A 144,179-nucleotide genomic window follows, 5' to 3' on the forward strand; every position below is an offset into this window, starting at 1 on the left:
TGTGAATTTCTGGGAATTTATCCATTTCAACTAGGTTATCCAGTTTGGTAGCATACTATTGTTCATAGTATTCTCTTATAATCCTTTCTATTTCTGTAAAATCACTTGTAATGTCCTCTCTTTCATTTCTGATTTTAGTTATTTGGGTCTTTTCTCTTTTTTCCTTAGTCAGTCTAGCTAAAGATTTGTCAATTTTGTTGATCTTTTTAAAGAATTAACTTTTGGTTTCATTGATTTTCTGAATCGTTTTTCTGTTTTGTTTATCTCTGTTCTAGCCTTTATTATTATCTTCCTTTTGTTATCTTTGGGTTTAGTCTTATTCTTCCTTTTCTAGTTCCTTAAGGTGTAAAGTTTGGTTGTTTATTTGAGATCTTTCTTCTTTTTTAATGTAAGCATTTGCAGCTATGAATTTCCCTCTTAGTACCACTTTCACTTCATCCCATAAGTTTTGGTATGTTGAGTTTTCATTTTCATTTGTCTCAACATAGTTTTTAATTGCTCTAGTGATTTCTTCTTTGAACAATTATTTGTTTAAGAGTATGTTGATTAATTTCCACATATTTGTGGATTTTTCTCTTTTCCTTTAGCTATTAATTTCCAGTTCCATTCCATGGTGATCAGAAAAGATATATTGTATGATTTAAACCTTTTTAAGTTTGTTAAAACTAATTTTGTGGCCTAACATATGGTCTATTCTGGAGAATGTCCCATATGCATTTGAGAAAAATTTGTATTTTGCTGTTGTTGGGTGGACTGTCCTGTATATGTCTGCAAGGTCCAATTGGTTTATAGTGTTGTTCAAGTTCTCTATTTCACTATTTATCTTCTGTCTGGTTCCTTTTTCCATTACTGAAAGTGGGGGTATTGAAGTCTCCTGCTATTATTGTTGAATTGTCTATTTCTTCCTTCAGTTCTGTAAGTGTTTGCTTCATATATTTAGTATCTCTGATATTTGCTGCATATATATTTGTAACTGTTATGTCTTTTTGGTGAGTTGAGCCTTTTATCATGCCTTTCTTTGTCTCTTATAACAGTTTTGACATAAAATCTGTTACCTAATATTAGTATATTAGTATAACCACCCTGGATCTCTTTTGGTTAACAGCATGGAATATCTTATTCTATCTTTTGACTATCAGCCTATGCATGTCCTTAGATGTAAAGTGAGTCTCTTATAGACATCATACAGTTGGATCCCTTTTGTAAAACCCATTCTGCCAATCTATGTCTTTTAATTTGGGTGTTTATTCCACTACATTTAAAGTAATTACTGATAGACTTACTGTTGCTGTTTTGTTCACTGTTTTCAGTATGTCTTATAGCTTTTTCGTCCTTCATTTCCTCCTCTACTGCTTTCTTTTGTATTTAGTCGATTTTTGTAGTGACATATTCTGACTCCCTTTTCATTTTATTTTCTTTCATGTATATTCTATTATATTTCCTTTGTGGTTACCATGAGGATTACACAAAACATCCTAAAGTTATAATCATCTATTTTAAACTGATAAATTAACTACAATCACATGAAAAATCACTACTCCTTTATAGTTCTGCCTTCTCCACTTTATGTTATTGATGTCACAAATTATATCTTTATATACTTTATATACATATTTAAAAATTGTATATTATATATATATACACCCATTAACATAAGTTTATAGTTATTTTATGCTTTTGTCTTTTAAATTTTATAAAATAATTTAAAGTGCACTCATGAACCAAAATTACAACAGTACAAAAAATATTTGATCATATATTTACCTTTACAAGAGAAATTTGTATTTTCGTATAGCTTCAAATTACTGTTAATCATTTGAAAAGACTCCCTTTAGCATATCTTTTAGGGCAGGTCTAGTGGTAGTGAACTCCCTCAGCTTTTGTTTATCTGAGAATGTCTTAATTTCTCCTTTGTTTTTGAAGAACATTTTTGCCAGATAAAATATTTTCAATTGACAGTTTTTTGTCAATACTTTAAATATATCATCCCACTGCCGTCTGTCCTGCGAGAATTCTGTTGAGAAGTCTGCTAATTGTCTTATACAGTCTTCTTTGTATGTAACAAGTTACTTTCCTCTTGCTGTTTTCAAGATTCCGTGTTTGTCTTTGGCTTTCTACAGTTTTATTATAATGTATTTCCATGTGGTGTCTTTAGGATTTATCATACTTCGAGTTTATTCAGCTTCTTGTATTTGTGCATCCATTTCTTTCCTCAAATTTGCGTTTTCAGCCATTATTAATTCAAACAATCTTTCTGCCCCTTTTTCTTTCTCTTCTTCTGGGACTCCCATATGCATACATTGGTCTGCTTGATGCTGTCCCATAAGTTTCTTGGCTCTGTTCATTTTTCTTCATTCTTTTTTCTTTTGCTCCTCAGTCTCAATACTTTTAAATGACCTATCTTTAAATTCATGGGTTCTTTCTTCTGCCTATTCAAGTCTGCTGTTGAACTCCTCTAGTGACTTCTTTTCATTCAGTTATTATATTTTTCAGCTCTAGAATTTCTGTTTGATTATCTAAAAATTTCTGCCTCTCTGTTGATATTCTCATTTTGTTTGTATATCATTTTGTTGACTTTGTTTAGTTCTCTGTTGTGTCCTCCTTTAACTCACTGAGTATATTTAAGACAGTTGTTTTAAAATAATTTTCAAGTGAGTCAGAGACTCATTTGATTTATTCTGTTCCTTTGAAGGGGCAATGTTTTCCTCTTTCTTTGTATTCCTGTGATCTTTTTTGGAAAATTGGGCATTTGAAAAACAGCTACCTCAATCAGACTTTGTGGATTGGCTCCATGCAGGGAAAGATCTACACTAATCAGCCCAAGGTGAAGGCTCAGGTCCTCTCAAACCTATAGGTTCTCAGGGTCTTCCCTGGGCCTTTGCATGTACTTTTGTTCCAGTTCCCTTCCCCTCATATACAGCTGTTTTTAAGTGGCTTAATTTAAAATTTAAATATGCTTTAATTCTTTGGAAAGCAGAATAAACTCTTTCCAAACATTGTGGCAGGAAGATTTCCAAGCTGGATAGAACCCCTACCTCCCTACAATAGTCAAGATTCTGATGCTCCAAATGGATAAAATCAATCAAGATTCCCAAGGACATTGATTTTTATCAAGGCTAATGTGTAGGAGTTGTCTGGTTCAGGTACATAATTGATGGAGACAATTCTTTTAGAATCTTGAGTAAGTTCTTTTGTTCAGCTTGGCAGGCATCTCAGCAGACATGGTGTTCCCCATACTCCTGTGTACTTTAAAATTTCCGATGACTTCTGTTTCTCAGGAAACTTCTTACTTATAGTAATATCTCAAAGGATATCAACAGAAATCTATCTCTGTATTACAGTGCATCTGTTCTATTCTTTATATTATACTGACTTCTGAAAGGCAGCTCTTTTATAAGTTTTATCTCTCCCTTTGCTCTTATATAGAACTTTTGTAAGAGGTCCAACTTGTTAGATCACCCAGAAAAAGCACTGGCAGTTGCTAGTCATACTGCCTGAGAATGACCGGTTTTGTCCTCAGCTCAATAAATACTTTATAACTCTCTACCTTCTGCAGCTCCTTGTGTATTTGCAATGAGAATTCAAAATGGAGTGTGTCTATTTCTGTCTGCTTATTTCTCGGCCTCATAAAACACTTGTTGGGGCATTAGCACTAACTAGGGGATTTGTTCACTGTTTTTAAATGGGTTCCTCCAGACGTTATCCCTGAGACAAGGACTCAAGAGCAAGCAGTTAACTTGGAGGGTGACCCCGGGAGGCACCAGTAGAGAAGTGGGAAATGGAACCAGGGAAGGGGAGAAAGCTAACAAAATGTTCCTTATTGAGCAGGTTACTGCTGTGGGCAACTGGAGCTCAGACCCCTGGGGCCATCTGGGAGAGTAGGTAGAACACATCTCACAGTTGTCCTATCCACTGTACGAGAAATTCGGGGTGTTTGTCTACCAAATTTTCTCAGTCACTGACTGAAGGCTTCTCCTGAGGGATATTAACTCCCCAGCGTTTCTGGCCCCTCCCATGGAAAGAGCAGGCTGAGGCAACTAGAAATGGCTCATTGGCTCATTGGCAGTTGGAATTCTTAGTATCTGTTCTGCGCAACATAGGATGATGAGTATGGTCATCTGCCATCGACCACCATGCCATCTGCCATCATGTGCCACCAACCACATCTGCCATGCTCCCTCTATACTTCTGTCCATGAAAAAGAATGGCAAGATTCCAACCTTCTTTTGCATTTCTCTGGCTATATACTCTGAAAGGTCCTAGAAGCAAAGGAGATTATGATTTTGGCAATTAAGAAATCTTCCAGTATATGACCTTTTCTGTTAGCCCAAGGCATTTGCAGGAGAATAGATTGCTATTCACAGAGAAATATCCATTTTCCCTGACCTTGAGATGTGGCTCTGTATGCAAATGAATTAATCTATTGTTAATGTAAGAAAAGAGAAGTCTCAGAATATTAGCATCCTTGGTGATACGATCTATATAAACTGCTTTAAGTATGCTGATATTATTGCAGCAGCAACAACCAGAGGAGGGATCTTTCTACACCAAAAATGCAATTTATTTTCTGCCAACTACTTTTGAGATATATATATGTTTGAACTACCAAATAGCATTTGGGAAAGCATATTTCATTTGAAGGTTTTGTAAATCTGATGGCTCTGCTTCCTTCTCAACTCTTCCACCCACACCTAGAAACAGTTGTGATGTTGGATGTGATTCCATTAGCTAGAAATATGTCTACTTTTCAGTTATTTGTAGGGGAAGAAGGATGAGAAGAAGTGTAAATAGCAGGAAGGATTGCATGCACATAATCCTTTCTCTAAACACAATAGCAGCCTCTCAGTGTTATGTGATATTTTGTGGCAAAATAAAGTGCCAGATCTGAGCAGTGAGGCTAGAAAGATATTCACACTTAAGAAACTATGGTAATTCACAGATATTATGAAAACATGCTATTATAGGCATGAGTGCAACATATTAAACTGAACATTTGCTTTTTAAAAAAGAAGGATTTGCTTATTGCTTCTTAGCAGATTTTTGCATTGCAGAGCCAAACCAAGTTTTAACTTCCTTCCAGTTCTCTACCCCTAACATTATGGTGACTTCTCTCTCTCTTGAGGCCTCTGCACAAGGCAGGCCCAGATGTCTTTGATTCAAACTTTGGCTGAAGTAAATGATGCCGGTACTGTGTTGCCTCTAGTCCTTTGCATGTGAAGCAGAAAGATGAGAACATATGCACCAGCTCCTAGAGAGGAAATGGCAGAGATGTGTCATGCTCTGCCACTGTTCACCTTCCCAGTTCCACGGAAGACATCACTAATTGATCTTGGCTCTCATTCTCAACAAGCCTAGGAGCTGGCTCAGAATTCTCCTTACAGAGTGATGTAGATCCTCAAATTGAGACCTAGCTGTCCTTCCATGTCCTGGATCAACAAGTGAAAATGTACAACCAAAACTACTGATTCCCATGCCATTTAAAACGGTTTTGTTGTCCAGAAACAAGAATACAGCTTACTTGCCCTTGAGATGAACTCAGCTGACTGCCCGTAGTACACAGACATTGAGAAAGAGGTTTTTATGTAACACGACTGCATCTACTCAGGAAATATTTATTAAGGATTTAATATGTGCCAGATACTGTGCCTGGTACAATAGATAAGGGATGAATGCCCACGAGCCTTGCCCCCAAGGATCCCACAGCTTAGGAGGGAAGAGCATCTCATGGAGGGGAGACGGATTAGCAGAGGAAGAAGGTCACAGAGTGGAGTGGTCATGAGTGTGGGCCCTGGAGCCAGACTGCAGCACAAACCCTGCCTCTGACATTCACTAATTGTTTAAGTTTAGAAAATTAATTAGCCTCTCTAATCTTCAGTTGTTCTCATCTACAATGTGGTAATAATACTACCTGCCAGGTATGTAGGGCCATGAAGACTGAACAAATTTAGCATAATGTTAGTCAGTCACCACATAGTAAATGTTAGCTGTGATTAATGGAGAAGAAGAATTGGATTAGCTATCAATTGCTGCAGAACAAATTACCACAAATTCAGCAGCTTAAAGCAAGACATTTATTATTTTTCAGTTTTTGTGGATCAGAGATCCAGGCATAGCTTAACAGGGTCCTGTGCTTCCTGGTCTCTCATAGGCTTCAATCAACGTGTCAGCCTTGCTGGAGTTCCACCTGAAGACTCAACTGGGGAAGGGTCTGCTCCTAAGCTCAAGGGTTTGTTCCTTGAGGATTGGCCTGAAGGCCTCAGTTCCATGCTGGCTGTTGGCTGGAGGCCATCCTCATTCCCATGCCATGAGGTCTCCCCAGCATGGTAGCATGCTTCATCAAAGTGTGCGGTAAGGAGAGTCTGCTAGCAAGAGATCAGTCAGTCTTTGTAATCTACTCACAAGAGAGACTTCCCATCACCGTTGTCATATTTTGTTGGTTAGAAGCAAGTCACAGGTCTCGCCTAGACTCAAAAGGAGGAGATTACTCAAGGGTATGAACACCAAGAGGGGGAGATTATTGGGGGCCATCTTAGGGTCTCCTACCACAAACATGTTTTAAATATAATATGGTATAAATTCAACAACAAATACCTGTCTAAGGTCTGTTCAGAGGAGGTGAGATTAATTAGTAAAGGATATCAAGGAAGCCTTCCTCAGAAAGTAGCTGTTAAACTGAGGCTGGAAATGTAAGAATTTTCCAGGAAGACCAAAGACAAAGGGCATTCCAGGAAGAGAAACATCCTGTATAAAGGCAGGCAGTGGCAAAACCACGTGTTGTAGTCCTGGGTGCTACATGGCAGTATGGAGAGGTGGGCAAGGAAGGGCCTCATGTTTCACTGAAGTATCCTCTACCTTCCCCTCTGGATCCACTCTCCACCTGTCTCCCCATGCTCTGTGCTCTGGGAAGCTGACCTGGAGGGGCTGCACCAACAGACTCCCTTTCCCCTGGCTCCAGCTGATTTCAAGCAATGTTCAAACAATCCCAGGAGATAAGAGGGCAAGGGAATAGAGAGGTTGGGAGGTTTAAGCTCTCTGGACACCTCCTGTGGGTTTGCTTTGACCTGGTGGAATCCTTGAACCAAGAGTAAGACCCTCACCACCCATCTGCATCTCCAGATTTCATGACCATGCCTCCTCTTGCTTCTTCAGGCCTGGCAGTGATGACAGCTTCCTTTGTTTTTAGATCCAGGACACATTCCTTGTGGTTTTCTTACCCTTTGCCCATGGTTTTGCAAATGGTTCCTTTATTAAATTACCTTCAAATTACCCAGTTTAGGTGTGACTTCTGTTTTCTGCTAGGGTTAGGCTTTACATTAGACTTGAGAGAATATTGCTGTGGCATTGATGAGGAATGCTGAAACCCATAATTTAGGTTTATAACCTCCTCAAAACAGGGAAAAGAAGTGGAGGACAGGTATGCATGCAGTATTATCTCAAGGACCTAGGGCCTCATTGGAAGAGAAGAGAATTCAAATGACTTACTGGTCTGCACTTGGCCATCAGAGAATGGCTATAACAATAACCCAGGTGGAAAGTTCGGAGGAAGAGTGGGTTTAAAAATAGATGGTGAAGATTTGGATCAGACAAGCAAAACCTGAGTTTTATGTGGGACAGAGAGAAATGCCCATGAGACATGGGACGCAGGAGTTTGTAGCCCAGAGAATGTCCTGAACTAGAGACACAAATGCGGGAGGCATTGTTTGAAGTTTGTGTTTAAAAATATGGAGGAGGAAGGGGTTGTCTAAGGAGAAGTTCTGGAGTAAGAGGAGCAAGAAATTTTAGAAATAATTTAGGGGGAATGAAGACCTAATAGATATATAAAAACACCTTAATATTTTATCAATTTAAAACCATTTTCATAACACAAATTTCCCCCTTTTTCATTCAGTCCGCAAATATTTTTTGAGTAACTACTATGTGACAGTCATTATTCTAGGTATGTGTGGTTCATCAGTGGTCAAAAAAGGCACCAGCTTCTTGCTTCATAGGGCTTGCATTCTAGCCAGGGGAGGTGGAAAATTAAAAAACAAAAATACCTAATAAGTAAGTGTCACAGTAGTTTAGAAAGTGATAATGATATAAAGGTAAAAGTATGTGTGGGATAGGCCTCATAGGGAAGGCAGCATTTGATAAGGTCTTGAAGAGGGTAACGTGGCTAGCCGTGATGATATCTGGGAAGACTGTTCCAGGCAGAGGGAACAGCAGAGGCCCTGAAAAAGGAAGAAGGCTGGCATGGCCAAGGCCTAGCAAGAAGGTCAATGTGGCTGAAGTGGAGAGAGTTAAGTGGACAGAAGGAGGAGAGATGATGTTAGAGACATAATAAGAGACAGGTCATTTGGGCATTAGCAGCAGTTGTGAGCCATTGTGAGGACAGTGGGAAGACCTGAGGGGAAGCCATTGTGAGAAGGGGGAGCCATTGTGAGGAGGGGGTTGTGTGAGAAGGGAAAGCCACTGTGAGGAGGGGAGGCCATCGTGAGAAAGGGTTTCCAGGGTGAGGAAGAGGAGTCATTGTAAAGTCGGGGAGCCACTGTGAGGAGGGGAAGCCACTGTGAGGAGGGGGAGCAATTGTGAGGAGGGGAGGCCATTGTGAGGAGGGGGAGCCGTTGTGAGAAGAGGGAGCCATTGTGGGGGGGGAGCCACTGTGAGGAGGGGGAGCCATTGTGAGGAGGGGAGGCCATTGTGAGGAGGGGGAGCCGTTGTGAGGAGGGGAGGCCATTGTGAGGAGGGGGAGCCGTTGTGAGGAAGGGGAGCCGTTGTGAGGAGGCAGAGCCGTTGTGAGGAAGCAGTTGCCAATGTGAGGACTGGGGATCCCCTAATGGCTTGAGAAAAGGAGCAGTGTGAGCTGACATACGATTTAACCACATTATTTTGCCCCTGTAGGGAGTCTGGAGGGGCTGAGGGTAGAAGCAGAGAGATTACATAGAAGACATTGCAGAAGAGACATGATGGTGATTGTGACCAGTGTGGTAAGAGTGAGATGGTGAGAAGAGGGGGCATTCCGAGCATATTTTGAAGACAGAGCCAATAGGCTCTGTTGGAAACCCAAACTATTTCCTATCATAGTAGTCACTGATTCAGATGAAGATCATCAATGGATTCTGAAACCAGTGGGTGAAATATGATGAGAAACATGATATTTACCAAGTCTTCAAGTATCTCCCCACAAGATATTTATTAATTACAAAAATAGGGGAAACCTAGCAGACCACATTCACCAAGTGATTAGAGTTAACGTCACCAGTAATAGAACAAACTGACATCGTGTGTCTCAATGATATAAAGCACTGGGAAGGACACGATGGTATTTCAGTTGTAACCTTGCCCATAACACACAACCTGAATCTAAACATGAGGAAACATCAGACAAACCCAAATTCAACAGCATTCTATAAAATAGCTGGCCTGTACTCAAAAAGAAAGGGAAAAAAAGAGAACTGAGGGACTGTTTCTGATGAAAAGAAACTAAAGTTTCTTGATAAGACCGTGAACCACTCTTTTATTTTTTCACCATAAAGGACATTATTGGGTCAATTGGCAAAATTTAAATTAAAAATTAGATTAAAAATAATATAACACCAATGTTAATTTCCAATCTTGATAACAGTACTGGGTTAAATAAGAGAATGTACTTGTTTTTAAGAAATGCACTCTGAAGAAAGAAAATTAGATGTCATTTCTGCAACTTACTTTCAAATAATTCAGAATAAATAGTAAAAATATGTATGTATATAGAGAGAATGATAACGCAAATGTAGAAAAATATTAACTTTGGGGGAATCTGGGTGAAAGGTAAACGGGAAGTTCACACATTATCCTTACAAATTTCTGTAAGTCTAAGATTATTTCAAAATATAAAAACACTTTTTTATTCATAAAAACTCTTTCAGAAATTTTGGGAATTTCCAGGGTTCTTCAATTCTATAATCAATTCCAGCTTATGACTCAATGCCAATAGATGTTATATTAAAGGCATATTTAAATATGTAAAATAAAATAGAAGGGAGATCCATTACTTAATAAATGTTTTTCTAAGAATTTTTAAATCTCTTCATTCATATTAAGTTCATTAGATAGTGGGGTTTTTTTCCCTTGTTCTATCTTTTAGCAGAGGAACTTCACTTGCAAATGACATTTTATACAGCTTGTCTTCATATAAAATTAACCCAAGCCTGAAGCCCAATAGGTTCTAGTTTCCTCTTCCTCTTATACTTAAGGAATGCCCTGACATCTTGAAGGGTTCTAGATGCTCCTGGGAACCCAGTTTGAAAAGTTTTCCACCAGAGAACCCAGAATGAAAATGCCTCTGGATGGGGAATGCTCCTGTCCTCTCTAACCTTTTAAGGCAATGTGCATTTCATACATTGATTTTGTTTAATCAAACTATTTACCACATTCTTTTTTTGAATATAGAACTATTTCAAACCAGGATTCTCACCTGTGTGGGAACCTCTAATCATTCTTCATTTTTGATGCCCAACACACCGTTTAAGAGGACTTGTTCTAAAAGATGCACGCACACAAAAGGAAACGTATATTTCAGACCATGTGGAAAGAATAAAAAGATGTGTCAACAGCTGTAGGAAGATGTCATCAACTTGTGAAATATAAAGGGAGGGGGATGGCTTATCTGAGCCTGGATATGCGGGTGAGTGCCTGGGAGTTTGGCAGCTCACTTGCCTGAGAGCTCACTGGTTCATTGCCTTTTGACATCTGGAGATCATGGCGGGGAGAAACAGTGATTCATGATTCAGACATCCCAGCTCAGTGAGCAGCAGCCCATGGGCCCCTCTCCAGGTGGCAGTGTCCTTGGACCATTTTTCTCATCTTCATGGTGTGGTGATTAGATCAGGTGCTTTTACTTCATTTATGGCATCTTTCAGTTCCACACATCAGGGAACCCACTAAACTGTCTTGAACAAAGCGGGATTCTGGAAAAATGGTAATGATAGAGGAATAGTCTTTGAATCTCTCCACATGTTCACATTAAAACAGACAGAGAAGACCCTTAATAAGCCCCAAAATGTAAGCACATGAAGGCAAACAACCAACAGGCGTGAGTCCTGGATGCTATCAGCACGTGTGTGGGAGAGAATGGAACAAGGAAGCAATGAGGCGTCTGATAGATGAACCCCAGAGCTGCCAACAAGCAAGAACATACCAAGATGGGCACTGGTGGAGAGGGCCTGCCCCAGCGGAAGGAGTGGCATGGACAATGGTTAGGATTGTTGTGTGTGGTGATAACAAAGAGCAGACCAACTGTAGTCACTGACAGTATTATTTCTGTGTTGTTACAGATGGTGTATCCCCTGCACCACCCTCACACCAATAGTTGCTAACATCACAAAAAGAGAGAGAACCAGACATCAGGGGCCTCCTGATGGAAGATCACCACATCACCTAGCGTCCTGCTAGAGGGACTCAGCCTGAGTCCAGCTAACCTCCGGACCCAGCTGCCAACTTGTGGGAAGTACCCAGGACAGAGGGACATTGAGCTGTGCAGGAGAGTGCAGTCCATACAGTCCGCGCTGCAGATCAAACGGCCTAGGCTTTGCTTGTTTAATGTAAATCGTAAGGGAAAGAAAGGAATGGAGGAGCAATTAATACACTAAAGAGACTAAAATAACAAAGCAAATTTAAAACTATGAACAATATTAAACTGTAGTGCGCTGGGGTGCACACTTTGTCATAAAACTGTGAAGAAACACAAGGAAGTGATTACTATGAAATTTGGGATAGTGGTTACCTTTAGGGAGAGAGTGCCTTCAGATTCTAGGGGCTTCTGGGGTGACTGGCAAAGTTCCATTTCCTGGCCTGGGTTATTACAGATGTGTTTGCCTTATAATACTCATTAAGCTATGCATTGTGTCTGTGTCTCGTTTTATAATAAATTGTTTTTTTAATGGCTTGAACAATAGTGGAATACACTGATGCTGCTAACTGGGAGCCCAGTGCAGGTAGCTCTAGATGGGGCTGGAGATAGCAGCTCGTATCTTGTCACCAAGGGACTGGTTTTCTGTGGCTCTTGGCTCTGTTCTCCGTGTTTTGGGTAAGGCTTTCGCCTCACAATAGTAAAATGACTGCAGCTACCCCAGCCCTAATCTCTTCAAACCACCTCTCTTCAGAGGAGATACTGTCTTCTGGTAGCTCCAGAAGAGTCATGGAATCACTCTCATTGGTCCAGACATGGTCACATGCTCATCCCTGGACCAATAACTGGCTAAGCTAATCCAAACCTGAGGTGATCAACCTCACACATAGTTTATTTCTGAGCTTGCCAGAGGGAAATACGGACACTGCTGGTGGGAGAGAGGAGAATGGGGGCTGAGGAAGCATCCCCAAATGATGTCTACTACACACTCCATCTGTAAAATCCTCTTGACTTAACTCACTGAGTAGAGGGACCAGTGGCAAAGGTGGAAAGTGGTAGAGAAGAGGTGAAAGAAAATGGCTTCATGAAACAAGCAGTCTCTAGAGGGCAACCCCAGAAGGAAGAGGCCATTCGAGTGGGCTCCGAGTTCTCTCTAGCCCGAGGCTCCACCTGCACAAGGACTCCATATGTGAGCATCAGCATGGGGGTTACCCGCTACCGTGTGCCAGGTGCTGTGCTACGAGTGTTATAATATATCAAACCCTCCCACTCACACCGTGAGGAGGTGATGGCATTGCCCTTAGAGAAGGGACATGGGAGCACCAACAGATGAACTGATTGGTCCCACTACATAGCTGGCAGGTAGCAGCGTCCTGGTTCAAAACCAGGTCTGTCTGATGACAAATCACACGCCCTGAACCACTCCACTCTTCACGAAAACCTGCCAGATGGGCAGTACATTGCCTTTGGAAAGCCAGGGGAATTGGATCCTCGGGGGAGCTGATTAAGGAGAGAGGTTAAGGAAAGCAGGGCACGGGCCTGTTCATTCATCAGCAGATATCTAGTGTGGACCCACTCTGTGCTAACATCTGTCTCCATAATATGAATCTCTCCTTTGGGGGTGGGACTTGCCCAGCACCCCGGGATATTCAGGAGGCTGCACTGGCCTCTGGCTTGGCCCTGGCATCTCCTCGTGCCAAGGACTCTGGCAGTGTAGGTAAGCCTACAGACCCCTTCTCAGAATGATGCTTTTCAATGTGCAGAACACACAGGATTACAAAGGAAGCCAATTATATTAAAATGCACTTATCAAAGTATAAAAAACAAATGATTTTCTTCTTTAACAAATTGAAAAATAAAGATCTAGCAGTGGATCTCATATTGACCATGATTTCAAAGTATTGATGACTGTAAAGGATGAGTCCTGATATCTGTGACAACTGTAAAGTGATATGAAAATACTGTGGTCTTTATGGCTGACAAAAAGCACAGGTTTTGCTCACACTGCCATGGTTTGCTGTCTGCATTCATACTGGAAGCACTCACTGGGTGTCTCAAGTAAGTGAAAGAAGAGGCGTAGCTTTTGCTCTCCACCTGTGTTCATGCATCCCCCAAGTTCAGAACCTTGCCCTGGATGGGGTCTCCACAGCAATAGGATTCATTGGGGAAAAGTAGCATAGACTAGATTTATGGGGAAACTCTTCTATATAAATTTTATAAAAAGAGATTCAGCATATCAAGGAAGAACCCGAGTCATTTACGGCTTATAGTGTTATTTCCTCACAATTCTCACTTTGAGTGATGTCAGGACCTGCCTCTTCCCCAAGGTAGAAGGCAGATGGAACACGCTCGCTTGTGTTTCTTTCAGTTGGCCCTCGAGACTGAACGCCCACATGGAATCCCTGAGAACAGAAGGTAATTTTATTGGTTTAAGCAGGAGATAGAAATCTAACAGTTTGTTTCCTTTCGGACTGTACTAAAAAAGCGACTGAGAAAGATTCTTTGAGAATCTTGTGTTCATATGCATACGGATGACTGAAGGAAATAGTATTTTTCAAAGCAGATGTTTTTCCAATTCCAGCCTGCATCTCTCTAATGCACTGAATTTGAAAATAAAATGAGAATTTCTGGAGTCTTGTCTTTTTCATCAGGTAGGGAAAACACTTAAGCTTTGTCGAAAAACTGGAGCTGTGCAGCCTGGCTGGGTCCTGGTGATGTTTTCTGACCCGGAACAAGACATCAAGCTATTTTGTTACATTATTATGCAGATTCTCTCAGCAAGGATGACTGGAGGTCGGAGTAGTACAATTTGAGGTAGGGCCAAGCTGGAGATAGGTAGATGTCTGTCCCCTTTAGGATGTTTCTGAACCCTTTTCTCCTGCCAAGAGGAAAAGCAATGTTGTGACTGCACAGATCCAGGGTGAAGAATCTACAAGGCTTGCTGCTATGTCTGGTCCAGCCCAGACCTCCAGGCCAACGTCACCTCAGTCACCCAGGAGCTTGGGTGTACGAAAGGAAACCAGGGCACTGCCTTAGTCAGTTTGAGCTGCTATAACAAAATACCACGGACTGAGTGGCTTACACAACAAACATCTATTTCTCACAGTTCTGGAGCCTGAAAAGTCCAAGACTGGGTGCCAGCATGGCTTAGTTCTTGGTGAGGGCTCTCTTCCTGGTCTGCAGGCGGCCACGTTCTGCTCTGTCCTCACATGTGGAGAGAGAGCGAGCTCTGGGCTCTTCTTCTTCCTATAAAGGTAACTAATCTTATCACGGGGGCTCCATCCTCACAATCTCATCAAAACCTAATCACCTCCCAAAGGCCTCACCTCCAAATACCGTCACATGGTATTTGGGGATTAGGGCTGCAACATATGAATTTGGGGGACACAAACATTCAGTCCATAGAAGCTGCATATTTTCAAAGATCTTCAGAGAAGATCTATTCAGTCCAAATCCCTCATTAACACACATTTACTGTGAAACAATCTTCGTGAGAAAGCTGTCCTTGAGTCTACCTCATGCTACAAACTACTAAATATTTTTACATTTTTTAAAGGAAAGAAGCTTAATTTCTTTTATTAGATAATATAAATAAATAACACAAAGAAGAAAGTAAAAGTCACTTGAAAGCCCTTGGTCCGGAGATAACCATCTTTGTGATTGGATGATCAGACACTCTTCTAGACTTCCCTCTACTCATGTGTGTGGGTCCGTGTGTGTCTACAGACAAGAGTTTACAGGAAAGGTGTGTGTTAAACATGACCTTTACGCTGTTTTACACTGATTTTTCAATTCAAAATCTTTCCTTATCACAAAATATAGACACCCATCATCATGCATGTCATAGTAATCCACAACTTATCTGTAAAATAATTTCTTTAAACACTGGCCTCTTCACTGGCAAGTGTTTCTGTTGTTCCCTGCTGTGATGAGCAGCCTGCACAGGCAGCTCTGTGTCCTGTCTGACACTCTCTTGAGGAGAAGTGTCCAGAGTTGGAAAAGGATATAAGCACGTTTTACATTTTGCCCTCCAGAGAGGTTATAGTCCTTTCCACCCCACCAACCCCATGAGGGGTACACATTTCCTCACACCCACGTCAGCTGTAGATTTATTAATCTTTGTGACCTTTAGCAGTCTGATCATTCAAACTCCTTATTGTTTTGGCTTACATCTATTTGATAAAAATAGATTGAACACATTTTTTATAGATTTGTTGACTAGCCAGACTTAATTAACAAACAAAAAAGCACACAAATTACCATTGTGAAGAAAATGTTTTGTAGGCACTAGGTAGTTATCAACTGAAGAATCTTAGAAAACAAGCTCTGAACTTAAACAAATCTTAAATTTTCTCAAGGTGTCAAACAATTTCAAGTCAGGAATAGTATTATTTAGAACCCCTAAATGCTCAACATGGTCTTTCTTTTTAAGTGACCGATGCTCTTGGTCCATTTTCCAATCTCTGTTGTTTTGCCTGCAAAAGACAGATCATGGGAAGTGTTGGTGCTTCTGTTTGTAGAGATTGGGATTTTAGCCCTGGCCACATCGGGGTTAGTAACGTGATTCCACTCCATACTAACTGGCATCAAGTTGGTTCCCTTTCCTTTTCTCCTAAAAATATTACCGATGTTCTTAAAAATAGGTATTTAGGAATGAGTAAATAACACCATTCTCATTTTGCACATAGAAATGGAAAGAGGTTATATTATTTGTCCAAAGGAGAGACTACATGAATACAGGCATACTTCGTTTTATTGTGCTTCACTTTATTGTGCTTCTCAGATATTGCATTTTTTACAAGACCCTCCACCCACAAAAAGATTACAACTCACTGAAGGCTCAGATGATGCTTACCATTTTTTAGCAATAAAGTGGTTTTTAATTAAGGTATGTACTTTGTTTTTTTAGACATAATGCTATTGCACACTTAATAGACACAGTATAGTGTAAACATAATATTTATATGCACTGGGAAACCAAAGATTTTGTGTGCCTCACTTTATTGTGATATTCACTGTATTATGGTGGCCTGGAACCAAACCTGCCATGTCTTCACGGTCTGCCTGCACATTTGGGTAGCACCTGCACGCCCACCATGTCCATTTTCCATGTGGTTTTCTCCTGGACAGGAATGGAAGGGTGGGTGTTCCCACTTCCCAGATGAAGAAACGATAGCCCAAGAGACCAAATGACTGGCCAAGTTCTGACATCTAAGTGGTAGACCTGGGTTGGAACACAGTTGTCTTGAGCCCTGGTCCAGCACTTTCCCCTCTACCCTATGCCAAAAGGAAAACAAAATGTAACTATAACAGCTTTTTTATCCACTACAGCTTAGAGCCAGGCGACCACGGCACAATCACTACCAATCCCCTAGACAACACTCATCCAGACCACTTCCCAGAACAGACTCCAGACACCCACTGTTGCCTGGGCTTCTGCAAGTTCTTCATCCCACAGAAGGATTCTGTGAAATCTAACCACATTCCATTCTTGAGAAACCAAGCTTCAAGAGTTTTTCAGCCCCAAAATTTATTCTTTCCACCGGCAGGATGCTGCTATATTTGTCTCTCCCACAACGCCTATGTACTTGTGCAATAACTGTAAGTTAAATAAATTGTCTCCCAGTGGTGCTGAGACCATTAGCCAGCCTTCCTATTCAATAAAGACAAATTTGAGGCCAGAAATTAACTGTGTAGTCATCTGCCTATCACTACATATTTGCCTAAAGGCAATGCCCTAGGTACATGAAGCCCAACAAAGCACATGAGATGCACCCCTTTCTGAAGGAGCTCAGAACTCACACAAGAAACATCATCCCATGAAAAAGCTGCCACCACACGTGGCATGACATCTGCACCCCTAAAGTCAGAGGGAGCCCTTGATTCAAGCAGAGAAAGCTCTTTCCTGAGCATTGATTGCGAGCCCGGCTCTGTGCTAGGAGTACTACCCACATGCTCAGGTGATGGATTTCCACCACCATCTGTGAATGAGTATCATTACTGCCCTTACACATCGGAAATTAAGGTTCTGAGAACAAAAGAGACTTGAACTGGGATCTAAACTGTTGAAAGAAAATTTTCCACAGACAACTTACTGATTAGTAAGCTTTTATTTAGTGATTCATGAATTGGGCAGCATCCAATCTAGCAGATAGAAAGGAGCTCTGAAGAGCTGTACAATTTGAGAGATTTTTATAGACCACAGTGAGCAGGAACAAGGAAGTTATACTGGGCATTTACTTATTGGTTAAAGCAGAGTTACTTTCCCTAGATGGAGCAAAGGGACATCTTGGAGCTGGGTCGGGTAACTTGTGCTGAGCAGGCAAGTGCTGATTGGTTGACCTGGTCTCTCCTTTTCTGGGAGAACCCAGCACAGAAACTCAATTAAGTTTTGATTTGCTGACATGGGCTTAGCATGAGTGACTCCATTTTGAGCCTAATCTGGTTACTTTAACAGGATAATAATTAAGTTTTCTTTTCACATCAGAGAGCATGGGGAGGCACGATGTGACCTCCTGATGATGGTCTGGTGTCTTGAGTGTACTAGCTTTCAGATCAGAAACCTGAGTGCTGAATTAACCTGTGAGCACTGTCTTGAATCTAGGAAATACAGCATTCTTTATTTAATTTGTGTAATCAAGCAGGCGCCTAGCAGCGGTAGAAGTGCTTAAGAGAGCATTTCCTCAGCCACACACCCACAAAGGCTTTAAAATAGAATGTTGGGGCCGGCCCCGTGGCTTAGCGGTTAAGTGAGCGTGCTCCGCTACTGGTGGCCCGGGTTCGGATCCCGGGCGCGCACTGACACACTGCTTCTCTGGCCATGCTGAGGCTGTGTGCCACATACAGCAACTAGAAGGATGTGCAACTATGATGTACAACTATCTACTGGGGGGCTTTGGGGGGGAAAAAAAAGGAGGAGGATTGGCAATGGATGTTAGCTCAGAGCCTGTCTTCCTCAGCAAAAAAAAAGAGGATTAGCACGGATGTTAGCTGAGGGCTGATCTTCCTCACAAAAAAATAAAATAAAATAAAATAGAATGTCACACTCCACACTGGACAACACAGGGATGGTCTGTAAGAGGGTGGAGGTCCAGGAGAAACTGGCGCCACTCACACCTGTGTGTCCTCTTTTGCTGTACAGGGAGGGGACTCCCACACCATCTCAGCTGAAAAATAAGTGTGGGTTCAGCCCATTACCTTTCTGCTCTATTCAGTGGATTAAATTTAGCAATTATGCCATAAAACTGAGAAAGACAAGTCAAAAATCCAAAAATAATCCAATATTGAGTGATGGGTGGGTAGGAGGAAGAGAAGTTAAAAATAACAGATGCATGAAAACACTCAGCTTAATAAAACAGACAAATATATCCAAGTCTGTGAGGACAATGTGTTTGAAATACTTAGCTTTCGGAGTTGCCTAGGAGAACTTTCTGTGATAATGGGAATGCTTCATATCGACACTGTCTAATACAGTGTCTAATACTGCACAATACCAGCTTTGTGCAGCTACCAAGCACTTGACAAGTACAATTGAGAAACTGATTTTCAAATGTTATTTAATTATAAATATTTAAACATAAATAGCCAGATGTGGCTAGTGGCTACTGTGTTGGACAGCACAATAACCTTGAACCCTTCTTTCATAAGGAAAGGTACACAGATTAGCTAATTAAGATAACAGCCTGGGAAGTCAGACTTGGAAAAGTTGAGGCTTTAAAAAGTCTTGAGAGGGTGGAGGGGAAGGTAACGGATGCCACAAACACAAGGGCTGTTGGGTGAAATCAGAGCTCATGTAATATGTCAAGGCAAAGGAAGAAGATAGAAGGCAGTCTTAGTTATACGTCAGAGATAACAGGACTCCAACTTCTTTTCATCAATTCCCCTCATTTTAATCCATTCTCAGATGGTAATTCTTTGCTTGGTCAGATTAGCCATTCAGAGGTTGAGCTGAGCCTACAGGGTTTACCTCCTGATTTTGAATTCAAATGGTTCACAATTGTTTTTCACCACCTTGGGAGAGAATGTGGAAAGACAATTTAAATTGTTGGTCAAAGAGATGAGTTAGACAAAGGGAAGGCCTTTCTAACTGCAGATGCCCCAGGGCTGCTGGTGCCAGACCAGCCGGACAGCCGAGGCTGCTCTCTGTCTTGCCCCCACTACCCTGCACTGGTACAGAAATGCTGGGTGGACACCACCTGGCAGAAGGCCCCAGGGGAGATGCCCACTCCTTGTGGACCCCTTTAGTTCTCTGCAGAAATGAAATGAGGCAAATCTACCACAATAGATTTATCAGATCTAGACAGTCAGATCTAGAACTCTAGAACAGTGGTTTTCAACTAAGTGATTTTTCCCCCACCCCAGGGGACATTTGGCAACATCTGGAGACATTTTTGGATTTCACAACTGGGTGGGGGAGTGGTACTATAGGCATCTACTGGGTAGAGGTTAGGGATGCTGCTAAACATCCTATAATGCACTGACAATTCCTTCCTCAAAGAATTATCCAGCCCAAAATGTCAACAGTATCCAGGTTGAGAAATCTTGCTCCAGAGTGATATGGGTGAATAAAATTTAAACTCCTATGATGGCATTCTATGCCATTTGGAAGACAACAAGAATTCTTATTCTGCCAAGGACCTGGGTGGCTTAGAGGACCCTTCACATTCTTCCACCATCTCCTATACTCTCTCCCACCATCTGAAGGGGTCCAAAGTGGCCTCATAAAGAGGATTCCATATTGTTATTGATTATAACAAATCATGACATCATCATGGAACAGATACATGCACATGAGACTAGCTCAAATCTTGGTTCATAATTCAGGCATTCCAGAAATGATACTTGATTCCTCTCTTCGTGTCAACCCAAATAGATATGGAGACAACACATACAGCTAGCTCTTTCAAGAGAATTTTTAGTACAAGGAGGCAGATAAATGGAACCGTAGCCACAGGAGGACATGGGATTAAGAATGTATTAAAGGATGATACTTTTAAAAATTTACAGTCATGACTCAAATAAATATAAAATGAATATGTGTCAAAGATTTTGTTTAACACATTAATTAATGAGAGAGCCAGCAAGAAGCCACCACTGGTTCCAAAATTTCAAACTACCACATCACACTTAGCTTGTAATCGTGGGGCCTCCAGGCCCAGTCCAACTGACCTCATCTCTTATCAACAGAGTGTTTAAGAATTGCCTGTTAGAAAATTTGGAAAGTCACGTAGCCAGAGCATGTGCAGAAGAAATCTTGACCTGAAATGACCGCAGAACCAAAGATTCTCCTTCCCAATGAACGGAAGGACAAGGACATGACTGAAACTTTAAAGTTAGACTCTTATCAGAAGCAAGGGGTCCCTCATTCAGGAAGATCTGGTGTTAAAATTCCTTCCCCACTTCATCATAAAGGTTTAGAACTCTGTCATAAAAGTTTAGAACCTCATCGTAAATGTTTAGAACCCTGTTATAAATGTTTAGAAGTCCACCAATCAAAACTCATCTTGCCAGTGTTTCTGCATGCCAGCCTGTTCTCCCTAACCTCTTATATTTTGTCCCAAATCCTGAATCAGGGAGACAGATCTGAGGGCACACGCCCCCTGTCTCCCTGCAGATCAGTCTTGCACAATAAAGCTGATCTCTTTTCCCAAAGGCTGGTGCCATAATTAATTGGCTTTCTATGCACATTGGGCAAGAGAACCCCAATTTTGTGTGATAACAAGCTGAATCAGGAACCTGAAATGCATTGACAAGTAGAGGCATAACTGGCTTTTTCCAGAGGGAGAAAGGAAATTAACTGTCTTGCCACAAGACAGAATTTGTGTATCTCTGGATAAGTATTATTTTCACTGTTATCAGTTATCTACACCTTACAGAGTTATAAAACAGCCCAGAGACTATAAAAGGTAGAGAGCCCCTGAGAACCAGATGACCAGGAAAGGTGTGTTTAGACAATGTCTTATTTTCCACAGAAAAGACTCAGTAAAATTTTGGTCTATTTCACAGTCTTTCACAATTTTCCCTACAGAAATTTTTGTGGTTGTCCTTATGGAGAAAAATTATGACATTCTATGCTGACAGGAATGATGGGAAAAACTTGGTGATTCAGGAGGGAAAGAGGAGAATTGCAAGAACAGAATTCTGAAGCCATGAAAAGAACATGAGATCCGGGAAACAACTGCAGGGCTGGCCTCAGATAGGGGCAGGGAATCTTCACAAGTGCAATAGGAGAGAAGAAAGGGCATATGAGCCAGACGTGGTGGTGGGAAGACGTGGTGGGAGGTGAAATCCCCTTCTATCATCTATATTCTCAGGGAAATAACAGACTGAGGGTGAAGTGGGTGGAGAGGATGATAGACATTTAGCAACAGCAAGAGATGTTACCTGGTCGTCCTTGGGAGACTGAGAACCAAGAGGGAGATAGGGCCTCAGTAAAGGCCAACTGAGATTTATGCAACTTTACGACGGGACCAGAGTTATCGGCAGAGGGATGGACACATAGATCAGTGGGACAGAACAGACACCCCAGAAACAGACCCACACAGATCTGCCCAATTTATGCTTTACAAAGGAGCAAAAGCAATTCAACGGAGGAAAGAGAGCCCTTTCAACAGGTGGTCCTGGAGCCGCTGGATATCCACAGGCAAAAAAGTGAACTTCCTTCTACAGAAGTCGCACACCTTCTACAAACCTTGTATAAAAATGGATCAAGGACTTAAATATAAAATGTAAAACTATAGGGCCGGCCCCGTGGCTTAGCGGTTAAGTGCGCGCGCTCCACTGCTGGCGGGCACCTATGCACCGCTTCTCTGGCCATGCTGAGGCCGCGTCCCACATACAGCAACTAGAAGGATGTGCAGCTATGACATACAACTATCTACTGGGGCTTTGGGGGGGAAAATAAATAAATAAATAAAATTAAAAAAAAATGTAAAACTATAAAACTCCTAGGAAAAAACATAGGAGAATATCTCCAGGATTGAAGACCAGGCAAAGAGTTCATAGACTTGACACTAAGAATGATCCATAACAGGAAAACTTGATAAATTGGACTTCATTAAAATTAAAAAGTTTTGCTCTGTGAAAGACTTTGTTAAGAGGATAAAAATACAATCTACAGACTGGGAGAAAATGTTTGAAAACCACATATCCAACAAAGGACTAGTATTTAAAACATATAAAGAACTCTTCAATTCAACAGTAAAAAAAGCCCCAAACGATCCAATTAGAAAATGGTCAAAAGACTCGAACAGACATTTCACAAAACAGGATAAACAAATGGCAAATTAGTACATGAAAAGCTGTCCAACATCACTAGCAATTAAAGAAATGCAAATTAGCACTGTAGTGAAAGACTATCACACACCTATCAGAATGGCTAAAATAAAAAATAGCAATAACATCAAATACTAGTGAGAACACAGAGAAATACAGAGAAACGGGTTATTTATACATTGTTAGTGGCAATGTAAAATGGTAGGATCTCTCCAGAAAACTATTTAGCAGTTTCTTAAAAATCTGAACATGCAACTATCATAGTACCTAACAATTACACTCTTGACATTTATCCCAGAGAAATGAAGACATGTTCACGCAAAACCCTGTACATGAATGTTTATGGCAGCTTTATTCATAATAGCTCATACTGGAAACTACCCCAGTGTTCTTCAACAGGTGAATGGTTAGACACACTGTGGTAGATCCAGCCCCTGGAATCCAACTCAACAATGTAAAGGAATGAACTACCGACACGCAACAACGGGGATGAATTTAGAGAGAATGATGCTGAGTGAAAAAACCCAATCTCAAAAGGCCACATACTATATGGTTCAATCTATATAATATTCTTGAAATGACAAATTAAAGAAATGGAGAACAGATTAATAGCTTCTAGGCATTAAAGAAGTGGGTGGAGTGGAGTGAAATGGGCGTGGTTATAAAAAGGCAACAAAGGGATCCTTGTGTTGGTGGAGATGTCCTGTATCTTGACCGTATCAATGTCAATACCCAGGTATGATATTGTACTACATTGTACAAGGTGTTACCTTTGAAAGAAACTGGGTAAAGTGTACCTGAGATTTCTCTGTATTATTTCTTACAACTGCATGTGAACCTATGATCATCTCAAAATAAAAAAGGTTAATTAAAACAAATATGACCAGTCAGCACTGATGTGGACTTTGTCCCAGCCATCAGTCCTCAGGTGTGGGTGTAGATTAGGAGAAGCAGGTATAACTCAATTGGGTTGAGATTTGCCAGGTGAGAGCAATGAAGGGAGATGAGAACGTAGGTCAAGGAGCAGAGAAAATGATCGGCCTGGAATCTGGGCAGAGGGAGCACAGACGTGAGGGCAGGAGGGAGTGATGAATAGTAAGAAAATGGTGGGTTAGTCCATTGAGTCCCATTGTTTGAAGCAGGGGTAGCAAAGTAAGTGAGCTGGAATGAGAGGAGATGGAAGTCTGGGAGTGGGGTGTTCAGTTGAGATTTTGGAGACGTCATAGTTTTGGCATGACCGTGGAAGGGAATTGTGCTAACGGAGTGGAGAGTGAGAATTGGTCATGAGGAAGTTAAGGAGCTGAGAAGCCAGAGTAATGTGTGGATTATCTCCATGGATTGTTGAATGTGTTCAAGGGTGAAAACATACACTGGTGAAGACAAAAAGGGAGTCAAGCACTAAAAGACTCCAGAAACGAGGCCAGGTGGTATAATCTCACAGCACACACTTCAGATGAGCCGGGGAAGGGAGGAGAAATGATCTGGTCTGAAAGTAGCAATTGGGAACCAGGAAGACACCTACCTACCTGCAGTCCTAGTGTGTGACGGGAAAGGGAGAAGCTGCAAGGCAAGGTAAGGAGAGGTTCAGGGAACAGCAGGTTTTAGTTCAAAACCAGTTGTTCCCAAAGGTGTGGCCCCAGACCATCAGCATCAGCCTCATTTGGGGACTTGTTAGAAATGCGGTCTCCCAGGCCCACCCAGTCCCACTGAGTCAGAGCCTTTTGGGATGGGCCCTGGAAGCTGCATTTCCACAAGCCTTCTGGGGGACTCTGATGCAGCTCAAGTCTGAGAGCTACGATTTAGAGCAGCGGTTCTGAGCCCAGGTTAGAGCCAGAACTGATGGAGAAAATGTTCAGGGAAATGGAGGCCAGAGGGGATTTTCACAGATGGCAGACCACAAGTCCCAGGGGCGGAGTGGGAGGTAGAGTACCGAGTCACTTGGGGTGGTCAGAGCAGCAGGGGCTAGTGGTCTGGGGGACGCACAACTTTCTGATGAAGACCAACAGGCCTGGGAGTTGTAGTCCCATGGGGAAAGGGGATACAATCAGGTCTAATCCTAGCCTCTTCGGGGGCCTGGGCAGTGAGCATAGGGAGAGGTGAAGTGGACAGAGGCTGAGGGAGGGGTGGGCACGTCAGGACCCAGGGTCCTGAGCACTCCTGGGTGTTGAGGAGGACAGGGCTCACCTGGGCCTCGTCATCGGCTCCTTCCCTCTCCCTCTCATTGTTCTATGTGGAAGCGTCTCCAGAAGACACTCATCAAGGCTGAAAAGGCAGTAAATAGCATCTGAGACAGGTCTACTTAATGAAAGAAAACTCAAGTTATAAGTATTGATACTGAAAATAAGTTAAACCTGGGGTCTTCACCCTAACAATTCCTTGGAAAGACTATGAATTCCTTAAGAATTTGCTTTTATATTTGCCAACTTGGACTCTGCCAAAGACTTTCTCTCATAGACTGGAACCGTCCTTGATAACCATTGCACAATAAATAGCTTTTACTTCTTTCTTTCTCTTTTAAATAAAAAAAAGAAAATACTACAATCGTGCTTGCAATTTTTTTTTTGTTCTCTTTTTTTCTGGGAAAAATTCCCCCTCAGCTAACATCTGTTGCTAATCTTCTTCTTCTTTTTTTTTTCATTCCCAAAGCCCCAGTACATAGTTGTATATCCTAGTTGTGAGTCCTTCTAGTTCTTCTATGTGCGCTGCCACCACTGCATGGCTACTGACAGACAGGTGGTGTGCTTCCTTTACTGGGAAGTGAACCAGGGCTGCCAAAGCGGAACACGCCAAACTTTAACCACTAGGCCTTCAGGGCTGGCTCTGCAAATTTCTTTAATACAAATTGTAAGGATCTCAGCTACACTGTGTGTCAAGAAGGCCTTAAGGTTCACTTAAGGACCTAATGTTATTGGAGAAGAACGCCACAGGTCCTCCTGATCCCTCCTACATACAGCACCCAAAAAGCATTGGAAGGCGAATGAGGCCTAGATCCTGCCCTCGAGAGGGTCTCGCTGCGGAGGGAACGTTAGGGAAAGTGGGTAAATGGGTACGCGTGTCTCTGTACCAGAAGGCGGCTGGCAGCAGGTGGAACAGAGTCCATATGAACGTGAGTCTCTTCCGGGTGGAAGAGACCGCCTCCATCGCATCTCGAGAATCTTGTTGAAGATGTGGCCCTCTCACTGGGTTTAGATGAGGGGAGTCGATGCTGTGCTGACAGCCCAGCAGGGAAATGCATGGCCTGACCCAATGTGAGACAAGAAGGAGGCGTGGAGACAACAGCAACTGCAGCTCAGGGGTCCTTTCAAACCGAGGCTGGTGGGCTATACTTGCATCATTTTTGACTGTTTTTTGTTCCGAGAAAAGCTAGAGCTACATGTATGTATGTGAAATCTCCTGATTTTTAAATGTTGCTAATTTTTAAATAAATATAAAACATTGTGCAGGCCATGAAGAGCACCCCAGCAGACTGCCAGTTTGTGACCTCAGGTGTAGAGAACCAGGGGTATTTGGAGAGGATGGCATTTCAGGTGGGTGAGAACTCCATGAGCCAAGGCCTGAGGGAAGCAACCAGGGCATCCGGAGGGGGCTGTGCACAGCCTCATTGTTGGAGGGGAGGATCGAGGAAGGGGAGTAGCTGGACTGCAAGGTGGACAAGGTGGTCGCGCCTCCCTGCCAAGCTTCTCTGTGTGCAGTTGAAATGGGTTTGATTCTCTGGGTAGTAAGGACCACTGGTGATACTCAAGGAAGGGAAAACTTGCCTGAGTTGCTATGGGAACACATGCCCCAAATGGCCAACCAGTGCCCTACTTGGACAGGCAGTATGGCAAGGTAGCTCAGAGGATTGGCTCTGGGCCTGACTCCCTGGGTTCCAATCCTGGGTTCACATTTTCTAGCTGTGCAACCTTAGGCAAGTCTCTTGACCTCTCTGTGCTTCAGTCTGCACATCTCTCTAATAGTAATGATAATACTTAAGCCATAGGCTCTTTGTGAGGGTTAAATAGATTAAATGTAAATTAAGTGTATAATGTATAAAGCCCGACAGTGCCTGACATGTGGTAAGTACTCCACAAATAGCAAAAATACTTTAATATTAAATTTTAAAAATACAAAAAATATTAAAAATTACAAGTGAGAAAACTAGTCTTTCATCAATTGGAGGCTTCCTGCCAATTTGGTCCTGAAACTTGTTTTAGAAAATTTTCCTGGTGTCTCCAAACCATGAATGAGCTGGATTTTTTTTTTTTTTTTGAAATCTATTAATAGAAAGAGTAAGGATTTGCCAAGAGCTAACAAAGAGGAGAGGCAAACAGAGGCATTAGTTATCAACCAGCTCTCTGAGTTTCCTGGAAGCAACAGAATCAATGATCCACCCTGGACCTTCAGAGAATTTCCCACTCTGCTTTGAAAAGTGAGGCCCCCATCACCTTAGTTGGGGTTGCCCCAAAGGAGACTCTGAGTCAAGGCCTTGTGTGCAGATAGTTCAGTTGGGAGGTAGATGAGTTATAGGTAGTTTAGTTGGCAGATACATGAGTTACAGATGGTTTAGGTGGGAAGTAGATGAGTTGCAGGTAGTTGAGTTGGGCAGTGACCCCAGGGAGCACTGAGAGCAAGTGGGGAAGGTGGGACACAGAAGGGGGAGGCAGGTTATCACTGTGGGCATAAGAGTGCTACCCCACTGAGACCCTCTGAGGGGCATGTGCCTCAGAGTTGCTCCACCAAGGACAAGAAGGCGGGAATATTTGTCACTGGCTCCCATTCCGTATTGGCCAAGGGCAGCCCCTGGGGGCACTCGCCACCCCCCCCCCCACAGCCAGGCTGCCCCTGGACACAGCTGCTAGAGAAAGTCCTGGGAGGGGCTCAGAGGGAGGTGGGCACGGGGTGGGGGGGACAGATGTCAGCATGGGTGGGAACCGTCTCGCACGCTGCAGGTGAACACAAAGCTGCGGCCGAAGGTCAAGAGCATCTGGACCCCATCTGTCCCCAGATGGACTCAATCTTCCTGCAGAATCATTTCAGGTGGGCCCCGCTTGGCTGCAAGTAGCAGACCCAGCCAGGCAGCTCAGATTAAGGGGCCTTGTCGCAAGAGGCAGACTTCATGGGAGGGGACAGGGAATGAAGTGCAGTGGGAACGCTGTCTAATGCCAGGGAGGCTTCTCTCCCGGCAGACATGACATAGTCTGTTTCCTTTGTGCCTCTGTGCCTCTCCCCCTCTCTTCTCCCTCCCTCTTCCTTCCCCCCTCCACACCAGCTTTCTCCATTCACCCGTCCAGGCTGTTATAAGACCATCCAGCTCAGCTAACTAATTCAATCTCTCCATGTCCTGGCTGCAGTGGCCCAGGAGATTACCTTTACTGGGCTAACGTGAGTTCATCAGCCCTGTTGAATGGTTGGAGGAGGGGTGCTTAGTCAGCTGCTCCAGAAGCAGATCCACAGAGGAGGGTCTGTGGGCAAGGGGTGCCCTGTAAGGGAGCTGGGGAAGAGGACAGGGGCTGAGAAATGGAGGAAGCCAAGCGAGGGAGGATTTCAGGCAAAGCCCGCAGTGGGAACTTCAGCTGATCCCGCGGGGGTCTCTGGAGGGCAGGGGATGCCTCCGAGTGAGGCCCAACCTAAGGCTCTCACACCCCTGCACCTGGTCATTGTCAGGGCCAACCTGGGAGAGAAGCTCCCAGTTTTGTGGTCAGTCAGAGGCGGTTCCAGTAGCTCAAGGGCTGTAACTGAAGAAGTCGCAGGTACAGGCTGTTGAAAGTGCATTGACGCCAAGGAAAGACAAATAGTGTAAGGAGCCCAGGGGACCTGGGTGGCACTGACACAATCCCCTGGGGGCGGGGGTCCCAGAGTGGGGTGGCGATGGGTGAGCACAGCTTGGGTCCCCTCGTAGGACCTGGGTTGATGGTGGTTCCAAGAGACAGGTGCTCTTGGAACACCTGTCAGAGGACACACCTCTGACACCACGCCCCTGGCAATAATTCAGGGCCTGGCTGGCCATGAGTAACCAGGCATGCTCGGTGCTCCACTTGGTGCTCACTTGCCAGTCACAGTTAGCTTCCTGAAAAACCAGGTTTGAAGGCTGTTTGCTTGTTGTTGGTTTGTGGCCTTTGCATTAAAGCATCAACGCCACCATCTTTGTTTCATAGTTTTAAATTCTCTTTGGGTCTAAGGGTGTGGTGCTTTCAGTAGTCACCTAGAAGTCCCCAGAGTTGCTACACTTGTCACCTGACACCTTAGTTTTGTTGGTTTGGGCTCTGGCTGCTGGGGACGAGTCAGCCTCAGAGGATAGAGAGGGAGGCTGATGGCGAGAGGTGACAGCAGAGCATATGATGATGTCCTTTGCTGCTACGCGGCTGCCGCTGAGCTGTACTTACTGCAGTTACGACTGGGGTGTGCAGACCTATCAGAGGTCAACAGAGAAAAACGAGGACGTTTTTCTCAAGCTCTTTCTGAAGTACGACCACAATTTGGGAAATCTTAAGTACATACCCAGAGAAATGCTTGCTATCCTCCCGTTTGTAATTTCTACAAATCTAAACAACCTCTCAGGGTCCCTGAGGAGGACAGGAAACTGAGAAGGTGAGAGCCCAGCCGTCTGTCTGCCCAGAGCCCGCGGCCCTGGCTGCTCGACCCTGTCTACTCCATGTCCACGCCCCTCCCACCCCAGCTAGTTGCTGGCTCACACATCTGTGGGTGCCGCACGCTTGGTTGCACTCTCCTCAAGCTGAAATCCTCTGCCCACAGCCTGGCAGTGGGAGCCCTTCCAGCCGTATTTCCCAGGTGGTAGATCAGCCACCTTGCTTTGCACCTTCTTGCTCTGGAGGCTCAAAGGTTCCCCACAGCTCAAAAAGGCGATGCGAGCAGAGCAGGCACACCGTTTACACACTGCAGTTCTTGTTCACTATCCGTCTTCTGCACCGCTATGAGGCCCCATTTTCACAGAGAGTTAACAGGATGTGCTTCAAATTGTTTATTCCAGTTAACAATTTCTTCAAATTTAAAGTAGTCTCTTTTGGGTAAACTCCTTTTGGTTAAACCAGTGTTTCTCAGATTTAGAGAGCATCAGAGTCCCCTTAAGGCTTGTTGAAACACAGATGGGAGAGATGGGCCCCTAGAGTTTCTGGGCTGGGGCCTTAGAATTTGCTTCCAGATAATGCAGGCACTTTGAGAACTACTGGAATAAACAGTAAATTCAATGTAAACCCCTGATCAGGGTTTTTTCTCCCCCTCTCTCACAAGCTTCTCTCCTTCCCTTCTTCCTTCTCAGAGTGGCATCTGGGTGCAACAGGAAGGCCTATAGGATCTGATATTGGGGGTCCTGGAGGACCTTCTGATGCCCCCTTCTTTTGCCTGTCTCTGTGTCTCTCTCTCCCCCTCTGTCTCTGTCCCTCTCTCTACCCTTCTGTCTCTGGGTATGTCTCCCCCTCCCTCCATTCCTCCTGGTCTGGGATGCTCCTCTGGAAACCAGGCGTGTCTCTCTCCTTCCCTTTCCCATGAGTTGGGACCCTCCTCTCATCCCCTTCTGCAGCTGGTTGTAGAACTTAGGCTCTGAGCCCTCATGTCTGCCTGAGGGGATGGAAAGAAAGCTTTTGAACTTAGGAAACTCTTCTCTTTCAGAAAAAGTCTAGATTTTGACTATCATTCGACTGGGCACACAAAAGTCCAGGTTTATGCATCAAAAGCTGAACACTACTCTCTTTTTCTGCCAGCCATAAGGACCAAGGGCATCCCGGGCACAGGAGGAGGCTCCTGGGCCGGACTCACCCAGGGCATGTGAAAGAAATACACACGTCCATGTTCAAAAACCCCCTTACCATAATACCCTTCTCTTCTGGACCCCCCGCCCTGCATCCCTACTCAGAGGAGGAGCAGAGAGGAACATGCTCATCTCACAGGCTGGCTGTGCGCATTCAGTGGGCCCGGCGCCAGGGCACTGAGCAAGTGAGAGCACTTGCGATGCTCTGACTTCAGTGGTCCCAGGCAGCTAGAGCCCTGTGCCTGAGACATTTTGATAACAGCCCGGAATGTCTCAGACTGGAGTCCTGTGCTCAGTGGACACATATTCTGTGCTCAGAGTATATGGATTAAGTTTGTTTTGTTTTGGTGGAAAACTTTCTTGAATTACTAATCATAAATAATATTATTTCAGTGACTGAAAGACATTTTCATGGACTAAGTAACCTTAGCTTATTTTTTTCCATGTGAATTGCTTTATAAAATTGTTTAGTACTTTGAAATGGTTTTATTACATTTTGAAAAATGACCGTATTTAGTCACAGTAAATGCTCATGAGAATACTCAAAGTAGGAAAGCAGTCTATAAAAAAATTAATTGGGGCTGGCTCAGTGGCATAGCGGTTAAGTTCGTGTGCTCCGCCTCAGTGGCCCGGGGTTCGTGGGTTCAGATCCCAGGCATGGACTGATGCACTGTGTATTAAGCCATGCTGTGGCAGGCATCCCACATATAGAGGATGGGCACAGATGTTATCCCAGGGCCAGTCTTCCTCAGCAAAAAGAGGAGGATTGGCAACAGATGTTAGCTCAGGGCTAATCTTCCTCACCAAAAGCAAAAAAAATTAATTAAAAAAAATCTGCTTTTCTACCTGCTGTGAAACCAGCCATGGACCTCACTGCAAGTTTCTGTCCCCCTATAAATCGGCAGGGGTTCTAGTGCAGGAACTAAGAGATTAAGGTGGTGTTGAAGAAATATCTGCTTTATCCCCATGTCCATTTTATTTTACAAAGGTTTTTCCAGCACGTATAGTTGATTGGAAATCGTGAACTGGGGGTAATACCCTGTGAACCCCAGACCACTGCAGGACATGCATGATGTGGGTGCTTTAGAAACTCGAGAGCCAGCCACCCCACAAGCAGTTAATAACTAAGGCCCTCAAATTCAGCTGTACCACATGGGCGAGAATAGGTCCGCTCAAAACAAGAAAAAGTCTCCAAACAGGGTCACGTCTAGGAAGTTGACAGGGGTCCTTGTGATGTTTTCTTTTGCCTTCCTTTGAAGGACACATTTTCAACACACAACCTTTCTGTCTTCTCAGCAGCTCTGACTCGCTACACCCTGGATCATCTGAGGCAGGCTCTGAAGCCTCTGAGCTTCCCGTTCTCCTCAGCAAGACACTCCACTAACCCTCCTCACAGTCCCACTCCTGGGACCTTGTCTCCCCACCTGTCTTAGGACTTTGCCTTGCTCCTGCCTCCCAAGTCTGGCTCCCAGCTTTCCTGATCACCTAAGGCAGCCCGTCTCTCTGGTCTGATGGTCTGCCTTCCTTGTCAGCATTTCTTCAACCGTGTTACTTTTACAAGTCTCCCTTGGTAATTTCTTGGTTTTTGTCTGTTGATAATGCCCAGCTGACCCGGCAGGAGCCCAGTGTTCTCCCTCAATGGCTCAGCCTCCAGGTGTAGGCATTCGGTTTCGTATAGCTGCCCCTGCTTCTGAGGATTTCAGAACTTTGCACTTCTCTCTTCATTGAGCTTTGCTACAAGGAGTTGCAAAGAAACCTTAGAGGCTCTTCCATCTTCTACCCTGTGTCTCCTTATCCTGTGTTTCCCGTTTTGCCAAATGTGTTTGAAAGCAGGTGGTGTTTAGGACCCTCAGGACGCTCAGCGCGGAATCCATCAAGCTACCTTCATTCTTCTTCTTCTCCCCGTCTTGTCCTCTCCCTCCCAGTGTAGCTGGTGCTGGAGTTCCTGGAGCGCTGCGGGGTCCCTGCCCTCTTCCTGGGCAGGCCATCACAGCCCCAGTGCTCTCCTCAAGCCTCAAAGGAGCACGTCGAGGTGCTCCAGGGTATGAGCCAGGTCTTCACTGAACTCTTCATCCTCAGAGTTGTCTTAGTGGACAATTCCTTTCACATCCAGAGTCTTCACTTCCCGTCTCTTTGTCAGTGCTCACGTGCTTCCTGGACAACCAGAGCTACTTTGTGTATTTGCGGCTCTGTCCTCCAGGTCTTGCTTCCGGTTGCCGGTCGTTTCTGTGATCTCAGTGCCTGGATCTGGCTCCGTGAGGTTGGTTACAGCCTCCTGCCAGCATCTCTGGACTTCTCCAGGGAACTAGTGACTTGCAGTAGCAGAAGGCTCTCTTCTGTCTGTGCTCTTGCTGTCTGCTGCTCACAGGTGGCCATTTCTCCGTTTCTCTTGCTATACAGCCTCAAGAACTTGTAAGATTCTTGAGAACGGTTTCTTTTTTCTTCTTCACATAATAAGTTTGTTGTTGCATTCTTTTTCTGCCTCAAAAAGCTCCATCAAATTATTCAGATTGGATTTCAGAGTTTCATTCTCCTCTGTAGTTGTGTCAGCTTTGGGAAAGTTGTTCTGTTTCACACTTCATCATTTCTTATAAGTTGTCACAGGAATCTTGTAGGGGACTTTCCCTTCAAGTTGCTCTTATTTTCTAATCTGACATTATCTAGTTGGAACTGTATATGCAGGTGTCTTTCAGAAAGTGGTTTGAATTCTTTGTCCTGACTCTCTTTGGATGAACTACACTCTGGCTTCATGAAGATAGCTTCTCGTCTGCAGAGTGGAGAGCTACGTGCGGTCACATGCCTCACTTTGCACAAAGGCACTCCGAGTTCGTGAATTCCACAAATTCAGAGTGCCCCTGCCTCCCAGAAGCACTCACCCATGAGCGATATTCTTGCTGCGGTTTGGTCTCTCAGTTCTTCCTGATGAGGAAAACACCTGCACCTGTGTAGAACCGTGCCTGGTTGTCAGTCTCCCCCGACCTTGCTGCTCAGGATCCTCTTCATCCCACTTTACCTGAAAAGCACACAGGTGTTGCTGCACCATTTTGAGTCTCTCAACATCCTGTTTACTCAGCCCTGGAGGGGCTGGCTCATTTCAGGCTCATGACCTAAGGCACTGGAGTTCTGAGTGCACTGAGAGCCATCCCATCTCAGGGCGGGGTTGTGATCAAGACCGAAGTTGATCAGCCTCTACTGGTGTTTCTGCATGAATTTTATTCAGCTAAGAAACTTGTCATCACTTGCAGGCTTTGGTTGCATCCAAAAGGTTTTCAAGATTAAGGTTTGCTTTTTGCAAAGACTTTAACTCCAGTTCTAGCTACTTCTTCGAAGTTTTTCCTTTGAACTTTTCGTATGCTTGCTTTGAATCATTGCGCTCTGTCTCAATTCGCAGGATTTGTGCTTCCCACTTCTCGGCGTTTGCCTATAAGCCCAGCTCTTTTGGAACTTTATGGAATAGTTACTGACCCTTGTTTGTTTTCTCTGTACCAGATATTTCAGAAAAAGCTTTTTCTAGTTTTGCAATGATCTGGGCACCTGGTTCATGGCCTCTTCACTCAGGATCTCATGATCTGTGTCTTCTGTTCTCCTTCCTAAGAGAATGACTTTCCATAGCGTACTTGGCAACTCTGGCGTGCTGATCTTTTATTCTTGCAGAGTTTCAATCTCACCCCTTAATTCTGAGAGCAACAACCCCACCCCTCAGACAGACTTCCCTGAGGGTCCTCCTGGAGCCTCTCCAGGTGCACTGCTTCACCCTCTTGAAATTTAACTATCATCATACTGGACTGATTACATTTTCTTTTTTGAGGATAAGGCCTCCTACATGGGTAATTCTTTCTACCAGAGACTTCTTTTCCTGTTCAGATATCTTAAAGAATAGCACTGCCTCTCAGGAAGACTTCAGCTAGCCTTCTCTGCATCTCTGGTCAGCAAGCTTGCTGGGCGTTTCTGCCCCAACCTAGGCTGTGCTCTTTGAGCCTCTTCACACGAGCTTGCAGATGGCTCCCCATCCTCCGGTGTCTTCATTTATCACCACCTTGTTTTTAATCAGCTTGGAGCAAAATTAAGCATGGAGAGAGTGCCCCAGTACACCTGGATCCAGGACAGCATTTGCAGCTAAGGCAGTTTTGGTGTTTCCTCCAAGGGAACCCTGAAGAAACAAGGGAAGCTTGGGGTCTCTGCAGCACCTGTTTTTGTTTTCTGTTACCACATGGATAAGGGTGGTGATCACTTGGCCTAGGCAGCTCAATAGTCAGTTTCTGTTACCAGCTTTCTTCACCTTCATCCCTTCTGCATGGTATCGTTATTTTCAGATCTTGCTAAATCCACCAGTTTGAGTAGGGAGGTCTGTGTCTTCTGACTGTCATTACTGTTCACCACTGACTATGGTAATTGTAAAGACAGCAGGAGACTTAGAGAACTCTCTCATTAATGTCAGTGCGCATAGCCATGCCTCCACCGCCAGGTGGGCTTCTGCACCGAGCTGAGCACCTGCCCCACTGCACTCACCATACAGATTTCCTTCTTCTTCTTCTTCTTCTTCTTTTTTGGTGAGGAAGATTAGCCCTGAGCTAACATCTGTTGCCAATCCTCCTCTTTTTGCTAAGGAAGATTGGCCCTGGGCTAACATCCGTGCCCATCTTCCTCCACTCTATATGTGGGATGCCGCCACAACAGCGCTTGATAAGCAGTACGTAGGTCCGCACCTGGGATCTGAGCCTGTGAACCCCGGGCCGCCAAAGCAGAGCATGCAAACTTAACCACTATGCTACCGGGCCAGCCCCCAGATTTCTTTCTTATAAGCTCCCTGAATGCAGACCAGCCAAGGCAGAATCCCACAGGCAGGTTTCAGTAAAGGAACACTGGCAAAGGAAACTGTATATAATATATATATATATATATATTCAGCCTTCTCTTTTTCACAATTAAGAAAAATAAATATTCAAAACTTTGTGGGATTACTCCTCTCAGGTTATGAAAAATTATCAGATCCATGATCATAATGTTTTCCCTGCATCAGTCTATCCAGATGCAAAGGTGATGCCATCATAAGCGCTCCTGCAAGATGCCACTGTGCTCATGCGCACAAGTGAGCACAGCCAGCTCCCTGGATGGTATCCATGCCACATGAGCACCAGGAGGGCCTTAGGGAGAGCACAGTTGGGCCTAATGTTAGCTGTAGTTTCTGTAGCTCTTCTTTATGAGGTGGAGAAAGTTCTGCTCTATTCTTAGTGCACTGAGAGATTTTGTGACAAATGGGCATTGAATTCTGCCAAATGTTCTTCCTGTATCAATTGATACCATTTTTCCTCTTTAGCCTGTTGATGTAGTGGACTACATCAACTGATTTTCAAATATTGGAACAACCTTACATAACTGGAATGTCCCACTTGGTCATGGTTGATTCTTCTTTTTATACATTGTTGGGTTGGATTTGCTAATGTTTCACTGAGGGTTTTTTCATCTAAGTTCGTTAGAGATATTAGTTTGGAGTTTTCTTTTTTTTCTTTTTCTCTCTTTGGATTTGGTATCCAGGTAATACTGGCCTCCTAAAATAATTTGGAAGGTGTTCCCTCCTCCTCTACTTTTTGGAAGAGATATGCATAATTAGTGTTATTTGACTTTGAATGTTTGGTAAAATTCTCCAGTGAAGCTATTCTGGGCCTAGAGTTTTCTTTTTTGGGAGCTTTTTAATTATGAATTCAACTTTTTAATAATTATAGCCTATGATGTATTTTGACCACCTTTACTCCTGACAATCTGTCCTCTCATACCGTTATCTTTTGATTTCTTACCTTCCCCAATATATTCTGTTGTAATTAGTGTAGCAATGAGAAAAAATTATAAGCCATCTCAAATCTTCCTTGAAATGAAGTGGGAGGAATGAAAAACAAACATAAAACGGCAGCACCTGGTCCCCATTAGATACCCTGGGGGAACTGACGGCAGTGAAGGACCGTGGTGAAGCCGGCCGCGGTGCGAGGCGGTTGACTCTTCCTGTGTTGTAAATTGTCACAAGGCCCCAAGAGAGGCTGTGTTGGAGAATTCCAAAGAAGAGCTGCGAAAAAAACTCTAATCTGAAGGACCCAGACGAGGTGGAACAAAATTGTCAAAGGTATTTCTAAGGAAAGTTCCAGATCCCACGTTTTGGCTCTTCAGGCCGGGGACGAGGTAGCAGGCACGCCCGGGTGGCCAGGTAGCTGAGCCATCAGGAACAGGTCAGGAACACGCCTTGGGATGTGTCCTTTGTGTCTCAGAGAAAGAGGCTCAAGGTAAGGAAGAAGGGAAGTCTGGGGAGGGGCAGCAGGGCTAGTCTGGGTCACAGAATGTGCCGGACGTTGCCCCATGGCCCTGTCACTATTATGGATCCATTCCTCCAAGTCTCAAGAAGTGATGCCTAGAAGTCACTCAAGGTTCTCAAATGTGTCCCTGGGGCCGAGGTTTCTGCAAAGGTGCTGGCAGCTGGGTGCTGCTGCAGAAGGCCCTTTTCCTTCAGTCAGGGCGTTCTCTTTATCTGCTTTGTCAGGACTCCAAATAAGGAGTTCACTTGGAAAAGCAGAGTTGTGCCATTTTGAAAACGAATCCTTCGTCCCTCTGAAATCCTCTGTTCTGCTCACCCCACCACACCGAGAGGAGCCCTGGCTGAGGCCAAGGCTCCTAAAGGCAACAGGGACTGGAGCCTACAAACCCCTTGTGACCGAACTCCACGTCTTGCTTTGAACTTCCACAGGAGCTTTTAACAGAAATGCGAGCGTGCGTGTTAGGGGGAGTTTGGGAAGTGGGTAGGTGTCTTATCTTTTTTTTCTGTTGGCTTCTCCAGCTCTCATTTCCTCCAGCACTGACATAGACCCCTCTCCATCATTCCTGACACCTGACAAGGGACTTTCTGTAAAGTGGAGGAAGGAGGATAACCACAGGTAAGAATGGAGAGAGCTTGAACCTGAGCAGACACTGTTGTTCCCCAGGGCCCTGGGCAACCCCCCCTCCACAGTCCTGGAGGAGTCCTAGGCCCTGCCCCTTTTCCAAGTCCCTCTCACACAGGGTCTCCCTTGCTTCTCCTTCTCCTGTCCCAACTCACGAGAAACTTGAATCCACGCTTCCTGGGGCAAGAAAAAACTGTCTCAATTTCTTATGCTGACCAGCAGCTCTCCTCTGTTCTCCTACAGAGCCCAGGAGCCTCCTTTGCAAACCAAAGACCTACTTGCCAAATCAAAGAGCAGTTCTCACCCTGGGAAGAAATCTGCTGCTGGAGCAGAGGCCCTTACTCTGGGCTCCCTGGATAGATTCAGGACAGGACTCTGGGTGGGAAGAAATTACATCTTTATTTTCACCACCCACCCTGTAACTGAAATTTGGCAATTCTAAATGAGAGGCATCACAATAAAGTTGTACACCTATAGGAACTTAGAGTTCTATAGCTAGCCTCACCTAGCTTGTGGGATAGCAGGGGGCTGCTTTTCTGTTGACCAAAGCTGTGTAAAGAACTGAGGCTCACCAGGAAACCACTTTCCGCCCCCAGGCACTGGCCCTGGACGTGGAAGCACACCCCCTCGGCGGGCCGGCCCTGTCTAGGAATGGCACGGAGCAGGTAGAGCTCACCCTTGGCTTTCAGGACAGCATATTCCAGGCACTTTTAATACCCTGTGTCATGATTACCACTATTTTCTTCCCCAGCTCCTTTTCAGGCTCCAGGGGGTCCTCCAGTAGCCTTTTATGGCTTGGTCCCACTGATTTTTTAAATTGCAGAATTAAGAAGTACAACACAACAAAGAAAGGGTTGGGTTACAAAACTTTGTTTGCATATTACTTCAAGAACTCGAAACACATTTCCCTTAGAAACAAAGGAGATAAGACACAAAGGCAGGACGGCTCCCACCTCCCACCTAGCAAAGAAAAAGTTAGCCTATGACGTTTTGAAAGCATATTACTTTGCTAGTAAGTCATTCTTGAAATAATGCATTTTGAGTTGAAATTCAGATGCTTAATACCTTACTAGGGAGATATGGTTGTTTTCGAGTGGGGCCCCAAAATTCTTTACACTCCTCCTATTGAGAGGTGAGTCTATGGTCCCATCCCTGGAATCTGGGATCTGTGACTACTTGACCAAAAGAATATGGCAGAAAGGATGATGCTGTGTCAGTTTCATTTTATGAAGATAGTATTACTCTGATACCAAAACCAGGCAAAGCTGTATGAAAAAGAAAACCCAAGACCATATCCTTCATAAATTTAGATGCAATGATCCTTAACAAAATGTTAGCAAATAGAATTCAGCAGTATGTAAAAATAATAATTCACCATGACCGAGTGCGTGCTTCTCCAGGAATTCAAGGCTAGTTCAATATCTGATAATGAATCAATGTAATCTACCATATTGACAGGCTAAAGAAGAAAAATCACATGATCATATCAACTGATGAGTGGCAAAAAACATTTGACAAAATTCAACACTGGTTCATGATAAAAATGCTTAGAAAAATAGGAATAGAGGAGAACTTCCCCAACTTGATGAAGAGCATCTACAAAATGTCTGATTTCCCTACATGCTCTCTCTTGACAGCATGGGAGTGGGGACTTTCCACCGGCTGGCAGGGATGAAAGTCTTGGCTCCCCAGTCAGCCTTCTCTGACACCACCCATTGTGGGGGTTGAGGCCCCTTGCTGAGTCCAGTGAAGGTGGAAGTCCGGGCTCCCCACTGGGCCTTGGCTGGTGTGGGTGAGGGTGGGCTCACATTCTTTTCCGCCGTGTTTGACTGGATTAGAGGAGTTCTTGTCATAAAGTGTTTTGTCTTGCTTGGCTGCCACTTTTCTAGTCCTCTAACTAAAGAGAGCAGGGTTTTTGGGGGGCGTTTCTTGTCTGTGCCTGTTAGCATTTCTGGGTTGCTGAATTCTTCAGCTCCAATTCTGGGATATACGAGCAAGAAGAAATGCCTAGAACTCGCCACTATATTTTTTCTTGGGTCCTGAGGTTCCTAGCCAATCAGCTTCTTCTCTCCACCTTCCAAAGTCTTCCTATGTTTGCTTTATATACAATGTCCTGTACTTTAGTTGTCCTTACTAGGAGGAATAGGGCACATCTATTCTTCCTAGAATATCAGGCAGAAGTCCTGATATTTTTGAAATACCTTTATTCTCCCTTACACTTTATTATTTGTCTGGATATAGAATTCTAGGTTGCACCTCAGAATTTGAAGGTTTTGCTGTACTAACTTTTACTCTTCTGGTGTTATCTTCTGATTTTATGTCCTTTGAATGGGATCTCCTCTCTCTTGATATTGCTTTCTCTCTAGAATTCTAAAATCTCCTGAAGATGTGCCGTGGTGTATATGTTTTCATCTCTTGCTGGGTACTCCTAAGGCTCTTTCAGTCAGGAGACTTGTGGCCTCAGGGATGGGGAACTGTTCCTCTACCACTTATTGCAGGGACATCTCCTTTATCCCTTTCTTCACTATTTCTGAGTTTCTGAAGAGTCAGATATTGTGTCTTCTGGATTGCTTCTCTAAGTTTCTTATCTTTTCTTGCCTATTTTTCATTTTCTTTTCATTTGCTTTACTCTCTGAGAGAATTCTCCAATCTTCTAATCTTTCTATTTACTATTTTTGGCTATCACATTTTTAATTTCTAAGACTTTCTTTACATTATCTGATTTTTCCACTTTTCATAACATCACATTTTTTTTTTTTTTTTTTTTTTTTTTTTTTTTTTTTTTTTTTTTTTACATTTTTATTGATATTTTAATGGTTTCTAACATTGTGAGATTTTGGGTTGTACATTTTTGTTTGTCCTTCACCCCATATATGACTCCCTTCACCCCTTGTGCCCATCCCCCACCCCCCACCCCCACTTCCCGGGTAACCACAGTCCAGTTTTCTCTGTCCATGTGTTTGTTTATATTCCACATATGAGTGAGATCATACAGTGTTTGTCTTTCTCTTTCTGGCTTATTTCACTTAACATAATACGCTCCAGGCCCATCCATGTTGTTGCAAATGGGACGATTTTGTCTTTTTTTATGGCTGAGTAGTATTCCATTGTATATATATACCACATTTTCTTAATCCAATCGTCAGTCGAGGGACACTTAGGTTGCTTCCACTTCTTGGCTATGGTGAATAATGCTGCAATGAACATAGGGGTGCATAAGCCTCTTTGGATTGTTGATTTCAGGTGCGTTGGATAGATTCCCAGTAGTGGGATGGCTGGATCATAGGGCATCTCTATTTTTAATTCTTTGAGGAATCTCCATACCGTTTGCCATAGAGGCTGCACCAATTTGCATTCCCACCAGCTGTGTATGAGGGTTCCTGTTTCTCCACATCCTCTCCAACATTTGTTGTTTTTTGTCTTGGTGATTATAGCCATTCTAACGGGCGTGAGGTGGTATCTTAGTGTTGTTTTGATTTGCATTTCCCTGATGATTAGTGATGTTGAGCATCTTTTCATGTGCCTATTGGCCATCTGTATATCTTCCTTGGAGAAGTGTCTGTTCATTTCCTCTGCCCATTTTTTGATCGGGTTGTTTGTTTTTTTGTTGTTCAATTGTGTGAGTTCTTTATATATTATGGAGATCAACCCCTTGTCAGATGTATGTTTTGCAAATATTCTCTCCCAGCTGGTTGGTTGTTTGTTCATCTTGATTCTGATTTCATTTGTCTTATAAAAGCTCTTTAGTCTGATAAAGTCCCACTTGTTTATTTTTTCTTTAGTTTCCCTAGTCTGGGTAGGCATGTCATCTGAAAAGATTCCTTTAAACCCAATGTCAAATAGTGTGTTGCCTATATTTTCTTCTATGAGTTTTATAGTTTCAGGTCTCACCTTCAGGTCTTTGATCCATTTTGAGTTAATTTTTGTGTATGGCGATAGCACATGGTCCACTTTCATTCTTTTGCATGTGGATGTCCAGTTTTCCCAACACCATTTATTGAAGAGACTTTCCTTTCTCCATTGCATGTCCTTAGCACCTTTGTCGAAAATTAGCTGTCCGTATATGTGTGGTTTTATTTCTGGGCTTTCAATTCTGTTCCATTGATCTGTGTGTCTGTTTTTGTACCAGTACCATGCTGTTTTGATTACTATTGCTTTGTAGTATGTTTTGAAGTCAGGAATTGTGATGCCTCCTGCTTTGTTCTTTTTCTTTAGGATTTCTTTAGCTATTCGGGGTCTTTTGTTGCCCCATATAAATTTTAGTATTCTTTTTTCTATTTCTGTGAAGAATGTCATTGGGATTCTGATTGGGATTGCATTGAATCTGTAGATTGCTTTAGGTAATATAGACATTTTAACTATGTTTATTCTTCCAATCCACGTGCATGGGATATCTTTCCATTTCTTTATGTCATCGTTGATTTCCCTCAATAATGTCTTGTAGTTCTCATTGTATAGGTCCTTCACCTCCTTGGTAAGATTTATTCCTAGGTATTTTATTCTTTTTGATGCAATTGTAAATGGTATTATCTTTTTGAGCTCTCTTTCTGTTAGTTCATTATTAGCATATAGAAATGCAACTGATTTTTGTAGATTGATTTTGTACCCTGCAACTTTGCTGTAGTTGTTGATTGTTTCTAACAGTTTTCCAACAGATTCTTTAGGGTTTTCTATATATACAATCATGTCATCTGCAAATAGTGAGAGTTTCACTTCTTCGTTACCTATTTGGATTCCTTTTATTCCTTTTTCTTGCCTAATTGCTCTGGCCAAAACCTCCAGTACTATGTTGAACAGGAGTGGTGAGAGTGGGCAGCCCTGCCTCGTTCCTGTTCTCAGAGGAATGGCTTTCAGTCTTTCCCCGTTGAGTATGATGTTAGCTGTGGGTTTGTCATATATGGCCTTTATTATGTTGAGGTACTTTCCTTCTATTCCCAATTTATTGAGAGTTTTTATCATAAATGGATGTTGTATCTTGTCAAATGCCTTCTCTGCGTCTATTGAGATGATCATGTGGTTTTTATTCTTTGTTTTGTTGATGTGATGTATCACGTTGATTGATTTGCGGATGTTGAACCATCCCTGCGTCTCTGGTATAAATCCCACTTGATCATGGTGTATGATCTTTTTAATATATTGTTGTATTCGGTTTGCCAATATTTTGTTGAGGATTTTTGCATCAATGTTCATCAGCGATATTGGCCTGTAATTTTCTTTCTTTGTATTGTCTTTGTCTGGTTTCGGTATCAGGGTGATGTTGGCCTCGTAGAATGATTCAGGAAGTGTTCCATCTTCCTCTATTTTTTGGAATAGTTTGAGGAGGATGGGTATTAAATCTTCTTTGAATGTTTGGTAAAATTCACTGGAGAAGCCATCTGGTCCTGGACTTTTATTTTTTGGGAGGTTTTTGATTACTATTTCAATCTCTTTACTTGTGATTGGTCTATTCAGATTCTCCATTTCTTCTTGGTTCAATTTTGGGAGGTTGTATAAGTCTAAGAATTTATCCATTTCTTCTAGATTGTCCGATTTGTTGGCATATAATTTCTCATAGTATTCTCTTATAATCCTCTGTATTTCCATGGTATCCGTTGTAATTTCTCCTCTTTCATTTCTAATTTTATTTACTTGAGCCTTTTCTCTTTTTTTCTTAGTTAGCCTGGCTAAGGGTTTGTCTATTTTGTTTATCTTCTCGAAGAACCAACTCTTTGTTTCATTAATCCTTTCTACTGTTTTTTTGGTCTCAATATCATTTATTTCTGCTCTGATTTTTATTATTTCTCTCCTTCTGCTGGCTTTGGGCTTTGTTTGTTCTTCTTTTTCTAGTTCTGTTAGGTGTAATTTAAGGTTGCCTATTAGGGCTTTTTCTTGTTTGTTAAGGTGGGCTTGTATCGCTATGAGTTTCCCTCTCAGGACCGCTTTTGCTGCATCCCATATGGTTTGATATGGCATGTTATCATTTTCGTTTGTTTCCAGATAGTTTTTGATTTCTCCTTTAATTTCATCAATGATCCATTGGTTGTTCAGTAGCATGTTGTTTAATCTCCACATTTTTGTCACTTTCCCAGTTTTTTTTTCCTGGTTCATTTCCAGTTTCATAGCCTTATGGTCTGAAAAGATGCTTGTTATGATTTCAATCCTCTTAAATTTATTGAGGCTTGCTTTGTTTCCCAACATATGGTCTATCCTAGAGAATGTTCCATGCGCGCTTGAGAAGAATGTGTAGTCAGCTGTTTTTGGGTGGAGTGCTCTGTATATGTCTACTAGGTCCATCTCGTCCAGTTTTTCATTTAAGTCTAATATTTCTTTATTAACTTTTTGTCTGGATGATCTATCCATTGCTGTAAGTGGGGTGTTAAGATCCCCTACTATTATTGTGTTGTTGTTGATTTCTCCTTTTAGGTTTGTTAATAGTTGTTTTATGTACATTGGTGCTCCTATGTTGGGTGCATATATATTTATAAGTGATATGTCTTCTTGATGGAGTGTCCCTTTTATCATTATATATTTCCCTTCTTTGTCTTTCTTAACCTGTTTTATCTTGAAGTCTATTTTGTCTGATATGAGTATGGCAACACCTGCTTTCTTTTGTTTGCCATTAGCTTGGAGTATTGTCTTCCATCCTTTCACTCTGAGCCTGTGCTTGTCTTTAGTGCTAAGATGTGTTTCCTGAAGGCAGCATATTGTTGGGTCTTGCTTTTTAATCCATCCTGCCACTCTGTATCTTTTGATTGGAGAGTTCAATCCATTTACATTTAGGGTAATTATTGAAATATGAGGGTTGAATGTTGCTGTTTTGTCACTTATTTTCTGGTTCTTTTGCATTTCCTTTGTTTCTTGTCCCATTTGTTTTGGACTGCCAATTCAGTTTGGTTGTTCTGTCTTATGATTCTTCTAGTTTTCTCTTTGTTTATCATATGTGGTTTTAATTTGATTATTTGTTTAGTGGTTACCTTGAGGTTTGGGCAAAAAATCTTCTGTATGAGATAGTCCATTATCTGATAGCCTCCTATTTCCTTATACTAAGTCAATTCAGTCACTTTCCTCTTCCCCTTCTAAGTTGCTCTTGTTATACCTTATTCTATCTTGTGTTGTGGCTGTGTGTTTACAGTGATGAGGTTAAATTTATTTTTGGTGAATTTCTTCCTTTGATCTTTGAGTTTAGTATTTAAGTGGTTGCTAACCTATTCCGGTAAAGATCTACTATTTCTCTGATTTTGTCTGCCTACTTTTCTCCTTACTCCAAGCTTTGTGTTCCCTTTCTCTTCTTGTTTTCAGGCCTGAGGGCCTTCTTGAGTATTTCTTGTAGTGGCGGTCTCGTGGCCATGAACTCCCTTAGCTTTTGTTTATCTGGGAGAGTTACTATTTCTCCATCATATTTGAAGGATATTTTTGCTGGATAGAGTATTCTTGGCTGAAAGTTTTTGTCTTTTAGTATTTTGAATATATCATTCCAGTCTCTTCTAGCCTGAAAAGTTTCTGTTGAGAAATCCGCTGAGAGCCTGATGGGAGTTCCTTTGTACGTTATTTTTTGTTTTTGTCTAGCTGCCCTTAATATTGTTTCTTTGTCGTTGACCCTGGCTAGCCTTACCACTAGGTGTCGTGGTGAAGGCCTTTGTCTGTTAATATATATAGGAGTCCTGTTGGCTTCGCTTACTGGTATTTCCTGCTCCTTCCCCAGATTTGGGAAATTTTCAGCTATTATTTCCTTGAATAGGCTCTCTGTTCCTCTTTCCCTCTCCTCTCCCTCAGGAATACCTATAATTCTTATGTTACATTTTCTAATAGAGTCCGATATTTCTCGGAGTCTTTCTTCATTTCTTTTTAGTCTTAGTTCTCTCTCTTCTTCCATCTGGAGTATATCTGTATTCCTATCCTCTAAAGTACTAATTCTTTCCTCCATATTGTCAGCTCTGTTCTTTAAAGATTCCAGATTCTCCTTTATCTCCTCCATTGTGTTCTTCATCTCCATCAGCCCTGATAGGTTTTTCTTTATGATTTCAATCTCTTTTGTGAAGAAACTCCTAATCTCATTGAATTGTTTGTCTGTGTTGTCTCGTATTTCGTTGAGTGTTTTTATGATAGCTATTTTGAAATCTCTGTCATTTAGTTTATGGATTTCTGTGTCTTCGGGGTTGATTTCTGGTTGCTTGTCATTTTGTTTCTGGTCTGGTGATTTCATATATTTTTGCATTGTGGTTCCTGTGTTGGTTTTGGTTTTCCTCATCCTGGAAGTCTCTGGTTGCACTTTCCACCTGCCGCCACTGTGTGGTGGTGAAGGGCTGTGTAGTCTAAGCCCCCTGCGCTCTGCCCCAGTTTTTCTGCTGCGATCCGCAGTTTTGTTTTGTTTGTTTTGTTTCTTTTCCCCACTGCGATCCACGGGTCCAGTCCAATTTATTCAGGTCTGCCTCGGACCGCTAGATCTGGTCGAGCTGCAGACTCCGGGTTGTGGGGAGGGGGGAGCTCTCTCTTTTGCCCTCTGGGTCCCTGATGTGGGAGGCTTCTCGTTTGCCCCTCTTTATCCGCTCTCTGGGTTGCTCAGATGTTGATGGTAGCCCTGTGGCTCCTCTGAGCCCTCTGTGCGGGAGTTTCCCACTGGTTGAGAGCGCCCGAAGAGCTGCAGTTTCCCGCCGAGGGCCGCCCCTCCCCCCTCTCTGGGAGCCGCGCGGACCGGATCGCTGATCTGATGAGGAGGGAGCGGAGTTCTCCTTACCTCTCCCCACTTCCTCCGGGGGCCCAGCACGTTCCGCTCTCAGATGTGCGGCAGTGTGGATCCCTCCGCTCCAGCTTTTGACTGTCTGGGATTCCGTTGTTTGTCTGTGGCTGTTACTTTTGTTGTATTTTGTGGGGGAAGAATTCACGGGAAAGCTCACTCCGCCATGATGCTGACGTCACTGCATAACATCACATTTTTGAGAATGGAATGATTTGTCTTCCAATTCTTGGAATATATGTATCTATATATATATATATTTTTTTTTTTTTTTTCTATTTTCTACATTATTTCCTCTAGGTTCCTTTAAAAAAATAAAATGTATCCTGTTCACCGCATTGTTCATTTCCTCTGATTTCTCTTTGTTTTGTGTGCTTATTTGTTTTTGGTCTCTCTTTCATGCTAAATGATATCGCCCATCTGGTGATCCTTGGAGCCTGTTCATATTTAACAAAGAGGAACTGAAAAGTTGATTGTAAAGTGGGCTGTATATTTTTTACTTGCCTCTCCAGATTTTATCCTCTTCCACTCTGCTCTGCCCTGGAGGCTGACCTATGGGGATTGCATCCACTGGGCTCCTTTATACTCTGGATTCTGGTGGGAGTCAACGAATTAGAGGCACTGGCTGGAGGTCAGACAACAGGAGGAGAAAATGTTTGAGGAGTCGATGTCCCTGGCCCCCTCCTACTGAGCTCTGGTTTGGCAGTGGCTGCATTCCTCCACCGAGGGTGGCAGACATCTCGTGTTGGTTGACGCTCTCGCTCTCTGACAACTGCTGGATTCTGGATTCCAGCATTCTAGTCAACACTCCCACCCTGACCTTCAGACCCAGGAGTGATAACAGTTGCCTCTGCTGCCTGCCCCAGGGCCTTCACCACCCCTTGTTGGTTTCTCTTAACCGTGCCCTCAGCTCTGTAAATAACTCTTTTATTAAACTCTCTTCTACCTCCCCTTTTGAGTGTGCTGTTGATATTTCTTGCCAAGGCCCTGATCAGTACAGAAGCTTCATGCACTTGGCCAGACCTGTCAACTGGTGGAGTTCATGGTACCATAACTGGCCTTTTCACTGGAGGACATCCAGATACCCATGCATTAGTTTGCCCGGGCTGCCATAACAAAGTACCATGGACTTGGTGGCTTAAACAACAGAAACTTATTTTCTCAGAGCTCTGGAGGTAAGAAGTCCAAGATCAAGGTGCCAGCAGGGTTGGCACCTCTCCTTGGCATCTCTCCCTGGCTTGCAGATGGCCAGCTTCTTGCTGTGTCTTCACATGTCCTTTCCTCTGTGTAATATATCCCTGGTCCTCTTCTTATAAGGACACCAATCAGATTGGATTGGGACCCACCCAAATGGCCTTGGTTTAACTTAATCACCTCTTTGAAGGCCCTTTTCCAAACATTGTCACATTCTGAGGTGCTGGGGTGGGGATTTCAACATATGAATTTTGGGGGACACAATTCAGCCCATAACAATCCATATCTGGAGGTGTCTCTCTGGGTAAGTTAAGTACATTGGGGTCTGTTTCCTCAGAAGAATCCTCTAATTCGTGGTGTAGGGAGTCTTTGCCAGGCTATAGGCCTTTGGGAACAGGTCCAGGAAAATGATCCCACTGTGACAGTGAAGGCTTTCCGTGACACCCCGAGTAGTCAGCTCTGGGACTGAGCTTCCTCTTCAACTGGGTGTCCAGAACCCTAAACTAGCCCGGTTTAATGTCTCCAGAGAATGAACTCATCTCCTGCCTTGGGATGAGGGAGGGCAGCTCTAAGCAACCTGGGATTAGGGAGGCACCACCATCCTCCCCTCTCAGCCCTGTTCTTCGGCCCTGCCCTGTGCGGCATTGGGCTGCTCTGACACATTGGCTGTTCCGGGTTTCTGCAGAATGAATTGACTGACTTATTGCTGCTCCTCCTTTCCATGGGCACTTGGTTTATATGTTCTTTCTGCTTTTCTGAGCATGTTACCACCAGTTCATCCATGAATTATCATATGGAAAGAATTTAGTCTGGTATGTATTCAGTCCATGTTAGCTGTTCTTGCATCTAAAACATGATTCTACAGATGCCTCCTCCTTCTTTTTCCTTGTCCTTATAGGTTTATCATAACATTTTTCTCCCTTTACCGTCATTGTGGTAATTTTGGGAGGGAGTGAAGACAAAGGTTGTGGTCATATCGACCCTTTGGAGTTAGGCCTGACAGGCCCGCAGTCCCTTCTGCTGAGTATTAGAAGTGTCCTTGGCTACTAGTATCCAAGCCCATCTAACAAATTAGAACCAAGAGGCTGGATTCCAGATTCTTTCAGTATTAGAGATTTCTGTTTGTATTTCTTAGTATAATGTGACTGCTTTTCTGCCCTAAGGAATTTTATGATCAGCTTCTCTCAAAACTCTCTTGTCTACCAGAACGTAGAAAGAATTAAAGAGCTTTAATTTCATATAAAATTCTAAAAAATCACTTTACAAGCACTGGTCTTGTAAACCTCCTGTGCTAGGAACACCCTTCTTTTAATTTTTTTTTTATTTAAATACACTTTTTGTTTGAGAATAGTTTTAAATTTGAGAATTTGCAAAGGTAGTGCAGAAAGCTCCTGTGTGTTCCCCGTCCAGTTTCTCTGATTGTTATCGTCTTACATCACTGGGTACATTGTCACAACGAAGGAACCAGCATCAGTACATTACTGTCAACTAACATCACGCTTCAGTCAGATTTCACTAATTTTTTCCTAATGTCCTTTTTCTGTTCCAGGATCTATTCCAGGAGAGTAAATTACATTTAGTCATCTTGTCTCCTTAGCCTTCTTTGGTCTGTGACTGTTTCTCAGAATTTCCTTGTTTTTGATGACCTTAAAGAACACTGGGCAGGCATTTTGTAGATCCCTCAATGTGGGTTTCTCTGATGTTTTTCTCATGGTTAGACTGGAGTTATGGGACTTTGGGGAGGAAGAACACAGAGGCAAAGTGCCCGTCTGAACAGGTCATATCAAGGGCTCATGCCATCCACATGTCTGCTGGTGTCACCTTTATCAGTTGGCCGCTCTAAAGTCATTCTCCCCTTTCCATATGTACTCTTTGGAAGGACATCACTAAGTGCAGCTCACATTTGAGGTGGTGAGTTGGGTGACACCTCCTTAAGGCCCCCTCCCCCTCATTCTTTTACTCTCACAAAATTACAAATGATTTAAATCGCTCGAGTTTGCCAAAGCCTCTCCATGGATGAGTAGATGTTGCCCTGTAAGTATGTAGAAACATCACCGATGTTTGACAAAGGCCAAATTGTCCTCCACTGCACCCAACATCCTTCCTCATAAGATAAAACAATTGTCTTTTCTCAGAAACAAAGTCCGTGACATCATGGCAATGGGTTTTTCTACAAGAAAGCAGGCACATGGTAGGAGATCTCCTGGGGATCAAGAGAGCCAAATTTATACTTAGATGTGCGTTTCAGAAAGTTATTAGATGTATGGGTGTGTTTGTTTGAACGAAGCCGTATATTCTGTCATTAAAGCCTAAGAGGGTGAATTGGAAACCCGGAGCTGTGTGCTTGGGGCTCTCCTGCGTGGTTCCCTTCGTACCTGGGCAGATCTCTGTCTTCCATCACGGGGCACGCGGGTCTCATTTCTCTGCACTTCCCCATCTCCAGACTCTCCTGGACCTTAATGCAATAGTGTTTAGAAAGTTCCCGTGCTCCCTGGAGGACAGAGAGAGCCGGCGCTGGGTGAATGCTGTCCTCGTGACACCAGCTGCTTTGCCAGAAGCCCCTCTGCAGATCTTCAACTCCTCCAGCGTGACAGGAGGACACGGTGAGGTGCGAGTAAGGGGCTGATTTTCCCAGGGCACTAACCAATGTGAGTGTAAAAAGTCCTTAGAAAAACCATAACACTGTGCTCCCCCCTCAGCAACCCCAAAGAGTACCTGCACCCTTGCTTGCACCCCTGAAGTCACCACCCTCTAACCACCGGTGGCTTTCACAGCTGTGGCTCCTTTCCATTTCCTGCCTGTCATTGAAGTGGCTGTCACATGCAAATACGTGGGTCCGGGGTCCTCTGGTTGCTTGGCCTCGTTCACTAAGATATCACACACCTACAGTTTACACCAAGGAAGGGCAGTGGGGTCATTCTCAAGTTATTCTTGGAATTACAGACGAAATTAAGATTTTAAAATGTCCTGCACATGGTGGATCCAGTTATTTGGAATTAAATGACCACAGACTATAGACACCTGCTGCTCCATGGTGAGAATTATAGGGTACCAATAGATCAAAAGAATCTGGAATCCAGTCTCTGTTCATTCATTCACTCACTCACCTACTCATTCATTCATCAGAGATAAACTTAGCCTGCATGCTTGCCCAGCACCTTGAGCGCACGGCGACAAAGGAGAGGGGGGCAGCCAGCGCTGCTGAGGAGCCGTATTTTAAAGGAGGCCAAGCTGGAGGCCGTGCATACTAATGGTTAAACCAGCCGGCTCCACAGTTTCCAGGAACACACCCAGGAAAAGGTGAGGCCCGCCCACTGAATCAACGGTCCGGCCCAGTTACATAAAGACGTGGGGTTATTTTTGTAAAGAAAGAAAAGAGGCAATCCCTTCCAAACAAATTCCAGATGGGCCAAGACCCCTTTCTGTAAAATAAACACGCCCAGAACTTAGGAAGTGCAAGGGGAAATGTTTACAGGGAGATCTGAGCACTGCCCAGCAGAGGCCTGCAGACATGGGCTATCTGAAGTCGGCCTCCTTTGCGAAAATCACCACACTGCCAGAATTTGGAATTCAGCGTGGACGCTAGAATCCTACCCACAATAGAATCGATTTCTAACACTCTAAGATGTCACCTGTAAGACATGAGATTCCTTTGTAATTTTATTAAGCCAATTATTTTAAAAGTATATATTAAGCTACTGCCATGAAATTTGCTTTTATTTGAGAGTTTCTGGTACTCATTTATATTATAATAAGCAATTCAATTGAATGTATAATGCAAAGAAAAAGAGAACGGTGTGTGTGTAAGCATGTATGTGTGAGTGCATGTGGGCATGTGTGAGTGGGTGTATATATGATGTGTGAATGTTAGAGTTGCCAGGTTTAGCAGATAAATATATTGGACACTGGTTAAATTTGAATTTCTGATAAACAATGAATAATTTTTTAGTTTAAGTATGTCCCAAATATTGCATGGCAATATTGCAAGTATTACACAGGTAAACATTGTATGGAACATAACTTACACTGAAAATTATTCACTGTTTATCTGAAATTCATTTTAAACTGGGCATCCTGTACCTTCCTGTATTTTATCTGGCAATCCTAGTAAGTTTGAGTGTGTGGAGTTGTCAGTATGTGTGTTGTGAGTGTGTGTGTGTGTGTGTGTGTGTGCACAAGAACGTGCTGGGGCTGGTGGGGGGAGGGAGGTCTGTGTGAGGAGTTTGGGTGAAGGTGCTACCACCAAGCTGAAAGAAGGCATCTGATGCCAGTCTTCACCTCATCCCCCCCTCCAAGAGGAAACAGTACCAACCATGAATCATAAAATGCAAATTGCAATAATTTCTAAAAGGCTTTATACGAATTGAAAGTATAAATTTTGAGAACTTTTGTGACTTTGATCAAAAACATCGATATTGGAAAACATCTGGTCTAGTGAATTTCTAACTTAGATACTGACCCTGAAGGACTTTTCCCAAGACCCAGGATCCCTGACACATCACTTCCTCTCTTACTGCATATGAGTAATTGTTTTAAATCATATCTTTATTTCATTAATTCCTAAAGAATTCATCCTAAGAAATCATCCTAAGAAATCATCTTAAGAAAATAATCTGAAATGCAAAATAATCTTCACTGCATTATGTCAAGGCATTGATTATAAAATGGACTGCAATGTTTGTTTATAAAACAGAAACAACTGCAAACACCTAAATGTCATCATAAGGGATACCCAAATCATTTAAGGTCTAGTTACACAGTAAAATAATATTCGACCAGTAAAGCAATGTTTAGAAAGTTTTGTATCACGCAGACTAAAGGCAAACTGAAAAAACAAGAGACAAAGTCCACTTATAAAATGATTTCTCTATGCACGTAACGTAGGAAATGTAGAGTGTGTGAAGAGACTGGTAGGAAAAGAAAAAACATGTGTGAGTTGTTACCACACTGGAAAAATGTAAATGAAAGGAAAGCACCAAAATGTTGATAGAACTTTTTGTGATGGGTTTAAAAATTATTTTTTTTATCTTTTCTGTGCTTTTCACAATGAATATATGTTACTTTCAAAAATTGGGAATAAAATTTAGTTTAGAAGCAAAATAAGCACACACACAAAAGTGTTTTCGATGGTTGTGATGCAGATGGGGCAGCCGGCGTCCCCGAGACCTTGTGTGGCTGCGAGACTTATGGAAGCCCCAGGAGTTCTTGTGAAGAGACGATGCCAGGACTGGCTGCCTGGCTGACTCGGAGAAGAATGCTGAGCAATTCGGGAGCCCTGGGGCCTACTCACCAGCCAGAGGACACTGCCTAGCAGTGGGGTGTAGTCCTGTTTAGGCAGAAAGTTTCAGTGAGGGAAAGAGTCATGCCTCTTTGCCAAAGAGGGCTAAGTGGTAGCTGGCACCCAGGGCATGAGGCTGGCGTGGGATTATGGAGCTTGTAACAATACAAGTCCACACGCCTGGGAGAAGGACCTGGACATCAGACCAGCACCCCAGAATCGTTTGAGGAAAGTGTTTATTTCCCATTCACTTGCTCGCCTGTCGTCTTCATGTTCTTGTGTACTCGAGGTTCCCCTCTGTCCTTCACGGTTTAATATGATTCTAGCTGTTGCCTCTGTGTCTCCCATTTCTTTATTGTTCTCATGCCTTGATGCATGAAAAGTGCACTTGCAGGTTTGTGTATTTGCTCTGAGAAATCCCATGAAACCTCTGAGCTTGGGAATAGTCAAAGCGTGGAGCAGAGGCCTGAGCTCTGTGAGTGTGTGGGCCCAAGGAAAGGTTTATGCAGAGCCAATTTATGACTGACCCTTCTGAATGGCTGAGTTCAAAAGTGACTTACCTTAAAAAATTGAAAAGAGAATATTGCATTGTATTACATTCTGCTACAGGGCATGACACAGACCTGGATACAGCCATTGGAGAAGTCATGCTCTCCCTTGCCCTCAGCATCCATTTCACCTTCCTCTACTGGGGAGCCGCTGTGGGGGTGGGGCCTGACTGGTCTTAGGCAATGGGGACAGCCGTCCACGTTCCCAGCTATGGTGATCCCCTGTAAGTCCTGGTTCAAGAATGGACGTGGACTTGTACCCCAGTCTGGGCCAATGAGACCTGAGGGCAGCACCCCTGGCAAAGCCCTCTCCCCTTTGGAGGGTGAGACTTGTGAGCGTGAAGCTCAGAACTTCCACAGCCACCTGGCGACGGAAGCTGAGGGCTCTGGGATGAAGCTGGCAGGACAGAAGGTAGGGGGAAGGCAGGACGGATGGCGTCATTGAGCCAGTAGTTAAATCTAACCATCATGGAAGGGCCTCTGATCCCTGGGCTTTCTAGTTTTGGGGTCCAATAAATGCCTTTTATTGTTCAAACCTGTTTGCACAGAAAACCTCTAAACTGGTTCCTATAATACTGGTTATACTTTCACAAGCCACAATGTGGGTAACAAATGTGTTAGAGAAATAATGAGAAAAAATTGGGGACTTTATGGAAAACCCAGGATCTATAGCTGTCATAGATAAACCACAAATATAATCATTTTTCCCAAACAACATAACTTAGAGGCTCAACTGAAATCACAACTTCCACAAAGGTGTGATATGAACTGATTGACTGGTAAGGCCAAAGATGGCCTGAGAAAAAATTGTACATTTAGCCACTCCACCAAGCCAACTCATACCTCTGCCTCTCCCCATTTCTCTCGCTTCCTATATCTCCACCTCAACAGCCAATGACATGGGTTCTACAGTCAGATTGCCCTGGACAGATCTTGGTTTCTCCACTCACCAGCTGGATGACTTGGGGCAATTTCAAAGGAAGCCCCAGAAAACTTCCCTTGGAGTCCCTCTGGCTCCAAGTGCAGCCCACAGCCGTCCTTGCGCTGTCCTTATGGGAGGGGAAAGGCCAATTGACAGGTATATACTGACCCAGTCACTGGGGCAGAGGGGGTGGGTCTATTACCGCAATTGGCTCAGACAAAACTTGAATAGAGGGCCAGGCATGCACTAAGCACTGGAGAGTTGGCCTTGGATATTTTTGCTTCATTCTCCTCCATGCAGCCTCTGCTCCGTTCTTGTCCTTCCTGATACTGACTGTCATTTAACAGCATTGATTAATATTCAGATGAGTTTTGATATTAAGGCTGAGACCTCAGTCGATGATTTCTTTGGTAGTAAGGACTGGAATCTTGCTCGGGGTGGGGGAGTGTCTTGCTTTACTCTTTGAAAGGAGGGAGTGCAAGTGGAGACAAAGAAGCATCAGAACGTGCCCACCACAATCCACCCACTTTAGCAAACGCAGTCCTGAACATTTAGGGCATCGCTACCCCAAGGAGTTGTCAACACTGCCATATTATATCAAACATCGTTAACATGATCAAGTTTAAATATGAGACAAGGTGACTGCCCTTCCCCAAAGCTGCCATGACCATAGTTTTTAAGCAAAAACAAATCTAAACAAAATTTGGAGCGTGTAGTTTAACAATGAAACAGGAGAATTAAAAACTATGACAGTCACAAAAAGTTCAGACCCTAGGATTGCCTTTTCCACATTCCTACTGAGTTGATTACCCTGCACTCACTTGAAATAGGGTTAGTAAGATGGGAGCAATGGCAAAACATCTGGAGGGAAGAGAAATCCATTCTCCCTGCACTGTGTAAACAGGGAGGAACAGACACAGTGAGCAGAAGGAATGAGATGAGGCACATTTCCAGTTTAAAAACAATTAGGTCCCCAGGTTTAAATTCAGGGAATTTTTCTGGCAGAGTGATAGGATGATTTTGTCACAAATTTTAAGAAAGCTTGTAGCACATTAGACCTCAATTACCACAAATAATCCAGTCATGTAGGAATAAATAGAAAGGCTTACATTTTTTACTGCCCTTTTCACTTCACACTTTAAAGAACGCTAAGAGAAAAGTGAGATAAATTGTAGAGAAATGTGGTCCATGTTGAATAACCAATTAAGAAAATACAAATGTGAGCCATTTTATGAAAACCTAGTACACAAAAATCTTTCAACATATAAAAACTCTAGAGGTACCCACACATCTATGGACAGCTAATCTTTGACAAAGGAGCCAAGAACATACAATGGGGAAAAGAAAGTCTCTTCAACAAATGGTGTTGGGAAAACTGGATAGCCATATGCAAAAAAATGAAAGTAGACCCTTACCTTACACCATACACAAAAATTAACTCCAAATGGATTAAAGACTTGAATGTAAGACCTGAAACTGTGAAACTTCTAGAAGAAAACATAGGCAGTACGCTCTTCGACATCAGTCTTAGCAACATCTTCTCAAACACCACGTCTGACCGGACAAGAGAAACAATAGAAAAAATAAACAAATGGGACTACATCAAACTAAAAAGCTTCTGCACAGCAAAGGAAACCATCAACAAAACGAAAAGACAACCTAACAATTGGGAGAAGATATTTGCAAACCATACTTCTGATAAGGGCTTTATCTCCAAAATATATAAAGAACTCATGCATCTTACCAACAAAAAAAACTACCAACCCAATTAAAAAGTGGGCAAAAGACCTGAACAGACATTTCTCCAAAGAAGATATACAGATGGCCAACAGACACATGAAAAGATGTTCAAAATCATTAACTATCAGGGAAATGCAAATCAAAACTACAATGAGATATCACCTGACGCCCGTCAGAATGGCTATAATTAACAAGACAGGAAACAACATGTGTTGGAGAGGATGTGGAGAGAAGGGAACTCGCATACACTGCTGGTGGGAGTGCAAAGTGGTGCAGCCACTATGGAAAACAGTATGGAGATTCCTCAAAAAATCAAGGATAGAACTACCATATGATCCAGCTATCCCACTGCTGGGTATTTATCCAAAGAACTTGAAAACACCAATTTGTAAAGGTACATGCACCCATGTGTTCATTGCAGCGTTATTCACAATAGCCAAGACTTGGAAGCAACCTAAGTGCCCATCAAGGGACGAATGGGTAAAGAAACTGTGGTATATATACACAATGGAATACTACTCAGCCATAAAAAACGATGAAATCCAGCCATTTGTGACATCATGGATGGACATTGAGGGTATAATGCAAAGTGAAATAAGTCAGAGGGAGAAGGTCAAATACCGTATGATTTCCTTCATTAAGTAGTAGATAATAACAACAATAAACAAACACATAGGGACAGAGATTGGATTGGTGGTTACCAGAGGGGAAGGGGGGAGGGAGGAGGGTGAAAGGGATAATTCGGCACATGTGTGTGGTGATGGGTTGTAATTAGTATTTTGGTGGTGAACATGATGTAATCTATGCAGAAATAGAAGTACAATGATGTACACCTGAAATTTTTACAATGTTATAAACCAATGTTACTGCAATAAACAAAAAATTAAAAAAAAAAACTCTAGAGGTAATTTTTAAGAATACAGCAGACCTTCTTAAAATGATTCAACACAGAGCTTCTTCAAAAGATGTGCAACAAAAATGAACAGAAACAGATGAAATATTGTTTCTATAAACTCTCTAATTTTCAAATTTCATTTATGTCATCCAGGATGCCTTCACTACAGGCAAAAGAAAACTTTTCTCACGGGCACAGATAATAAGACGATTTCTCACATCCAATAAGAGCTGGTTGAGGGTCTGGCAGGGTTCCAGGCTGTTTGACTCAACAGCTGGCAAGGGCATCAAGGACTCATGTTCTTTCCTCTCTCTGTTATGCCGTCGTCTGTGGGCTGGCATTGCCCAGACTGGCTCCCCTCGTGGTTGTAAATGGCTCCAGGAGTTCTGGATGTCAAATCCAGATATTTAACATCCAGTGTCCAGGGACAGAAACGTACCACCTCTTCATGTGACTCCTTCTTAAGAATGAGGGAAACTTTTCTAGGAGCCCCACAGCCATCTTTCCATGACATGTTGGTCGGGACTGGGCCAGTGCCCACCCTAAGCCAGTCATGACAATGGCATCAGGCTGCCACCAACAGGCTGGACCAGCCACGTGTCATTCTCTCTGGGTCACAGAGGAAAGGAGTAGATACCTGAACAAAATCGGAGTTTGACTGGGAAGTTACTCTGGTTACATTGTTCTAGTTTAGCTATTTCTGAAAACACAAAAGTTCAGTTCTGGCTTGAAGCGATTGGCCAAGAATTTAAAACACTTTTTAATTCAGAAAATAGTATCAGGGTCAGCAATTAGGGTGATGTTTTCCAGATTTTGCTTCAGTTCTAAACTTCTATTTCAAATGTATGGTAATTTATTTTATAAACATTCTACACAGTTTTTGAGGGTCAATCTATTGTAGAGAATAACGGTTACTTCTGGCTGCACTGGAACGTATTCTGTTTGGGGAAAATATCACAGACGCACTCCAAAGATAGTACTGGGCTGTGCTGTGAAAAGTTGAGTTTCTGTTGCTTCTTCCAAAGTATTAAAATGCCATTTTAAGTATTTTTTTAACCTATGTATAACATTAAAATTTCCATAAAGAAATGCTAATTGAATTTTATGTGTAACTGAAGAATACAATTCCAAAAATGTAGAAATTTAGTTTGATTGACATTGAATATGGAAGAAAGAAAAGTTGAACCGCTTGTGTCTGCACATATTTGGGGAATAATCTGCAAAAAAAATCTTTCACCTCTCCGAAAACTATTTTAACCTAATTTGGGGAATATAGATTTATAAGACAATGCTGTGATGTTTATCCTGAGGTATGAGAGAATGTGACCAGTTTTAGCCAACTCCCAAATAGAAATTAATCCAAATAGCATTTCTGGCAGTTTCCAAAAATTGGAAAGCTAAGACTCATCTTACTGTGGCTTGGCATGATGACCACAATAACTGAGACAGGTCAGATGGTTTCTTTATATTCCATTTTGGTTATGAAAGATGTTATTTGATCAGATGTTTCTAGAAACACAAAACTTAAAGAAAAATTCTGCCTTCATTGCTCCCTATAGTCTGTCTTTCTCTTTTCTGCTTGTCTATTTTTGGGGGGAATGGGACACAAATAGGGGACTCGTGCCTTACTTTAGTTGCTGATCTACAATATTCCGAGAAGCTGATTCACTGCTATGCCTGTGAAAAAATAAAAATTGTGCGTTAATTCTGATCTTTAACCCATAGTTGATATTCCCATCCTTCACATGAGAGAAACTGTAAGGAACTTGCATCTCTCTGATGAGTCCCCTGGCTTGTGGGGAAGGGATGGTTGAGGCTTTGAGGGGTCATGCGCTGCGGTTTGCTCCAGTGCCTCCGATGTGGTGCCTGGAACAGCCACATCAGCACGTGCAGACATATTAGAAATGCAGGCCCTCAGGCAGCCCAGACCTGCCTGAGGTGGACCAACAACCTGTGTGCTGACAAGCCCTCGGGGGGATTCTGATACACTCAAGTTTGAGAACCTCTGGTTTAGGTCATTCTCAATTCTTTCTCCCCCAAAAGAGCTAAACTTCATTAATTGTGAAAATGAGTTTGTATTAATGATGTGGGGCGAGGGGTGCACATGAGTGTTATTTAAGGTGTTGAGGGAAAACTATGAATTTCCCTGCTATAACCAACAACGTCCTGGGTTTGGCTGACCCAGTCTTGCAGATACCTGGTCTTGTAGAGCTGACCCAGGGTCAGAAGCCTGGACCCCAGGATGAGCACAGGTTCTGCTGCTTATGAATAAATCACTGAGGGAACCCCTCGGCAGGGAGCTCAGCCCCAAGTCATCACAGAGTGGCTTCTGCCTGGAAGTTGTCAGCCAGGAGCGCTGTGATTTTTGGGATGAAGGAGTTTTGTTAATTTAACCCATAATCAGTGTGTGCCTGTTCGATGAGATGTGCCACGCATGGTTGTTGGGACTCTGAGAATAGGAACAACCCCCACCCAAGGATGGGTGCCATGTGATGTGGGGACCACTGGACAGTGCCCTGTGGTCAGGCTGGAGTACAGCGATCCTCCGCAGGGTCACGAAGCTGAGAGCAGTTTACCTGACACCAGGACATTCCAGTCCCACGCTCCTCCCGCCGTTAGCCTCCCAGAACACAGAGAATGGGTTCAGGTGTGGAGGGAGATGCGGAAGACAGTCATTTGCTTCTCACGTGACAGGCAGTGCGGGTTCACTGCCCCTCCATGGGTTCGTGGGTAAAAGGTCAGCCGTGATCTAGGCTGGAAGCCGGCACTGGGGGAGGGAGGAGGGAGGACTTTGAGTCCAGGGTCTCCAAGAGGCACCTCTCCGCCTGTATGAACTGATGGGGGTTATGCAAAAATGTGCTCCCCCAGTTCTTTATCAAATCTCACTGTCTCAACAGCCTCCTCAGGCCAGCCAGCACAGAGAGGGAGTCAGGCAAAGTTTTAAGCAAGTGAACAGCCCTGGAGTGAGTGACCGGATGGAAAGCCGAGCTCTGCAGCTCCCGCCGGTGATGCAGTCCTGGGGCGAGGTGCCAATCTGCTCACGTAAGAATGGCCATTTCAACATGCCCAGCTGCCTCACTGAACAGGTGAGATCCGTGGGTGGGAAAGTGCTTGTGGGCTTTTATAGTAAGGCACAGAACGATTGGATCTATTTTTGCCAGAGGTTTTTTCTAAGACATCCTCAGTAATTAAGAAAAAAAATCCTAAATATCCAGCAGCAGAAACTCAAGGCAAAAGCAGCTCTTCGTGTGCATGGCAGTCCTGACAAACTGCGTGTCCGCGGGTTGGGGCTGCCTGGGGGGTTTGAAATTACCAAAAGGTGACTTAGGAATCTTCCTGCCTTACTTTGATTTCATGATCCAGCAACAATTCTAGCATCCAGTCACTGTTCCTCTCTGCAGACTTTTTGTGTTCCTTCTCTGTTCACCCTGTCCTCGCACTACTATTCTGGAAGTGGTTGGGATCTAGTAGCCGGCCGTGGAATAGTAGGGTAGGTGTCTCCTGGCACACGAGCCTTTCCAGTCAGCTAGGAAGGCCGCCTTCCTATCCACAAAGAATATCTGTTGCCATCTTAAACACGCCTGCCACAGTGCCGGACATCCCAGGACTAGAAACTCACTCAGCTAGATCTTGAAAATGTTTTCTCTTCCGTGTCTCACTGGGATGTGCACACCTTTGGGCAGGGCATTGCTGAGCAGCCTTTAGCGCCACAGAACACGGTACACTAATGGGATACGTCTGATGGACTAGGGAGAGACAAGACCACAGAGACGGGAGCAGCTGCCGAGAACCATTTTGCCACATGAGTAAATTAATAAGTATAAAAAAACCCGAACAAACCCGAAAGTGCGTCTGATGAGCTTTGAAATGGAACCTCCTGCTACCTGTCAGGTTCTCTCTGCTAACGCCAACCCATGATCTTCCTGTGGTGGAGAGACCAGGCCAAATAACAACCACTCAACAGCCATTCAGACATTTTCTGAGCACGGATTATGTGCCAGACAGCATCTGGTTGCTGACGATCATGAGATGCTTTTGGCAAGTTTCTTCTTCTGTCCCGCCCTGACTTGCTTGCCTCTTCTGTGAAATGGGGATCAAGTAACTTACACCACTTGCCTAGTGTGAGGATCCAGTGGGAATGGTGTCTGAAGCACTCAGCAAGCCATACAATGGCATATGCATGGAAGGAATTACTACTGGTCTTCTCCGTAAAGGAAAGTTCAGCCACAGAGCTGCGCAGGGCATTATATTTTGTATTGTCTTTCCTCCGCCCCGATCCAAGATCACCACAGAGCAGTTCCAACGAGGTGTGTAACTACGCCAGTTAAGAAGTGATCCATCCCTTCCACAAAGCAAATCCAGGCAGCTTTATTGTAAGTGCTGCCTGATACTTCAACATTAAAGGTAGATTTACAAACACTCTGAAGATGGCAGTAGGGCACCCCATAAAGATTACTGTGAAACAGAGACCGTGTCTTTTCATCTGCAGATCTGATGTCTCCGTGCTGCTCTCAAATGTTTTCTCCCCATACATGTTTTTTCAATAAACTGTTCATAGGAAACTGGACCCTCTTTGAAATGAGAGACTGCACTTAGAGTTGCTCTTGAAAAGCCATAATCTGAGAAACCAGGCAGGGTTTCTACTCCAGCGTCTGCTCTGGACTGCGATACGTCCTGGCATTTTGGTATTTAGAGTTTTCCAGGCTAAACGTGTCTACCTGGCTTTGCTTCAAGCTGGCTCCAAGAGAGGCAAACCCTTTTAGGAGTTAGAAGGCGGGAACTGTTACTGTTGGCTCCCTGTCCACATTCCCTCGGCTCTTACCATTCTAGTGCACGCCGATGGCATCCTGTTGCCTAGACCTGCACCTCCTCCAAAGGCCTCCTCTCTGCCTTCGGGGGCAGGCTAGAAGTGCGGGGGAGCCAATGCCCCTAGGAGCTGCCTTTGGGCAGTGATGGACAGGTGTCTAGTCCTGGATACCCTAGTCCTAGGGGATCCCTAGCTTCTTCAGCCTGGGAGGGGGAACAGGCCACTCTGCTGTATGTTCCACATCACCTCTGAGAGCTCTCCACGGGAACTGAGCCTCAGTTGCCCATAGCAGAAGTCGGCTCTTAGCACCCTGTGCTAGCTCTTTCCCTGCCCCGTCTTAGTTCCCCACTCCCCTGAAGATGCACCTTGGTTCACCTTCCAAACAAACCACTCACTCTCAAATCCTTCTTTCAAGGTCTGCTTCTGAGGAGCCCACTCTAAGACAGAACCTTGTGCTGCAGGGTCCTTCTGGGGAAAATGCCCTCAATGAAACAGAAACAAAGTTTTGGGAAAAGGAATGAAGCAACTGCTGAAGCCATTTTCTCGCATTGACACAAAGTTGTCTTGTTTTAGGGGCTCACTGCTCTTAACTCATGGTCGGTGACCCCAACCCAGGAGCCTGGGGTGGAAGAGATGTGACCAGATCCCGGATAGAGGGAGGCTGAGGGATTACCCTGTGATGATCACGCCCAGCTCCATCTGAAAACTGGCTCAGAAGCCCCCCACAGCTGACTGCTGTGCCGGTGCACAGCCTCCAGGAGCTTGGGGGCAGGATGGGAGCCTGGATGGCTGGCCTGTGGATCTCTCTCCTAAGGGGACATTCAAGTGCACACTGAGAGCGTGAGAAGGGCCGGCAGTGCCCCTTCCCTCTTTAGAGGCTCCTGTCCCTCTCCAATGCGTGGTGACATTCCCATCCTTGAGAGTTACTGCCTTGGGCACCCCCTAAAACTATGGGATAAGTTCCTTTCTATGTGTAGAGAGATGCTTAATTCAACTCAAGTTGTTTCTGTTACATGCAACCACATTAGTGTTTTAGTATATGTGTCAACTTCATTTATTAGGGAGCCATTTCCATTAACAAGCCTCTTGCAAAGTTATAGACTCATTGGTTATTTGGCAAACTATGTCCTTGTCTTGACCCTGACTTTGGTTGTATCTTTTCTATCTGTAGTGCTTAATATGGTTCATGCTGCTCAGCTGGCATTTAATAAATGCTTTTGGTTAATGAATAACTAGACTTATATTCAAATGAAGTAATGATAGACAAGAACAGCCAGTGGGTTTGTTATATTCTTTTTGTTTTGTTTTGTTTTGTTTTGTTTTGTTTTGTTTTGTTTTGTTTTGTTTTGTTTTGGTGAGGAAGACTGACCTTGAGCTAACATCCATTGCCAATCTTCTTTTTGCTTGAGGAAGATTGTCCCTGAGCTAACATATGCGCCAATCCTCCTCTATTTTGTATACGCGACACCGCCACAGCACGGCTTGATGAGTGGTGTGTAGGTCCACACCCAGGATCTGAACCTGCAAACCCCGGGCCAACGAAGCAGAACACACAAACCCACTGCACCACTGGGCGGGCCCCAGTTTCTTATATTCTAATAATACCATCCTACTGAATAGAACTATCCTTGATTGCTGATATTCAACTATGTTCACCACAAAATTGAAATTTCACATGCTATCACACTTTTCAGTTTATAAGGCATTTTCACATCCTTTGCTCACCTGTTTGGTGGGGACAGGCTCCGAGAGAGGAGGGAGTCTTCCCAACACACTGAATAGGGATGGATTCAGGATACGAATCCAGCCCCCATGGTATCTGTGACAATGTCCCCTTTCATTCCAAGAAGGAATAAAGAGTAGCTTGTGCTATGTTACAGTTCAGCCCTATTTTGGCTGAGCACACTGAGGAGATGATGCAGAACTCAACAGCAGCCACACCCACCACATCCATTCTGACTCAAGAGACACTTGAGTGTTGAAGTTGGCTCAGTTTACCAACTTTCAGAAAATTCTGTATTGCCCAAATCCTTGGGGACTCATATTCAAAACTGAAAAGGAAAAGGGAGGCCTCTCTCCACTTATAATGAAAGAGAACCCATTTCTCAGCGTCATAAGATTATATTTCAAGATCTTGCAAGAAGCTTGATTTATATAAACCAAGAGTTTTGTGATCAAAGTCAAGTTTTCCTGTTAAGGTTACTAAATATGTCACATCACAACAAACAGGCACATTTTAGCTCTGAACTGGGATGCCTTGAGAAATAATTTCTCAAAGCTCTTTTTCACGTTTGGATTCCCCTAGCTGACCAATAAACCCCAGCTCTCCCACTTCTTCCCTTTCCGCCCACTCCAGATTTACCACTTTCATGTTCTGGCTATTGCATGGTGTTACCAAACAATTACCATCCCAAGCTTAAATGCAATCAGATGATATCCCTGATATCTAAGTCTTTTGACAAAGGATTGCCAAGATCTTTAGTAAGTAGTTACCGTGACAACACTGAAAGGGGAAATACAACTCTTCTCGCACACCCAGGATGTTTACAAGGAATGTTGCACTTGAGTCATAATTCCTAGTTAAGATTGCGAGTCAATTGTTAGTCATTTGCCCCCTTGACTTCCATCCGTTTTCCCAGTTTTCTTTGGCTTGTTGTCTTCTATTCTTTCCAGGAGAAGAGAACTCCAGTTTTCTGAAATGCCTTGAACATTTGGTTCCTGTATATAAGAATCAGTGCACATTCCAGTTGGACTTTTGCCAGTTTGCAGCAGAAATAAGACCTGTCATCCGGGGCAACAACATCCCATCCACACTTGGTACCATTGCCTTCTCCACAGCTTCTGTTTGCCTTTCTGTCATTATTCAACTCCTGAGCTTTCAAAACCCTTGAACGCTTACCTCTCTGACTGGTCACATGCCGTTAATAAGGAAAGTGAAAAACATAGGTGAATGTAGGTAAAGATCAATAAGTAAGTAAGTAAATACATACGTACATAAATGCGATGTTTTGGCGCATTGCAGATACTCAAATACAGGCTAAATCAGTGATTATGAGTAAAGAATTAGAATGGACTTGAATGCCTGTTCAATTCATTAGCCCATTTTTATTTGGCTGTCTGTCTTTTTCTGTAAGAATTCTTTGTGTATTCTGGATATGTGTCCTTAAAACAGCATGGAGGTGGTGCAGGGATAGACAAGAAGAACAGTGAAAGAGATTAGAGAATCCAGAACCAGGTCGACCTGATTTACAACAAAGGGACCACTGAAAGGCAGTGGGGAAAGGGTGTTTTTTTCAATAAAGTGCTGGGTCTATTGGGCCTTCATGTGGAAAAAAATGAACCTCAAATCTTATTTCATATCATACACAGAAATCACTATCAGGTAGACCATAGACTTGACTGTGAAAGGTAAAATGATAAAGCTTTTAGGAGAAAACAGGAGAATATTTTTACGACCTTGAGGTGAGAAATTTTCAAAAACAGTATACCACAAGCAGCGATCTCAAAACAAAAGATTAATAAAATAGACTATCTTAAAAACAAGAATGGCCTATCAAAATATTTCATTAAAGGAGTAAAATGCAATACCTAGACTTGGATAAGAAGTTTGCAATACATGTAATATGTGTATTTTTAAAGTTACCTCAAAACTTTCTTGGAATAAAATTAAGAATAAGTGGCATTTAATGAGCATTTGTAGTGTTTGGCACCATGCGAAGTGCTTTCCCCACTGTTAGCTAATTTAATCTTCATGAAAACCCTAGATGATAGGTGTTACTAAATCCATATTTCACAAGATAGGGGGAGAAGGCTATATTTAGAAAGGTTAAGTAACTTCCTCAAGCTCACAGAGACAGCAAAGAGCAGAGTCAGGAGTCAAACACAAGCCCTCAGTGCCTGTGTAAGTCTTAACCAGTGCATCCCACCATCCATCCTCTCTCACCCTTCCATCTCCTTATCCTTCACTCCTTCCATCCACACACCCATCCATCTATCCATTCTTCCTTCTTTCTTTTATTCTATTCATCCATTGTGTTGTAAGGCTTTAAATGAAAGTCCAATATTATATGCTGCTTTGGTGAAATGAAGAGGACCTCAGATGGCCTAACCACAAGTTCCCCTCCCCACTCTACTCCTGCGGATAAGGTCCCCTAACCAAACAACCCTCCTTGTCAAGGGGGCTAGATGCAGTTCCTGCTTATCCCTGAGTATTGGGTTTCAGTTCCCTATTAGCCCACGGAACTATTCAAATAAGCCAATCACATTCTCCTGTGGGAACAAAGGGACAGCCCTTCCCCCCACCCCACCCCACCCGCCCTCGTGATACTATACAGCCTGCCTCCCACAGCTTCTGTTTGTTCACTCTGATCCTAAGTGCCACCCCTCTGTGGCCCTGCATGGAGTGTGATGTCCTCTTCCCCAGGCTCTGAGTATATGTGACTGACAAATTGATGTTGATTTCATCTGTCCGGTGTTGGGTGTCATGTGTTTGTCCATCCCCATAACCCTGGGGTGGGAATTCCTCTCTCACCAAAGTGGTAAATAGGAGGCAATTAAAACACCCGTCATCCATCCATCTGTCCATCCAGCCATCCATCCATCCATCCATCCACTATCCATCCATCTATCCATCTTCCTTTATCCATCCATCCATCATCCATCCATCCATACAACCAATCATCCTGTCTGCCTAAATATTTTACCATGCCTACAATTTTGCTTGTACTTTAAAAATAACGTTTTATAAATGTGGTATGAAAATACCACTACATATGGCCAAGGTTTTCAGTATGACTTAAGGTTTTTGACACACGCAACAATGCAAAGATGACATGACTGTACAGTGAAGTACTTAATATTCTGGCAAAGTAACAATGACAGTTTGAGAAAGGTGAGCCACATTCTTACCATTAGGGAGAAGATGTTCATAAAGTGCTAAGTGTCTCTTTTCTAAAGGAAAGACACGACAGAGTGCCAGTAATAAGGAACAGTGAATGATGCCTCAGGGTGAAGAGTTACTCCCAACCAATCCCTGAGCAGATTCCCCTTTGCGGCCCCAAGAAAAGGGAGCTCCAAACCTGGGATATCATTGGAGCCTCTGAGATCTAGAATGACACCTGGTGCAGCCAAGTCAATGGGTGAGAAGACTTACACAGAAGGACAAGGAGTCAGCCCTGGGGTGATGCTCTGACCTGTCTGTCCTCTCCTCTACTCCCAGTTGCTGGAAAGTTATCCCCACCTGGCCTCTCAGCTGGGTGCATCCCCAATTTTGGACCTTGAAAAAGTCACATTCCAGCTTATTAATCCCCTGAGCAGGGCTTGAAACCCAAACTTTGTCTGTTCTACTCCAAGCAATGGAAAACTTAGAGAGGAAATTCTCAAAAGAAAATATTTCCCAACACTCAAAACCATAAACATGAAAACTCTGGTGAAGAAAACTACCTTTTAAGTTGGTCAAGGTTTATGAGCCCTCTAGTTCTATGGCAAGCTCTGACAACTGTCTTTCAGTCCCAGGATTTCAGAGGTGGGAATGGTTTCACTGGTCATGCAGTCCCAGGATTGTCAGCCTTGGATGCACAGCAGAGGAAAATGCCTGAGACCAGGCATCATGCTGTTTATCAAGTTCTCCAAGTGATTCTAATATTGAGGCAGCGTTGAGAACATGGAGGTACTCCAAACTTCCATGACCACAGGTGAAGCCAGAAGGACTCAGAGACTCCAACAAAGTTTGAGTAAGGGGCCCACAATCATCTAGGGAGGAACTTGTGTTGAATTCCCCAAGTCAGCATTTTCACTACTCCGTACAATTTCATAGCTCTGCTACAGGTGGGTAATAAAGAGCGCCAATGGAATTCATCTTCTTGTTTTGCATCTTCTTAGGAGACTGGCTGACTATCACTTGGCCAGAAAGGTCCACAAATTTCCAGGGTAAATTTATAACAGATACAAAGTATTTGGCCACAAAGTCACAGAGACAGTATGAGTCATACGAAAGAAGTCCAAGTCTATCTCACTCCACAGTGGACAGTACAAGGAAGGAGAGTATTCACTGATTTTTTTGCCTCTCCTCAGTCTACAAAATATTAGGATGGCTTACAACTAGGACACACACACACACATTTACACACAATATTTTTAGGAAAGACATGATGAAATGTAAACAGAGATAAAGAATCAGGAGCAGGCAAAACATTTTTAAAGATAAAAAGAAAAATGCATATACAGAGATAATGAATAATGAAGTATTATTTGTAGATGCCTACAACTGAAGAACATAACACCTAAGTATTTAATAAAAGCAGTTTAATTAAATAAATTATGAAATGTCAATACACTGTGATACTGTGCAATCATTAAAAAATCAGGTGATTCTCAATGTGATGAAATTGAATACTCTGCAAGACAAGCTGAAGCTAAGGGAAGTTCAGACCAGAGCACAGAACCCACTACCACCTCTGGGGGAGGAGATGCCAGAAGCAGTGGCTGCCTCTGCGGAGGGTCCCCAGATGAGCGGGACAGGAGGGAGTTGATGTGCACAATGGACCCTTTTTCTCCACTGGCATCTTTTTGCACTGCATGTATTCCATTTCCCAAATGAAAAATAAAGTAACACAAGGACTATCATTCAAAAGAAGCACATGTAATTTTTAGAATAGTAGAAATTCAAGACTAAGGAAAGGAAAAGCCAAGTGACTTAGAACCATAGAGTCCTGAACAGTCTCCTGACCTATGAAGACAAAGCTGGCAAGGGAATAGTCAAACTCACGAAAAGCCACCTGAACATTCAGGAATAACTTTCCCAGCCCGGGTCTGGGCAACTGAAGAAACTGTCAAATTGTATGGGCAGCAACCAGCCCCTCAGACATCAGCCAGCCTCAGACCCAGTGTGACTTCCTACTCGGGACACTCTTTGTCCTTCAAACCGGGAGCCTGAGTCCTCACGGTGTCCATGTCTGGGCACTGTGTGGCCACCTGGACACCTTCTCTTGGGGCAAAGCCCACACAGAGCCTCAGCCAAGTGTCCAGCTCCATCCAAGCTTCACCGCGTGATGAAGAGGCTCGCTCGTCTTCAGTGATGGGCCCATATTGTGGTAGTGACGATGGATAATGATGACTTGAAGGAAGGGCCCTTTCATGGAGACAAAATACTGTTTTCATTTTCATGCTAGAAATTTTAGGCAGAATAACACTGAAAGATTCTAAACTATAGAATCTTCCAGCAGTGACCCCTTGAATCACACCAGTTTAAGCAAACTCCTGCATCTACCCCTTCGGTCTGTTTTATATGTGTCATGATAATTCGGGGGATATTGATTTCTATTTTTTCTCTGACGTTTCTCTCTTTTACTTTCCCCACTCAAGCTGATAGACAAGCGCCATGCTTCCTTACACTGGAGGAGGTTTGTGACAGAAGAAAAGAAGAATTTGTGTGCAAGAGAGTTCAGGTGCCTGATTTTGCTTCCCCAACGCCTAAGCACATTGGAGTTTGCGCCCAGTGCCCAGGGGACAGGAGAGGAGCTGCAGAGACTGTGCTCCAGGCTGGCCAGGAAGGCGATGGGAAGTGCGGGCCTCGGGGTGGAAGGCTGGCAATGCTCAGCTGTGGGACAGCCAGGAAGGTGGCAGGACCGGAGGGCTGCGTGTAAGGAGTCCAGAGAGCTGAACGCTGAGGTCCAGGAGGACAGAGGTCAGAAGCCCTGCCCCTGCTGGCCCGCCCCCATCAGCTCTCAGTGAGGCCCTGATGGGAGCAGCCTCCGGTCAAGCTAGGACGGCATGTCACGTGAATTTAGTTGGAGGCGGGGGTTCTGGGTCAGAATGACGTTGATTTGAGGAAATAGAGATAAATTTATTTCTTGCATACCTGAGCATGTGGGCTGCAAATCCTGCCAGCCACTCGTAACTTCCCCAGAACTGTTCCAGAACAAGCCTGATAACCTCTTGTACACTTACTCTGACTAAGAAGAATTAAGAGAAAAAAAAACAGAGATTTTGAAAGTGAGTCCTCTTTTGCCTCTCGGTGTGTTTTCACAATGAAAATGCATAAATTGGGCAAGTCCACATTCTTTCCAAAGCCCCCTTCCTGCTGTTGTGCAGAGCCTGCCTCATTCTCATCATCGCCTTTTGTTTGTTTTTGAAAATAGGAGAGGCTCTAAGCCAGGGATAGGAAAGGCTACACGAGAGGCTTTGAGTTCCTGAAGGACGGGGTCCCTCCCTCATCCTTCATGTGTCCCCGCGCTTGGTGTGGGCTCAGGATATAGCCAGCCCTGCAGGTGTGGTTGGTTTGGAGAACAGAGGAGTGTGTGCTTCCTGGCTTCCCGCCAATGCGTTTTATCTGCTGGGACTACATCTGTCCTCACGGAAGAAACCGTGGCCCTTCCAGCTAAATCCAGCTATCCAAGAAGGCTGAGGACACATCTGAGGGGCTCGTGCAGTCTACTAATATGAAGAGGGAAACCCAAATTTTCCCGGTGATGAACAACTGTAGATAAACAGGCATCTCTCACTGCACGTGAGGACGGAGCTGGACAAGGTGACAGAGAGCAACGCTCAGGGACAGAGAGGGCCCATCCATTACTCGGGACTGTTCTCAAGAGAAGCCAGTCTCCATACCGAATAAACTGCTCAAAGATGACAGCCGCAGTTAAGATGCAGGCTTCCCATCGCCATTCCATCTTTACGAAAAGAACGTGACAAAAAGCAGACTGGCTGAGAGAAACAGAGATGAGATATTAGCTGCATCCCTCCCTAAAGAAAATAGAAAGTTTGCCTTAACTCCAAAAATGACTTTACAGAAGGAATGCCATATGCGGGATTCTGGTGGGAGCTGGGTCGGGGAGGGAGGCGGGTTTGGGAACAAGTAACTCGGTGCCTCTGCCTTCCACGTTAATGGGGGTAACGGCCGCCATTTTTTACTTTCCCTTTACTTCCTCAGCCCCAGACCCAAAACCAGTGCAGAAACTAGTAACGCAAAAGTAACACACAGAACATGAGAGACAGCTGCTGAGAACACAGAGCAGGGATCATCACCAACTGCCTCGCCTGCCCTGGCCACCCCCACCTCCATCCGACCTCCTCTACCAAGGCATGAAATGGAAAAATAATCACATCCTATAGGCCGAATACCACCTAAAAATATGTTTTGTTTAGTTTGTACATCGTTGTGTTTTTTTTTAAGCAATTGCCAAATAATTTCTTGTAAAACATGAACTTTCATAAAATTGGAAAATCCAGCAAAATGTGGCCCATACCACCACATGCCCACAATCAGATGGGGCTAAAGAGCAGCTCTCTTTTTAGATAGGGAATAACTGCTCAGTTGGCCATGGTCCTCACCACTCCCTCTTGCCCTACTAGCTTGGTCCACTTCATTCACTTATGTTATTGCCTGACCCCTGTAGGATTCTGGGCCTCTGACCTCTGGGAAAACGTAATTAGAAGCCCCTTCAAGACCAGGCTTTGTTGTGACCTGGGTGGATACCTCTTCTAGAACACATTTAACCACTCTGAACCGCAGGCTCCTCATCTCTGAAAGGAGTCATGACCTCTTCCACTGGTACCTCACAGGGCAATGGTGAGACTAACTGGGATGGTGCTTGAATTATTTTTGAAGATTATGAATAGAAAATAGGTCTGGAGTAGAGGGCCAAGCACCCTCCTCTCCACCACCTCCTAATAGGTATTCTTGTGGGCGAGTTATCCTAGGGTCTTCTCTTCCAACGAATGTTGTCTTATTTCTCGGTGTCTATACACTGAGTGGCTTGGAACACACCCAGGTGGGCAAGCCAAAGCCGAAGTCTCCCAGGTGATGCTGGGACAAAAAGAAAGAACAAGGAACTACCTCGCTTGCCGGCCTTGATCCATTTGAAGCCTGCTGAGCGTCAAATCTGTAACTTCCTCTGCTATTTGGGTTCATAAACTATGACCCTTTTATGTCAAACTCTTGGAAGACTGGTCTAGCACACACTGGGATTCTGAAGAATCTTTCCAAGTATGTTTTCCCAAAGGAAAATGCTTAAGTTCCCAGTGAAAGGATTCTGAATTTCTCAAGCCAGGACAGTGATGCTCTGACAGCAACTGGGGCTGGCAAGCATCTCCCCCGGCACCAGCTATCTGCCTCTCACACTCATGCCACATAAACAGTATTTTTCCTGACCCTGCCATTTGATCACTGCAAGATAAACACTTTGAGAAACAAATGTGTAACAGCTCTTCCCCCAACTCCCACCTCAGTCCAGGAAAAAAGTCAACGGAAGTAGAAGCAAGACGAGAGCTGATAACGTTGATCAGGCTGACACCATCAGAGAAGGTACTAGGCTCCAATAGTTAATGGAAATGGCTTTGGTCACTGCGGCGAGAGGCAGGTGTCCCCTTAGTCCTGTGTGCTTCGTGCTTCCTGGGGTGGGGGTGTGGGTTACTCATTTTTAAGCTTGCCCCATGAGCTCTTTCTAGCAAAGTAACCCTACTCAATATGCACTGAAAGTGTAGGCAAGCATTCGGTTACACTCCTAGTCCGGACATCAGCTCTTGCCGCCCCTTGACACCTACAACAGTTCATCCAGCCTTCCCTTCTCTGATTTGTGGAAAACCCATGTCGTCCTCAAGACTTCTGCAGATGTCTATGAATCAGTGTTCTCCCAATCACTTTAGCTCGGGGCAGTTATTTCCGGCCCTCACTCTCTTCATGTTCGCTCTCCATTTCATCGCTCCTTGGGAGGAATTCAAATCTGTACTTTAATTTCATCAACACACACGTTTATGTGGGGGACACTGTAATGAATGTTTGAGGGGATAGAAGGATTTGCATGAAAAAATGCAAACAACCTAAAATTCAACACCAAATGGTCCTGCTCTTCAGAGTCCTTCAATCACTTGCACAGCCTGCTGGCTGAGCGGCTGAGGGTCTCTCTCCTTCTCATCCATCCCTCTTCCCTGCCCTCTCTCGGTCTCCAGACACCTTTTCATTTCTAGTGCAGAGCACATTCAGCCAACCACCGGCACCGTGGCCCTGGCTAGCCCACCTCCTCCCCTTCTGTCCCCAGCAGCCCATCGAGGAATTCTCTTCTAAACATGAGTAATGCCCTTCCCCATGAGGAATTATGGCTCAGCACCCACTCGCCCTGTGGGAGCACTCCTCTCTACACACTCACCTCTTAATCCTACCCCTGCTGCCCCTCAGACTAAGATAAGGGCTACATTGGAATGGTTTGGGAACTGCTGCTAGTTGTTATAAATTTTGGCTTTCAGAACAGAGAAAGACCTGAAATGACCCCTTTACCCAAGAAATGAAAATGGAGTATTTATCTTCTACCTGTGGGCCCTCCCAGATTTCTGTCTGAAACTGGAAGCCAAGCTGTAAACTATATGAATCTTTTACAAACATGGGGCAACTTGTCCTATTAAAATATATCACCTATTTAGAGAATTTTAATGGTCTCTGTCTTTGTTTTGGTCACCCCCAAAAGCAGCCCCCAAGACAGGATTTGAGTCCAGGTGACTTATGCGGGAGGTAATCCCAAGAAGCACACTGAGGGCTTGGGGAGGTGAGATGGGAAAGGGTGGGAGCTGGTGGAAGGCGGGCTCAGGACGCTCATCCTGGAAGCCAGTGGAGTTCAATCCCGGTGATGTGAGAGACTGTGCAGGCAGACATGCCTCAGAGCTGTCCAGGGAGGGTCAAGGATAGAGGCATGGACTCACCTATCCCCACCTTCACTGGTTGCCTAGGCATTTCTGGTCTTCCCTACATGGGCTGGTCAGAATTGGCAGGTGACCTCTGTGGTGGACCAAGGGAATATGGGCTGGACACTGACTCCATTTGCTGCTAAGAACTAAGGTGACTTTTTTCCAATGTAACTAGCAGACTGCCTCCGAGGTGTATACTTGTATATTGTCTTATTCGCTTCCTCCAGCAAATCTATGCTGTTACTGTTTTCTCTGTTTGAGAAATAAGAAGACTGCAGCCTGGGGCAGTTAAGCACCACACCCAGCTGACCACCTGCAGGGCCAGGGTTTGACTCTCACATCTGATTCTGTAGGACATGGTCTTCACCGATGGCCACCTCCAACTCCCTTCCTGTAAGTGCATGCTGCATCGCCCATCAAGACACGCAGTCTGTATCCACATCCCCAAACCTGGGCTGGCCTCTGACTGCTTTGACCAGCACGATGTGTCAGGGTAACAACGGGCCCATCCTGGTCTTATGGGGCTGGCAGTTTCCAATGCCTTTTTTGAAGTCAGCCACCGTGTAAGAAGGTGGGCCACCCTGAGACCTCCATGCTGTGAGGAAGCTCAATTTAGCTGCATGGAGAAGCCACTGTGGGGCAGCACCAAGACGCTGGGCGTGTGAGTGAAGCTCCCCGAGTCTTCCAGCCCAGACTAGCAGCCAGGAGAACATAGCCAAGCAAGTGACCTCAACCACTGCCATGAGGAACAGAACTGCTGGGCTGAGCTAAGTGAACCAGCAACAGCACGGAAAGTAACAAAGCATTACTGTTGTGAGCCACAAAATTTTGGCATAGTTTACTATGTACAATAGCTAACTGAAATAAATTCCAAAGATTATTTTTCTTTCACAGCCACTACCTACTTGTATATAACTTGGATAAGTAGAATCATTCTTTCAGAAATAAAAAAAAAGTAGTTAAAAAAAGATTTGATAGGAAAATCTTAAGATTTCTCTTAGCCACCACGAAATTTTGAAGCCATTCCCAGGAAGTATTTTGCTTTAGCTGTGGAACAGGCAATAATCATGTACAATGATGCTCCGAATGAGAACACAGCAGAAGTTGCTGACCTGACGGTTCGACATTACTCTGAGCCGAGAGTGGTTCATCAATGTGTATTTCGTGATGGATTTGCCTTTCTCTGTCTCCATTTGGAGATACATAATCAGAGTCAGGGGTAGAAACTACAAAACAAGTCCTGCCAGGCCCTCTCGCTGACACCCCTGGCGACTAAGAAGACTGAAGAGTCTGAGGACCAACATTATTGGTGGCTCAAGGGCAGGTGCAATCGCGCTCTCTAAGACTAAGAATTACAGTTAGTGAGCTGCTCAGTCAGCAGCTTTCCGGGTACTAGGGGGGGCAAGTGGGCCAGGGAGGAGGAGGAGGCAAGGCCCTGTCCTCAAGGAACTGACAGCGTAGCTGGGAAGATAAAACTCACATGAGACGATATTAGAGAGCTCCAGAAGAACAAACTCAGAGGACAGACACTACCCAACTTCAAGACTTACTATAAAGCTACAGTAACCAAGACACTGAGGTACTGGTGAAAAAAGAGACAAATTGATCAATGGAACAGAATAGAGAGCTCAGAAACAGACCCACATAAATATAACCAACTGATCTTTGACAAAGGAGCAAATGTAATTCAATTGAGAAAGGACAGGCTTTTCAATAAGAGGTGCTGGAACAACTGGACATCTGCATGCAAAAAAAAAAACAAAAAACAAATCTAAACACAGACCTTATACCTTTCACAAAAATTAACACAAAATGGATCATAGACCTAAATGTAAAACACGAAATTATAGAATTCTTAGAAGATAATAAGGAGAAAATCTAGATAACTTGTGCATTTGGTGGTGCCTTTTTAGATACAATATCAAGAGTATGATCCATGAAAGAAAAAAATTGCTAATTTGGACTTTATTAAAATTAGAAACTTCTGCTCTGCAAAAGACACTGCTAAGAGAATGAAAAGACAAGTCACAGACTGGGAGAAAATATTTGCAAAACAAATATCTGATAAAGGACTGTTATCCAAAATATACAAAGAACTCTTAAAATTCAACAATAAGAAAACAAACAATCCAATTAAAATTGAGCAAGAGATCTGAAGAGACACATCACCAAAGAAGATATACAAATGGCAAATAAAGATATGAAAAGGTGCTCCACATCACATGTCATCAGGGAAATGCAGATTAAAACAACGAGATACCACTACACACCTATCAGAATGGCCAAAATCCAAAACACAGGCAACACCAAATGCTGACGAGAATGTGGAGCTACAGGAACCCTTGAGTGGGAGTGCCAAATGATACAGTCACTTTGGAAGACAGTTCAGTGGTTTCTTACAAAGTTAAACATACTCTTATCACGCAATCCAGCAATCCCACTCCTTGGTTTATCCAAAGGAGTTGAAAATTTAGGTCTACATAAAAACCTGCACAGGAATGTTTATAGCAGCTTTATTCATAATTGCCAAAACTTGGAAGCAATCAAGATGTCTTTCATAAGTTAATAGATAAACAAATTGTAGTACATTCAGACAATGTAATATTAATCAGCAATAAAAAGAAAAATGAGCTATCAAGCCATTAAAAGACATGGAGGAAGCTTAAATGCGTATTGCCAAGTGAAAGAAGCCAGTCTGAAAAGGCTGCGTACTGTAGGATTCCAACTATATGACATTCCGGAAAAGGTAAAACTATGGAGATAGTAAAAGATCACTGGTTGCCAGAGGTTCATGAGTGGAGGAGTGGAGGAGAGAAGGAAGGGGGGATGAAGAAGCAGAGCAGAGGGGGTTTAGGGCAGTGAAACTATTCTGTGTGATACTGTAGTGGTGGACACCCATTATCATACATTTGTCAAAACCTATAGAACGTACAACACCAGGAGTGAACTGTAATGTAAACTGTGGACCTTAGTTAGTAACAACACATCAACATTGGCTCATCCGTTGTAACAAATGTACCACACTAATGCAAGATGTTAATAACAGGGGAGTCTGTTATAATAAGAGGGAGTGGGGAAGGAGGGAGTACGTGGAAACTCTCTGAACTTTCTGCTCATTTTTCTGTAAACCAAAAACTGTTAAAAAAAAATAAACTCTACTAATTTTAAACAAATAAATAAGTAGATGTAGGTATGTACATAGAGATAAAGGATGTACACCAAATTCTCTCTGGGTGGTGGGCTTATGGTGTTTATTTTCTGCTCTTTCCCTATCTGTATTGTCTCTTTGCCTGCAATAAATGTATTTAAAAAAATTAGAGAGCAGATGTGAAACTATCCTTCCCTGACTTATGGAAAGGGGGGAAAGAGCTATAGCCAGGTACACTGAGATGGTTTCCATGGAAAGTAAATAAAAGTCATGATTGAGGAAGAAGAACGTGGGTGGCATAAAGGGAGCATGAAGCCTCCCAATGAGACCCCCACATTAGATTTGAAAGTAGATTTGAAAGTACAGAGTGAGAATAAACACCATGTTTAGAGAAAATCATGTTTGGAAAATTATTAAAAACTTCAAAATCTGTCCGTTTTTTTTTGTCCTTCTAAGTCCACCCCATGTTTCCACACACCCACTGGAGCATCACAGGAGAAGAACAGTGGTCCCTCTTCTTCCAAAAGCTGAACCCGGGCATGGGATGCCGGGTGGCGCAAGGCCACACAGCACACTGAGCCCTTGCCCAGTCCCGCTTGGACCTCGCAGTGCTGCTGGAGGCGGTCCCACATATGACTCACCGAGAGATCAGATCGCAGGGCGCAAATGGGCCCCGTATAAAAAAACTGCATGTGAACGAAATCTGGATTTAGCATACATATACAATTGTGTTCAAATTGCAAAAAGATTTAGCTGAACAAGATTTGTTTGGTCCTCATTTAACATATCTAGGATCACTACCTTCTTCCTAGATGTGATTTTGGAGAAGGAAGGAGAAATTAAGAAAATAACTGGAACACTTAAGGGCTAATAGTTGTTGCCTTGTTTAGCACAAATTTCACTGTCCACTCCATGCTCATCCCCAGGGACAGAGCGCTGATGAGGTTTCTGCTATCACAGAGCCAGGGGAGAGGGCCAGTAAGCAGGTAATTACACAGCTAATCATTTAGTGCTGAGTCATCCGAATAAAATAGGATAAAAGGTAGGTCCAGCCTACCTGGGAGGTGGGGAAAAGCTTCTCAGATGATGAAATGCTTACATTGATGCTAGTCAAATCAGTGGGAATTGACAGGTGAAAGGTGGGCATTGGGAGGAGCAACTGGATGTGAGGTCAAGAAAGTATCAGGTGTAGGAAACAGTATGGACAAAGGCCCTGAGGCAGGAACATGCTGGCTTGGTTGGACAAAATTGAGCCATATCAGTGAAACAGAGCTAGCAAGAGATCAAGAGGAGAAAGATGAGGCTTAGGAGGCAGGCAAGGTCTTGCAGGTCAAGGTGAGGGGTTAGAATGTATTCTCAGAGCCATGGGGAGCCCTGGGTGTTCTGAGCTCAGGAGTAGCATTTTCCAATCTATTTTAAAAGAGGATGGAGTTAAAGTATAAATGTTGCCACCTGAATATCTTGTTTTCAATCTTCAATTATGATTCCTCTGAAGTTATAGTAAAAATTAGTTTTAAAATAATGCTTGGTTTGCATCCATCATTAACCCCAGTTTCCAGAGCTCCCGCCAGGGCCTGGAGAACAGTGGAGAGAAAGAAATGGAGAATGTTCCCTTTGTTGATCTTTGCTCCCACCAGCCACGTGGGGGCAGTGCTTCACTATGGCCATCACTGCGGGGGGGCAGAGGGTCCTGAGCACTGCAGATGCTGCTAAAGCTGCAGACCCTGGAGGTGCCAGGGAGACATGGCCTTCCTCTGCTGTGCTGGAGGTATTCTGGGCTGCTCTGAAAATACGGAGAAGGCCACGGCCATTCTGAAGCACACTTAGTTACTTAGGCTTCCAGGATGTACTCTCATCTCCATTCCTATATCTGACAGAATCCATTCCCAAAATGGTCGTTCCAGAATCTTCCCTTTGGCTCCCTTTCCCCAGCCTCAGATGTGTGGCCATCAATCTGAGACTGCCCACCACAGGCCCCCTACCCCCCTACCCCGGGGCCTGGGCTGATCCTGAAGCCTAGGATCAAAGCAGCTCCTGCAAATAGATGCCTGAAGTCCACCCACCCCATCAGTCCCACAGTGGTACTTCTGCATCCCTGCGGGACCCAGAAAGACCCAGCCACAGGGCCCACTACACTACTCTGAAGGAATGGAGACATCCAAGTAAGTCTCTTGTTTTCAATTCTGCAGATGCAGATGGAGTGATATTATGTCCAGGCTCATACCTAGAATATATGTTCATATTAAATCCTTGTAACAAGTCTATAAGCACAACTTTTAAAATATTTACTATATAGAGTGAAACAAGCAAACAACAACAACAACAAAAACACAGGCACAAAAATACAAAATGTCCTGGCCAGGGTCACAGAGCTAGTAAAAGACTCTACTGGGATTTGAATCAGCATCTCCCTCCAAAGTCTGCATTCTTTCCCTCTACCATGCCGCCACAAAAACCCAGGGAATCTTAGCTAGATCGTAACCTCCCAGACACTCACCCACACCAAGACCGACTATTTATTGAGGCAGCAGGTTCAAGAGCAGCTTAATGTGGTTCAATTGTTAAAAGATTGTCCTTTAAAAAATAATTCAGGAAGAATTCAAAGTTTCACAACAAAGACACTCTCCATAATCAATGATGTCTGAAAAACTTTTTTTTTAATTGAGCTGTTTTTTTCTTTTTTTGAGGAAGATTGGCCCTGAGGTAACATCTGTTGCCAATCTTCCTCTTTTTTTCCTTTTTTCTCCCCAAAGCCCCAGTAGATAGTTGTATGTCATAGTTGTACATCCTTCTAGTTGCTCTATGTGGGACATCACCTCAGCATGTCTTGATGAGTGGTGTGTAGGTCCACGCCTGGGATCCGAACCAGTGACCCCTGGGCAGCCGAAGCAGACCACATGAACTTAACCACTACGCCACTGGGCCAGCCCCTGAAAAACTTTTATTTTTGTATAAAAGTATGCTATATTCTGCTGTAGTTCAATTCTGATAGAACTGAAGATCTTTCATTCTATGTTGCTTTAATATCTACCTATTTATTGAGTGCCTGCCATTATGCTAAGCACTTTATTTCAGACATAGTATTTTTCCTTTCACAAACTTCCATTTTTCTAGTTTCCATTTCTCTACTAAGAGTTTCTGTCTTTTCGTTTATTATGAGCATGTTTTGCTTTACCTCATTGAGTATAGTTACAACAGTTACTTTAAAATCTTTGTCTGCTGATTCCAATACCTAGGTCATCTCCAGGTTGGTTTCTGTAGTTGTCATTTTCCTGGTTCTTAATATAATGTGTAATTTTTGTTGGTATTTTGTCATTGTGACCATAATGCTGTGGAGTCAATTATTTTCTAAGAATGCTAATGTTTGTTTTAGCAGGAAAATAAGTCAGTTGGGCTTTAACTGAAAACCCTCTTTCTCTGTCAGGAGAGCAAATCTCAGGTCAGCTCCTTGATCCTTAGCTGGAGTGCTTAGAGCTTTGGGTCCAAGGGTCAGCAGAGAGGCAGGCAGAGCTACGCACAGAATGTGGGACCCCCTCCGGGTTCTCCGTCTCAGGATTCTCACTTTCCAGCAGCTGCAGTCATCTTGAACTTTGACCTCTGGCTCTTCAAGCCAATAAAGAGCAAATCACCTACTGGAGTTTTAGCCTCCAGAATGGCACAGACTGGGGCCTGCCCTCGACTAGCAGCCTGCACAAAAATGGGCAGCTCACACTGTGCTATTTCCATCTTCTAAGTGATTCCCTTCCAGAACCTTCTGTAGGGCCATGCTGACCACTTTAAATATATCCCTTGTTTCAGCCTCATAGCCACCCCTTGAGGAGGATGATGCCTTAATAATCATCTCCATTTTACTGGACAGGCAACATGGGCTCAAAGAGGGTAAATCATGGTTTCAAGTTCAAAGTCACAGAGCTGGTGAATGCCACAGCCAGGAATCAAACCTTGACCAGCTGAGCTCTGAAGCCCCAGTTCTTACTCTTCAGGCTGTGACACCATCTCTAGTTGGATAGTCGACTTTGCTCAGCAGTGGTTGCAAGACAGCCGTCAGTATAAGCTGCATTCTAAATTGCAGAGGGCCACAAACTGAAGACAGGTGCTCAGGCATGGGGACTGAGGAGGGACCATCAGAAGATCCCCTGGGAAACAGGTCTAGAACAGTAGCTGTGGTTCTTCCCCTTCGGTTCCAACTGGAAGAAAACAAGGAGTCAATATGGGGGCTGAAATAAGCTGAGGTGGGGAGAAAGGCAACCTATGAGTTTCTCAAGATTTTCAAAGAACATTCTTCAGAGTACTTGGAGGAAGAATGCAAAATATCCTTAACTGGAGAGCTACCGATAAAACCTTGACATCCCTGGGCGAGAGCGAGGCTTTTTCTTACAGCACCAAAGTGGAAACCACCCCCTGTGCTGCCAGACTCCTTTGGAAGTCCACCACTTACAAACCAACTTGTTCCCCTGCTGCTTAACTCCTCCAAGTTTCATCATCTGAGAAGCAGGGCCAATATTGTGTCATTATCGAGTGGCACTGAGGAGAAAGGACACGGTGTATATGAAGCACCAGTGTATACGAAGCACAGTGAGCTCGAAGCATACGAGTGTATGGAGCTCAGCACATACCAGATCTGAAAACGTGGATACCTTCCCTCCACCTGCGGGCCAATACCATCCTAGGAGAGAGGGCCTCAAAGGAACGCAGGGCTTATTCAATCTGCTTTCACCTTTCACACAAACGATAGCAACCTTTACATCTGTTAGGCGTGCACTAGTTGATTTAAATCAACTAACACAGGAGCCAGTGAGCTGTGAGTGGTTCTGATCCAGGCAGGGGGGAGATAAAGGTGAATTGGACAGAGACTGTTCCTTTTAGGAACCTAGTGTTAGGGACATAACACTAATTCAAATGCAGCCCATGGACCAGCAGCATCACCTCCCCTAGACGTGGTGAGAAATGCAGAGTCTCAGGCCCACCCCAGAGCTGCTGAACCAGAAATTGCATTTTAATCAGACCCGTGGGGTTTCATATGCACGTTAGAGAAGCGCTGACATAGCTGTCTAATTGCCGTCACAGGGCTCCATCCGGGTGTATGCCAGGTGCAGGGCCGTTTACACCTAGAGGAGATTGTCTGCAGGGAGGAGACGGGGTTTGGAACAGAGGCCCAGAAGCAGAAGTACCTGTTTCTCGATTTGGGTCTTGAAGGATGAGCAGGCCTTGTCAGATGGGGAAGGCCATTCCTGCTGGTGGGAACAATGCTGTAAGCTGGCTTCCCCTCACTTGTTCTATTCACATCCAACCCGAACCGCAGCTCCAGATCGGGGCGCCTTGCCGTGAGTGCTGCTCCGTGGCCGTCAGTGCGAACGTTCAAACAAGCCCACCCAGGACTCATCTTCGGCCAAGCGGCTGCTTTCTCCATGCCCACCTCCTCGTGTGACCAGAGCAGAGGCTGGCTAGAGAAGCAGTCTACCAAAGGGCCGTGCTGGGCGGGGCGCTGCCCAAGGGCCAGCAAGCCACAGTTAGTGTACGGCGCTGGCTGCAAGCCTTCCCTCTAAGCAGGGCTTTGTCAAATGTAATACAGACTTAGGGGTGAAAATATTTGGTTATGTTTAAGAGCTCTTGAAAAATCACCTGCATCTTTGTTTAATCTAGCAATTCATAAGCATAGATTGTTTATTTTGACAAAATTGTCTGGATATCTTCGTTGTCAGATTCAAAAGAAAAAACACAAAACCAAAAGGCCACAGTACCCAAGACCTGACCACTGTGACAACTAGAAATGTCTGTGACAGATAAAAAGGCACCTGGCACTTCACAGCCGCTTTTTGAAAGAGGCTTGTTTCAATCAAGTACATCTTTAAAAAAAAAAAAAGATCGTTGTATTTAAAGGTTTGCCGTAAAAAAAAAAAAAACAAAACACTAGACTTTAAAGCTCCCCCCCACCTTGGCAATCAGATAACCAGATGTGTGGAGACCCGCTCCAGCAGACCTACAGTCTCACCTGTGTCGCCCCAGCCCACACTCTGCCGTCTGGAGAGCTGAACACCTGTCGAATATTTCATGCCAGGATTGGTCTGAGGGAAGCTCCTGGTGTCCCCCATGGGCCACTGCCCCCACCATTCCAGGCCTGGCACCCACACGTCCTTCCCCACACACCTTCTCAGTGCCTCTTCCCCAGACAGATCCGCTCAGCGGCCATTTATTTATTCAACAGGCATCTATTGAATAGATGTGCCATATGCCAAGCATATCTAAACCCAGCTCTTTTGTGATAAAAAGATCTCATTTTACAATCAGCCTGCTGAATAGACTGTGTATTGCACCCATCACTATTTAGATCCCTCTCCTGAGCGTGGCCACAGAGTTCTGGGAAGTTACCACAAATAGGGACTTCTAAGTAATTGTGTTATTTCCAAAAACTGGCAAAGTAGGAATAAACCTATCTCAAAAAAACAAAGACATATGCATCCAAGAAGTCAGATGTGGCCTGGGGCAGCCTCCCCGTGCCCTTTAAGAGGAGGACAGGGCGTGCTGGCTCCCAGCGGGCTTCGCTGGAGGCATTTCCTTCAGGCTCACCAGCCATTGTTTGGAAGGAAAACCCAAGCACATTTACCAGCCCTGGCAGAGATTGCCGGCTCTGATTTCACCCCACAGACTTCAGGCTAATCCAGAGACTCACATATTGTACTGTTTATGTCTTCAAAAGCAAGATCATTGTAGCAAGGCCATCCGTGATCTGTATGTGTTATCTTCAAACTGTATTTGAAGAGGAGGAAGACCCTTAAAATAACAGCGTTATCTTGGGTATGTGGCATCTGCTAAGTATTGTCTAGATCTTCACATGGTAACAATGCTCAAGTTACCAGAAAAGATAATTATCTCCATAACACCGCTGAGATGCTTAGCAAGGCAGGAAACGCAAAAGGAAGGTAATTTAGAGCCTCCCCAAAGAGCTGGCAACCTCACCAGGACAGGACAGAGGAGCAACAGAGGAACAGAATAAACAGCATCCTTCTGATAGTAAAACTCTACTGGACACATGCTGATGATGCATGTGGAATAGACACAACCAGGAGACTGGAGGATGGGGAAATTCGGGCTTTCAAGAAGAAGGGAGACAAAAGGAACCAATGTTTTCATCAGCAGGTGAATGCGTTCAATTCTCCTCCTAATCCACTTGTGCATATGGTTTGGGTTCTATTTGGTTGGTTTTTCCATATTTTTCTGGCTCTAAGCTAACTCAAATCCTTTAGAAAAGTAGACATGGATAACTTTAGCCAGCAGAAGAAAAAGAAAATGACAGTTGGAGTATGTATGAAAAGAATTGATTTTATCATTTCATTTGTTCATTCTGATTTTGAGTATAGTTCATGGTTGTTACAGAATATTTGAGGGAAACAGGTTTTAAAAAAGCAAAAGAAATATCACCCATAATCCTACTACTCCAAAACAACCATGATAGTAACTTAAATATTCTCTCTATGCATTTATACATACTTCTTAACAAATGTTTCCACAGAAAGTTTGTAAGAATAGTTCAAAGAATTCCTATATACCCTTTAGGCAGATTCATCAGTTGTTTACATTTTGCCCCATTTTTATTCTCTGAGACACCCTTGCTTTCTCTCTGTCTAAACCATCTGAGAATGTTATAGATATCCTGCATACTTCCTCCCTAAATGTCCCTTCTGGGGGACATTCTCTTACATAATCAGAGTAAAATAATCAAAAGCAGAAAATTTAACATTGAACAATACTATTATCAATCCCACAGGCCACACTGAAACTTTGTTGGTTGTCCTAGTGATGCCCTTGAAAGCTCTTTCCCCCTCACCCAGCACCCAGTCCAGAGCCACACACGCATCCAGTTGTCAGTTCTGTTGAATCGCCTTGATCTGGAATGGCCCCTCAGCCCTTCGTAGTGTTCTTGGTCTTGGTGTTTCAGAAAGTCTAAGTCCGTTATTTTGTAGAACGTCCTTCAGTTTGGGTTTGCCTGCTGTTTCCTAAGGAGTTGACTCAGGGTATGCATTTCGGGCAGTAATGCCATAGACGCGTTCGGTGCTCTTGTCAGGGCATCGCATCGGGTATGATGTGCTGTCAGTTGGTCCCAATGTTGCTGATGAGAGCTTCCATCCCTTGGTTTAAGGTGGCGTTCTCCAGGTCTCTTTTCTGTAAAGGTACTATTTTCCCCTTTCATTCATCAATGTTTAAAAGCTAAATTCTCAGTCATCCTGTCTAAAATCAACCAACAATGTTACTATGACTTTAGACAACATCTTTATTCCATAAAAGACAAAGAACTTTGCTTGAATCCTCCAAAGGTGGTGAAAGATGGCCATCAAGAAAATGGGCATCGAGACTGAGCGATTTGTTCCAGTGTCTCTGAGGCCACAGTGACAGTGGGGATGCTCCCAGACAGTTGCCAACCATCCACCAAAGTCGAGAGCACTGGTTCTCAAACTTGAACACAGTCAGGATCCTCTGGAGGGCTCATGAAAACACGGATTCCTGGGTCTCTGAGTTTAGGATTCAGAGTGAGTGGGGTGGGGCCCAGAATTTGCCTTTCTAGTAAAGGCTCGGGGTGATGCTGATGCTGCTGTTCTGGGGATCCCACTTTGAGAACCACTGGTCTAGAATTCTTCAGAATGATGACAACTAGCAGTGTCATGCCCAAACAGGGGACTCATTTCTCTGGGAGTTATCCTGTCCCTCGAGCTCCCCTGAGAATTCCTTTGCCACCATCTCAAAGTGTATTGACCTCCGGCTCCTCACGCCCCTTCTTTTTGCTATTGGCTATAAAAATAACCTCATTGAAATCATGGAGCTCAGACTGAAAATATACATATATGATGTTAAGAAAATTGAAAATCCATTTCAGCTGCTCTGCTCCACAATCATCCCTTCCACGTTTATAAGTAACGGAAGTGTTTATAAAATCTGTAGACTCCTGAGCTCCAGCTCCAGAGACTGTGGTTCATGGAGCTAGGGGCCTGGAATCTACACTTTCACCAGAGAATCTCAAGAGGCACATTGCATACATGCTACCCACAGCCTCCACATGGATTAGCTACAGCAATTCCTCGTCTCCCTTACAAGATTCTTTTACCCACTTTCCAGAGCACGGCTCTTAAATTTTGTTGTTCATTAGAATCATCTGAGGAGTGTTAAAAATGCAGATCCCAGACCACAAATCCCTCTCGTCCCACCCCAGAGTTCTCAAGTCAGCGTGGGCCCCAGAACCTGCATTTGACCACTCGCCCCCGGTGACTGTGAGAAGGGCTGCTCTAGAGGAAAGTGATAGCTCCAGTCCTGGGGCCCTGCAAGATGAGGATCAAGTCATCACTGAGCAAATATTGATTTTCAGCGTGAATTGTGTTGGTAAAGCAGAAGAGTTGGAACTTGCTGGTGTAATTGCTCCTAATGCTATGAAAACATATCTTCCGGGGCTGTTTCAGATGTTGCCTTTGAGGATGACTCCCACCCAGCTTCTAGAGAACCTGCAAAGAAGAGAAGATAGCACACATGTGAACCTTAAATACGTCTCCTTTTGCTTTGAATGTGGCCTCAGGCACGCTTTTCTAGCCACATTGAACTTCTCAGACAGTGTCAACCTTCAAAGATCCTCCCGTTCAGGCACCATCCAGAATCTAACTCTATTTGCCAAAGTGAGGAGGAGAAACGTTCTCCTATGAGGTCAGACCTACCAGTTCACCATCGGGGACTGGAGCAGATGGAGAGAGGAGCCCTCTGCTCTAGCCTGGAGGTCCTTGAATTGCCCCCACTCCTGACTCCATCTCCGCCACTCCTTCTCTGATGTACAGCGGTCTGAGTAAGTCTTCAAGTTCTCTCCCCTTGTGAAGTTGGCCCCAGGGCCCCGAGCTGAAGGAAGTCCCTCCTCCATGCTCCCTGGATCCTAATCCAGTCTCCAGTCTGCCTCTCATGCACTGGAAAGAGTTGTTTCTTTACCAGCCTGTCTCCCTCCCACAGTGGATTGTAAGTTTTCAAGAGAATAAACCAGCCTTTTGTTTTCATCCCTGCATCTTTCAAAATGCTTAGTGCAATGTCTGGAGCTTGCAAAATCCTAGATGAATGAATGAGTGAAAGAACAAATAAACAAATACCCAAGGACCCTGGAAAGACAATGGGGATACGGGGCAGAAGGCCGCTGAGCAGCCAAGTTGTAGGGCCCAGGGCAGGCTGGCAGAAAAGAGAGAGAAGCCACAGGCAGGGGTGTGAGGTGGGTCTGGAGCGCGGGATGAGGCAGGGGGTCAGTTCCTGGGTGTTTGGAGGAAGGCAGGCTCGTGCTTAGTGTCAGACGCGGGACTGTTGGAGGATAACTAGTACTGAAGCCCAGAGGTAGTTGACTGGCGGGCAGGGGTGAGGCCTCTCCAGTTATGGGACACAGGGCAGGGAGCCAGATGGGTCCAAGTACTTCCAAGGGGCCCACTCCCCTCACCCCAAACTTCCCCGTTAAGTCCCGGTTTTCGACATTTTCTAAACTAGAGGCTAGTGCTGACCAAGTGTGCACAATTGGCCCTTTCTTATCCTCTGCTTTGTCTTGACTAAACTAATCAGACTTCTCTCTTTTGGTGGCTCTTTCATTTCACTATGATAGAATAATTAAAATGCAGATAAATCCGTGAAGTATCATGCAGGGTGAAAATTCATTCAACACTAAATATATTCACAAGATCAGAGCCGATTGTTTCCTGAGAGACTGGGCAATTAGAAAACTGGAAGGATGCCACTGATGAAGACGAGAAGAAAGGCCTGAAGAGGACCCGACTTGCCCTTTCTGACTCCTCGTACATTCAGCAGAACAGGGTGGGGAGTAGCCCTGCAGGACAGCTTCTTCTCCATGGGTGCTGTTGAGACAGGCTCCACTGCTTTCTCCCGTTATTCCTGTTCACTGGGCTGCCTTTTCTCTAGCTGCTAGGTTGCTTTTTCAATTGCTTTTCTGTTTTTCTGAGTAGGATTTACATAAACAGCACATTTCAGTGACAATACAAATGATTCTGGCACCTTCTTAAGAGCATAAACCCAGCAAGCCATTAGCAATGAAAGGAGCTGTCAAGTATTGCTCTGAACACCCTCAGCAGGATGGCATAATCCAATTTTTTGAATATTCAGAAAATGCAGACCATATAATTAAATGACTTTATTATGGTGACTGTTTTCTGCTGAAGTTAGTTGAGTCATATTTGATGACTCTTTTTAATAGAAGTGGTTTATAAGATTTCTAAAGAGACTACTGCTGCTAAGGATGATGACACGGGTTATGCAATAAATGTCTGTTGGATGAGCCTTCACGAAAGCTGTCTCCCTGTTGTTGTTTTAGTCCTTTCAGATGTTCTCTGTTACTTGCAGCCAAAAACACTCTAGCCCGTTATCCTGGGACAAGTCACCGACCTTTTTAAGCCTTGCTTTTCTCATCGCTAAGACATGAGCACAAGGGTTCTTACTTCAATGAATGAGATAATGGGATAATAACGGTAGCAAACATTTATGTCACACTTTGTATGCACCAGACTCTGTTCAAAACGGTCGACCCATGTAACGTACATAAGATGCTTAGCATAGGATCCTGAACCTTCTGTGTTCTCAGCACCTATTATGATGCTCATTGTTGTTGCAGGAGCCAGGCTATTAATTGAGACATTCTGTTCCTAGACACTTTGCTTACAGTGGGAAGAAGCAGCCTTTCCAGTCCTCCTCCCGCACCCCAGGAGGAAGATCACGGGAGCATTTGAACAATGCTTCTGCCCCTCTTGCCCATCCAGAGTGCCGGCAAAATGTTTGTGTCATCTGACCTGCCCCAGCCACAGCTAACCAGTCCAGGACTGGGTACTGGACCCACACTGGACCAATCACATTCACTTCCCTGAATGTAATCTGAACGTGGGCCACTGAGCAGAATTTATTTAGAAAGCGAGAGGCCACCAAAAGGGAAAACTTAGGTGTTAGGGGCAGCTTGGAGCCAAATGCAAATAGCAGGTGGCCCTGTTGAGATACAAGTAGGGTGGATACGAAGGGAGCAGTAGACGTGAGAGACTGTGGGGTTGCCACTCTGCTGCTTGAGACGGCCAGAGTGTCGGGAGGCAGTTCTCTGAGGCCTCTCCCGTTCCCGTTCCCACACAGCTTGTGAGCCCAGGCACTGACGCCTTTGCGCCAAACTATCTTCTCAGGGCTGTTTGTGCAGCAATAGCCTTAGGAGACAGAGCTAATGTCTCCTTGGGGCAGAGGGCAGATCTGTTGCCTGATCAGGGTGATAAAGACAACATCTCCCTCTGGGGCAGAGGTTGGGCAGGTTTGCTGTCACCCTTTATACGATCAGGATTTCTTAAACTCAGGGTTCTTCATCTCTGATGTAAACCCATCGGAGTGTGCAGACCCATCGGAGTGTGCAGCACCCACCTGGGCCCACTTCCCTACCATCTTCATGAGCCGGGGGTGGGGAGAAAAGGGAAGTGATGCCAACAGGAAGCCCCTGGCCCTGCTGTGCCCTGAGTGATGAAGTCCTTGTCTCTGACCCAGGAGACGCTTGTCTTTTGCCAGTTTCCCTGAGACTGGTAGGCTAACTGGTGAGCTTTCAAGTGGGTAAATCTTCAACCTTCGTAGTTCTTGACAGAGCATTAGAAACAGACTACTGAAAGAGCTGCCCACTCTGTGCACAAGACAATGACAGGCAGAGTGTGGTGTCCAACAAAGCAAAAACCCCATTCCTAAAATCGAGAAGTTCAGAATCCCTCTCGAATCACTCTTGCAATGAGCTCTTCCAGCTTCCAAATAGATTTGCAGGAACTTGTATTATGAGTCTGTTTTTAAATACATGCATTCTAACCTGGACCCCGGAAGGCAATTTTCTATGCATTGACTCCTATGTCATTCAATTGTAAAAGGACTGGATTCCAAAACTGCCTTAGGGGCAGAACTATTGTTCAAATGCTCCCATGATCTTCCTCCTGCGGTGCGGGAGGAGGACTGGAAAGGCTGCTTCTTCCCACTGTAAGCAAAGTGTCTAGGAACAGAATGTCTCAATTAATAGCCTGGCTCCTGCAACAACAATGAGCATCATAATGCAATCTCAGCAAAGGTGCTGAGAACACAGAAGGTTCAGGATCCTATGCTAAGCATTTTATGTACATTACATGGGTCGACCGTTTTGAACAGAGTCTGGTGCATACAAAGTGTGACATAAATGTTTGCTACCGTTATTATCCCATTATCTCATTCATTGAAGTAAGAACCCTTGTGCTCATGTCTTAGCGATGAGAAAAGCAAGGCTTAAAAAGGTCGGTGACTTGTCCAAGGATAACGGGCTAGAGTGTTTTTGGCTATAAGTAACAGAAAACATCTGAAAGCACTATAACAACAAGAATGTGGATCACCTCACATAAAAAGAAGTTCAGTGGGAGCAGTGCCAGAGTTGGCTGCCTCATCAGCTCTCACTATTACCAAGCACCCTAGTTGTCTCCTGTGTCCTGCCCTGCCATCTTCAACATATTGGCTGTCACTTTGGACAAGCTTTTCACCTCATAGTCACAAAGTGGCTACACCCCCTCCAAGCAGTATATCCCCACAGAACAACAGCCAAAACTTTCCCAGAAGTTGTCCTTGCAACTTCCATGATCTACCCTCATGACTCTTTGGCCAGAGTTGGGCCATATGCCCATCTCTAAATCAATCACAGATTCTGGGGAGAGACCCAACTTGAGCACTTGAAGGCATCTGAAATGAAATCCTAGACAAAATCAGAGATCTGCCCACAAGGAAGAGGAGGCAGTGGAGTTTAGGAGGCATGCAACAATGGCTGACAATTGGTCAAAGCCAAACTGGAACTCTGGGGCCTAAAGCCCCTACTCTTAACCTCTAGGGCTGCACTTGCCATTATGGTGGAATGTTCTAGATGTTCACCGTCCAGTATGGACGGCCACAACCGTCCATGTGGCCACAGCCACATGTAACTATTGAGCACCAGAAATATAGTTAATGTGACCGAGGAATTAAATTTAGTTGTTTTTAAGTTTAATCAAATTCACAGAGCCACATGGGTCTAGCGGCTCTGGCACCAACGCTGCAGCAGCCGCGTGTCACCAGTGTTGCTGTCGGAGCACTGGTACCCTGCCGGCTTCTAACGCTCTAGAAATGTGATGTGGGACAAATGTAATCTAAACTTTCCAATAGCCACCGTTAAAAAAGTAAAAAGAAACAGGTAAAATTCATTTTATAATATACTTTATTTTACCTCTATATCCAAAATATTATCACTCAACACGTAACCAATATGAAAACATTAATGAGATAGTTTACATTCTGTTGTTCATCCTAAGTCTTTGAAATCCGTAGCACATCTCTACGTTTCAAGTGCTCAGTAGCCCACGTGGCCAGCACCGGTCCAGAGATGTCAGAGCATTCGTGTCAAATCATCTTTCCTGATACTCGTTCATAGCTCTGGGAAGTGGGCCAGACGAGAACACGAGGCTCAGAAAGGCTACACCAGTGGCTCTCAGACTCCAGTGTCATCAGAGTCCCCTGGAGGGCTGGTCTTAGCCTCCATGTTTCGATTTCAGCAGGTCGAGGATGCACATTTCTAACAGGTGATGCGGATGCTGCTGGTTCCGGGGCCACACTTGGAGAACCATTGCTCAAAGGGAGCCACCCAATTCACAACCCTCGTAAGCAGGGGTGTCAGAATTAAACTCGTCTTCCGCTCAGTCTCTTCTACATGCAGAGTGATGAGGCCCGGATGCTGAGACAGTCTGAAAACAGTTCCCAAACAGCAGAATGGCATTCACATTTCCTCGCTCCAAAGGGCTGACAGCAGTGTCTACGTCATCTGCTACTGTGCAAACATCGTCCCTATCCCTGACTTGGAGCTTTCTCATGCTGACTTTTTGTTGATCTCAGATGATTTTAGATCCAATTTTTTTTAAAGAAACTTATTTCAAGAGACTCATTTAAAAGAAACTCTTGCCCGTATATTTAATATGACAGCAGGGTCTTTGGAGCAGAGCGGGCTGCATTATCATCACGCTGTCTGGATATCACCAGAAGTCAGATGGGAATCTGAGGAAGAGGCGAGTATTTAAGTCACTTCTGACAATGCCATGCACTTGGCCCTGGGTAAAGGATGACTTTGATGTGCTTGATGGCAGAAGTGATGAAAGCCGAGCTGCTGAGAGCACTTCAGATGATTTTCTAACCAGCAGCTGGAGAAGCGGCTCTCAGGACTGCTATCCTCGCACTGCGGAGGGCCAAGCCTCTCGTCGGTGCACTGCTATTTGCAGAAGACGCTGTCTCCAGGAGACCTGCGGTCCAGATGCTTCCAGACCAGGTGACTCCCGGCCTGAGGAGCACCTCTCAACAGTGGAAATAGGCGAGACGTTCATATTTCCACCGAAGGAGCCATTCCTTCCGGCTTGAGGAGGGGCTGTGAGGCCCCTGCTCCCGTCTAGTCCCTCACTCAGTCTGGGGAACTCCAAGGGCCTTCCGGCAGCTGGGACCAGCTGTGCCCGTGGGCAGCACTTGAACCACCTGGAGGAGAAGGTCCCTCAGACCCAGCCCAGCTCCAGCTCTGCACCGCTTATAACAATAGGCAGGGGAGCCGTTGGGGCCTGATACCAGACATTGAATCAACAGACCAAAAAGGGGCCCTGTATAGACATCCTGCACCAAAGGGACAGATGAGCCGAAAAACTTCTTCTAAATGGACTTTGCTTTCCACCACTTTGACGAAGTGTGAATATTTCACTTGGTTCTCTCTCCCGCCCTTCCGGTGGGTGGCTGGTGCCCCATTCAGGGACATATTTAGTGTCTTGGGAGAGGACAGCTATGGGGACACAGCTGCCCCAGCCTCTTCCACCCAGGGGGCCAGCAGGCTGCCCCTTGCCCTTCTTGAGCTTTCTGCCCCGCTCAGCAGAGTGGTCTCGTTTTTGGTTTACCTGGTGTTTCTCCTGGCCTCTCCCTCCAGCTCCCCTAGAGGCACAGTGATTTCCACACACTGTGGCCCCCAGGCTGCCTCCCTGTCTATAATTCCATTTAATCAAGTATTGCATCAGTGCACTTTAGAACTACCTGGAGGGCCATCAAAACGTTCAGATGCCTGGGCCCGCCTCCAGACCCAGTAACTCAGAGTGTCTGGGGTCTTGGCCCAGGCATCAGCGTTTGTGAATTTCCCCAGTGGTGCCAACACACAGCCTGTGGCGGAGACCCCATGCTGCAAAGGGTGTTGGCTCTCAGGGAAGGGAGTTCCTGGAAGCTAAGACTTGTCAGACCCTGTGCTGGGCTCCAGTGAGGGGCGCCCTCCTCTTCTCTGGTTGGCCTCAGCACAGTCTGTGCCTGGCCTCTCACATCCCAGCAACACACGCTCCAGGAGTGAGGCCTGCTCCTGCCAGCTCACTGACTCTGACAAAGGGGGTCTGCTGCTTAATGTCAGCGTGCTTGGGGCAAAAACAGATGCACCCAGGAGCTACCAAGCTTTGAGAAGCTTTGAGCTACCGAGCACCAGAGATCCTGGTGTTAATAATAATAAACATGTATAGTGCTTATTGGTGCCAAACACTGTTCTAACTGCTTCACATATGTCAATTTAGTTAGCCCACACAGCAGTCCATCTATAAGAGGGCTAGGACGAAAGCCACTTCACAGGGGAGGAAGTGGAGGCACAGAGAGCTTGAGTAACTTGCCCGTGGTCACATAGCTGGTAAGTAGTGGAGTTGGGACCCAGAGCAAGGCAGTCACATTATGCTATGCTGCCTTCAAAAATGCTCAGCGTTCAAAAATTACCTCCCCCACCCCACATTGTCAGCTGAATCAAAACTCCTAATGACTCAGCCTCATGACTGGTTTTTGACTTTGGGGAAGAAGGTCCATATCAGCCCTGAATTTCCCTACCTCCCGTTCTTCAAGTGCATTAGGTTTTGTCATTAGGATGATCTGTGTTGAGGCAGTGACTCGGTATCAACTCAACTTTGTTTTCCTCATTCTAGTAATTTTTTTTGGCTTTGAATTTATTTATTAGTTAGTTTTAATATTTAATACCCCCTTTACCCATTTCTCCCAACTCCCCCACCCCCCAAGCCTCTGTAAACCACCAATGTGTTCTCTGTATCTATGAGTTTGGTTTTTTTCAGATTTCACATATAAGAGAAATCATATGGTATTTGTCCCTCTCTGTCTGCCTTATTTCACTTAGTGTAATGCCCTCAAGATCCCACCATGTTGTTGCAAATAGCAAGATTTCATTCTTTTTTATGGCTGAATAACATTCCATTGTGTATACATAGGCCACAATTTCTTTATCCATTCATCCATTGATGGACACTTAGGTTGTTTCCATATTTTGGCTATTGTAAATAATGCTGCAATAAATATGGGGATGCAAATATCTTTTTGAGTTAGTGTTTTTGTTTTCTTTGTATACTTAGAAGTGAGATTGCTGGATCATATAGTACTTCTAGTTTTAATTTTTTGAGGAAACTCCATTCAGTTTTTCACAGTCGCTGCACCAATTTACATTCCCACCAACAGTGGACAAGGGTTCCCTTTTCTCCACATCCTCACCAACACTTGTTATTTCTTGTCTTTTTGATAATAGCCATCTAACAGGTGTGAGGTGATATTTCATTGTGGTTTTGATTTGCTTTTCCCTGATGATTAGTGATGTTGAGCATCTTTTCATGTACCTGACGGCCATCTGTATGCCTTCTTTGGAAAAATGTCTATTTAGATCTTCTGCCCATTTTTAATCAGATTGTTAGCTTTTTCACTATTGAGTTGTATAACTTCTTTAAATATTTTGGATATTAACCCTTTATCAGATATGTGATTTGCAAATATTTTCTCTTATTCAGTAGGTTGCCTTTTTGTTTGGTTGATGGTTTCCTTTGCTGGGCAGAAGCTTTTTAGTTTGATGTAGTCCCTCTTGTTTATTTTTGCTTTTGTTGCCTTTGCTTTTGGTGTCAAATCCAAAAAATCATTACCAAAAATGATGTCAATAAGCTTGCTGTCTATGTTTTCTTCTAGGAGTTTAATGGTTTCAGGTTTTACATTCAAGTCTTTAATGCATTTTGAGTTAATTTTTTGTGTACAATATAAGATAGTGGTTCAGTTTCATTCTTTTGCATGTAGCTGTCCAGTTTTCCCAAAACCATGTATTGAAGAGACTTTCCCCACTATATATTCTTGGCTCCTTTGTTGTAAAGTAATTGAACATATATGTATAGGTTTATTTCTGTGCTCTCTATCCTTTTCCATTGATCTATGTGTCTGTTTTTATGCCAATACCACATTGTTTTAATTACTATAGCTTTGTAATAAAGTTTGAAATCAAGGAACATAATGCCTCCAGCTTTGTTTTTCTTTCTCAAGATTGTTTTGGCTATTTAGTGTCTTTTGTCATTCCATACAAATTTTAGGATTGTTTGTTCTATTTCTGTGAAGAATGCCTTTGGAATTTTGGTAGAAATTGCACTGAATCTGTAGATTGCTTTGAGTGGTATGAACATTTTAACAATATTAATTCTTCCAATCTAGAGCATGGAATACCTTTTCGTTTATTTGTGTCTTCTTCAGTTTCTTTCAATAACATCTTGCAGTTTTCAGCGCACAGTATATTAGTAATTTTTAAAAGCTAAGATACTCTCACCAATCCCTGAACCGCATCCCCACCTGGGCCTAGAGTTTGAGGCATGGGAGAACTGGAGAGCAAAACAGGGAAACGAGATGGCAGAAGAGTGTCCATCTCAGGATAAGCCGAACATTACCTAGAGGCACGTGTCCTCCAGTCCATCTCAGGAGGGAGTGAAGTGCCCCGAGTGCTCAGTCTGGAGAATACACTGTTGCTTCAGCGGTCTGCATCTCAGATTCTTCTCTGATTCCTCCCTAAACACAGAAGTCTTGGGAGAGAATTTGTGAAAACAGCATGATTCCCTCTCTCAGCCTTGGACACACAGGACATTTCACCTTAATCTCCAGCTGTTCCTGGTGTTGTCCGTGAAGCACACACATCCCCTCCACCACTGCAAACCCTTTCTGGATGATGCTCTGGGGAGAGGGGTGACAGCCCCTTGGAATTCAACCCTGTGCTTAACAAATTTTAATTTTTTTTCTGCCACTTACCGTGGTAATGCAAAAAATTAAAATGGAGAGTCCCCCATAATTAGAGTATCCATACGTCCCGATTAGCCTGGCAGAGTCAGGGGTTATACTGCCGTCTCGGCATAGCTACTAACAGAGGTTCCTTTCAAGCCCAAAAGAATCTGGTGTGAGCATAACCACCATCAAGATGTGAGTCAAGGGAAATAAGGGTCAGGCTACATCAGCAAAGCTTGCCCTGTTTTGGTCACTGGTATAAACTGGGGATAAATAGAGGTTAAATATGAAAAGACTGTCAATAGAAACCTCCATACAGCTAACAACAAGAGCAAAAATAATAACGCAGGGTGGGTTGTAAATGGCCGACATCACCCCCTTTACCCTGTGCCCTCTGAAGGCAGCCAACCAGTGGCACATCAGGCAGTGTGGGGCCATGCGGGGCAGGTGGACCTCCTCTTTAGCCTCATCATCCAGGTGCTCCTTTTACGGCCCAGAGAAGGGGAAACAAAGAAATAACCAGGATGGCTGGCACTCATGGAGAGCACGCGGCCAGGTGCTCCCCCAGTCCCCGCATGAGCACCCATGTGATGGCCCTCACAGCACTGCCAGGTGGTTACCACCATCACGCCCACTTTCCAGATGTGGAAACTGAGGCAGGAAGAAACTGAGGAACTTGCCCAAGGCTTCATGCCTGGTAAGAGGTGGAGCTGGATTTGTACCAGGCAGCCTAGTTTTAAGGCCACGATGTGACAGTGCCCCTGCCCTACCTGCCCCGTGTGTGTCCAGAACGGCCAGGGCCTGCCCGCTCTGCTCCCCCTGCAGCCCTCCTGGCACAAGCACGCAGCTCTCACCTGCACTGTTGCAACAGCCCCAAAGGCTCCCAGTGCAGAACTCACAGACCTGGACCCTCATAGCATCTTCTGCCAGTGGCCAGGGAGCCACATAGACCCCAAGTCTGACCCTAACACTGGCTTATACATGTTTCCTGCTTTTTCACAGCTTCAGAGGAGGACCCTGGGCCTCCGCCAGGCACACAAGGCCCCCCCAGGCTGTTGCAACCTTAGCACCCCTCATCATCACCCATCACATCCTGCTCCCCTGCCAGGCCCCCAGAGCTGCTGCCCCATCTCAGCCCATTCCCCAGGCCCCAGGAGCATCTGCTCTGCCACCTTCCCTCTCTGGAGGCTACCTTCATCCTCACTGCCGTGGACTTCTGCTGCTCTTTGTCACCTTCTCTGTGAAGCCTCTGTGGCACCCACAGCTGCCACCCTTCCTCTGTGATCGCAGGCACTGTCCATTTCTTTGCCTGTTGGAGTGGTGGTGGAAATCCAAGGTCCCCGCAGCCCTGCACACAGTAGGCCATCATCGCACACTGAGGCAGCATGTGCAGTCATGCTGGGCAGGGGACCCCTACTCTCCACTAGCATTTGTTGATTGAATGAATGAATGCTCAGTCCCCGCCCCTGGGACTCCAGAAATGCTGAGTTTGCATGTTCCCAACATTACATGCATCACGCTCATAACGTGAACTGCTCTCTAATAACCATGGAGACAGCAACACGGATTTATCTTATCAAGCTAGCTTAATTTGCTGCGAGGGGCATGCATATGTGGAGGGAGGGGGCAGAATCAGGAAACGTTAGAAGGAAAACTCCAAAGTAGAGACAGGAGAGACTCCCAAGGCGCACACGGGAGACAGGACAACAGGAAATGCATCTCCAGGGAAGGGAGGGCCAGGCAATAAACCAACAGAGGGGACAGCAGAAGGGGGAGTCCAGGAGTACACAACAGCCTGTGGGCACCTCCCACTGGGCTCTGAGATGGCTATCTGCAGAGGGGCCATTTAAGGGTCTCCCTCAGAGTCCAGGGTTAAAGAGAAAAGCCCATATCCTCCTTCCTGACCCAAATCTGAGGTTCCCACCCACCTTCTGCACCAGCTGGAATGACAAAAGCGCCATCTCCTTCCCCATGAGGGCCTACCTCTTAGGGACAAGGATGAGAATGGGGCCAGAGGAAAGGACAGCCCCTTTTAAGGAACGTCCACAAAGGGGAGTAGGATTACAAGGACAAATCTTTCAAATGAGTCTTTTTGGGTGGCAGAAACTGAGGATAGAGATTGGGGTCAACTACTGTGTTGCATAAGTGCTGGTCACACCTGGATGATCACACATCCTCTGAAAGGTCACCTCCAGCTGACCGCAAGCATCCTGACGCCACCGGCCTCCCCTCAACAGCTGTCCCAGCCACCCAGCAAAGGAGCTAGGACCTCACCCCTGGCGGCCTGGGTGCTGCTTCCCGACACCCCAAAGGGTTTTCAGGACTGTTCTGGGGGCTCAAGGAGGCCACTGCTCCACAGAGGGGGGCTCTGAAGGGCCGGCACCACCCTGCGGATAATTTTCCAAGGCAAATCCCCAGTTCACGAATTCTGCTGTGCGCTGTGCAGGATGGTCCAGCCTGGGGTGTGAACTTGCACTCTCTGGAGTTTGAGGGGAGAAGAAAACCCAGTCTGGAACCCCGACCCTTCCTGACCACCCCCTCCCCAGGCACATTTCAGTGTCCCAGGTGGAGACCCTCCTCCCAGGACAGCCAGGTCCCCCGCAAAGGTTCCCTGCGTCTCGCTCCAGTGTTCGCAGCCTCTGTCCACGCGGCCCCGCGCGCCGAGCACTGGGCTCAGAGGTTGGCCTTCTTTTGTGGCATCTCTTCCTCCAGGTGTCCATCTCCATTCCCTGCGCCCACCCCAGCTCAACCCCACGAAATCCAACTGAAAAGGTCCCGGGATGCGCGGTTGCGCGGAGTTCGGGGAGGGGGCTTCTGGGGCCCACTACAGACCTGGAACTCACCGCGATGCGGGTGGCAGCCTCAGGTGTCGCCTCTATAGAATGAATTTAATGATGGGACAGACCCTGCAGCTGTTCTTCCAGAGGATCAAAGGGGCAGGGGGCGGGGCTGGAAAGGGGAGAATATCAAGCGCTGGGCAATTGGCTCTGCGCGCTAAGGTTAGGTCTCCACCATCCTGGGGGGCCTCATTACCCAAACAGGGGACTCAGGGACTCCCAGCCCCGCGGCTGCGGGGGCAGAGCAGGGGAGCAGGCGGCAAAGGGCTGAAGAAGATGGGCGCTGAGGTGAGCAGCGGCGGAGGTGGGAGGACCGGCGGGGACCCCGGGAGGGCCTGGGGCGGAGCTGGATTCGGGGGACCGGGGGCGAGCGGGCAGCCGGGCGAGGGCGGCGGAGGTGGGTTAACGGGGCGAGGGCCCGAGAGCCTCGGAGGGGCGCGGCTCGAGGAGGGCGCGGGCCGAGGCGCAGCGCGCGGCGCGGGGATGGGCGGGCGCTCCCGCGGTGCCCGCCGCCCGCGGTGCCCGCCGCCCGCGCTTTAGGCGGAGCAGGGAGAGCCGCGCGTCTGCGCCGGAGCCCCGGGCCCGCCGCCGCCTTCTCTCGCGCCGCGTCCGCCCCGCCGCGCACCCGCCGCCCCGGGCGGGCACCCCTGGGCATGAGCGCCCCCCCGACGCTGCCCCCCGGGGGCGACGAAGGGCTCGAGACGGCCTGGCCCCCCGCGGCCAACGCCAGCAGCGCCCCGGCGGAGAAGGCGGCGGCGGCGGGGACCGAGGGCGCGGGGGCGGCGGGCATGGTCGCCATCCAGTGCATCTACGCGCTGGTGTGCCTGGTGGGCCTGGTGGGCAACGCTCTGGTCATCTTCGTGATCCTCCGCTACGCCAAGATGAAGACCGCTACCAACATCTACTTGCTCAACCTGGCCATCGCCGACGAGCTCTTCATGCTGAGCGTACCCTTCGTGGCCTCGTCGGCCGCTCTGCGCCACTGGCCCTTCGGGTCAGTGCTGTGCCGCGCGGTGCTCAGCGTGGATGGCCTCAACATGTTCACCAGCGTCTTCTGTCTGACCGTGCTCAGCGTGGACCGCTACGTCGCCGTGGTGCACCCTCTGCGCGCCGCCACCTACCGGAGGCCCAGCGTGGCCAAGCTTATTAACTTAGGTGTGTGGCTGGCGTCCTTGCTGGTCACTCTGCCCATCGCCATCTTCGCCGACACCAGGCCGGCTCGGGACGGCCAGGCCGTGGCCTGCAACCTGCACTGGCCGCACCCGGCCTGGCCGGCGGTCTTCGTAGTCTATACGTTCCTGCTGGGCTTCCTGCTGCCTGTTCTGGCCATTGGCCTCTGCTACTTGTTTATCGTGGGCAAGATGCGCGCGGTGGCTCTGCGGGCCGGCTGGCAGCAGCGGAGACGCTCGGAGAAGAAGCTCACGCGGCTGGTGCTGATGGTGGTGGCCATCTTTGTGCTCTGCTGGATGCCTTTCTACGTGGTGCAGCTACTGAACCTGTTTGTGACCCGCCTTGATGCCACCGTCAACCACGTGTCCCTCATCCTCAGCTACGCCAACAGCTGCGCCAACCCCATCCTCTATGGCTTCCTCTCGGACAACTTCCGCCGTTCTTTCCAGCGGGTTCTCTGCCTGCACTGCTGCCTCCTGGATGCTGCTGGCGGTGCTGAGGAAGAGCCCCTGGACTACTATGCCACTGCTCTCAAGAGCAGAGGTAGGGTGGGATGCACATGCCCCGCGCTCCCCTGCCAGCAGGAGCCGGTACAACCAGAACCCAGCCGCAAGCAGATGCCGCTCACCAGGACCACCACCTTCTGAAAAGCACTTTCAGCACCCAACCAGCATGGTCACCTCCAAGAGGGTCTACACAACCATGACAGCCCAGCAGACTGCCTCTCCTGGATGCTTGCCTAAGACCTGCCACCTGTTCCCCCCCACAGCCACCTCTTTCTGGCAGTCTGTGTGCCAGCCCCAAGAGTATCAAAGCGCCTCTGCTTTCTCCTCTCCCCAGGACTCTGGCTTTCAGAAGGCTGCCTCCACGGGGGTAGGACTCCACTGAGAACTGATCTAGGATGTTAGTTATTCCTGAGCCTTTGGCTGGTTTTCAAGGGCTGGGAAACAGGAGGATGTAGGGGAGGAATGGCCATCTGCATGCGACTTGTTACCGCAAATAGGAGATGCCCGTCTGGAGGGTGGAGGCAGCCAAGCGTCCTTGCGCTGTGCAGAACTGCCCCGTGGCAGGGACACAGCCCCCTTCCATGTGTGGAAAGGGAAGGGAGGGAGGAAGGAAGAGGCCTCCAAGCACACTCTCTTAGCTTCTGTCCCTGGGCTCTTGTGCTACGTGGGACTTGTGTGCAGCAGCCTGGGGTACCGACGTTGTCACCCCCCAGGCGCAATGCCTACTTGCAGTCACAAATGTCACCCTCGTTGCCCTGGCCGGTAGCAGCCTTCCTGTGAGTAGAAAAGGTTTGGAGAGACCTGACGTGGGGTTTCTTACAAGGCGTAAAACCAGGTCAGTAATAAAAAAAGAGAGAGGCTAAATCTCATCCAGCTCCTGTGATGTGATTTTCGACCTGACCCTTTGGTGTGAGAGCATGAGACCTTGTTACAGCGGCAGTTTATACAGTCGTGGTGAGTGGGAGGGGAGCCAGGGGTGGGAGGAGAGGACCAGAGAATGCAGATGGAAATCGGCTGGATGTTGATAAAAGAGGCAGCTCTAACACCCACTGTTAAAAAAAAGTCAACATTCAGTAAAACATCAGCCAGATGCAGATAATAAACATATGTAGGCTGAACACAGTAAAAAGCCATAAATTTTTGCCTGATGTTAACCCAAAGATAAATTATCTTTCCCCAAAGAAAAAAGTCAGTTTAAGAGGAGCTTCAGTCCTGCTTTCTGCTACAGGCAGAGGTGGAGGCTGAGGAAAGGCTTGCAATGTGTGTGTCGGAATCTGGGGTGAAAGCATGTGCGTGAGGTGCTGCTGGGGGCCCCACCTGGCTTAGCACAGCAAGAGATACTTCTGGGTGTGGCTGGCCTGGTCCTGAAGGTGAGAGGAAGGTATATGGGGAGGGGGTAGAAGGGTAGTTGAAGAGAGAGCCCCCTGCTCTTCGGAATGGTCGGCGTCTCTGAGCTCACAACTTCCTGGCAAGAGGCTTCAAGAGAGAGCATCCTGGACCCATCTGCCTAGCAGATCTTGCCTGACTCGGGCAGCCAGGAAGCATTCCAAGGTGGGCAAAGGGGGGCTGCTGGGAGGCTAAAGAAGATGAAGGCAGGGACAGGTGGGAAGGGCAGGGCCCGAGGGGTTGCTGTGCTCCACCATGGGCCAGCGCTCCCCCCTGAGAGCAAGGCTCTTCCCTGAAGTGTTCGGGCCAAAGCCAGAGTTTCACCTGATGTGAGCAGGTGCCTGGTGTATGGGAAACAGGCAGGAGAGCTGAGTTCTGGTCCTAGATACAAGCCTTGTAAGACCCTTGTATGACAAGGCAAGTGACTGAACCCCGCTCGGAGTCCTCAGAGTGTTGCCTGTAAAATCAGAGGCCCTTCCAGTACCAGTGACTCTTAGAGATCTGACCTCATGCTTTTTCCACTTGGCTGTAGATTCCAGCTTCTCCCTTATTGAAGGAACAAAGAAACGGCCTTAGCGAAACTGTCATTGGGCATAACTGTTGGTTCTGACCCTCAGTACGGCCCGCCAACAGAGTGGTCTGTAAACAGTGATCAGCGTTGACCAGTGTGTCTCAGGGCTGGGGGGTGAGGTGGAGATATAGGTCTGTAGGGTCTGTACATGAGGTGGTCTACCTCTGACTCTGAGAGACAACGTGTAGCCAAGTGTGTCCCACACACTGGAGACATGGCTGTGCACTGGAAGCTCCCAGCTAAGGCGCAGAAGCCCTGGAACCCACACACATATGCCCACATGCACACACAAGCACGCACAGACATCAACCATCCTAACTTGTCCATCCCACTGGAGTTACCTTGGGTATCGAGAGTAAGTCAGTGCTGGTGTCTGTGGGCCTTGTATAACTGTAACTTCTTGGCAGTCTTTAAAATTGAACTATTTCTATGTTCCCCAGTGCCTGGCCATGTCTGGCAGGGTGGGCACTGGTAAGTGTAGTTGAACTGAGCTGCGAGGACCACCCAGGCTGACAGCAGTGAGGTGAGGCACTCGTGGCCCTGGTGATGATCTGAAGTGGCCTTGGGCTGCGGGGCCTTTGCCCCAGCTTCGAGGGGGTGGGGGCTGGGTCCTTCTCCTCAGTCTCCCACAGTGACACACTGGACTAACTCTCTGATGAGCGAGATGGGCACTTACCAGGGGTCTTTGCAACAGTCATGCCTGGCTGAGTATTTAAAAATCCAACCTTTTTAACTTAGTTGGTGATGGTTGAAGGACAGGCAGCCTTAGGTAATAGAAAGAAAAGTCACCGGGAGGCAGGGGACCTCAGCTGCAGCCAGGCCCATGAGCTGTGATTTAACCTCTCTGAGCCTCAGTTTCCCAATTGAAATAGGCAACAAAGGGAGGTTGTGAGTTGTGAGTTCTTCCCAGCTGTAAACTCTGCTTTCTCAAAAACACTGGAGAAATATGTTAACCAAGGCAGTGGAGAGATAAAAGACAGCATTCTTTCATGCTTAGTGCTCTCTCCATCACTCGTTAAAAATGAGCATTGACACTCCCTTGACCCTGGAGTAATAAAGCTGCAGTGGAGGGGTGGGGTGGGGAATGGGTGGGAGAGTGGGTCCTGCTGATCATTCTCTTCCTCAGCTGCAGAGCCATCTCAATTCTTGGGGCTTAACAACTCGGCAGCAGCAAAGCATCCCAAGCATTTGTCTGGGGATGCATTTAGAGCCCGTCCACAGTGCTGCTGGCTGTGGTTGGCGTCTACCCCTAGGCCTTTGTAACAGCTGGTTGCATAAAACTCTCCCTCGTGGTTCGTGTGCGGCAAGACTGCAGTGAATTGAGGTCAGTGATGGGGACGGGTCCCAAGGGCACTTACACGTGTCACCTGCCTGGGGGTCAGCCATGCATTGACCTTAGTCCTGCTCTGCTTACCCAGACTGGGAGTAACAGCTTTTGGCTGCAAGATGAATGAAAACATTGTTTTTATCACAGATAGAAACAGCCTTCAGGTACTCCTCAATCAGTGAACTTGCTTTGCCTTTTAAAATTGCCTTTAATTTGTTGTTCAGTGACGAGCCAGGGGTTTAATTCTTCCAGATGGTATTTGGGCGTGACAGGTGGCCACTCATGGGAGCTCTTGCCTCATTTGTCAGCACTATGTCTTTGAGCAAAGATGATATTTTCATATTCATCTTTATATTCTGGCTTCACTTTCATTAGAAAACATCACTTCTAGAGCTCCTTAGGTGCTAAAGGCTGATATCAAAGGAAAACCAACCAAATGTGGCATGTTAGGGGCATGCCACCTCGGAAATCGGGCATGGAACCCTGTGCAGTGAGGGGGCAAATCCCTGCAGATTTGGGTATTGAAGCTCTTCTCTGACAGGCTGTGGGTGGTGACTCATCCCATCTCTCACACTCCCTTACCCTGAGTAGACAACAGAATAGCCTCAGATTCCTCAAGCACAAAAGTCTAAGTCCTAAGGCTCTGACCTCTGTGACCGCTCTACAGCGCCGTGTGCCGTCAGCTCGCACCACGCCCGAGGCTCTGCTCTGTGGAGGTGTGCACAGATGGGCGTACACAAAGACAGCACACTGAGGGCTGCTGCTGTGGGGTGGCGGCAGCTTCAAGGTACGGGGAAGCCTCTGCAGACTGCCCTCTGCCCTCATGAGGCCTGGAGGTTAATGGCAAGAGATGGGCATTAATCAGATAACCGCAGAAATGCGAGTACACTGCTAAGCTGAAATAAGAACTATCCAGGAAGGAACCCAGCTTCCGGGAGATGATACACTAAAAGAACCTGACCTTGTCCCAAGGCAGGCTTCCCCAGGAAGGTTGCTGGAGATGACCTCCTCCAAAGGCTGCATGGGAATTAACCAGAAGATGAAGGGCTGTGGCGGATGGTGTGAAGGGCTCTAAGCGTGTGCAAAGGGCCTGTAGAAAGAGGCACTGAAGTTGCCTAAGGTGACTAGAACAGAGGACAGATGATGCCCAGTTGGCTGGGTGCGTTGGCAGCCCCTGACCAGCAGTGCCTCATAAGCCCCCTTAAGGCTTTAGGACCCTGCCGTAGAATAGTGGTGACAGACTCTAATGAGAGGCAAGTCTGCCTGGCAAAGAAACCCATCAACTCTTGAGTTCTGTGACATTGGGGCACACGTGCACTCCACTTCTCACGGGGAGGTTGGCAGGAGGATTGCATTCTTTTCATTTCAACTTTCAACTTTGCATCAACAGGGAGGCAGGGTCTCCATCACGTGAATGGATTGGCTCAGTGTCTAACAGGAAGGGGCACTTTTGAAAATAAGGGAGAACCAATATAAACAAAAATCCAAGATCACTAACTGTGTTGCCTAGAAGGGGAGCCCTGACTTTGCTAAAACAAAACCTGTGGCTTCCCATTATGAAAAGGCACCGTGGGCATCCTCTGCTGCAACGTGGGGGTCGAAATGACTGGGTGGAAATGACTGGGGGCTGCCCGAGGTCAGCTCTGGCTCCAGGTGGGTATGTGGTGCACCGGGGACAGAGCACCCGCTCACCAGCCCAGTGTGGCCACAGGGAAGCTACGTGGCCCCTGGAGAAAGGGCAGAACGACAGACTCTACCCCTAAGGGTGCAGTGGCTGGCCCAGAGGAGGGCTCACCATCCAGATGGTGACTGTCATGACCACATGACAGAGAAGAAGGACAAGGGGGCGGTGCAGAGAGTGGAGGGTGTTTCTTCTTTCTCTTTTTTTTTACATCAGACTTTCTTTAGCCATTCTGAGGAGGCCGTGGTTTCTTTTTAATCTGTTTTTATTGAAGTGTAATTTACATACAGTAAAATTCACTCTTTTTAGATGTACAGTTCTATGAATTTTGACAAACTTACACAGTTACAGTTGTTTAACTGCCACTACAGTAAGATGGGGCCAGTTTCTGTTACCGTGTCCTTCCCTTGCGGTGGCTGTCACCTGTACCCTGAGGAGATGGGCAACAATAGCACAGGGAGGACAAGAGGAGACAGACCTGGGTACAGTGCTGTCCCCAGATGGAAGGAGGCCACCCATTTATTCCATTTCCTGGGCTCCCCGCCCCGGGCAGGGAGACCTCCATCAATTTACCTAGGACACTAACCCCCTTGACCTCCTGGATTTGAAGAGAAGCAGCCTGGGCTCCAGAGACCACCCACGCACAAACTAGGGCCTTGAGTGTCTCCCTGGGCAAGTTGCTGTCTTCCTGATGCCCTCATAGGCTTTTACCCTGAGTGCTGGAGAGAGAGTACGGTTCTCCTCCAAGCCAGGGTTCAGAACTCCCTTTGAAGCCTCGCAGAGTGGAGTAGCCCTTGAGACCCAGCCGCATCAAAACTGTCGTGTCCACTTGCCGCAGGCCTGCCGACGGCTTGCTGCTGGGTTTGTGCTGCTCCATCGTCTTAGCTCTGTGTTTATCATGGCTGTGTTCACACTCTGGAAATTCAGAGAAATTAAACAGAGAAGCAGGACTTGCTCCATGCCCTTCCCAGACTTTCCTTCCTCCTCATGCTACTATTGGATTCCTGAAGTCCCACTGCTTAGGAGAAGGGAGAAAATGTTTGCGGAAAGACAGGAGTCAAATTCTGGCAAAGAATCACCAAAAATGGCACTTTTGGTTTTGATCACCATTTCAAGAGAAATTTAACAACGTGTCCCCTGATTATGAGGGTGATAGTGTGCAAGGCTGGAGATCTCTAAAGAGGGGGCTCTGTTCTCAAGGAAATGCAATGGAATTGAGGCAGGAGGCAGGAGGGAGAGGGAAGATTCAGGAGGCTGTAGACAAGCCCCTTTCTTCCTCACTGGGCAGCTCAACAAAGGTTTCCTTGACTCCGACAGCCCATGAGTGAGCAGTCGGGGCCAGCCTCCGTGTAAAGACTGAAGGAGGATTCCAGGAGGGCAACAGAGAGAAGCTGCCACACCAGGAATGTGCAGAAGAGGAGCAGGTTTCATGGCAGGATCATATCAGTCATGAAATGTCCTGTTTACAAGAAGATTTATTTCAAGCAGACGGTCAGGGAAATGTCTGGCCTGTGGCCAGGGGGCATTATCGTCATGGACCCCAGTTTGGAATCTTAGAGTTTTTCACTGGATCCCTGAAACCCTCCTGCTGTTGGCTCCCAGTGGGTGTGACTTTCTCTAAGGTTCTGGTGGGCGTGACTTTCACCAAGACACCACAGGGTTCTTTTGTCTTTCCCAATTACACTTTCAAAACACCATGGAAAGGATTTTGATTCTGTTAGAATCTGATGTTAAAACAACATTTCGTTTCTCTTGTGAGAGGAAATCAGTTGTTTGCCTACATCTGAACCTGCTGACCAAAAAAAAGGAAGAAGGACTCTCTCAAAACAAAAAGAGAGAGCGCTGAACCCGGCGCACATTCAGAGAGAGAAGGAAAGTCAGAGCTGGGCGTTGCCTGTGTTATTTTATGAAGAAATGCCTGAAACGTCAGGGAAGTGTTTTAACATGAGCTCGGGTACCCCCACCGAGTCATGACCGTGATGGAACGTGTTTATATTCTTTGTAACCTCAGTTTTCCTTGAAGAGATAATATAATGATTAAGCCTCATTTAACACAAGACCAACAGGAGCCCCCAAAAGTCAGAACTTGGGGATCTTCTGTCACCTGGCCCTCCCTACAACTGGAATGCCATGCCCAGGAGCCCCAGGAAGGAGTGTGGCAGTGGTTTGCCACATGGGAGGCGGGAGGCAGCGCCACCATCTCTTTCACAGGGGACTTCCTTGCTTCCTGAGTGCCCCCTCCAGTTCTCCTCCTCCCTGAAACTGTGTGATGTGGGGTTTGCCGTCTTGCTTGTATGCTTCCTTACACACTGCTAGTGCGCTGCCAGAATTTGGGGCAGCACAAGTCCAGAACATGGGGGAATGATCAGGGCCCTGGGAGACATAGGAGCTGGGTATCATGAAAATCTATTTGCTGAAGGTAAAGAGAGTCAGGCTGTCTGGTCATTGCTTAGAAAAGCTCGTCTTTGTGATTCAATGTGAACACAGGATCCTAGGTGTGGGGAGATCCTGAAGGGTTGGGGGCCGTCAGAGAGGACAAAGGCCTCGTCCTGCGTGTGTAGACAACTCCAAAGGCAGTAGAGGGGGAGGGGCGCCAGGGAACTTTCTGGTGTGATGAAATGTTCTATATATTGATGATGGCGATGGTTCCACCAATGTGTGTGTTCTTCAGGACCCATAGAACTGTTCACTGAAAACGTGAATTTTACTGTATGTCAATTATATCTTAATTTTAAAAAGAAATAAAATAAATGCACTAGCCACCGACTGGGCCTAGCCTGCTCTTCCCAGGGCCTGGTCCTCACGGCCAGCACTTTCTGGGCCAGCAGACCTTAATTCATGTAGTCCCTAATCAACGGACAGTCTCCACTTGGGGCTGGTTCTTCTTTCCCCGGCAGAGAAAAAGGACGATGAGCCAATGGGCACACACTTTCCTGAAGGAGAGTTCCAGAAGGCCCTGCACTTTAGTTGACAGGCCGCCTTCCCTGAGAAGATGAGGATGGCAGCATCCCTGCTTCTGAGTGGGCAGTCTCTGACGTGCAGCCAGCGGGGGAGTTCAGTCACAGGCGGGGTCACAGAAGTGTCTCTGTCTCTGCTGGAGGTGTTAGGTGCCAAGGCCCACCGCCAGCTTGTAATGCCCCAGCGTGGCAGACGGTTGGGCCTGTACAGCATTTTCAGTGAGGATTCTTTTCCCTTCTGCAGGTTCCTCTTTGTGTTGCTAAACTTGAAGGCCCCACGTGGCGCTGATGGGGAGGGGCGGGCGGTGCCGCCTCCCCGAGGCTCCCGGTTCTGCCTGGACTGAAGCCAGTCCTCTCTCTCGCCTCTGGGCCCTGAGAAAGCAAGTAGGCACTTTGGGGTGTGCTCTCCCCTTCTCTGTGGCCTCCCTGGGAGCATAATGGAGGGGTCTCTGCACCTATATCCTGTGACGGGCCTTGTGATCAGGGAGAATAGACCCTGGACGCGGGATTCTACAGCTCCCAAGGGTCTGCTCTCCCCCACATGGACATCTCCCTCCTTGATCTCTGTTGATGCCCCAAATCCCACCGTGACCCTTCCTCCAGGATTGACAGCATCCTTCCAAGTGACTGTACTTTGCCTTGAAAGAATGCTTTCCACTTTCTGCACGACCTGGAACTTGCCCTCAAGACACTCGAGATCTCAATATAACCTTATTCTTGATCCAGTTTTACATCTGCTAATTGGCTGGCACGCGAGCTAACATTTGTGAGCGCCTGCTGTGTGCCGGAAGCTGTGCTAGCTCACCTCGTCTCATCTTCGTGGAAACCCTGCGAGGTGACGCTGCTGGCACCCTGTCTTACAGTCTCAGAACGGTGCCATGGTGCCCTGGTCACGTGACTACCAGGTGTCAGGCTGGGATGCAAATCCAGGGGTATCTGACCCCCACACTCCGTGTTAGCCCTGCTGGACGCTGACAAGGGAAGCTGCGGGTTTCTGCCGGTGGACACATGTAAATAAGTCTAGAAGTCGCTGTTCCTTTCCCAAACAATTTCACTACATGAATTGAACGCTCTTACTAGAACTCCTTGAGTGGTGCACTGGCACCCAGGTTAGAATTCAACATCTTTAGCTGGCATACAGTCCTCTCTGCCCCTCCACTTTTATCTCTCCATTTCCACCTCTTCAGCCTCATCCCGGATCCCCTCCTCCTTGCTCACCATGCTCCTTGCCCTCTGCCAAGACAGTTCCTGGTGCAGGGCCTTTGCACATGCTGTTGCTTCTACCAGGACTGCTCACCCCTGCACTCTGCACTTGACTAAGCCCTGCTGCTCCTTCAGGTCTAGCACTAAGTGTCAGCTCAGCAAAGACGCCTTCTCCAGTCCCCTAATCTAAATCCCGTCCTGTACTGCGCTGTGCTTCCCCTCAGCTCCTATTGCTATTTCTAAGTTAGATACAATTGGGAGGCGATCATTTGTTTTATGTCTGTCACCCCCCCGAGTGTGAGCCTCTCAAGGCAGGGGCTTGTCCCATACCTGTCACCATGCCAGCACAGAGTACCTGCTCAGTGAATATTTGCTGAACTAATCCATGAGAAGGGGTTAGGTCTGGGGGGGCAGAAAAGCCATTTGACTCATAAAATCGAATTCTGATTTCTCCAGAAACACCACCTTGGCCTTCTCCCTCAAGTCCTCATCAGCAAACATGTACCACTAGCTGAAATTTGGGCTTCTCCCTCAGACCTGACGTCCAATAATGTGAACAGAAAGCAGAGAGCATACAGGCTGACTCACAGCCCCTGGTCCATAAAGTCTACCCTGATTTTACACGCTGGAGGATAGTTTTTATACTAAGTGATTTGTTTATGTGGTCCTGGTGTCTTTATCAAAGAAAGGCTATGGTCCTCTAGTTGTTTTGAGAGTTGCAAGTTCAGATGAGGCCTGTAAACAGGGACGCTGATCTCCACGGGACAGGAAGCGAGGGGCTGGGCCCCCACCTCACTAGTGTTCTGGGGTCCAAGATGCCCCAGTAAGGTTCTTGCCTCTGGATCTTGAAAGTGTGTTTTGGTCTTCTTGTGTTCTTAAGAAAATGCCCCTCCTCTGGAGGAAAAAATCCTAAAGCAATGAGCCCTTGAAAGTCAATTTGGTGGCTACATGGGAGCAGACCCTTTTGAACAATGGAAGGCCAGGCAGTCAGGACAAGTTTGTAAGGAATCACTCTCTCCTCTGGACCCCCCAGGACAACTCACCTACACCTACTTTGCCTCCACTCATCTAGTTCTTCCTTCGTATGCACCCACTACGGAATTTGGTTTCTGCCAGTCTACCAAACTCCTCAAGCCACAGCGCTCAACTCGCTATCTCAGTGCACGGCAGCTGCCACCCTCACCCTGCACACACCAGAGCTGTCAGCCGCATCCCAGGATGTTGCACTCTCCAGCTGCACCTTCACAACAGGAACTGCTCAGCTTGAAACTGAGAAATTCAGCATCATCCATGTGTATACAAATATTTGAATATTTGACCAAATTCGATTTTCTTTCCACTTCTGCGTTATGAACACTTTGGGAGCACTGCATATAAAATTCAGCCAGTCTACCAGCCCAGGAAAAGGGGCCCAAGAAATTTGTGTATTAAAAAGACAGTGTTTCTAATCTCCAACAGAAATGAGAATGATTTAACACTGCGTAAGACCTTGGCATGTGGAAACAATTGTTTGAATATGAGCCACAGACTGAGACCCCTCCTGACTGTTGTGTTTGGATAGCTCAGAGAGCAGATAATGCCAAACCATACACAGAATGACACACAGCTGGGATTCTGGAGATGCCCAAGAAAGACTGTTTCTTTAACTCACGCCAACAAATAATCCTATAATGTATTTTAAGACGCATAGACACAAGTCCTGTGCATGAAGTGGTTATGGTTACAAAAGGAAAAAATAAATATTTGTGCACACAGGCATAACGTGAAGTCCTTCTACAGTGAAAACAATGTCCTCTGGAAAGATCTTTGAAAGTCAGAGATGGTGCCATCGGCAGATGGAGCCAGTGAAGGGGTGTGGAGCAGCCTTTAAATGCATCTCAGGGCATTTGCATTGTTGGTGCGCCTGGTTCAATGATGCAAAATGAGGGGTGGGGGAGGGGAGGTGAACAGACACAACCCAAGAACACTCTGTTATTTGTTTATTTTCTACATGTGATGTCATAAGCAAGGGTTTTGCCCGTGTCCTAGTTTATCTGCAATAAATAAATAACTATGTACAAATGTGCTGAGTTTACAAAATAGTAGAAGAAAACCTTTGCATCACAAAAGATACATTATATGATACATTTTTTTCCACACACTAAAGCATGATTTCATCCCTAGCTCAGTTGAACCAAAGAACTTCTCTACCCTGTGCAGCAATGTCTAAAGTTGTGTACCTAGTCTTTCTACCAGAAAGCAAAGCTATAACGTGAAAATTCCTCAGTTTCTTGAGAATAAAGGACCTGGTTTGGCCTACTACTTATTACTGATCCATATTTAATTTGTTCCAGAAAGTTGGAAGCTATCTGGCACAGTTCTCCTCAGGCTGTACTGGGCAGACACCCCCTGCAGACCTTGTTACAATCCAGATTCTCATGCAGCAGGTGGGTGGAGCTGGAGCTCCTGCATTTCTAACCAGCCGCCCCGGCGCGGGGGCAGCCTCTGCTTCTTGTCCCGGGCCCCTGCTCCAAGTGGACAGGGTTAGAAGGCCTCTCTGAAGTGGGAGAAATTCTCCAGGGCCTGATCAAGGTGGGGCCCTAACTGAGCATCCTTCAGGCTCCATCCTCAAGCTCCCAAATCCCACAAAGGAGTAGAGCTGGGCTACAAATCACAACAACAGTAAGAGTCAAAATGGGAATTGGCCTGGATCATGCAGCTCAAAACTGTTTTCAACCGTCTCCTGGGACGTGCTTCTGTCTTCTCTCAATCTAGAGCAATCGAGTGAACGTCTTCAACATTGTCCAAAATAACTAATAATAATAATAATATAAAAAGAAACTGCATAAGAAGCTTAACAATAGTTACTACTTTTCAGTCCAAATCAAAACAACAACAATATAACCCAGCCTCACTGTCTAAAAAATAAAAAACTCCTTGGGGTTGAAATTCTATGACAGTTCAGCCACATTAGTTTAACGAATGCCCCTCACATCTTAACCTCTGTTAAAATGATATTGCTCTGGAAGCCTGAAATTTCAAGAAAAATTAGCAAATCTGGTGCAAAAGCAAATCCCCAACCGCTCTTGTCTTGAGATGTTTTGTCTCTGTTTCACAGGGGAGTCCGCCTAGGCAGACACTAAGAGCAGAGGGGTCTGACACAGGGCGGTGACTCAGGTGGGTTGGCTGAGTTCCTGAGGAGGGAAAATTGGGAGGAATGAGGGGGGAATACAGGGCTGGGCTTCATAAATGCAAGAGGACTGGGAAAAAAATTCACCAAGATAGTATAACTGCCACACGACAAGTGGGAGTATATAAATATAGAGATAGGGAAGGAGAAGGGGGTGGGAGGAGTGGGGAGGGATACACACAAGTAGGGAAAAAGCAAAAGAACAAGATTCTAAATACTCAAAAAATAAATATCTTGGTCATTATTGATGACTTCATTACACTCACTAGTCCACGAGATCACAGTCTGCCCCAAAGGCTGCCAACCATAACGCTCACCCATCCTTGGTGAGGGCACGGGACACTGGAGTCTGTGTCTTCATCATAAAACGGCCATCTCGCCCAGTTGTCCGATGACGTCATGGAAATGGCTGGGGCGCATAGTCCTTCCAATTCCCCCTCCCCAGCCATGCGTGGAATCAGAGAAGAAGGTGGGGACGGTCTTCTCCAGTTCTGATGCCAGCTAAGGTGCTTTGGGGTAGCCAGGGAGTAAGGCTGGGGGCGGGGGGCGGGCACAGAAGGGTGGCAAAGGCCCAGCCCACACCTGGGGCCGGGGAGGGAGGCCCCTCAGAGTTTCTGAGGCGTCCGCTCCGTTCCCACGTGCTGCAGCACCACCTCCTTGGCTGGGGCCCCACACTTGTACTCCAGCTCGGCCCGCAGGGCCCCTTGCTTCTTGCGCAGGTGGCAGAGGAGCGCCAAAAGCGCCACCACCAGAGACAGACTTGCGATGGAGATGCCAATAAGCACGACCGAATGCATGGGTCTTACAGGCGAGGGGCTCGAGGTGGCGCCGGGGGTCGGGCTGACCGGGAGCTCCCCAGAGCCGCCGTCTTCGTCGCCGCCGTTGGTCACCTTGGGGTCACAGTCAGTGGCAGCCTGGCCGGCGAGGGGTGAGTCGGGCCCGCAGATGCACTGGTAGCTGCCAGGGAGGTTGAGGCACGCGTCGGGGCAGTAGCCATTGTTGCATTCGTCGATGTCTGTGCACATGAAGCCCTCGTCCAGGATGTAGCCCTCCGGGCACTGGCATGTAGTTGGGTTGTTGGGGTCGCAGTCAGCTGGGCATGCAGTCTGGTTGCAGAACATCTGGCACCTGTGCGGGTCGTTGGGGGTGGGCGCGAAGCCCTCGGCGCAGACGCAGCGGTAGCCATTTTGACCCACGGGCTGGCACTGGTACTCGCACTGAGTCCCGAAGCATGGGTCCACGGGCTCCACGCACTCGCCGTCCACCAGGTCGTAGCCGGGGTAGCAGTGGCACTGGAAGCCGCCCTGAGTGTTGACACAGCGCTGCGGGCACGGACTGGGCACCAGCGTACAGTCGTCCACGTCCTCGCAATGGTGCTGGTCGGCAGCCAGCTGGTAGCCCGTCTCGCACATGCACGAGTAGGCGCCGGGCACGTCCGGGGTGCGGTAGCAGAAGTGTTCGCAGAGTTGGTCGCACGAGTGCTCCCCAGGCGCGGCGCAGGAGCGCCCGTCGGCCTGCAGGGCGGCGTCGGCCGGGCAGAGGCAGCGCGACGCCCCGGCGCTCCCGTTGCACTTGTGCTGGCAGCCGCCCTGTTCCACGCTGCAGTCCCAGGCGCCGGGCGCCTCCTGGCTCCAGCGCGCCTCGGCCTCTCCGGGCGGCGCCGCGCACTCCAGCTCCACTCCGAAGGGCCCTACAGCGGCGGAGCTACCCACCGGCAGCGCCTGGAAGTCCGCGCCGCGGGCCCCGAACGGGGTGCTGTAGGTGATCGAGACACTGGCGGCCGCCGCGGACTCCACAGCCAGGGGCCTGCAGGAGGCTGCGAAGTGAAACTCGCAGAGGAAGCCATCGGCCTCCGCGGAGCACTGCTGCTCCTCCCAGGCCGGCTCGCCGGGTGCAGCGGCCCCGGCCGCCGAGACTGTGACGCACAGCGGACCGCAGAGAGGTGCCCCGTCGCGGTGGAGCCGCGCCCACCTGCTGTAGCTGGTGCGGTTATCGCCCGTAACCCACTGGAAGCCGCGCAAGGGGCCGAAGTGCCCCGGGTCGCTGCAGCCGGGCGGGAGCTGCAGGCCGATCCAGAAGCGCTGGCTGTCGCCGCCGTCGCCACTCAGTAGCAGAGAGATGACATCAGCCGCCACCGAGGAGCGCACGGTCATCAGGTGGCCCCGCAGGCGCTCGCAGGCCTGGCTGGCGGCGAGGAAGGGCACGGGGCCCCGGAAGAGCGCGAAGCAGTCGTGCTCGACGCACTGGCTGCCGTGGGGCTGCGGTTCCGTGGGCGCCGGGAGCCCCAGGCCAGCGGGGGCCAGCACGCCGAGAAGCAGGACCCGGAGCATGCTGTCCAGGCGCGCCGCGTGCAGGCCCCGGGGAGAGCGCAGGCGCCGCGACGAGGCCGGAGCCCGGCCGGGGCCGAGAGGTGCAGGGCGCAGCCGGCGACAACCCCTCCTGTCTGTCCCAGCACGGACGCGTCCGGACGCGGCGCGCAACCCCGGCAAGGCAGCCTCTGACATGCCAGCGGGCCGGGGCCCGAGTTTATAAGTGCGCGGCCCTCCCTCCCTGGACGTTCGGGAAAAGGAAGGAAGTGCCTGGTGGGAAGGGCTGATGCTGCATTCTCGGATTACTGGGTTCTCCGGACGCCTTGCGCCCGCCCTCGCGCCTGGGATCACCTCGGGGGGATGAGTAAACCCAGCCCGGGCGCTGGTATGTCCCCGGGCGGGGCCGCCAGGCGCAAGCGCGGCGGGAAGACAGCACCTCTGTCGGCAAGGCGACAGTCCCCGCCCCGCCACTCGGGCCCCCACGCGCGCAGCCTGAAAAGAGGCTTAATCCGCAGCCCTTCCTAATTTCCCTGTCCTCTTGCTTTTTCTTCATCAATGTGTTGTTACCACCGATTTCAAGGAAGCCTGGATTGCAGAAGACTAGGAAGAAGAGACCAGGGCGAGGAGGGCTTTGAAGAGGGGCGGGGGAGGTAGTGCCCAGGACCCGCAGGGCTCGGGGAGGAGGTGCCCACCAGGAAGAGGACTTTGGAAGGGGCTGCCTCGGGCGAGGACTTCCCCAAAGACGCTATCTCAAGGGGAGAGAGCTGGACCCCATCCAGGCCAGTGGGGGTGCCCTCGGCCCCAGAAGACAGAGGGTGTGGCTGGGGCGACGACGGGCGAAGGGGTTGCACTGGCTTGATATGGACCCCCCCCGCCGGGCCCTCCTGCACAGCTAGGGACCCACAAGTCCCTGAACGCCAGCTCCCAAAGCCCGACCTCATCTGGTCGCGTGGGAAAGTCGTGGGGATACTGTCAGAGCTCCAAGGTCTTGTCACCCTTCAGAGGCAGTAGCAGCCTCGCCTGTAGGGGCGGGCGTGCTGGGGTGCGTGTTAGCCTGTTTGGTCTGTTTTCCTTCAGCTTCACAGAGACGCAATCCATCTGGCACCCCCAACGGGGCGCGCGGGGAGGCGCTGCGGACGCCAAGTGGATGCCACTCGGATCTGTTAAGGATTTTTCTATTTGGCTGAGAAATCGGATTGATACAGAGGTGCACATAAATGCCACTTGGGCGGCAAAGGCTACTGAAGAGGGGCGGTCCTGTGGACGGGCAGGGTGGGGAGAACTGGGAGGAGGAGGTGGGAATCTGTCACTTTTCGACCTTATCCGCTTATTCATTTACCAAGAATGCGAGGGGTGGGTCCAAAGCATAACCGAGAGTGGCAAACTTTTTTTTTTCTTTTTTGACATCCTATGCCGTTTCTCCGCTATGGTCACTCACAACGAAGCACCAGGAGGCGGCGCTGTTGAACTCTAAACAAAGCCAAAGAAGTCCGAGATCTCCAGACTAGGGCGGAAAAGGGTTAAGAACGTGGGGAACGCAGAGGCCTCGTCCTGGGGCAGGAAACTCGGCTCCCGGGAAGCCTTGCGCAGATCCCGCGGCTCACCGGGGTGTCCTGCTTTCCTGGTCCAGGAGAGCCCAGATTTTGTAAGAGAACAGGTGAGTGTGGCGTCCTCACAAGCGAAAGACAAGCACCTGTCGGCGGGACTGTACTGACTGACAGTGACCAAACGCGTGGGGCCTAGACACTGGGAAAGTGAAGCGGGAGATGTGCAATGGTCTCTCCCTATGCTCCCTGACGCCCGGCGGAGAGCCGGGCCCGCTGAGCGCTGCTCTGTCCTGAGAACGCTGTCCCAGCTCGTGGCACGGAAGCAGCAGGAACGCGGCGTGGAGACTGAGGTCCAAAGCTCCCAGGAATAGACGCGACTGCCCCTCTGGGCAAAGGAAGGAACCACCAGCAGATTGGAGAGTCCGGCTGTCCCGGGTGCGAGCAGGGCAGGCGCTAGCCTAACGTCCCCCTGGCTGCCTGGCCTGAGTCAAGGATCATGACTTCTGTGAACAGCCCGCCCACGCAGGGCTGGAGCTCAGGGCAGGGCTGCCTCTGGTGGCGCCAGCCCTGGGGGCAGAGTGTCCAGATATGGGCTGGAACACTGCTGAAAGAGCTCAGAAAGTGGGAGAAATTGCCTGGGTGCATGAGACAGGTGAGGCAACAGGACCAGCTACACAATCCTCACCACCCCTTGTTCAAAACTTTCCGAGAATTTCAAGACTGACAGTAAAGCATGAAACAAAGGGGGGGCCCTCCTGACCCTGCCAGCCCTCAAAGAGGTTGAGGGACACCCAAGTGTCAAGCCTGGCCCCACACCAGGCTGAGTCACTTCTTGGGTGAGTTTTGGTGGGACGTCCTATTCAGGTCACCTTGAGCCCAGTTACTGATTCTTGAAAAGAAAAAGACAGGAAGTTGGAGGCTGCCCCAGTAGCTGCGTCCAGGTGAGAACCAGATGGTGCCGGTGAGACTTGGGCCAACCTGTCTGAGGAGGTGCCGGCTGTTTCCATGTAGAAAGACACTAGAGCAACAACTAAAGGGAGCAGAGCACTGACTGGGGTGGGACCAGCAGTCTCGGGTTACCCCGCAGAAGAGTGGATGGACATTTTCCATCCTGCAGGCCTTGCCCCTGGCCCTCAGCACACTTTACCTCTGCCTTCTAGGGCCTGCCCTCTGCCTGCTTTCTCCTCTCCAGCCATCACTTTGAGGCTTTTTTGCACATTTTAAGCTACCCTCGTCTTCCTCTGCACCTCCTGCACAGGCGGATAGGCCCCTCCCTCTGTCTCTATGTGGATGAACCCCCCCACTTCCCTCTTCTCCCCACCCCTGCCCTGCCACCCACCAGAGGCTCACCAGCCAGCCTGTTTTACTGGAACAGCCCCCTTGAAGAGTACCCATCATCTCCTAAATACTGTGGCCAATAACTTGTTTTCAGTCTTCATGCTTCTAGATGTCTCTGTGCTGTTTGCACTCCTGAGCCCTCACTGTTCTCAAGCCTCTTCCTCCCAGGACTTCCCAGACACCTGTGCCCCTGCCCCTCCTTCTCTACCTGCCTGAGGGCGGCCCCTCTGACCCTCCTGCCCTGCAAGCCTGGCAAGTCCTCAGGTTCTGTCTGCCGTCTTCTCTTCTCTCCACCCCTATCTCTTAACATCCCACCCTTTGCCAGACTCACCCATTGCCCTTGCAATGATATCCATGTCAAAGGAGACTGGTGGAGGGAGGTCCCCAGAAGGGACCCTCAACCCATTCTTTCCCCATATCAATATTTACACCCCTCAGACTTACGCCGTCATCACTTCTGCCTCAGACTTCGTCAGTTTCCCTGCCTCATCCTTCCGATCGTCATTGCTCCTGCTCCGTCAGCTCTGTTCCTTGGTCTTCTCTCTCTCACTCTTCGCCCCTGCTGACACTGCCTGAATCCTTGCACCCCTTCAGGGCACCCACCACCTGCCGAGGGAAGCCCATGCTCCTTTCCTCTCCCTCCCCACTAGGCCCAGCCACACTGAAGATGATTGCTCATTGTGCCTCTACTCTGTGGCCACAAAATAGGAAATTTGCACTCAAGGGTCTCCACTGGGGTTCAGACCCAGAACCCTCCCCCTTCAAAGGCTGTTGTCCCACTGGTCCCCACGGATGCTGCCAGTACCAGCAAGAGGGGTTCCTGCTGCCCGTGAGAGGAATGCCTCACCCCATCTCACCTTCATTCCGTGGCTCATGTTTTTTCTTCTGCCAGGAACATTCTAGTCTTTACTTCTTCTTCATCTATTTGAAATCTGACCCTTCTTTTAAGGCACAGGTGACACGCTGCCTCATCAGCAAGTTACAAACCAGAGCTGATCCCTGTGAAGTTCGTAGGCCTTTCTATCAGCACTTTAGCGCTAACTGCGCCTTCCCAGCCTTGTAAGTAATCACGTCCACATCGTGCTCTTTGCTACTCTTACAATCTAGTTTCCTGGGGTGAGCATGTTCTTATACATCTGTGCACCCCAGACGCCTGCCAGCAGTTTTCGTGCATAGACTGCTCAGGAGTCGCTTGAGCACCTGCTGTGGAGTTTCTTTGTGCCCCCTCCTGTGTGACTTTCTCATGTCAACCTGCAAAGACAAGGATGGGGACCTCAGGGCCTCAGGGTTGGGGGTGTGGGCTTTGGAGCCAACTGGGCTGGACTGAGCCCCAGCCCCATCGTTTATAAGTCATGTCGTATCTGGCAAATACCCGGCCTCTCTGTGCTCCAACTGTGTGATGAGAATCATAACAGACTCCCCTTCAAAGTGTGTGATGTGAATTAAATGAGTTGTACATGGAAAGCATCTAGTACCGTTGAGCCATAGTAAACTCTCAACAAATTTTAACTAAAAAAGGATACACTCTGGCCCCTAAAATTTGAATTCAGTCACTGATTGATAGTATTCGACACCCGGCATGGTTCCTTGTCCAGAGTAAAGACTTGCTAAATGTCTGTTGGGTGAAATTCAGTTCAGCTGAGCATTTTTACCAATAAGAGCAATAAGCAATTTTGGGGAAAAAACAAAAAAAAGAAGGACAAAAGGAAGTTTAGGGATCCAGGAGGAGTAGGGAAGGAACTGAAGGCAGCAGGAGAAGCGTGCCCTGGGTCCCTGTGCGCCGGGAGGCTTAGGTGAAGGCTCAGACTCACTCCCAGTCTGCCCCGAAGGCAGCCCATGTTAATTCCTCATTTTCCAGAGGAGAAAGCTGAAGGTCAGAGAGGAGAAGTGACTTCCCAGGGCCGCACAGCTGCCCTGAAACCAAGGCTCACCAGCCTGCTTTAGGATGAAAGAACCAAAGTGGAGTCAATCTGACCCCGAGTTTGCCCTTTAACACCCCCGATTTTAAGTTTCTTAAATCTCTGGTTTTCTCCCCCCAAAACTGGAGATATAATATCTAATTTACAAAGTTGTGAAGTTAGAAAATATACACACAGTGACTATTAGCTTTCTTGGAATGTAGCAGCTGGTGAACAAATACAGTGGTTACTCCTGGTGAGAAGCTCTGTGCAGGGCTCCCAGGGTCACTGGCGTCCATCTGGGAAGTCTGGCTCTTTCGATGGGAGTTTCTGTTTGATGTCTGCGGGGCAGCTTGGACCAACTCTCTGACAGGGAACAAACTCCTGCCATTTGTACTGAAGGCAAACGTGTGTGGCTGCTGTGAAAACAGAGCTGAAGAGGAGTCCAGATACAAAAGGGCCAGGGACAACGTGCTGACCCCACATACCTTAGCCAAAGAGCTTTAGCAAGTGTGGGAGGCAGTTTTCTTCTTACAAGACATAAAAATAACTTTCTAGTTTCAACACAAACACCTGCCCTTGGGCTTGTTAACTCCTCAGTCCCCTGATGCAGACCACCATTTTGCACTATTTCTCTCCCAAGCACATGGGCAGCTAGACCCTGCACTGAAACATATGCGGGCTCAGAACATAAGCCTCTCCCATGGAGGAAGGGAAAACCCGCCTGTCAAAATGCACAATCCTAGGCACTAAGGACATGGGGATTGTTGAGATATGTGACTGACTACCAATTGTTGCTGGTGGTAACAGTTCCAGGCCCCCTGGATGGAAACTGCTGTCACTACCACTTGGGGGTGAGGGAGATGAAAGCTACCTACACTGTCCAGTACCGTAGCCACCAATCACCTGTGGTCACTTAAATTTAAATTCGTTAAAATTAAAGTTAAAAATTCAGTTCTTCAGTCTCACTAGCCACATGCCAAGTGCTCAGTAGACTAGTGACTACCAAATTGGACAGCACAGGGAGACAGCATTCCACCATCCCAGAAACTCCTGTTGAACCGGCCGGGTCCACACATAGAGCCAGATCATGTCACCTCAAGGAGATGATTGGTGGGAGCATGTGAGTGTCACTTTCTTGGATTCAAAAAATACTCTTTTATGCCAATTGTTGTTTTCAAGATAATGGTTGTCAAAACTGCAACCAGAATCTATAAGGGAATATTAAGAGGAGTGTTAAAATTATATAGCCATTATTAATACTTGACTAATAAATACATCAATATAATTTTTAACCTTGATGTTAATTACAATAATTTAGATATTAGAAAGAAATTAAAAAGATAAAAATATTATATTCATAAGCTATAACAATACTAAAATTCAGACATAAAAATTAAGTCTCTGTGGCTATGCAGCAGTATTTGACTCCAAGGATGGAAAAGAAGTGCCTGTCGAGCAAACGCTGTTCATAAACAACAGCCTGTCAGTATAGCACGGCAAACAGTTTACTAAAGTTTGGCTCTTACCCAGGCTTTCTGCAAGAAGCGAGGTAAAAATTGACAATCCTTTATTGACCCATTGTTTGTAAAAGAAAATATGTTGCATTTAAAAATCCCACCTATAATATCATACTTAACGGTAAAAGACTGCAAGCTTTCCCCCTAACATCAGAAACAAGACCAAGATGTCCACTCGTGCCATTTCTGTTTATCAGGGTGCTGGAGATTCCAGCCAGGGCAGTTAGGCATGAAGATGATATAAAAGGCATCCAGATTAGATGGGAAGAAATAAAATTATCTCTATTTGTAGATGACATTATCTTGTTTGTATATAGAAAATCCTACGGAATCTATTTAAAAACTATAAGAACTAATAAACAAGTCCAGAAGTTGTAGGATACAAAATCCATGTACAAAAATCAATCGTATTTCCATATAGGAACAATGCACAAACTGAAAATGAAATTAAGAAAACAATTCCATTTACAATAGCATCAAAAAGAATAAAATGGGAATAAATTTAACAAAAAAGGTGCAAAATGTATACTCTGAAAACTACAAAACAATATGGAAAGAAATTTAAAAATACCTAAATAAATGAAAAGACTTCCTATGTTTATGGATTAGAAGACTTAATATGTTTAAAGTGGTAATACTTCCAAAAATGATGTACAGATTCAATGCGATCCCTATCAAAATCCCAGCTGATTTCTTTGCAAAAACTTACATACTGATCCTAAAATTCACATGGAAATTCAAAGCACTCCAAATAGCGAAAACAATCTTAGAAAAAAGAAACAATCTAAGAGAACTCACATTGCCTGATTTCAAAATTTACTACAAAGCTACAGTAATCGAAACAGTGTGGTACTGACATAAGGACAGACATAAATCAATGGTATAGAATTGAGAGTCCAAAAATAATCCCTCACATTTATGGTCAATTAATTTCCACGAGGGTGCCCAGATAATTAAAGATTTTATTTATTTATTTTTCCCGCCCCCAAAGCCCCAGTAGATTGTTGTATGTCATAGCTGCACATCCTTCTAGTTGCTGTATGTGGGACGCGGCCTCAGCATGGCCAGAGAAGCGGTGTGTCGGTGTGTGGCCGGATCCGAACCCGGGCCGCCAGCAGCGGAGCACACGCACTTAACCGCTAAGCCACGGGGCCGGCCCGCCAAGATAATTAAATGGGGAAAGAATAGTCTCTTCAACAAATGGTGCTGCGATAACTGGATATCCACATGAGGTAGAGTTGGACCCCTATTTCATACCATATGTGAAAATTAACTCAAAATGGGCAAAAGGCCTAAATACAAGAGCTAAAACTAGAAAACTCTTAGCAGAAAACATAGGTATAAATCCAATGATTTCTTAGATATGACACCAAAAGCCCACACAACAAAAGAAAGCATAAATAAATTGGACACCATCAAAATTAAAAATTTTTGTGCTTCAGAGTGTAAAGACAATCCACAGAATGGTAGAATGGGAGAAAATATTTGCAATTTATGAATATGATAAGAGACTTGTCACTAGAATATATAAAGAACTATTACAAGTCAATAATAAAGACCAATGAAAATATAGGTTAAAGGATCTGAATAGACATCTCTAAAGAAGATATACAAATGGCCAATAAACCGTGAAAACCACATGAAAAGATGCTCAACATCATTAGCCATCAGGGAAATGCAAATCAAAATCACAGTGAGATACCATTTCTAGGATAGCTAGAATCAAAAAGATGGCAGTAAGTGTTGGTGAGGATGTGGAGAAATTGGATCCCTCCTATGGTACTGGTGGAGATATATAATGGTGCAGCTGCTTTAGAAAGCAGTTTGACAGTTCCTCAAAATGGTAAACATACAGTTACCATTTGAACCAGTAATTCTACTCCTAGGTATATACCAAAGAGAAATTAAAACATATGCCCACACAAAAACCTGTACATAAATGTTCATAAGAGCATTATTCTTAATAGCCAAACAATGGAAAGAACTCAAATGTCCATTACCTGAGGAATGGATAAATAAAATGTGATCTATCCGTACAATGAAGTGTTATTCAACAGTAAAAAAGGCATGAAGTACTGATTCATGCCATAACAGGATGAACCTTGAAAACATTATGCTTAATGAAAGAAGCTAGTCACAAAAGGCTACATATTGTATGGTTCCATGTCCATGAAATGTCCAGAATAGACAAATCTAAAGTAGATTACTGGTTGCCTAGGCATTGGCTATGGGGGGGTTAGGGAGGTTGGAACATGACAGCTAATGGGTCTGGGGTTTCTTTTGGGGTGACAAAAATCTTCTGAAAGTGATTGAGGTGATGGTAGCACAACTTGTGAATATAATAAAAGCCATTGAATTATACACTTTAAATGAGTGAATTGTATGTTATATGGATTATATCGCACTAAAGCTTTTTAAAAAAGAAGAAAATATGTTCCCCCAATTAATCAAGTACGAGGTCCACCAAGCACCTCTGAGCCCTTTTCCACCATAGGGGGTTTTATCATACGAGGCAACAGATGATACCAATAGCTGCCTACCTTTAAACAGAGTTTTGCATCTGTCATCGCAGTGGATCTCCGCATAAGCCAAAGGCAGCTCATGGATGCCCAGTGACCTGCTTGGAGTTGGTCATCCAGCGTGGCTCACATTGGGACTGGAGGGATTTTGTGTCTTGTAGATTCATGGGCCATCATCTCAGTCTTCTCACTCTCTGTCCTGATGTGTCCCCTCCTCTCAAGAGGTGTTTTCTGAGAAAAGAGGAACACATAGGAAAATAGCAAGACAGCCCCAGAGGCCCACCAGTGTCCTTTTTTGCAACATTGATCTGGCTGGATGCGGCCATCTCTGCTTAGGCCATAGTGGTGAGTAGGAGGTAAGGGGGCAATTGTGCCATGGACCCTCCTGCAGTCGACGAAGCCTGTGGACCCCTTCTCAGAATAACATTTTGAATAAATTCATAAAACAAAATATACAGAATTACAAAAGAAACCAACCATATTGAAATACAGTTATAAAAATATCAAAAAGAAGCAAATATGTGATATCCAATATAAATGCTTCTTTATGGATATTTTAAATATCCATATTTAAAATGATGGTGATGGATCACCTAAATACCATAATTTCAAAGTGGCGATCAACCTCTGTAAACACCATTCTGAGATCCATGGTAGGTGTAGCATGGTATGAGGTGTCTGCGAGTTCATGCTGACCAGCTCAGCTCCTGCTAACACTATGCTCGTCTTGCCTGTTTTTCCAGTAATGGAAGGATATGCTAAGTTTCAGGGAGAGATTAGTGAAAATAAGGACGTCATGTTTTTCCCATTCGAGTTCCTGGAATCCCTCACTTAAGAACAATTGAGTTATTGGGATTAAGTAGTGGTTAAGTTCAGCACACTCCACTTTGGTGCCCCGGGTTTGCAGGTTCAGATCCCAGACGCAGACCTACACCACTCGTCAGCCATGCTGTGGGCAGTGTCCCATATACAAAATAGAAGACGACTGGCACAGATGTTTGCTCAGGGCGAATCTTCCTCAACAAAAAAGAAAGAAGCAGCAGAAGAACTACTAAGTTAAAAAAATACAGAACTATCTGAGTTAGTCACAGAGAACCTTCTAGAAATATGTTTTGTCAAGGTGTATTTATGCCATTTTAGAGTCTCCCTTTATTTTTTATGTATTTCTTCACAGCAGATTATATTTTTATTGAAAACACAATGCATATTTGAAAGGAATCCTCTGTCCTTGAAGACAATCTTCATGAGGGAACCAAGAAATCCAAAAGTGTTATTTGAAAAACATCAAATGTGCTTTGATGTCTGGCAAACATTTCCCATGGGATAAGTTCTCAGATCAACTGCACAGGGGACAAGAGGCTTAAGGTGAAGCATGTGTAGAAAACATATCTAACATAGCTAGGAAAATAAGAAAAAGGGAATTATATTTTTTAATGTTATTTAACAAAATTATATTTTAATATATATTTTAAATGTATTAAATGTAAGAAATTCAGCAATAAAAATACTTATTTATCATAAAACTAACTGCACATAATCTTTTTTGGGGGGGAAGGTGAGGAAGATTGGCCCTGAGCTAACATCTGTGCCAATCTTCCTCTATTTTGTATGTGGGACGCTGCCACAGCATGGCTTGATGAGCCATGTGTAGGTCCACCCCTGGGATCTGAACCTACGAGCCCTGTGCCACCGAAGCTGAGCACACGGACTTAACCACTATACCACCTGGCCAGCCCCTCACATAATCTTTTTTGAAAATTAGAAAGCTGAACATTTTCTTAACATAAAAAGTTGTGATACTGTGATTTATAATAAGAAATATATATTTGGTCTTTGGCCCCTTCCTGCACAGAGCTCCTAAACCCCTTGGAATTTCCTGTGATGTGAGGTATAAAGGAGTCTTTTCTCATGTTGATTAGGTGAGCCAACCATGCAGTTAGAGGGTTGGAACTTTCAGTACCCCACCCCCAACCTCTCCACGCTAGAGGCTGAATCAATTGCCAGTGGGGAAAGTGGTGTGCCCAGAGAGGGCATGGAAGCTCTGCACCCCTCCCCCATCCCTTGCTTTATGCATCTCTCCCATCTGGCTGTTCCTGACTTATATCTTTTTATAATAAACCAGTGATCTAGTAAGTAAAATGTTTCTCTGAGTTGTGTGAGCTGTTCTAACAAATTAATCAAACCTAGGGAGAGGGTCATGGGAACCTCTAATTTATAGCTAGTTGGTCAGAAGTACAAGTAACAACCTGGGCTTGTGACTGGCATCTGAAGTCCAAGGAGGGGGTCATGGGAACCTCCAATTTATAGCTGGTGGATCAGAAGCACAGGTAATCAGCTGGGCGTACAACTAGTGTCTGAAGTCGGGGAGAGGGTCAGTCTTGTAGGACTGAGCCCTCAACCTGTGGGATCCAACGCTGTCTCTAGGTAGACAGTGTCAGAATGGAGTTGACTTGTAGGACACCCAGCTGGTGTCTGGAGAATTGCTTGGTGCTGTGTGGGAACCCCACCACCTCCACATGTTGGAAATTGAGTCTCAGAACCATTTTAGAAGTATATTTAGGGCCGGACCCATGGCTTAGCGGTTAAGTGCGCGCTCCGCTACTGGCGGCCTGAGTTCGGATCCCAGGAGCGCACCGACGCACCGCTTCTCCGGCCATGCTGAGGCCGCATCGCACATACAGCAACTAGAAGGATGTGCAACTATGACATACAACTATCTACTGGGGCTTTGGAGAAAAAATAAAGGAGGTAGGATTGGCAATAGATGTTAGCTCAGAGCCAGTCTTCCTCAGCAAAAAGAGGAGGATTAGCATGGATATTAGCTCAGGGCTGATCTTCCTCACACACACACACAAAAACTCCATAAAAATACAGAATGCCAGGCCTGGAGGCATCCTTGGAGATCAGCTAGTCCCCCACCCTAAAAAAATAAATAAATAAAGTTATTTAATGAGCTGTAACCGATGCATCCTTTGGATGGAAAACTATGGAAATAGATTCACCTGATTTAGAAGGAAAACTATATACATAAATACATATATATAACTAAAACATTCTCTGTGAGTGGAAATATAACAAATGATTTTTATTTTCTTCTGTATTTCCTGTATTTTCTACAACAAGCATGTATTTCATAATAACTAAATGGCTTCAATTCTTTATAATGAAGTTAAAACTACTTTTTGGCAACTGAAAGCCAGGGAGTTCAAAAGTAATTTGGCTGATAATATACAATTCAATGTTTGAAGTCTCATGCAAAACAGAACCTGTCCTGAGTCGCCTCACCGTTAGCTCACTGCTTTAGAAGTATTTAGTGCAAGTGTCTTGACCAGCTTCCCGAGAGAGCTGCTCTTGTGAACTTAGGAAGGTCTGAGTCTCTGCACCCCTGAGCCCAGTGCACGTGTGTCCCCAGTGTGGTGTCCATTGCAATCAGTTATTTGCTGCTGCCTAACAAACTCCCAAAAAGTTTAGTGATAGGAGCAATCAACATTTGAAGCCCCCATTATCTAGCCAAGTCATTATTGAATAATATTGACCTGAGTTCTTTCAGCAGCTCACAGATGCTGGTGCAGGTGGATGCTTCTTTCATCAATGTCCGGCTCCGTCAGGGTTGCAGACTGGCTACTGCAGACGTTTGGTAGCTGAGAACAGGCCTGCCGTGCAGGATGGTTTGACAGCTCTCAGTGAACTGGCTGGGGACATCTTGAACTTGGGCAGGGGGCCCTCGGGGAGTTCAGAAGTCACAGCAGTTGTAGGGAGGGAGCTCTACTCTGGGATCAGGGTTGCCAACATGTGAGTCCATCACGCAGAAATCCCACTTCTTCCCACAGGCCAGGGTGCCCGGGCCATCATCAAGCTCTGTGGGAAGAAGGAAAGGAGTGGCTCCCCACTGGGGGAGCTTCAGGCCCCACTCACCTGCACCCAGAGCCAGCCCACCCACCAAGAGATGGGGAAGCATTCAGTCCACACCCAAGTCATTGGGACTAGTTTTCGGACTGGGAGTAATTCTGAAGCCAAATCCCAGAGAAGCACTGGCAAAGGCTCCTCTTCAGGGTTTCTTTTCCTTTGGAAGGAACTTTTGGGACATTTAGCAGGACCTAGCCTTCCAGAGTCCCTTAAAGGGCCCTCCAGGAAAGAGGGCCATGGGACACCTACTTATCTCCTATTCCCCAGGCAACGGGAAAGGATGCTTCCTCCTCGGAACTGGCTGTCATTTTTATGTTTCTTATGACCATCTGGCCACTGAAGAACATTTGAGCCAACAGCTGCAAGGGAGAATTCTGTCAGCATCATCCATGGTGCAAATTTAAAACTCCAGCTGGTCCTACTGCAAGTGGGATAAACACACACAGCTGATAATAAGTAAATTCAGAACTTGAAATAGGCCACAGAGACACTGATAACTCGCTATTTGCTCCCAGTGTAGGCTCTTTCTGCTGTTTTCCTGTGGTCTTGAGCTTGAACATCATTTTCATATTTTATCTTGTGATCTAAAAGTTGTGTTTCACTGGGAATTAAGCAGTCTCTGAATCCATGGAAAACAATGAACTGAAAAAAAAAAAAATTTGGCTTCCTGTTTCCCAGAAAGTGTTTGCTGCCATTTGCATTTCTGGCCCAGCATCTTTCCAAAGAGTTGAGAGTGTCATTCAAATGAGTCAGTCCTCGGGCTGAAGTGACAAAGATGTGGACGCTCTGCCCCAGAGTGTTTTTGCATTGCTGCATCTGGCAGAATGAGAGGCAGCTGGGGTGGGAAACAGGCTGGCCCTGCTGTGACACAGGCTGAGGAAGAGGAGGAAGCCTGCCAGCCAAGGTGGCCCCTGTAGCCTTGCCCCTTAACATCTGATCCCCAGACCAACACCTCCACCTCCCCTGGAAGCTTATTAGAAATGCAGCATCTCTGACCCCAGCCCACTCTTGTGAGTCAGAATCTGCCTTTGACAAGATCCCGGGGTGTTTGGTGCATGCACACTCTCCCAGTGTAGTTGTGTCCGAGAAGGAGCCAGTGGGGCGACCGAATGGTCTCACTGAGAACGCTCCACACAAGAGCCGGCTCCTTCCCTTGCCCTCCTCCTCACTTTCAGTGATTCTCTCTAGTTATGTGGAAAGGAGCTCCCAAAACCATCAGCATGTTACGTCTTCTCTCTGTAAACACCGTTCATCACCTGGACTTATCAGAAAGGCAGATTCCTAGGCCCAGCACAGACCTCCTGAATCAGAAACTCCAGGGGTTGGGCCCGGCCATCTGAGTGTGAGCAAGCCCTTCTGGGGATTCTGATGCACAAGCTTGTGAGACAAGAATGAAGTGGGCTCCAAGGCTCTGATCACATCCTCACCACCCCCATCTCTCCTCCTGTGCCTTCCAGGTCCTTCCACAGAGCCAGCCCTTCCCTAGACCCTGCAACCACAGTTTCTGCCCTCAGGGGTACAGCTATCCCAAACCTCATCCTGACAGGGTAGTAGAAATATACTTTTAAGCCAAGCTAAGTGGAAATTGTAGAATTTTGCCATGAAGAATGTGTAGCAGGGATCATGATCATGAGGCTAAAAGTCATGCAAGGGAATGAAAAGCTGGAAGTCTGAAGGGATCCAAGATGCTCAAAGCATTAAGAGTTTATGGTCTCTGCCAACCTCTAAGCGTCTTGTTAGGGGAGATAATCAAATCCCATTTGGTTCTGCCCCTACAATCAAATTTCTGTTACATGCAGCCAATCGCCTGCCTAGTTGGTACAAACTTGAATAAATTAAAGTATGGCAACGAAAAGAACAGAGAGCCAATATTTTAGGCTTTGCGGACCATTTGGTCTCTGCCATTGTAGCATGAAAACAGCCATAGACAATATGTAAATGAGTGAAAGTGCTGCGTTTCAATAAAACTTTATTTGTGGACTTTGAATTTTTTATAATGTTTACATGTTATGAAATAGTTTTCTTCTTTTGATTTTTTCCAAGTATTAAAAAATGTAAAAACCATTTTAACTCATGAGGCATACAAAAACAGGCAGTGGGCAAGATTGGACCTGCAGGTCATAGTTTGCTAACCCCTACCTTAAATATAGTAAAAAAGAAAAATCTCGGAAGATGCAGACCTTGCTTATAACAGCTTTCTCTAATTCAAAGAAGATATGGAGACAGAAGGAAAAAAACCCAACAACTAAAGCATTTAATTCAAATGTAAGGACCAGTGGCAGAGAGGGTCCCTCCAGCTCTAATTTTTACCCCATATGGATGTATTGATCACTGATGTGCAATTCTGGTGGGTGAAAGAGAGGTTGTAGGGTAAGAAGGAAGAGGGGGAGAAAGGAGAGGAAAAATTCAGGGAGTGTTTAGGAAGCTGTGGAGGGAAAGAACAAATGAAGATGCAGGCTTTGAACTGCAAAGAGAGAGAAATGCTGTTCTGTTCTTTCAGTTAAAGGCCAAAAAGCATCCCCCTGGCTCCGCAGCAGAAGCACAGGTCTCCCAGTTGGCCTGGCTGAGATGGATCCCCTTCGGGTACCAGGAGTCCTCCGGCCTGTGGCTCCCGGGAAGTCGCGAGCCCACGCGAGACATCCCCCACGCTCTGAACTCGCCGCCTCCCAAGGTAGGAATAAAGCCTTTCATCCTTGGTGACTTAACCAGATAAGTCTGTTCTGCTGCACAAGGTGTTCCCATGCTGTGAATTAGCAGATACGAGGGGTCAGCAAACAGGAGCCGAGGCCACTGTCCTGCAGACCATGCACTAGTTCAGACACCACTTGTCAAACTTTTTCTGATTGCTCTTAGAGGAGCATTCTGTTACTTCGATATTACAGAACAAAGTTGTATTTTTTTTTTTGAGGAAGATTGGCCCTGAGCTAACATCTGTTGCCAATCTTCCTCCTTTTTTTTCCCCTCTCCCCAAAGCCCCAGTAGATAGTTGTATGTCATAGTTGTACATCGTTCTAGTTGCTCTCTGTGGGACACCACCTCAGCATGGCTTGATGAGCAGTGCATAAGTCCACGCCCAGGGTCTGAACCGGCGAACCCCGGGCCGCCGAAGCCGAGCGCAAACTTAACCACTACACCACTGGGCTGGCCCCCAAAGTTGTATTTTTTAAAAACTTGAAAATATATGTCATTTGTAGTGAGCAGCTTAGTATTTTCTGTGAGGGAGTGTATTAGCTTTCTATCGCTGCTAGCCAATTGCCACAGAGTGGTGGTTTAAAACAGCACACATTATTATCTCACAATTCTGGAGGTGAGAAGTCCAAAATCGAGGTGTCAGCAGGGCTGCGTTCCTTTTGGAGAATCTAGAGAGGTCCTTTTCCAGCTTGTAGGGGCTGCCTGAATTTCTTGGCTCGTGGCCCCTTCCTCCATCTTCAGAGCCGTCGCATAGCATCTGCCAATCTCTCTTGCTCACTGACCTCTGCTTCCATGTCACATCTCTTTCTCTGACTCTTCTGCCTCCTTCTTCTATCTTTTAAGGATGCTGTGATCACATTGGGCCCACCAGACTCAGGCCCTACATCCAAGGACAATAAAGGGTTAGTAATAAAACCAGGCAAAACATCCTTTTGCTCAGATGACATAATTGCCCTCACATTTCTGGTGTAAGACACGGGCAAATATAGTATGTGGATTGCGTTTTATGAAATGTTAAATGGCTTGTAAAAGATATGAGTTAAAAACACCATCCATCTCTTTCTGAACTGAACTTACCGTTTCCACTTAAAACTCCATTTCAAAAAAAATTCCATTTCTGAATTTCATTCAGTTTCTTAAATCTCACACTTAAAACCACAGGACTGCCTGCTGATTCCTGAGGCAGGTGACACGGATGATGTAATAAGTCCTCTTAACCAAAGAGGATTTCTTGGCCTACTGTAATTCTGGTGTCCCGCTCGCCACAGCAGAGCATCTGAAACCCACCTCCACTCATCTGTTCTCTGTCATCTAAATAAAACCTACCTGGATTTAGCAGCAAAATCCATAAGAACTCTGAGTCTCTTGAGTTGATTGCCAGGGCTGCCAAACTCAAGTTAGAAAAAGCCTGTTTACGAATGATATCTCATACGCTTTTGTTTTGTGTTTGTTTTTTTTTTTTTTTAATGATGAGCAGCAGAATTTGAGGTAGGAGAACAGGGAAATGGAAATAAAGAGCTGTGTGTGCTGGGTTCATCCTGTGCCTCCTCCAGAAGGCAGAGCTAGATTCCAGATCTAAAGCTTACATGCCTAATCCCTCAAACCCATCGTGTTTGGTGGTCTGACTCCAGCTCTTTGTGGCCCCCACAGTGACCAGAGCATTCTTTACTGGTCACTTTCAATTCCTTCCCTCAGCAATTCATTTTACTTGTAAGAGAGCCACCTCTTCTAGCCAAACGACTGTTGAAAATGTGGAAACATCATCTTCCATGAAAACGCACATTTTAGACACCAGGAAAACCTGAAGCAGAAAATGTAAAGCTGATGTCAGTTTCTGCTCCAATTTCAGAGTGGGCACAGAGCCGTGTGGTTGAACGTAAACAATGTTTATGGTGAAAAGAAATGGTCAGAAGCAGGAAAGCACCACAAAGAGTAAAAATCTTTCATTTATGGAGAGATTTTATTTGCTTTAGAAATCTAATGGAAGGAAAAGAAAATTTCTGTTATCAGGAATGTCACTCAGTAGGGTGCCTGGTAATAAAAGTGTCAGCATCAACAAAGTTATTAAAAGAAAATGTGTTTTCTAGGTTTTGCCACCCACATTTTGCATCTCTTTAGAAGGAAGTGCAGTAAAGAGCAGAATGGCTGTGGGGTATGGGGACTGATGTTTGCCTTGAAGTCTCGTAGCAGAAGTCTGGGCTCCAAGGTCTGAATTTTCTGATAAAATAGGATGTGAACGTGGATCTCATTGGCAGTAGGGTTTTTTGACTCATTCTTCTTCAAATTCCTCTTATTTGGCAAGACCACAATGGCATGTCTTTCTCCAGGAATGCTGATACCCAGGCTGGCCAGAATCACTTTGCCATGGCATTTCACCCCAAGGCAAAGAGCAGAGTTTTCTTTGAAGACAATAAATAAATAGTCCATGTGTTTATTTACAGTCCATGCACTGAATAACTGGACGTGTTTTGGAAAGCTTTCTTTATTTTCAGCAAGGTATGGAAATCCACTTTTCTCGGATGAGTTATAAAGCATGTCCTGTAGATGTCTTGATGGAAAGTCCTAGAATCTCCACCATGTTTCCTGGTGCCAGCACTTAAACATTGTTTGGCTAATATTTATTGGACCTTTGCTGTATATCCTTTTTTATTTATTCATTCCATTTAATGACAATTCCGTGTGCCAGATGCTATATTAAGTATGTGACATGGGTCTTCTCATTGAATCCTCACAACAAATAAGTGTCAAAATAACTTGTTATCCCCATTTTACAGATGATGAAACAAACTTCTGGGGATGTTAAGTAACCTGACCAAGGTCTTGGGCAGCGATGAAGCCAGGATTCAACGGCAAATCTGTATAACTCTGACATCCAGTGTGTAACCACACCTCTATCTCTGAAATCGCTTCGGCAAAAGGGAATACATGACAAGAAATACTCTGTACAGCCTTGTGCACAGGGTGGGTTACCTCTGAGATTTGCCTCAAAGTGGAAACAGCCCAGGCCTTCAGCAGCAGCTACACGGATACACAAATTTCAGCGCACCCATACAATGGAATTCTAATCAGTGGTTAAGGAGTGAACACGCAACAGTAGGGATGAATCTCAGAAACATTCCCTGAGTGAAAACAGCTTTACACAAGAGTAAGCTCTGTCTGATTATGTTTATATGAATTTTTAAACAGCTTAAATTAATCCCTGGTGGGAAAAAACATCACAACATCCATTGCCTCTAGTGAGGGGCTGGGGTGGGAGAAAGGGGATGAGGGGACTTTCGGGGTGATGGTCATGTTCTTATTTTGATAGGAGTTTGAGTTATGCAGGTATCTGCATTTGTCAAAACTCACAAGATGGTACCCTTAACATTTGTACATTTGATTGTATATAAATTTTACGTCAAAAGAAAAACACAACCGTAAGCAAATATTGGACTCTAGTTAATGGCATGTGCTGAAGGGTATAGGAGGAAGTGTACTGATGTCCGCAACTGCCTTTGAAGTGCACCCAAAGACAGGAAGTACTGATGGCTGGACAGATGGATAGACATGTTATAAAGCAACCCAAAGACAGGAAGTACTGACGGCTGGACAGATGGATAGACATGTTATAAAGCAACCATGGTGAAATGTTAGTGGTAAAACACAGGTGGTCGGTATAGAGGTGCGCACCGTATTTTGAAAATTGTCATAGCAGAATATTACAAAATGATGTTGCTGGAGGAGTACCCACTCTTTCCATTATGCATTTTCCCCTGATTTGGGGGAGACTCATCTTGCCCTACTGACGATGAATGGTGATCTTGACCTGCAATAAGCGTTTGCTTGAGGCACTGTGTGGATATCCACGTGGCAGCTTCGATAGCAAACACAGCGGGTGTTCTGTACCAACCAGTGGTTTCATCCTTGTCACTGTCGGGGAGCAGTGAAAGGACAGCCACAGGAAGACATTGTCCCCCGCATGGGGGACCTTGGCCTGTCTGCCCAGCAGGGTGATGCCCAGCGCTGTCATCCCTCTGTGTTACACCAGCTCCGAGGTTCCTTTTAATCGGCTCTAGTGTACTCTTCAAAGGCTAACTCTTCTCCTTCATGAGCCTCCTTCCAGCTGAACTGCATATTCACTCTTTCCTGAGCATTCCTGAAAATCACCCACTGGCTGCCCCATCCACCCTTCACCTCTACAATCCAGCTGCTTCCTCCCAGTCAGCTCCTGCCTGGTCTGACCTCCCAATCGAAGCCCTGTCCCAACTGGTCTGCTATGCCAGCTGTTCCTTCTCATTGGGACACCCTTCCGTCTCACGCTTTGCATGGCTGTCTCCTTCTCACCCCTTCTCAGCACTGTGCCCAACCACCCACCTGCTTCACTCTCTTCACTTCCACCACCTTGTCCCTTTCCTTCGTCGAACCCATCTCATACATTTAATTGCTTATTTATTGTTTGTAGTCATATAACTATACACATATATACATAGACATGTATACACACATGTGCATGCACACATACCTATGTATGGTGTAATCAAATATGTATTTTGTTTACTGATCTACCCTCTGTCTTCCGCATTGGGCAAGCATCATGTCTATTTTTTCATTTATGCTTAGACTTATAGCATCATAACTAGTACATTGTGGGCTCACAATAAATATTACTTGTCTGAATGAGTGAATAATTGCTTCTCTTCATATCAGCCTGTCCTGGCCCTTATCTATTCAAAAACTTGAGCTTAAAAGCCTAGCTCAAGCTCATTATTTTTTAAAAAATTAATTCTATCATTTTTGTTGTTTTTCTTGGCACATCTTCTTTGTCTTCTCAAGAGAGTCATAAACTATCTGAAGGCTATAACTGTGTCTTGTACCTTATTACAATATTTTATATGCAGTAGGAAATCTTAAACATTTATTGAGTGATTAATTTCTGTCTAGAAGAGTCTTAATGGTTTTGTCAACTACATTGTCCAGTGTCTGTCAACTGCTTATCCTTCCATTGTTTGGTACCCAAGAACCAATCTTCCAAGTCCTTCCATGAGAAGGGGTGCTGAGGCCTTGGATACTAATGGATACTGAGAGAGTCTCACAGGGACCCAGGTGGCAGGAGAAGATGGTGCTGGCAACGCCAACGCTGAGGAATGGGATGTGCAAGGAAGAGGGCAGCATGGGAAGTCCCACTCAACCAGAGAGATAGATGGCCATGTTGGCAGAGTGGACGACTTAACTTACTGAGCTCTCATCAGCATCCTGGACACAAGATTCCATTCCATTTAGAAACTGGCATGAATTTAAAAATCCATCGATTGGTATGTTTCAATCTGTAAGACTTGCTTTGCAGCCATTGTCCTGAGATGTGTGCACACATACACACGCTCACCTCCCCCAGCCCTTGCCATTCAGCCTTGTGTCTACTTCTCTGTCTTAAACTAGCTCTTAACAGATTTCACTCAAAGTGAAATAAAACTCTTAAAAGGTTAAACTTTCTCTGCCTTTGTTTTTTGTGATTTGAGGTGAAGAAAATTTATCTCTATGAGTGATACAACTTGTACCATAAAATAAACAGAAGGAATTGTGTCTCGTTATGCAATTCTTTCATCAGCATTTAGGAAGTTACATGTTTTGAATAAGATCAAGGTTCTGAGGAGTCAGATGGGCTTCAGTTTAGATCTTGGTTCTGATGCTTGCTGTGTAATGTTGGACAAATTACTCACATATCTTTAAGCTTTAATTTCTCCAGCTGTGAAACAAGCATAATACATAGTGCCTTCAGATAGTGAAGTAAGGAAGTTAGCACAATGCTGGGCACATAAGATGAAGAATCACTACTCTTAGCTCTTTTCTATGATAGCTAAGATTCCTGAGTCTCAGCTTCCATTCTCAAAATGAGGATAAAAACTAAAACTAGGGTTAAATGATAAAATCTGGATCCCAGGGTTGCTCTGAACCTCTGGATCTGGTTCATGGACACCCAGATGGGCAGTGGAATCAGGCAGGTGTGTGGGGCAAGTATGGAGTATTTATTATAGCTGCTGCTGTTTATACTGCTGTCAGCAATCACACTGCTGTTTATACTGCTGTTCAAGCTTTGTTGGCCAGGGAATTGTTATAAGGCTCCATGGCCTTCAAAACTTAAGGCTTACGGGGACATGTGATCATTTTCAAGAATCTATACACCAAAGCCATACAAAACTAATGAGCTAGGCTTCAATTTTAATCTAAAATTACTGTGTCAAATCTAATTCATTTAGATGAAATATAGGAGCATGTTTGTCTTGCTGGGAAAGGAAGGGAGGTGAGTCTGACAATGTGGAAAGTCTGAATTAGAGAATGTTTTAAATGGCAATGTAGCAGACACTCTTGGTCTGCTGACCCTCCCCCCACCCCACAACCCCTGCTCTCTAATTCCTCTTCCAGTATTTGGTCTAGAGATGGTCATGTTGTCCAATTATAGCCAATTGGATATTTTTAAAAACTCCTTTGTGGGCTACCTGGAGGGTCCTTCAAAAAGGACAAGCTTAAGATTTGATCCTGGTAAAAAAAATTTAATTCTGGACAAAATATGAAAAACAACTATTTGAAGATACTGGGGAGTGACCATGAGACAGGAACCAGCCTAATGAGACAGGGCCAGCTGCAAAGCCCCTGGCCTAGCAAGATAAGGCCCCTAACCAATCCGCAAGCTAAGAGAATCAGAGAGAGACCACCAAGATCCACATTCCACAGCCTCCAGACTTTCCTTGGCTTATGCATGCACCCTAGGACCCAGGAGTTGGCTGAAGGTGACCTTAGCCCCATTACTGTAGTAAAAATCACAGCCAGGGGTGGAGAGCTAGCATGCTAACGATACATGCAACACATGTGGTGGCATGTCAAACAACAGCACAAGCGCAAGCACAACCCCACCTCTACACGCCATGACAAAGCACCCCTCCCCAGCCTTTGCCTAATAAAAGCCCCACAGTCCTGCTCCCTAACAAGATGGTCACCTGCCCCTTTCCTTTCCGCACCGACGCTAATAAACTTTTACTTTTCTACTCTTATTGCCATCTCTCTTGATTTCTATCCTGGGGGACAACAAGAGCCCAATGTACCAGTAACAACCAGAATCCAACAGAGACTGGAGGGATTTAACTCTTTAAAAAAGGAAACCACTTTGAATGAGATCCATATTTATTCATATTTTCCCCTGAGCATACTCCCAATTCGCAGGGTATGAGGTAACTAAAACTCAAACAGATAGTCCCAGTATTAGTGGCTAGAGGTGTCAAAGGATGGAGTTCAGGGTTTGCACAGCTGGAAATTAAGGTGGGAATCTTGGAAAGCAGGAAGCCACAGGCAGGAGCCCCAAAATAATCAAAATAGAAGCTCCACTTAAATCTTTGACCAACCTCTGAAATACGTGCATGAGGAAGGCTCCAAGAAGCCCAATGGAGATCAACAGACAGATAAGTGAAAGGGCAGAGCAGATATGTCAGCCACTGACCACCACAGGGGAGACAGAGTTTAGAGTTCAAGTCCTACCAAGTTAGAAAGGCTTGGTAAATGCTTTGGGCTTTTCATTGAAACCCCCTAAAAAGCCATACCTTAGAAGTAAAGATTATGTCCCAAAACTAAGGAATTCACTCTAGGATTAAAGGAAAAATCAAAAGATACATGTCTAGTAAAGCATAAAACCAAGTGTTCACAAGTTCTGTGTAATCAACCAGAAATTTAACAGCCTAGTAGAACAAAAATCAATACTTACGGAAGATCAGAGGAAGATAATATAAACCAGAGCCTCTACATTGTTCAAAGTCCATCATACAATTAAAAATACTAGAAACAGAAAGAAACAAAAAACATTAACCTATAATTTAAAAAAAGAAATTAGTCAATAGAAACAGGTGTTGAAATGAGCCAAAAAGTGTAATTAACAGATAAGGACTTTAAAGAAACTATTATAAACTTATTCAAAGAGTTAAAGGAAAAGATAGTCATAATGAGTAAACAACAAATCTCAGCAAAGAAATCAAAACTATTAAAAAAAAAGAAACAAATGTAAATTCTAGAACTGAAAAGTACAATATCTAAAATGGAAAGTTCACTTTATGGGCTTAAAAATATATGGGAAATGGTAGGAAAATAGGTCAGTGAATTGATGAACTTGAATACAGGTCAATAGAAATTAATCAGTCTGAAGAACAGGAAAATAAATATGTTTAAAAAGAATAAACAGGGCAGGCCCCGTGGCTTAGCAGTTAAGTGCATGCGCTCCGCTGCTGGCGGCCCGGGTTCAGATCCCGGGCGTGCACCGACACACTGCTTCTCCGGCCATGCTGAGGCTGCGTCCCACATACAGCAACTAGAAGGATGTGCAACTATGACATACAACTATCTACTGGGGCTTTGGGGGAAAAATAAATAAATAAAATTAAAAAAAAAAAAAGAATAAACAAAGCTTTAACAGCATGTAATTGGAATCTTATATGGAGAGAATAGAGAGAAATAATGCCACAAAGTATTTGATGAAATATTTCCCAAATTTTTTTCAAAACACAAATTTATACAGGTCCAAGAATTTCAGTGACCTCCAAGCATATAAGTATAGAAAAAACCCATAGCTAGGTTCCTCATAGTCAAATTCATGAAAAACTAAAATAAGAAGATCTTGAAAGTAACTAGAGAAAAATTGATCTCTCATCAGAAACAACAAAGACCAGAAGACTATGGAACAATATCTTTAAAGTACCAAAACAAACAAACAAAAAACCTCTGTCAACACAGAATATCATGTCCCACTAAAATATTTTTCAAGAATGGAGAAATAAATACATTTTTGGTTAAAAGAAAACTAAGATAATTCAGTGCCAGCAGATTTGCACTTCAATAATACTAAAGGAAGCTCTTAGGTGACAGGAAATGGCACCAGATGGAAACTTGGATCTCTAAAAAGGAACAAAGAACACCAGAAATGGTAAATATGTGGATAAGTATAAAAGATGATATTTACTCAATTCCCTCAAAAACAACTGACTCTTTAAAGTAAAGACTATGACATTGTATTGTGGGCTTTATAAATTCAGGACACAAATAGCACAAAAGACAAGGGTATTGGAGTTATATTGTTGCAAGTTTCTTATATTTTACATGAAGTGGTACAGTAGTAACTTTAAACAGATTGTGATTAGATATAATTTTTAGAGTAACTACTAAACATAATACAAAGAGATGTCAGTAAACACCCCATGAGAAGTCCGGCTCCTGGCCAAAATCTTCGTGTGATTTCTCAGGCCTGATCACAGGTAATTGCAAAGACTTTACCTAGCAGGCGTCCTGGGGGAAGCTGCCCTCCTCACACCAGACTTGGGGCATGGCCAGTGCACTGCAGTCTCTGAATGGAGGTGCAGGCAGGACTCGGGCCCCCTGGCCAGGCCTGCTCTTTGCATATTTGCACTCCTAGACGCAGGCACCTTCATTCCTAGGTCTCTTTATCTCTGAGGCCCTGGACTGAGGTCTTCTTCATGTACTTCTGTTGAGGTGTCCCCATGGGGGCAAGGGTTAGGGGGAACATTAAAGACACTTTCCCCACTCTGACTCAATCTACTCCTAGCCCTCCCCATCTCAGCCTCTCCCAATCTCAGAGTCTATAAAAATGCTGGAGACTTCTGTTCAGGGCTCTCTCCACAGTGAGACCACCCCCACGTCTGTGCTGATTGGGCTGATTGGGGGCGTGGGGGGCTGGTCAGCACTTTCTCTGGTTTTAGACTCTTGCTTCTACCATCTCAGTAAGTGATTATAGGCTTCACTGTTTCTTTCATTTGGGCTCATTGTTGCTTTAATCAGCTACTCCAATACCTGACAGCTTAGCTCTATCTCTCTCCAGCTCAGTTGAGCTCCTGACACCCTATAGAAAAATCAAACTGCAGCAGTAAAATAAAATTAAAAACTTTTCTGTTAAAAGAATGAAAAGAAAAGCCACAGGTTGGGAGAAAATATTTTCAAAACAAATAACGATAAAGGACCGTTATTCAAAATATAAAAAGAACTTTTAAAACTCAACAATAAGACAACAAACAACTCAATTAATAAATAGGCAAAAGACGTGAACAGACACTTCATCAAAAAGATATACAGATAGCAAATAAGCTTATGAAAAGACGCTCCACATCGTCTCATCAAGAAAATGCAAATTAAAACAACAATGCAATACCACTACGTACCTAATAGAAAGGCCAAAATCCAAAACACTGACACCACCAAATGCTGGTGAGGATGTGGAGCAACAGGAATTCTCATTCATTGCTGGTGGGAATGCAAAATGATACAGTCATTTGGAAAAACAATTTGGCATTTCTTACAAAACTAAGCATATTCTTATCATATGATCCAATAATCACACCCCTAGATATTTACCCAAATGAGTTGAAAACTTATTGTCCACACAAATACCTGCACATAAATGTTTATGGACACCTGCACATGAATGTTTATGGTAGTTTTATTCATAATTGCCAAAACTTGGAAGCAACCAAGACATCCTGAAATAGGTGAATGGATATACAAACTGTGGCACATCCAGACAATGGAATATTCTTCAGTGCTAAAAAGAAATGAGCTTGCTAGCCTTGAAAAGACATGGAAGAACCTTAAATGCACATTGTTAAGTCAATCTGAAAAGCCTATGTACTGTGTAATTCCAACTATATGACTTTCTAGAAAAGACAAAACTATGGAGACAGTGAAAGTTCAGCAGTTGCCAGGGGTTGGGGGGAGGGTGGGAAAGGTGAATAGGTGGAACACAGCGGGGTTTTAGAGCAGTGAAACTATTCTGTATGATACAGTAAGGGTGGATACATGTCATTATACATTTTTCAAAACTCATAACATGTACAACACCAGGAGGGAACCCTAATGTAGACTATGGACTTTGGTTAATAATAATGTATCATATTGCCTCATCAGTTGTACCAAATGTACCACACCAAAGCAAAGTGTTAATAACAGGGGAAATTGTGGGGTAATGGTTGAGAAGTTATGTGGGAACTCTCTGTACTTTCAGCTCGATTCTTCTGTAAACCTAAAACTTCTCAGAAAAATAAAATCTAATAACTACAAAAGAATATTTGATTAACCCAAAATAAAACAGAAAAAGAGAATCAGAAGAAAAAAAAAACAGATGGGAAAGGCAGTACACAAATAACAGAATGGAAGGCTTAAACCTGATCAACTCTGAATCCATCAATACGAATTTCTAGAACAGGTAAAACTAATTCATAGTGATAGAAAGCAAGACAGTGTTTGTCTGTGGGGTGGGAATTGACTGGGAGGGAGCACAGGAAGTTTATTGGTTGATGGAATGTTCTATCTTAATTGGAGCAATGGTAATGGGGTGTATACATTTATCAAAACTCATGAAATTGTATAGTTGGGATTGGTACCTTTCTCTGCATACTTCATTGGTACCTTTCTCTGGTACTTCAATATTTAAAAAAAGAAAAGAAAAAAGGACTGCCTTGGTGGGCCACGTGGAAAGCATGAGGTTGGGAGCCACACGCTGGTGATGAAGGACCAAAAATATGGAAGACGGCTAAGAGCAGCTGCAGCCACACTAGAGTTCCCATCTCTGTCCTGTGAGAAAAATAGGCGCTGTATTAATCAGACTTTATTATGTGCAAATTCACTGCTAAATATTACAACTTCATTTAACATACAAGTAGAATCAGAATAGAATACCTAGAACAGATGTTGAGCAGATGTTGATTCATTTGCGTTCATGTAAGAATCATCTATAATTCATAACTGTTCTACACAAATAGACATAAATATTGAGATAACTGCCCCCAAAGATGAATTTTTAGTAGGCTAAACAGTTGAGCTAAAAATCTCTTATGAACCTAATTTCCCCGACAAACCTTTATTTATTCGTTGTTTTCTTGTTGTTAGGCTAATGCGTGAGTTGATTCCAGACTATATGACTCCAAATTTTGAAATAACAAGGTCTAAATGAATCATCTTTTCTTATGCTCAGAGGATCAATGCCTCATGCTGAAGACCATTCAGCATGCAACTAAAGTTAACAAACAGCGTTTAATTTCAGCCGCAAACCACTAAGCATCAAATCCAGTCTCTGTGAGCATCAAAGTCGCTCTGGGCATCTGGTCTCCTCCGTGCAATGGAAAAAGCTTCTTAATGAAAGGCCATGACTTTATTGCCGACACCGGTTTCACTTCAAACTTGGCATCTGCAGTACCCCAGGGCTTTTCCAAGGTTGTTTTTACTTATAAATTTTAATAACATGAAAGGTTGTTTCCATAGTAAAAGCTGTTTCCCTAAAAGTGCAGGGCCTAAAGCCAAAGGGCAGGGTTTGATTGTGGCAGTCTCTAAGAGGGAAATGCAGTTAGATAACTTGAAGGAGGGGGGCATAAAAGAAAGAACCCAGCCCTGCAAATTTGAGAAGTTAATACTCAGCATAGGGGAGAAGAAAGTGGGCATGGAGCAGATGGGGGAGACCTTGTCTTCATGACAAACGTGAATGTTTTGATGGAGGACAGTAAAATGAAGGGGATTAATGATTCCTGTGCTGCCTTGCAGGGAGGTAGAGAGAGGACTGGTCACGGAAGGGCTGTCTCCCCAATCATTAAAGCTGAGCAGAGGACTTAGACAAGCAACCAGCAATGGAGAAAATTCAGGTAGTACAGGCTAACTCTAGCCCACAATAGTCATTCATTTTTTATTACCTCTGAAATAATGAAGTCCAAAGCAATCATGTCTCCTTGTTCTACAAAAAATACAGACCACAACTTGTAAACCTTTATTTTATTCATAACATCAATAAGCAGGAGTTTAAAATCAACTTTATTGAGGTATAATTTACATACAATAAAGTGCACCCATTTTACATGTATGGTTTGATGAGTTTTGACAAATGGAAACATCTATGTAACCACCACCCAATCAATACGCAGAATATTTCCATCCATGAAGGTGTCTCAAGGTCCCTTGCGGTCAGTCCTCACTCTCACCCTCGTATAACCACTGATCTACTTTCTATCACTGTAGGTTAGTGTTACCTATTCTAGAATTTCAGAGAAATGGAATCATCCAGGGTATACTCTTCTGTGTCTGGCTTACTTTGCAAAACATAATGCTTTTGAAAGTCATCCATGTCATTGTGTGTATCAGAACTCTTCCTTTTTCTTGATGAGGAATATTCCACTGTGTGAATAAACTGAAATCTTTATCCATTTACCTACTGATGAATATCTGGGTAGTTTCCAGGTCAAGGCTCTATAAATAAACCTCTTGTGAAGATCCGTGACCAACACTTTGTATGGATTATTGTTTCATTTCCCTTGAGTAAATATCTAAGAGCAGAATTGCTGGATCATACGTGTATGTTTAAGTTTTTAAGAAACCAGCCAACTGTTTTTGAAGAAGTTGCGCCATTTACCTTCCCATCACTTGTATGAGAGTTCCAGTTGAGAAGTAGCCTTTGAGGCAAGGCATAGCCACAGGGCAATTTGTGCATGCTTCACTCCCTCCTCTTCCTCTTCTACACACAAACACATCATTTTGACCAAGACAAAATGGGGATGGCCACTATGGGGGTCAATGAGGGTGCAGTCGTGGGCTCTGCCCTCAAATCACGAGAGGTCTTAGGTTACACAATCTCTCTGCACAGCTTTTGAGCAGTTCCAGCCCCAGTACTTGTGTGTGTGTGTGTGTGTGTGTGTGTGTGTGTGTGTGTGCTGGGGGAGTACACAGGCACAAGTATGTTCATTTGGACATAAGACATTGTTAAAAATACCCACAAATGCTTAATGCTCCACCTTTCCTATCTTGAATAGGTTGAGAGGCCAACCAGTCTCCTAGCTTGTTGTTGGTTGACGTGTTTTCAGTTGCAGTTCCTGTGGACCTTTAGTGGGAGGCAGTGAAACTGAGTGCCTAAGAGTGAGGCTGCAAACACTCCCACATTATCACCTGTCAGCTGTGTGACCATGGGCAAGTGTCTTGTCTATGCCTTGACTTCCTTATCTATAAAGGAGAACTAATAATACTGCCTGTTTTCCAATAAACAAATACTACTTTTGTATCTGGCAAGTAGTAAAAGTTCGATGAATTTTTCCCCTTTACTGACATGTCACACAAAATAGTATATCTAGCTGGTCTTTGGTTTAAAAACTACGTGAGACCCGACCACGTGTGAAGCACAGTGTGAGGCACGTGAAGATGCACTCCCTTCCCTCAAGCATCTTATTGTCTCTTAGGAAGACACAGACATGCAGCCACCAAGCCATCGTGAGAGAAGTTATGTGACGAGGGCCATTAGAGAAATCCGGAAAGAGAACTCCCTCCTCAAGGACCCAG

At 45.5% G+C, this 144,179-nt stretch overlaps 2 protein-coding genes and 1 pseudogene across 2 annotated transcripts; 1 reads left to right on the forward strand and 2 right to left on the reverse strand.

Annotated features, from left to right (window-relative positions):
- Positions 1-32,651: 32,651 nt before the first annotated feature.
- Positions 32,652-98,805, reverse strand: LOC131418215 (kinesin-like protein KIF15; annotated as a pseudogene).
- Positions 98,804-99,967, forward strand: SSTR4 (somatostatin receptor 4). The gene has a single exon (XM_058562165.1). It carries the CDS (start codon positions 98,804-98,806, stop codon positions 99,965-99,967), a length of 1,164 nt encoding a protein of 387 aa, XP_058418148.1.
- Positions 99,968-110,917: 10,950 nt separating this feature from the next.
- On the reverse strand, positions 110,918-114,753 carry THBD (thrombomodulin). Its single transcript, XM_058563334.1, has one exon. It carries the CDS (start codon positions 114,622-114,624, stop codon positions 112,726-112,728), a length of 1,899 nt encoding a protein of 632 aa, XP_058419317.1. The 5' UTR covers positions 114,625-114,753; the 3' UTR covers positions 110,918-112,725.
- Between the last annotated feature and the right edge of the window lie 29,426 nt (positions 114,754-144,179).

This window comes from Diceros bicornis, chromosome 19 (genome assembly GCF_020826845.1).
Source record: "Diceros bicornis minor isolate mBicDic1 chromosome 19, mDicBic1.mat.cur, whole genome shotgun sequence".
Taxonomy (NCBI): Eukaryota; Metazoa; Chordata; class Mammalia; order Perissodactyla; family Rhinocerotidae; genus Diceros; species Diceros bicornis.

What these genes read in the sequence shown, in the direction of transcription:
- SSTR4 (XM_058562165.1), top strand. Translation starts at nt 98,804, where the DNA reads ATGAGCGCCCCCCCGACGCTGCCCCCCGGGGGCGACGAAGGGCTCGAG.
- THBD (XM_058563334.1), bottom strand. Translation starts at nt 114,624, where the DNA reads ATGTCAGAGGCTGCCTTGCCGGGGTTGCGCGCCGCGTCCGGACGCGTC.